The sequence below is a fragment of the Populus nigra genome, chromosome 17, assembly GCF_951802175.1.
Source record: "Populus nigra chromosome 17, ddPopNigr1.1, whole genome shotgun sequence".
NCBI lineage: Eukaryota > Viridiplantae > Streptophyta > Magnoliopsida > Malpighiales > Salicaceae > Populus > Populus nigra.
In genome coordinates this window covers 9,178,994-9,320,332 of record NC_084868.1, presented here as the reverse complement: position 1 = coordinate 9,320,332, position 141,339 = coordinate 9,178,994, and the positions used below count along the sequence as shown (strand labels likewise).

Below are 141,339 nucleotides of genomic sequence, written 5' to 3'. Positions count from 1 at the left end.
CTTCAAGTCAAGGGTTCATAATCTATTTCTTCTTTACATTTTCAACATATATATTTTCAGAGTCTATTCCTAAAATATCATTGCACTTTCTCTCTATAAAGTTACTGACTTTACCACCAAAGAGTTTCCACTTCCATAAATAGGGACCTTTTGCAGGTACCAATATCAAACACCATCTGTTACTACTACATCTATCAATCACCTGACTTATCAGGCACCATCTACTATTACCACAACTATTGATCACTTGGCTTATCAGGCATTACTTGCTACCAGTTACCAACCATATGGCTTTCCATATCAAGTCACCATATACATTAACTATGAAGAATGAATCAAATTGCTTGAACTAAAAGATCAATCAATTATCCAACACATCAGTCTTATTCTTAAGCATCTTGGATTTTGAAACTTATCAATTGATGTTATCTATAGGAAACTGATCAAAAAGCCTTTAATTTCTAAAACTTATTTTTGACATTTCCAAGTGATTCCACAGCATACAACAAAAACACACATGGGTCGGGAAGCAAGATATATCTAAATGTTACCATGAACATTTCTACCCAAAAAACCTTCAACAACTCATCAATCAGGTACATCTCTTCACTCAAACCATGTTAGCAACCCAAGATCAAAATCAGACCTTGTCACCCTAACAAGTGTCGGCAATTGTGGTAACACACTCGATCTCATCATCATCACCGTTGTAACACACTTGACCTCATCACCATCATCATCAGCCACTCCTAACACTTGTAGCATGTTGCATTACCCAAAAAAGCTTGGCAGAATGACCTTCAGGGAAATATTTTGCCTCCATACTCGACAAGTCCCTCTAGGGATTGCTCGTGCCATTGCGTTACCCGTGTTTATAGTGAGTGCTGCAGACATCCTCCCCCTATTACCGCAGAATGAACCTCAGTTACCAATCTCGTTGTTTCACACCAAACTCTTTAAACTCCTTGAAGCCTAACAAATCATCTCATGATGCATAATTTTCAATGGGAACAGTTTCTGTAGATTGATGGCACCTAGAACATATGGAAGAGGGAGCCGAGTTACGCTAAATTGAGCTTTCATTTGTCAATAATCTATTCCATGTTGCTGGAAACATAAACAATTTATGTTTCTGAGCCATAGGCATTCTCTAAATATGCTGCCAGAAGTAGGACTGTATAAGAACCAGACCGGACTGTATAAGAAACATCCGAAGAAGAAGACCATATTCTCCTAATCCCCAATACAATCATAAATGGGAAGATGAGTAGCTAGCTTTGATGGTATCTAGTACGAAAGCTAGCAGGAAACAAAAACGTGAAGCAGGAACAAATTCCAACCTCCAGAATCAGAAATAACATCACTAACCTAAGTGCGGCTGACTTGGAACGCGCTCAATCCCATAACATAAAGGTCTTCCAACACACCAACTATCAAACCAGAGAGATATGCTCATCGATCCCATCACCATCTCGCCAGCAATAACCCTCCTTAAGCATGTCAAGACCTTTGATAATGCCTTTCCATGTAGAAGAAGCACCACGAGGAGCACTGTGAGAGAAAAAAATATCAGTGGCATGCAGATACTTTGCATGCAAAACCTTAACCCCAATGTGCCAGGCTCATAATTAAGAATACTCAAGCTTAACTCCATGGCAGTATTACACTCACGAGCTTGTATGATACCCAAGTCTCCCACTAGATTTCGACAAAGTGACCTGCAGGTCCCAATCGATCAAATGAGCCCCTTGCTTTCCATCTCTATGAGCCCAAGAAATTGGTGAGCACATTAAGCTATTTCATCACAAACCACCCTAGGTAACCATGTAGTCTACATGGAATACATAAGATTTGTACCCAGAAAGTAATGTAGCAGCCCAAGGGTTAAAACCATGGCACGAGCCTGATCAATAGTTGCTTTCCTAAAGAACATCACATCATCTGCGAATAATAAATTGAAGGCCCATTTGTACCCAGAAAGATCGGAGCCGTTCACCCCTTCCGAACCTCTTCTCAATTAACGAAGACAGCTTCTCCATGCATAAAACAAAAGATATATGGACACAAGAGTCTCTTCTCCATGCATAAAACAAAAGGTATATGGACACAAGAGTCTCCCTGACGAAGACCCCTCTTCGATTAAAAAGGTTCGAGCTTTTGACCATTCCAAATAATTGACAAATATGAACTAGTAACGCACTTTTCATAATCAGAGAAACCTTAAAGATCAGGAAAGCCAAAGTCTATAAGAATTTGTTGAAGAAATCTCCAATCAACTCGGTCGTAGGCTTTAGCTAAATCTATCTTCAGAACCCTTCCTTTCTGACGTTTTCTACTCTCCCGAATAGTGTGAAGGGAACTCGAACCACAAAAATGTTATCAGAAGCAAGCCGGTCTGGAAAAAAGCTAGTTTGAGTTGGAGAAATTAAATCCCCAGACAGAGCAAAATCAACACAAGAGAGACCTCAGCTAAAGTTTACAAGAAATGGCCTGTTGTAAAGGCATGTTGAACCACAGAATAAACAGTCCCCCACCACATCCCTAAAGGTCTTATAAAAAATTGTTTACAACCCAACAGCACCTGCATTCTTATAAGAATTCGTAGCCTTTAGAGCGTTATTGACCTCATCTTTGGAAACTGGCCTTAGAAGAGATTGCATCATCTGAAGATAATTTCGCAGAATTTAGATCATTACAACCATGGAGAGTGATGCCTTCGTTACTGCAAAACAAGTCTTGAAAATAACAAGAAACTTGAGATTTAAGGCTGAATAGTGGTTTCCTTGAAACTATTTCCTTTTTATTTTGGGTAAAGCTCACTTTCCATACGTTATAAAAAAATTTAAAAAAAATATTATATATTATTTGTTGATTATATTATGTGTTTTTAATTATATTAATATGTTAATGTTAAAAATAAATTTAAAATAAATATTATTTTAATATATTTTTAAATAAAAAATATTTTAAAAAATAATTATCTCTACAACATAAAATAAACTCTAAAAAAAAATTAATGGTCTGCTAACACTAGTAGGTCATTATAGTGGAATCGAAATGCATCTAAAACGAAGAATATAGAAATACCTGTATAGTAGTAAGAGAATATTTAAAAATACAGTAATGATTGTTTTTTAAAATATTTTTTGTTTAAAAATATATTAAAATAATATTTTTTATATTTTAAAAAAATTATTTTTGATATCAGTACATTAAAATTATATAAAAATACTAAAATTATATTAATTTAAAAAAAATTAAAAATATTTTCAAAATACAAAATCAAACAACTAAAGCATAGATACCAGGGAGGAAAAAACCCAAGATTAACAAATCTAAAACACAAACCATTTGGCAAACCACAAGTTCCGCAGCAAATATAAAATTAAAAAGGGAAAATACATGATCACACTGGCGGCACGTGGCCTGCACGTAAGAAAAGTATCTCGTAATTTTATTTAATTACTCTAAAAAGAAAATACATTATGTATTATGACATTATATCTATGTGCCCTATCATGTAATTGCTACCATGGCTGTACATGCCCCATTATGACAAAATTGCTGCATTTACTACTCTACATGGGCGACCAACTCGCTCTGTAACTCAGATTTTGCTCTGTCTTTCATGTACTGTTAGTTTGACTTCTCTCTTATGATTAGTGGCAAAAAGAAAAGTACGTCTACAAGATATCGCAGTTAACCATCCTGAACCCAATAAGAAATTGTCTGCCTGCTACAACTCACAATGAATTATTGTTTCTTTTGCATGATGTTAGCGGAAGTGGGATACATTAGCAAATGGTTCAGCAATAGCCTTTGGTGCAGGTTTAGCCGCTTTTGGATTCCCAAACACATTCCAAAATCTCAATGTTTCATCACCTGCTGCAGATGCCACTGTGTATCCATCTGGGCTCTGAAAAAAAAATAACAGCAATGAAGAAGGTTATAAATTAATATGATCATAGTTTCATACTCTAACAGGCAACATAAATTTTTATAGAAATGTATGATTTAAAATCAGTTCATTATCAATACCTGAGTCATAAAGAGGGCTGGAGAAGTGTGACCACTGAGCTCTGCCATCTGTACCATGGATGGATATTTCCATAGAATGAGTTGGTTCTCTGTAAATCCATGAGAGCTAAGCAATTCCCGTTCATGCTTGTTCCACTGAAGAGCGCAAACCTGTGAGCCGGTGTCCACTGAGTTCAAGCATGTGCCAGTCTGGGTGTTCCAAAATTTAATGTGCCTATCATTCCCACCTCCACCCGAGGCTAGCAGATTGCTCTGAAAGGGACACCAAGCAAGGGCTTTCACAGCTGCTGTGTGGTCCTCGAGCTTGTGAAGCCAATGCCTTGGCGAATTTGAAGAGGCCATAAATCTATCCCATATGAAAAGAAGGTTATCATTCCCTCCACTTGCTAATTGCTGGCCTGAAGCTGACCATTTCAATCCACAAACTTCCTGTCGGTGTCCCTCATATGATTCAACAATGTGTTCTCTTATTCTCACATCATTATTGATGACTTTAGCATCCTTTCCTCCAGTTGTAAGTAAGTGATGATTCCAGGCCAGTGACGTCACTCGCAATCGATGACCGCCTCGGAGTGTTCTTAGCTGCACCAATGACACGTTAATAAGAAATTATCAGTCAGATTATATCACAACTAAAAAAGAAATAAATGACTTCCAAAATAAATGGAAGAGCGTACAAACCATTTGATTAGTTGCAGAGTCCCATAGCTGGACATTAGAATTGTCCAAGCCTACAGCAAGGTGACGTCCATCAGGTGCCCAGTTAATGCTAGTGACAGGACCATCTTCCTCGTCAACAGTGACTACTTCTGAGATAGAACTATTTGAAGCGTTCCAAAGATACACGGTTGTCCCAAGAGCTATTGCAAGCACATTATTGTTGCCCCAATCTAACAAATTCAAGTAGAAATCATCCACTATGTCAGGGGCATCCAATGTCATTTCTGGTCTCTGCAAAATCAATTCCAAACATTCAATCAATTTAGACACAAAATTAGTCAAAGACAGGAGACAGGTTATCATAAATAACAGAAACAATCAGCAACTACATCTGTAAACTATAAAAAAAAATCCCTATCAACTTATGCTATTGAAAGCCAAGCCCGTGATTGTAAAGCATAAAAAAGATGAGAACATGCATGAACCTGAGGAATGTGCCGCTGGGGCTTGACAGGTTTAGAAGAATGAACTGATGATGATGTAAACAACGGGATAGGGTCCACCAGGGTGGGTGGTTTGTTCTTGAAGGCTAAAATTCGCCTTCCGTTCATATTGAACGCCTCTGCCAAAAGCTTCTGGTATAGCGATTGTGAAGGTGGGCTTTCCTTGACTTTCCTCCCTTCAGTGAGCATGTAATGCGCGAAATCCATGTCCATAGCTGACCTATTTGGTATAAATCGATCCAACTGTCCAGAACAAGAAAATCTGAATTAGAACCCAAAAGGAATATAATCATTTGAAACTGTAAAATTTAGTAATCTTCGACTTAATAAGAATAACAAAATAAATCAATTAAACCCAGAATCCCTTCTTTCTCCGAAGCAATTCATCAAACAGATAGGCACAAAGAAACCCACATATAGAATCACACAAAAGAAAAAAAAACCCTAACCCTAACCCTAATTCTCAAATCACCTAAACAATTAATTGAGAGACACAAAACAACACAACTGCAATAATCAGTGAAATTAAACAAAAGAAAAGGAACCGCATAATTAAATCCTTCATGTATAGTTTTGTAGACTCACATTTTCATACGATTTTTTCCGTTGAGGGTTTTCTCGAAGTGCGCTTCGAGGATGAAACATTCTAGTAGTGGTCGAAGAAGAAGAAGAATCCATGGTTCACAGAGAGAACAAGAAACACAAACAGAGCGAAAGAGTAAAACAAACGGAGTGAAAGAGAGAGCAGATTAAGAGATGACGATGATGGTAACGAAAAGAAAGAAAGAAAGAAAGAGGGAATTAGCAGTGAGAGAAACAAAAAACAAAAGCAATTAAAATCTAATTGTAGCAAAGGAGAAATTAGAATGAGGGGAGGAGTGGAGGACAAGCAATTCATAGCGCGTAAATTTCTATTTCTGGTAAGCCGGTGGCGCTAAACGGTCACTAAAATTTTGAATGCTTATTCTGTTTTATCGATTAAAATGACAAAACTGCCCTCTATCCTTTGCTTTCTTCATGGTCTTCTCGCTTATTATTATTATTGCTATTATTATAAATTGTGTGCAGAAATTATTGTAGTATTTTTCTATTATTTATCCTTTTACAAATCATCATATATTAGAACAGTAATTTTTTTGAAATTTGATTTTAGTTCCTGACCTTTTTTATATATATAATTAAACCTTTTAAACCAAAATTAAAATTTAATTGCATATTTTTTTGAAAAAAAAAATGATTGAAAGTCACATAATCAAAGTAAAACTAATGAGTATAATAGGTGATGACTCCAAACTTCATACAAAAACTTTATTTTTATCCCTTATTTTTTTCAGTTTATATATTATTGGTTCTTTTAGCTGTCAAAAATTTAATTTTAATACTAAAGTTTATTTTTCTCATTTATCAATCTTTTTTGTGAGAGGAGAGAGACAATCAAATTCTATTATAGAGAGAAAAAATAATTATTAACAATGATTTTAACCACCAAAAAGGTTAAAATTGGTGTCAATGAATTTCTTTTCATAACGGTAGTTTCACCTAGGTTTTTTTTTCCTTCTCCTTGCCTAAGGAGGCAGATCTTACCACATGAATGTTTTTGGGTTCAAGTTGATTTTTATTTTTTAAGCTGTTTTTTTAGGGTTTTTTTAGGTCATAGATAGGTTTATCAAGGTGTTTTCTAGGTGTTTTGGTTGAAAAATATGTTTTAAAGCCAAAACAAATCGAAGCCTTGTACTTTCAACCATCTCTAGTCACTAGATTCTTCAAAATGTAGACGACACGTTGTTTGCTGTTGTTTTTTTTTTTTAACAAACAGGACGGACACTCATATGCTCTTTTGAGAAATTAAAAGAAAAAATAAAAACATGCGCCAACATGCCTAGGCTGTTTTCTTAAGTCCCAACCACGTTGGGCTACCAGGCCACACACTTGGCTCTTTTTAATTTTTTTTATTTTATTTTTGGGTTAAAAAATTTGATAAAAAAATATATTAAACTTAATTGAGTCAAAGAGCCGAGTCACAAGAATAATGAATTAATCAATATCATCTAGGTTATTTTTTTTAATGCCTTTTCTTCCCCTCAATTTAAAAAAAAAATATATATGATTTCATTATTTGTTATCGATTATCTATTTTTTATTTAGCTCAAACCTAAAAAATTGCAATATCTCCATTTGTTATCAATTATGTACTTTTACTATCTTGGCATTACGTGCTTATCATGGTATTTTTTTTTTACTTCTAAAAAAGTTGTTTCATATAAAAAATTATCATGCATTTTATTATCATATAATCAAATGAAAGTAATCTCTGGAATAAGAAATTTATTGAATACGAAGACGTGCATGACTTGCATTGCGAGTTTGCTTAGTTGAATTAAGTTCAATTAGGTTCTTTTTAGTTAAATTTTATTTTTTACTGATTTTTTACTTCAAAGAGTTAATTCAAAATTGAGCTTTCTAATTTTTTTTCAAGATTATCCTCATGAATTTTGTAAGTCAACTCATGTTAACATAGGTAGATCAAATATTTTTTCTATCTCAATATTAGATAAATATGTTGTTCAATTCATGATTGAAATCTATTTTCTTTTTTAGAAGCCATGTCAGATATTGTTTTTTGCACTTTAATTTTTATTTTTTTTGCTTTGATCCGCGGCATAGCATGGATCAATGAATTAGTAACTTATACTAAAACACCTAGGACATTTATTGTAGCAATTTCTTTTTATTCTGAAATTTTTTTTAGTGTGTCTTTCTATGCCTAAATTGGGTTATAATTTGTTAAAATTTATTAAGTTTCAGGCAAATTAAACTATAGGGGACCAAACTGTAAAACACACTAAAATTTCATTATCAATCTAATGTTTTATTCGAAGATTTATTTTTATCCTCCTACTTTCTCTTTTCAACCTTCACAATCCTTATAATTTTTAAAATTTTAATTTTGATGCAAAGATCTATTTTTTTAATTTTTCAATCTCTAATTTTAAAAGATGAGAGAGAAAATTGTTAATTTGCATTGATTCCAAGCCTTAAAAATATCAACTTTAATGTCAAAGAATTTCATTCTACAAGAGAAGTTTGATTGTGGTTATTTTGAACCTCAATATTGCTTGAAGAATAGATTGAAGTCGAGAAAGAAAATTGTTATTGGGTTTGATTTTGTGTTCTTAGGCCATTCTCTCAATTCTTAGCTTGATAAATTAGTTTTTTAATGTTATAAGGGTGCTATTTAGGGGTTTATTGGCAAAAATAAATTTTAAAAATAGGGTTTTGACCCAAAAACCAACCCATAACTTTCCAGCCACCATTGGTAGCCAAAATCTAAATAAGAGCAGATGACATGTCATCTGTCTTTTTTTTATCCTTGAATTGTTTTCCTGTCAATTACATCTTTTAATTATTTAAAAAAAACATTTCTCTATTGTTGTTATCATATATTTAGCTAAAAAATAAATTTTTAAAAATGAAATTATTAAACTCAATGAAGTTCATGATCTAGATCGCAGGTTTTAAAAATTAAACCATTAAAATCGGGTCAATCCAATATGTTGTCATCTCCCTTTTTATCATTAATTTTTTTATTTCAATATTTTCTTTTAATTCTTTTTTTTAATCTCTATTTTTTATCATATATTTAAGTAAAATAAATAAATAATTAAAATAAAATTATTTAACCTAATGGAGTTTATGACTCATGTCACAATTTTAGCGGGTTAAGCCATAAAATAAAGTTCGATTCAATATATTATTATCTCAATATTTTTTTAAAAGTTATTTTAAATTAGTCTTCATTACATGTTTCGTGTTGGTTTTGATTTGTTTTTTAAAGGGTTATCACGGTCTCCAAATCTGGGTCGTAAGTATAATAAGTTAATTATGATTGGCACGAATTGATTTAATATGTCACCATATCAACAAAAAAAAAAGAAGTTTGTAATCCACATTCTTGGATTATTATTATTATTTTGGTTATCTAGGCTTGTTTTGTGTTAAAAAAAATTGTTGGACCGAGTAATAACATAATACCTTTTAAATTTATAAAAATGATAAAACTGACCTTTATCCTTTTCTTTCTAGTTTATACTCCTAGCTAAACATAAATTTCAAGGATCCTTTCTTTCCTTAAGCATAGTCATCCAAAAAAAAACACTCTCACTTTATTCCTATAAATTTATGTGAACATTTTAACAATTACCTATAGCCTTCTTGAAATAAAATAAATAAATAAATAAATAAATAGGCTCCTCTAACTCGATATTAAATTAAATGAATTGATAAAATTAAAATGTTAGGAAATAATTGTAAATTTTAATATTTGAAGGTATAAAATTACACTGTAAAGTATATCATCGGATATTAAAAATACAAAATAGAAAAACACTGTAAAATTTTTATAATTAATCTTAATCTTAACACATTTAAAATTTCATTGATCTAGAAGACAGATTTATCATTTGACATCGTGCACACCACAATAACCTATAAAAGGTCATCAACTATATAGTCATTATAGGCAAGTCATGAAAATATTTTAATACATTATTAAGAACCTCTGATAAATTAGTTATTATATTGTCACAACGGCAATCACCATCATATAAGAGTAATCATATTTTTTTAGGTTCAAATTCTAGCCATTTTCTTATATATTCATCCCTCTAAATCATACCAATATAAAATATTTCAAACTTTCTTATACATCCTTGATATATCTTCTCTAGTATTTTCTTCAATGCCACATCTTTGAACCTTTTATTGAAGTTACTGAAAAAGTATCACAAACAATAATGATGATACCTAATTAGCTCAAGTCATGTCTATGCCATGAAATTTTTAATTGTTACATATTTATCTAATATTATACATAATTCGATATGTCCACCTATGACATATTGGTGGAGTAAATCTAAAAGTCATGTTTAGTTAATGTTTGTCTCTTATTTGACCAAAGCATAACATCACACACAAAATATCTATTATTCTCGTTATAAGCAACTTCAATCAATAATTTTGTCTTGTACTTCTTATAAAAGTGAGTTTCATCAATATTTATCAATGGACAACAATATTTAAACCCCTTAATTGCAACTCTAAGTGCCTAAAATACTCTTCTAAATAATATTTTATTGTCATCAATCATTTTATAATCCCACTTGACAATTATACTTGGATTTGATTCTATAATAACTAATAAAACTCTAAGCAACATTTGAAAGGACTCTTTATATGAACTAAATAATTGTTTTAATACTTTTTGTTTGGTTGTTCATGCCTTATGATATATAAGACATCACACAAAAAATCCTTATGTATTGCAACTTGAATGGTAGAGATGTTAATACTTATTTCATCTTTAACATTGGTCATCATCACATTAGTGATAAGTCTTAGTCAATTTAATGATAACTTCATATAACAATTGAGTTGATACATGTATGAGGTTCTTTCAATTTTAAGATCTCAAATAAATCAGAATTCTTGTGATGCCTCCCATGTAAATACAATTGGCATGTTGGTTCATATATATACCATAATTGCATACAAGTTATGGTTGAACGTTGCATCTTATATTATAATGAATTCTTTATATATCACCACTTAACTACATTAATTAATTCATACTTGGTTTGAAAAGTTTGTCCAATTTCCAACTCATTAGTTAAGCTTGAATTCCTCCAACTTAAAGCTTAATCATTACATATCATTTGAGTAAACTCACTAGCATCCTCAACTTCAACAATGGGAAGTCCTATAAATTGGCTTATTAGCCCCCAACTAACTCATCACCCCCAACTATGTCGTCACATTATGGTCATCTTTATCATCACTTATTTTAGAGTCGTCATAACAATATGGAACAATTGTCATGCCCAACCGAGTTTTCATATCTATAATTTTTTATGTCAATATTAGACTCAATACATCACCATCGATCCTAGACAAACCAGCTACATGTGATACTTATTGAACTTGGGTTCAAACTGAACTCCATAGTAAAGAGGTTTCTTGTTAAGTATATTATTCAAGTAGAGCTCTAAAATTTACAACTCATTTTTCATGGTCAACTCAACCATTGAATTCAAGCTTTCATCATTAGAACTAGGCACACCAACATAATGATTTAGGCACATCTCATATTGCATCCTCTAAGTAATGTCAACTTTAATTTCAAAACAAATCCCACTCAAAGCTTTTATATATTAACTTTTTTAGTTCATTATAAGTGTTACCAATAAAAATATCGGTATTGATACCACCATAACAACATAATAATTTCTAAACCCTAACATAATCAACAAGATCACAATTCATAAAAAATTATTCCTAAATAACATCATTTATCAACTCAATTGGTATAATTTTAAGCTAATTAAAATAATTTATAGTTAATTTAATTAAAACCAACAAAACCCTAAACTAACACAAAAAACCGTTAGCTGTGTCATACATTCAATTTTCTTGCTACAGACTAGTAATGGTTGTTACTGCCACAATGATCTAATCATCATCCAAAGACTGAACCTGTGAAGGCTGTTTAATGGTACACACTAGTTAGCTGATCCAGCGGCTTACCAACTCAATCAGTGGGCACATCCGTTATATTTTTTACATGTAATTTTTCTATTTTTTTAGCAAAATAAATTCATAAAATAAACAAATATGAAAAGTCAACAGTCCAATGGATTCTCAATTCCATTCCCTCTGTTATTTTCAATGGTCAAAACAATGTCGCATGTTTAGTACATGACTAATTCCTTTTTTCTATTTCTATTTTGTGAAAAAAAAATTAATAACAAATACATTGATGGAATAATATACATGCCGAAGTTGCAAAAATAACTACAATAGGGACCACCCTCTGTAACACCTAAAAGCAACAAAGCTAGGCACACAAACCAGAATCAATCTGATGGGAGAACAGTAAGGTAGTAGGGATATCCCAGGCTTGTCCCTGAAGACTGTATTCTCTCTCCTACACTTTCATGATCGTTAACTGGTAGAAGATTCCAATTCAAAACATAGTTTGACAAATCATATGTACCAGGGGAGAACACGCATATTTGAAGAGGAATTTCAGTTGTGGATAGCGGCTTGATTTGGACTCCGGTTGAACTTGACCCAGACCAGATGAATGGAGAGACACTTTCTGGTAATAGTGATTTTCGAACATGGTTTCTGAGTGCATCAGATTCGATTTTACTGTCCTTCGCTAGAGACACATCATGCCACCCAACTTGGTTTCCAGAAGCTTCATCACTCAGCTGATCACTAATGCTGGTGGAATCAAGGGTCTTTAAGATTATAGATGCAAGAGCATTCGATGAGTTGTAGATAGTCATCCTAAAATTTATTTCGCAAAATGACGAAGAAAAGTTGTGATGTCTGGTTCGAGGTCCATCAACTACCCATGATATTGGACTTGTGCTCGCAGTGCTGTAAATGGAAATAATAATTAACAACTAGATGATTGAAGAACGTACAGAAAAAACAGAACAGCCACTGCAAACCAGAAGCGCTTTTGTATATTCTTGCCTGCAATGACATGCATGATGAGAAAAGACATGATGTGCGTCTGCAACTCCAGGCTGAGAATTGCTTTTTAGTGGCCGGGAGATCAAAATAAAGTCCACTGCATTTTCAGCTTCCTGATACATACAAAAACAGAAGGCTCAAAATGACCAATAAAGAAACAAAGGCAGTGCAAGGAAATGAGATGACTGATCACAACCGAACAAAAAATATTAACTGCCACTATTGTTGCTTACCTGCAACTTTGATTAAACAGAGCACCCAAAACAAAATAGCAAAATCCTAGGCTTGACACTTACTACAGCTTGTAAAGGATGTCCAAAATTGTCACTCATAATTTTGACCAAAAAAAAACAAGGTGGCTGTGCAGCTGCGTTGGTGGTCTAGGTGGTGATAGTGATGAAAATGCTGACAGTACCAAAAACAGCCACCGCATTTGATTGTCATTCGGATATTACCAACCTGATTAGAAATTCCATGCTGCAACCTTTCATAATCGTGGAAACCAGCCAAAGGTGATTTGGATGTATCAAAAGGAGCTCCTTTGCTACCATCAGGAACCAAACTTACATTGCTTCCAATGTGAGGGAAAAGAGATGAGGTACTTTCTTCAGTACTTAATGATTTCCTACAACTCTGAAGACGAAGAATAATTTAATTGATCAGCTTAAAATGCGTAGCATAATTAGGTGAAATTTAAAGGGCCATGAAAATGAATTTACAGGGCATTGGCAAAACGCAATAGGAAATATTATCAATGTACAAGTTAGCAGTAAGCACATCAAGCTTCGCACTAAACAACTAAACAACAGAACAAGGAAATAGAAGAAGATAGGAAGAAAGAAATGTTTAATCTGAGAGAAAGGAAGAGGTAAAAGGACAAAAGGCAAGGGAAGGGCAATTTCAAAAATGCTTAACCTGAAAATGCAGATTCTTGTACCAACCTTGAGCACAAAGAAACATGAAAATGCTTGCCCAGCAATTAGAGATTGTGAAGGGAAGATTGTATCGATGGGTTGAAGCAGAGAAATTTCCCAGTGGCTTCCAATGGTTGATAGCTGATTAACCTGGATGCTCTCTGAGTTAGTTTTGTTGACAACATCCATGTGCACAAGGAACTCTTGCAATCTTGACGGATAGGGACTGATTTTAAATGACACATCCAACGATGGTAGTACCTGTTGGAAAAGATTTTTAATGAATCACATTAGATAAGTAAAAAGTGTTTGATCAACAAAGAGAAATCACATGCATCACCAACTTAATGATAGTTGGTTCTTAACAACTGAAAGACGAGCAAGAACAGTATCAGTATTATGATATCTATATAGCACAAGTATAAATTATTCTGAGTTCAACCATGACAATATTTATCTTGATATCAGAAAACCCATTCAATATTTCGCACTGATAGCTCTAGGAGCTTGGTATGATCTCAAGCTATTATCGGGATTATAAATAGTATGAAGTATGAAGAAAAGACAACAAATCCCCATCATATTCAAGCACATACCTGCAAATTATAATGCATGCGTAGAATTCGGTATCTCATGGCACTAGATAGATCTCCCACCTCATAGTATATTACTACTTGCAAGGAGATGTTTCCAGGAACAGCAGCCCGAAACCAAAGAGGCCACAATAGTGGATTTTCCCCTTGCACTGAGAGATCCTGAAATACAAAGGCAGCAGCAAGTATATAACTAAAAATGGCAAGATACCAATTTTATGTTAAATGCCACAAACCAATGCATAAGGTGAACTTCTGACCTCTGGAAATAGAAAAACACCATGAGATGCTATTTTTGGATTAGCAGGTGGGCTAACATTTGTTTTCTTCTCTAAGCATGCAGGAAATTCTAAATCCAAATCTTCTTGTTTCCCAATATTTAGGAATCTAGGATGGCTGGTCTTCATTTTCAAATTCTGCCAAGAAAGATTATAAACAAAGTTAAAACAGAAAAGACACTAGAAGCACCCGTTCATTAATGCATCTTACTAATAGACAGTATTTATGCTAGCATTTGCAGGAGAAATTAACAAAGCCTGGCATACAGGCAAGTTCGGTTCTTCCTTTCACTCAAAGTTACCATGGTAATTTGTGGCAGTCTAAGAGCTTAAGAAACTTTTAAAAAAAATAAATAAATTATGGCAGTCTAGTAGATTAAGAAACTTTCAAACATAAATATTCTTTAAAAAAAAGGCCATTATCCAATTCGGGCACCATCAACTGAGGTCTTGGAATGAAAAATTTGGAAACCATCCTAACCTTTAACATTTTTGGATGAAGTGGGTATGCATAAGAATCAAATTTGTGCCTCTACAGCTGTAGATCCAAAACATTTACCACATATAATATTAAGACATTGAAATCATCAAATCAATCTTTAAAAGGTCAACATGATTCAATTTTCCAAATCACAAGGTTGCAATACAATAGCCAGTGGGGTCCCAAATACAAGAAGCATGCTACCCAATGGCACACAAAGTACATTATTCATTAGGACACTAGAATGATGGGAAAAAAGCATACCTTTACAGAAACTTCTGATCGGTTCCTCAACTCTAAAACAAGATTCTGTAAATGTCCTGCATATGCCTTCTCAGGTAGAGCATGAATGAAGCCCTCAAGCTTGGGTAGACTCTGGACAAGAACGAATATTTTAAAAAATTGATATTCCAACTTAATCTAAATAAATAAAAAATCCAAAGGAGCAGTGTAGGGGGGCAGGATGTCGGTACCTGGATCACTATAAACTTCAAGTAATTGCCGGGTGATTGCTTAGCTTTCCTTCTTCCCTTTGCAATTTTCTTTTTCACATAATTAGACCCAAAACTATAAAAACCAACCACAGAACCTGACAATTTCCATCTGACACCAACAATTTTTAGAATGCCTTCTACTTTGGGAGTAACTGTTAGTTGCACCTGAAAGGAAAAATAGGATTGTTCAAACATGACTTCCAAAAATGACGGTGACTATTGAGCAAAATATCTTAGGAGAGCATTGTATCAAAGAGAAGTATCTATGATCATCGACAAGAGGACAGTAACTATGACTATTGAGATAGAGAAACCAACTGGACTCTTACAGAGATAGAAAAACCAACTAGACTCTTAAAGAGATGGAAAAACATCCACATGGAGAAATGTCAGTATACTAAGTTTTGGTTACACTATATTCAGAGCTATATTCTGGTTTGAAGTATTTTCCATATGGACTGCCTATGACAAATAATCCATTTTGGTTTGCACTATTAAAGTTTTGGTTTATCAAACTACAGAAAATGTGGGTGGACAAAGAAACAAATTCAAAGATTCAGGCCTTCCTCCAATGGCAGAACCTGAGATAAATTTTCGGGTGTGGGTGCCATATATTATGTACTTGTGCTTACATAAAATTTTCATTGATTTGTACATTAATAGAACATAGAAATGCATAAAAATATTATATTCTAACTTGGGACCATATCATATCCAATTTGTCATTCAAAGAAATTAAAACCAAGAAAGAGGACTAGCTCCATCCAAAATTGAAATTCAGTACTATATATTATAATTAGAATTGCAAAATCATTCATTCTTGAAAAAATCAAGAAGAGAAGGAAAGAAATAAGAATTGCAACATAATTATATTTCTATTAGGGAAATAATTGCAAAAAAAGAAAGATTAGTAAATCAACTACAGCTTCGAATAGAAGTGAGAATGTTTAATTTGAATTCATTTTAAAACTACATAGATGTTTCATAAGTGTTTGAAGAAAAGATATGAATCTATAAGAAAACTGAAAGTAGTGACTAGTTCTTGCATGCCTCAACGTCATTACTAGTTCTTATACCTTCTTACACAAATGGTCATTTTTTGTCAAATATATTTTCCAAAACAAAATTATTATTTGGAAATCATCATTTCGACACATTTGTTAACTTGAGTGAGCAGCACACACTAATATTTGATTAACTGGCGACAATACCACTTACAAAATCCATGCAGTGAAATATCGCACAGAGGTATCGTACATATAGTGATGCACTTAATTATCTCTTTCACACACACCAGAAAACAGGGATAACACACCCTGACTCTAAACAGTTCAGAAAATTTCAAATGTGTTAAGTCACTGCAAATTCATTCAACAGTTCAAAGAAAGCACTCACCAAATTGGCTTCACCCCCTCCCAGTGAGATGTTGACCTCGGACAAGGAAAATGAGGAAGTGTCTGATATTATCTCTCTGCAGTAAGCGAGCAAAATTAAGTTAGCAGTTGTAAGAATGACACTGAATCCAGGAGCACCATAGGAGGAAACTGGCTTGAAAACAAACAAAATTTAGGAAAAGATTGTGAAAAGGTTTGCACAAATACCTCAAGTTTTCATGTTCTTCATTATTCCAGATTCCAGCAGTTGAGCAACTTGCATCTGCGTCAACATTAAAATTGTGATCACCTGTTTTCTTTTTCCTATGAATTTACCCTCATCCAAATTGACAAAAGAAGAAAGAGAAGGAAAGAAAATTTAGAGATAAACTGCTTGTAACTCACCAGAATTCGTTTCATCTGATGTTGCAGAAAGCTCGCATATCAAAGAAACACTAGAGATTGAAATAGGGATTTCCAGGGGGTTCTTAAATTCAATAGCGATCTTTATTGCTTCTGCAGTCACAAAATAAAAGAATGTTATACCACTAAAGGCAATACAACGGATGAGGCCCCTTAGTCCCTTCTTTTTTTTGTGCACCTGGTACTGATTAACAATCTTACATAATAAATAAGCAATCAAAACCCTTTTTTTCCAATATTTCCTGTTCTCGGTAACAAACAAAACTAGACATGGACTCTCAAAATATTTTTCATCTATTGCTGACAGAACAAAACTCTTAAATAGCTTGTATGCATTATGAATCTAAGTCTTCATCAAAATTCAAGTCCAAAACTAACATGCAGTCTCAAAATATTCTTCATGCACTGCAAGTATTATTCCCGACAAAACAAAACTCTCAATAACAAAATTCAAATCCAAACACCACATGAAGTGTCAGTGACAGAATTTCACAAGCTGTGTGCTCTTAATGACCCGTATTAAAAGAAAACCTCCAAATAATATTATGCATAGAAACTAAGAAACATTCAGTTTTGCTGCTGTGCATAGCAAAAATAACCCTGAGTTGAACATAGGCAAAAATTAAGCAAAATCAAAAATTTTCATTCCTAACATATAGAATAATGTATTTTATAAATTAAAGAAGATTTACACAATTTTCCATAGAACAATATCACCTTCATACCTCCAGCCACACAGATGTTTGATTCTTTATATTTTGGTAAAAGCTTTGATTGTAGTTCCAGCCAATTAGTCCTGACAGTAGGCAATGACGGGATCATGTCTTCCTCCAATGAATGCCAGACACTTTCTTTAACACTAGTCTATGTTAAAAAGGAAAGGTAGCATCAGCTATAGTTGATCATCTAAACCACTTTCAGAATTCAGACAGTCTTCCAATTGAAGAGACAATAAAACTACAACTATGACAATCATAATCATAAATATATTGATAGCAGCAATACAAGATTTTGATATCTTCACGAGATACTTTATATGAGCATTCATTAGGAAATTTGGTGATGCTTACACCACCAACACACTTGATTTAGGTTAGGAAAACCTAAAAAGTATAGATAATAACAATACAAGATATTTGATATGTTAAAAGATACTTTGCACATTCCAGTGAAATTTTAATTAGTACTTGTGGCCATGCTTACAGCACCAACAAACTTGACTTCAAGTTATTTCTTAACCAACTTCATAAATCCAAAAGGTTTAGTGATAAAACCATGAGGTCATGTGCATATCAGGCTTAAGATACATAATGCACAGAATCAAAAATTCATGGAATCCCCTCTGGATAAATAGCATCATTTTTCAATGTCTTCCAGAGAGTCGGGGAGGGAGAGAGAGAGGATCTGTGTTCGGTGTATAAATATAGCAAATGCTAGGGCTGATGCATGTATGCACCCTAACAAATTTAATGATATCAATAAAACAAAGCGGAGAGCAGAAGAGGCATCTTAAAAAGCTATTAGGGAAAGGTGACATTTATAGATTACAGAGTAGTAGAACAACATACTGATCCAGGCATTGCATAGGTTCGATGGTCTTCAAAATTGACCTTAAGCGATGAGATGTTGATAACAGGCAACTGAAGTCTTAATACCTCAAATGTTTTCCCTGCTTTCTACATCATCCAAGATGAATTGTCAAACTCAGGGAAATGGGAAATGGGAAAAATAAATACCACTTATATCAAATTAGGGTTAGAGTCTACCATTTAGAAATAGCAGTCACCTGAACAATTTGAAGAAATTCTCTGAGGAATAACTCCTGTGTTGCCTTGGACTGATGGCTACAGGCCAGGACTTCCAACATATGTGTGAAAGCAACATCATAAATCCCAAGAAAACCATAACACCTATGTTAAATAAGCCCTGTTAAAAAATTGTGCTTTGCAAATTCTGCAGGCCCAGCATGTTAAACTTCAGTTGGATCAATTTGAAATAACTTACTGGCCGATATGGAAATGAACATGATCTTTGATGTAGCTCCATGGGGTTCCCTTATATACTGAGACAGCGTTTCTATATGTACGAATTGCATGTTTAATCTACAAGAGGAAGCGGCAAATATCTTCAGAAGCCGCATCATGCAATTTGCTATAATCAGATTTGTGCGTAAATAAAATAAGTACCTGGTCACATTTTTTATACCGATCACCAGAAAGAACAAGATGAAACCCATACTTGTGCAGCATAGGTGGTTGGGACAACAAGTAGCAATAAGATGCTTGCTCAAGCATGACAGCTGAATGTAACAGTTCCTGCAAAAAGAAAATTCTCAGTAAAAAATAAATCCACCCTCATTCATTTTTTATTTCATAAACAGTGGGCAGTACCTCACTGCAAATGCGGAAGTAAACAGTGGCAGCCTCTTTAAATTGATCTTTCATCTTCAACATTTCTATCCACCAAAGACCACAGCGTGTAGCATTTTGTCGACCAGAAGACCCAAGTTTCTGTAGTAAACCAAATTCGATATACTTAGACAAAGTTGAAAGGGTACATAACTAGGTGGCATTTGTTGTTTGATTCACTTGACCGGAATAAGTTGCCAGATTAATAGCATCATGTGTAAATAACCAGCTCCATTGTGTTAGGCCAGTGGTCATATAAAGCTAAGTTAGCAAACTAACCACCCTTTCTCTGCCAAGTTACAAGGCCTAAAAACGAGTTGCATGTGCGTCATTTTAAATAGAGCAAAATGCAACCAAGAGGATTTATCCACAATGATGAAATAGCTTTCTTCCTTATATTGCAAGATCAAGGATGAAGCAAGAAAAAACACACATACTAAATAAGTGTTAAAAGCATTTTCCATGCAATTATCTGCTTCTTTTCTTGATTGATCCAACATAAAGTACGTAAGCCCCATCATTTCCTGCATGGAACCAATGAAACAAATGAAGAATGTCGCTAGAGGAGATGATTCACATGTTGAGATAATATAGTTTCAAGAAATATCAAGAAGCAAATCAAGGAACTTCTGGTAGGCAGGCAAAACACAAAGAATTTTCCAGGCAATGACAGACTAACCAAGCATTTCCCAAAACATATATGATACACATGCCATATAAAAGTTACAAGAGCTAAAGATGCTTCAAAAACATGGTTTTGCACTCAAACGTTCTGGTAAAGAAAAGTTTGTTTAGTATATTCACCAATTATCACACAGAATAGGACCCCAAAACAACAAAAAGCTAGAGTAAGGAACAAAAAGGCACAAATATAAATAAACCACTCCATGTTTTTCCAACAATAATCACACTACTATCCCAGATCCACCATATGAAATCACATAGTATTATTACAGCCTAGAAAATGGTCATCAAGAGTAGCAAACAGCAAATAATTATAGAAACAAAATTTGAAGATACCTGCACACCAGCATAGCGCTTCCAAGCTTTATCAATCTTATAATCTGTGGAAATAAGGCGATAGTTCGATAAGGCCAGTTCATAATCTCCTAACATGAATGCATAGTCACCCAAAACTCTGATCTGAGACTCGACGGAGCTATAGGTATACCTTCAACAGTGAATGTATAAACCTATATTAGGGAAAATTTGCATAAAATATGGAGAAAGCTTTGGCATGAAAAAAAGAAGGTATTTTTTAAACATACATAGGTCCATTGGAGGAATCTGGTGTGTCTTCTTTCCCTTTTCTCCACCATAAGTTTTTAATTTGGTTTTTAAAGCCTTTCCTTGTAGCAGAAATCTAGCCATGATAAATTATGATTTGAGAAAGAAAGGAAAAGGAATCATAGAGACAATAAAAAAAATTGTATTAATAGCTTAGATTTCAGAGTAGTGCAAGTGAAAGCAAGCAAGCCCCCTCATGAGAAGACTCGAAGCACAAAGGAATGCTGGAGATTCCCTACCTGCTGATTGAGCACACGAACTTTCTGCTCCATGTAAGGAATGATATGTTTAGACGATAATTCTTGTATTAAATCCTTTATCTGTTGCCAATTTGTAGGTTATATTTGTTAAAAGCTCTACAACAATTCACCCCAAAATAAAAGATAAGGAAACAAAAGAAAATATATAGTTTACACCATATGCTAACAGTGATAAAAGCAATTTACCTCATTCAAATCATCAATGTTTAGATAACAACCGAGATCCTGACTAGGTGAAGAATCAAATTTCTGCCAATGTCACAAAAGTAGATAAGGCCACCACCTTAACCTTGCTCATTGTGTCCAATAACTCAAGACAGAGAAATGAATCACGTGGTAAAATAATATATGATACAAGAAAGTAACTTACATAAGGAACCCAAGGATTATCTTGATGTTCTATCTGCTCATCTTGAGAAGAATTAATGCAAAGTAAATGACAGCCATTAAAGCCAAACGTATTTTTCATCTCTGTTAGTATTTTAGTTGCCCTGAAATCAAACAAATAAAATTTTAAAACCCATCAAAAAACATTTAGAGTTGTAAAGACTTGCCTAAAAGAGAGAAGAAAAAAATCTTAGCAGTGTGAAAGGTAGTTAAAATGTTATTTAAAGGAACAAAATGCAGGATACAATACCAAATTAACAAATTGATATTACAAGTAACAAATATAAAGTTTGGCCCCTAGAGATATGCTTTTTAGCAGAAAATGGATTGAAACGGAAGATTCTGTTAAATGCACCGAGTCAAAAACAGGACGAGGCATTGACTCAAAATAATAACCACAAAGATTTAATTATACAACCAAACACTTGCCCCTATCTGTTGTTCTTGTATCGTATACTTAGATAATACCTTCCAACATAAAAAGAAAGGAAAGAAAACCATACTTCTCTGAGGGACCATCTTTATTATCATGCACCAATACATAATGTTTCAAAATCTTTGGGTCCATTGCACCGTCATTGAGAAGGGAAGGCAACTTGTTAGTGTTGAAAAGGTCCACAAATTTGTTGATAGGCTGTTCATCCTTTGAAGAAACAACTGAAACACCTACATATCAAATTAAAAATAAATTCAGGAATGAAACCCAAAATGGTTTTATGATTACAGTAACCAAAACCTTGAAGAACTATCATCCCATTAGCCAAATAACCCATGTATCATGAGTGTGCATGTGTAGCCCAAAGAAAAAGGGGGAAATAAATAACAACCCCTATTCCTATCAATTTTCAAAGCTTACATGCCACAGGGTGGTCAAAAGCCTCGTGCTCGGAAAAAGAGACAGCACGTACAAGCTCTTTATTGAAAATCTCAAACCAAGATGGTGAAATTTCAGATTTGGAGCCTGCACAAATCACAATTCAAATGCACCAAAATGATTCGATAAGTTAAAATCTTAAATAAATTTCATTAGTTAAAAGCATCTAAACTAAAAAAATTAAGCAGATGCAAAGGAGCAGAAAAATAGAATATAAATTCGCATCAAAGTCGATAAAAACATTCACCTCTGCAGAAAACAATTCAAATGAATTAGAAAAAAACAAGTTAAATGAAATCGTACACAATTGATAAAATAGCTACGTGTTGACAAATTTACATTCTCATACAGTGAACTTACTTGCAAGTACATTGCTAATATCTAGAGGATCAGTGGACAAATCCGATCTATCCTTCTCTCCTGCCTCAGTAATAACCTGCTTTAATCGCTCCTTCGCTACCTAGTTCAACAAGAACATAATCAAAATGCCAAAATTGCAGTTTAGTTTCATTGAGAATAAAATTTGACCTAATCTAAATTGTAAATCCAAAATTTAATTTTTTTAAACTACCAAACAAAACGACTACCACGATATCCGGCTGCTTAATATCAGACTCATAAAATAATCTCAATTTGAACTTCTGTAGCCTGTATGGCTGATCACTCGAGGTCCGTACAGGCACTGCATTTAACAAAACCAAAGGAAAAATCTCAACTTTTACTCTCAATTAGCTTCAAAAATTGTAGCATGAAATAGATAGTGGAGAGAGCGAGAGCTAACCGTCGATGTTATTGAAGTCGCAAAAGGGACTAAGCATTTCGATGAAGGAGAGGTTGTTTTTGAGGCAAGATTCTTCTACCAGGGGTGTACGGAGGACCATGACCACCGGAGTGATCTCCTCCAATAGCATTTTACCAAGTGAAGTCTTCGCTGGATCCATGCCGTCAAAATTACCGGGTGGCTCCCTCGCTGAGTTGACTCGGATTTGGTTTCGATCAGATCTCTTAATTCTTCTCTGCGTCTGGTGCTTATGGAGAAGGAGGGAGCTGGTTAGCGTAAAGAGAATGACGGTGGCCCGTTTTGTTTATTAATGGACTGGACTTTTGGCTTGATGATCCACGGACTGTGCATCGACTTTTGATCCCCGTTTCACTCTCTTTCTCTTCTTTACTTAGGGTAGGGTGCCATGGTATTTTCATTCTCTTTTTAGTAAATAAAACGTATCACAGTTACAATTACAAATTACATTATATTACAATTAAAATTACAAATTACATTACAATTACAATTACAGAAAAACAAACCTAAATAAATTCTTTTTTGGATCCAAAACTTTATTTTTTAGTTTTTTTTTTTAGATTTGAGAGAGAAAGTCATCAGATTCTAGTAGTATAAAAAAAATATTAGTTAACACCGATTGTAACCACTAACATGATTAATCTTGGTATAAATAGGTTTCATTCAATGAATATAGCTCTATGGGGTTGTTATATCACCTTGAAATTGCATGGGATAGTAGATCTTATCTCAAAAAGTTTTAGTTTTTAGGTTGATTATTTATTTTTTGATCATTTTTTGGGTTTTTTAAGGTAAAGAGAGGTTTATTTAGATGTAAAGTGTGTTTTTTAGGTGTTTTTTTGTCAAAATAGTTTAAAATGAATTTTTAAGTACGAAACATCTATTGATCAATTTTCCAGCGACCCCTAATCACTGAATTTAGAGTAGAACAAGCGACATGTCACATGATTTATATAAAGAAAAAATGGGACGGGCGACATGTTGTCTTCCTCTTATAAAAAAATATTAACAAAGCCTAGGCACATGGACCTAGGCTGGTAGACCCATGCACCTTGGCTATTCTTATTAAGGTCGAGGTGCGCTGAATCACCCAAGCCTGTGTGCTTAGGATTTTTTTTCTAGGTACTTTGTTTTTTATTATTATTAATTTAATTTCATCCTTCAATTTTTTATTTTTTTATATTACCTACTTGTCCAGAAAATAAAATTAAGAACTATCAAATATTTGTACTTGTTGCATTATAAATTTTATTTAATTATTTTTATAAATTTTAAGATGTGTATAATTATAATTGTTTTTTAGGTAACTATTGTAAGACAAAGTAATACATTAAAATATTTTCATTGAAAATTACAATTATTTTTAATCAAATTGAATTATGGTGATTTCTTTATTTTTTTAATCATGGTAATTATTTTTAGAATTACATGAGATTGTTAGCATGTGCTATGTTGCGGATATGGGATCATATCAATTTTTTTTTTTAAAAAAAAAAGGTAGACATTGCTAACATATTCTCTAGTAGGGAAAAAAAATTAAATAATGTGAGGATTAACCTAATGTGACATGATCAACTTGGTTAGTTCAAAAATAACTTGGATAATTGAAATAAATAAATAAAAATAAATGTTTTCAAAATCAAACACCAACAAAATAATAAAAAGTTTATGCGAGACCGTGAAAATCAATTTAAAATAAACCAAAATATTGAATGCTAAAAATAAAAAAAATCAATTGAAATTAAAAAAAAAAGAGTAAATGCCATCAATGTTTCATTATGTCATATGAGAGAGAATAATGTAGATTCACATAATTTTTTTTTGTTCCAAAATTGTTTTCCACTTTAATGCCTCGATTTGTTTTTCTTTTATTTTTTTCATTTAACATTGCTTTTATATGGGATTGGTTATAATGATTTTTTTTTATGTTTGGGAATATTTTGTTGCTCGATTTAGCAAATTAAAATTCAATTTTATTGAATTATAAGAATTAGAACTTCGAGGACCGAATTTAAAGCTTAAACAAATATTGAGTCCTTTTTGTTTGCCAACACCAAAGGCTGATTTGTATGGTCAAGGTAAGTTTTTTTTTCCAGTCCCTCAACTCTTTTTTTTAATTAGATCCTCTCAAATTGAATTTATTTGGGAATTGACTCAATAGTTTATTTTATTTACCTTGATACGGGGATCTTGTATTAGAAAGGGAAAAAATTGGAGCTCCATTTTGCAAAATAAAAAAAAATTAGCTAATTTAAAACAACTAAGTGTCAAGGGACCAAAATTGAAACTAAAATAAATATTAAAGATGTCTTATCATTTGTTTTTTTGTAACAAATTTAGTACTCGTTCTTTTGATTACTATTTGTTTTTTTTACTATCCTTTTTACTATTGATTTTTTTTTCTTCAATTTTGTCCCTTATCAGTTGGTTTTAATTAGTTTTTATATTAAATTTAATCTTTATTTGATTGCTATTTTTTTTTATCTTTTTTTCATTGATTGGTTTTTTCAATTTTATCACTCAATATTTAATTTAAGTTTATTTTTATATCAATTATGGTCTTTATTTTTTTATTTGTATTTGTTTTGTTTTGGATCCTTTTTTATTTATTTTCCTTTTCAATTGCATTCATTAGCATTTGGTTAATTGGGAATTTTGCTCCGTGATTTTTTATGTCTTTCCATCTATAAAGTTACTCATAAGCTTATGACTAAGGTCATTGATTTCGCAGAATATCGCTTTGCAACCAATTCAAGCGCCTTAAGAAACTCATGGTTTTTTACACGATTAAATGGAATTACACTAGTGTAAAAAAACCTTGCAATTTGTCGACATGTTTCTTCTCTAATATCCTTTTTTAGCAATTGATTTAGGGTTGTATGTGTACTTCCACTCCCTCTAGCTACTCTCTTTCCTTTGTCCTTGGAGCTAATTTCTTTTATTTCATCATCATCATCATTTACACTATATTGATGGGCCTTTCTTTTCTTTTCAGTTGCTTCTAGATTTTTGTACCAAAACACCTAAAATTATCTGCTTAACATTTTCTGGTATTTGCTGACATGGCTCAACATCCTTACGAGTGCAAGTCAGATGCTATTTAAAATGAAAAATACCTCCACTAATAATTTTTTGACAATACTTGCACAGAACTTTTCTAGAATTCTTATTAATATCTATCCCATATTGCCATCCCACATCAAGCCTATTACCATAAGAATTTTTTTTAGATGCCATAAGTTCAACAATTCAAGAATCAATTCAAATCAACCCTGTAATCAATCCAAATATTTTATGATTGTAATTAAATTTTTGTTAAAAAAAAATACCATAATACATAACAACCCATCTTCTATATTATTATCCAATCAGTACACACTACAATAACAACCAACAACCAATCTTCTATATTATTATCCATGACAGGTTACAAACTTACAAGTTACAATCCTTTACAACTCAGCAAAGGCAGTATAAAAACAGTCACGCAACACTTAAAATTACAACTTACAACCCAAATCCATTCATTATAAGTTACAACCCAAATCACAGTTAAAGTACAATAAATCCATTCATCACAAATTCACAATTCACAACTCAGCAACAACAGCACTCTAAATTACAATAAATCCAAATCCAGGGTAAGAAAAAACAGAGTCACACACACACGGTTAAATTTGAATATAAAATTCATAGGTAAACTCTCAATAATAGATAGAGTTACGGAAACTTTGAATCAAAATCTCAATCTTTAACATCATTAAACTGTAAAGAAACAGACATGGTAAGAAACTAAGAAGCTTACCTCTGTTCTGAGCAGTGAGCACTGAGGCTGAGCATATCAATATTGCAGTCAAAGTTGGAGCCTGCGAATCCAATCAAACTAATATTAACATCAGAGTAAGAAACGGACAGGGAAAAAGAAGCACCCCTGACACTGGTAGTTATTGACAGAGAAGAGAGAATCAGTGAATTTTTACAGGAGGTGAAACAAGATAAACAGAGTAACTTACCTGGTGAAGACTAGAGAGACGCCGTTGTTGTTATGTGGGCTCTGGTTCTCACGGTGGCTGGTGAAAAGGACGCCATCAATGATGGAAAAATAAAAAAAATAAGGGGCGAGGGCTGTTATGGAGTACCGGTGGATGATGGTTGATTGTTGGCTGGGAGAAAGAGATTAAGAGACTGGATCATTTAGAAATCCTCAATGAGGATTTAGAATTTTAGGATTTCAATTTTGGGATTTTTTATGTTCTGATTCTTCTAAACGTGAATGGTGAATGTGAAGAGAAGAGAGAAGACTGATTCAGTGAATTTGCTTTTGATCTGTTAAAGCCAATAGGCGGTTGCCACCTGGCAGCAACATTGCATTCTTATTCCCTGCGGGTAAACTCGTTCAATCGGTGGTGAAATCGCGATTTTACGCGATTTCATCCAATTTTAACGATTTTACCCGATTTTACCTGATTCCGAGTTTTATACACGATTTAGCACGTAAAGCCTATATTAACTCGTAAGAATATACGATTTTACGAGTTGAATCGCGATTTTAACAACTTCGATTGGAGCAACGAATTTGGTATAAATTAAGTTTACAATATCTCTATAACTACAACCCGACATATAAGGGCAAGTTGTAGTGTCTTAACCATAAGCACTCTATAATCCAACATGTGATAGCCATCAGTAGCCATTCAGGAGTTGATTCAAGAACAAATTGGTGTTGTGAAGGTCGATTTGAGTGTCAAACTAGAGGCAGAGGATGAAGAACAAAGTTGGAATCAATGAGAGTAGATAATGGTATACACATCAATTTATTATCATATCACTCATGGACATCTAAGAGATTTTCCTCCCCCTCCCCCTTTACCTCCACCTCTAACTTCTTTTCCAGTGTATTAAGATATTTGTAATTGAATTTATAGTTAAATTAATAATATAAAATATGTTCTTCAATTTAATTTAGTTGTTTAATATTGTTTAATGTCAAATTATTTTTATCCAAACAAACATGTATTAAAAAAATAAATTACTGAAATACTAATGGAATCACCTATTGACATAAATATTCCGTTGGTTATTAATATAGTCCTATTTTCCTTGGAGAATTTTAAAGAGTTGTGAGTTATTTTGATATTGGCTAATGGATTCACCGACTGAATTACCGATAGACTTGAAATCTCTAATGAAAAACCCGTTCCCGACAAGCTTCCATTGATAATTTATATGTCAATGAGAATACAGCTTAAAGGCCAATGAAATATTCTATAAATAAAAATTAATTTTCTGGTTGTGTCAAGAAATTCGATTCTATTAGAAATTGAAAATTATTTTTCAAAAATACCCTTTTTTTATTATTATAAAAACCTTAACTTACGTCTTTTCTTTCCCCCACTCTCTTTTTGTCTGTTCTTCATCAATAAAAAGGCTTTGGACACGAAAACAGTGGCTATATCCCCCAATAGCCCCCATTGTTTCTACTTGGTCCAGTCTATTAGGGTCATGTTCTGGTCATGGAAGGGGCAAAAGATGCAACGTTTTGGCACCTCCTTCCAATTCTGATTCCACATAAGCATCAATTCCAGAATCACTATGCCCAATACTAGTAGAACAAGTATTTATTGTATAGCCCTTTTCTAAAAGAATATCTTTACAATTGATCTACCATTGCTCTTTTCTTATAATGCAATATTTAATTTCATATTTATTGTGTGCATGAAACTTTCTTTGTTTGCTTTCTTATTTTCCTCAGTGGATGAAGACTCCCCCCACTATGAGCGCATATTTATTTCAATAATTGATAGTAAACTCTAACTAAAAGATCTACCTCTCAATGGAAATATAAACTTGTAATGAAAAATATTTATTGTAAAAAACTAATTTATAATTTTAATTAATATTATAAGTATTATAATTAAATTAAATTATATAATTTAATATTTTATTTTAAATATAAAAATTATAATAAATTATTTATTATTTTATAAATTATAATAGTACATAGTAATGTTTCAAAAGCTTTATTAGAGCCGTTTGGATTTTTATTTTGAAAATTTTGATTTTAATATTTATATATTATTTTGATAAATTAATAATAAAAATATTTTTTTTTAAATAATAAAATATTATTTTGATATATATAATAAAAATATTTTAAAAAATAACTATAATCACATAATAAGTGGAAAAAAAAGAAAGGAAAAGAAGAATGTTTCTCGCACGCGCAAACTGCGAAAGTCAAAGCAAAGCCCCACAGTTTCACTTCCCCGGTGGGTTGCAGAGTAACAGCTTTCCAATGTGTTCCTCCCATTATAAATAAATAATTTAATTAATGTTTCTAGCTCGTCGCTCACTCGGTGCTCCCTCTTGCTTTTCCAAACATCTCTTACTAGCCGCGCCTGCGTTATCTTCAACAACTCTCTCGTACATTCATCGAGACATCTCAACTCACGCCATGTCACGCCGTCCTAATTTCCAAGGCGGCCGTCGCGGAGGCGGAGGTGTTCCCGGTCGTGGTGGTGATAGAGGTCGGGGACGAGGAGGACGTGGAGGAGGACGTGGTGAGCAGCGGTGGTGGGATCCTGTTTGGAGAGCGGAACGATTGAGACAAAAACAGAGTGAGGTATTGTTTTCTAAATTAAATTCAATTTGTATTCATTAACTGTTAATAACTATCTAGTTGGTTTTAGGGTTTTTAGGGTTCTAGACTAATTAAAGATTCAATTTTCGCTAACTAGATTTTTTCTGCTAGTTATATTTATATTTTTTTAAATGCATTCTTTTTCACTGTGGTGGTGAAGATGGAGGTTCTTGATGAAGATGAATGGTGGAGTAAAATGGAGCAAATGAAGCTTAGAGGGGAGCAAGAAATAATAATGAAGCGTAGTTTTAGCCGTGATGATCAGCAAAAGCTGTCTGATATGGCTTTCGAATTGGGGCTTCACTTGTAAGTATGCTTAACTTCCTAATTTTTATACTGTATTGATATATATTTACAAGAAGTGAACTATATAAAGTAAATAGCTTGATTTGGTAGTGATGTGTTAGGAATTTAATATAGAAATGCTTAAGAAATGGTTAGGATAATTACACTGGGAAAGGAATATAGTCAGATATTCAAATTTGGTTATTGGTATTCACACGAAGTTTTTAGAGGACTATTAGGATTCGACTGTTTGAATATCTTTTTGTTTGTAGGTGCATAGGGTGTGTTTATGTCTGGAAAAGAGCTTTTTTTTCCCAACATTTTGTATCTCCATTTTGTAGTTCATTTCTTCATGAAAACATGGTCGGTATTTAAAACTGGAAAAGTTTTTTCTGAGTTTGAAAAAAATATCGGAGAACATGTTTGCTAAGTATATTTTTTATTATAATATGGTAGCTGGTAAGTGGAGAAGTTGAGATACTGCTTTTTCTGAAGTCAAAAGAGAAAATTTGGAGATCAGTAAGACTACAAAAGGATACTTTTAATTTTCTGTAAAATTGGAAAAATAGTTGAATGTCCTACATGTTTCTGTGTTCTTGAAAAATCTTCTCTGACGAAAAAGATTCTTGGCCTTTTTATCATGTGTCTGAACTTACAATATCTTCATTTTGTACTTGTGGAAAGGAAGCCATGCATACAATAAAGGCAAAACCCTTGTCGTTAGCAAAGTTCCACTACCAGATTATCGAGCTGATCTCGATGAGCAACATGGATCCACACAGAAAGAGGTAAAAGCATTGAAGTTTATAAAACTCAAATGTCTTTTCAGGTAAGTTCTCATTTTTTAATCTTTCTGCAGATCCAAATGCCTACAGAAATCGAGAGGAGAGTTGGAAATCTTTTGAATAGCTCACAAAAAGCAGCAGCTGGAAATGAGTCCGATGCAACTTCTTCTCAGGGAGGCAAACATGCATCTCTTGGTGGTAAAATAGTGAAACCTGCTTCCATGTTGGAAATAGATGCTGCTAAGGAGAAACAGAGTATTGAACTAAAGCAGAAGCAGGATAAATTAAAGGTGAACGCATTAGGCTTTTTGTGTGAAGATGTTTTAACTTATCATATACTTAACTAACCAAAGGCATTATGCACTTGATTATTCAAAGTTGTTTACAAGTGGCTATGTTGAGATGTAAAGGTTTTTTATGTTATTGATTTCACACTTTCAGGCTAGTAGCAGCGTGAAGGAAATGCAGTCTTTCAGAGAAAAGCTTCCTGCATTCAAAATGAGAACTGAATTTCTGAAAGCAGTTGCAGAAAATCAGGTGCATTTTTCTTTTACTTCATTTTGGCAATCTTTCTCTGATGCATCACATGTATGTGGAAAACAATGTGTTTTCCTCAGGAGTCTCAGAACATTCATTTATTTTCAATTTAACTAAGGCCATTATCTGGTGGAGTGATCAAAAGCAACTTGATTATAGTCACCATATGCTCTGAGTTCAGCCTATTTAGTAATGTATCAGAACGCAATGATGATGTAGGGCCATGCTTCGGCATGATATGCTGTTGTGTTGAAAGTTAATATTCCTAATTGATTGTGGCAAAGGGATGTGCCTTTCGCACACCTGCTGGTTGTGCCTGAAGTTTGGCATATGGTTATTACACCTGTGGGCTTAATATAACATTTAATTATGATTAAAAAAAGCTTTGCTCTTAATGGAAGCTAACAGAATGGTGTAGTGTTTCTTTTCACTGACACCAATTGGTGGATTAACTATTTAGTATCCAATCAGAGTTAGTTGAATTTCGTCTGTTTTGTGGTTCATCTGCTTTCTCTCTCACGTTTTTATTCCTCTGCCCCCTCCTTTCAACTTTTTGAAGAACCATTTTAGGAGAAGTTTGGCCTGATGAATGTGTCATAAATAATTATCATTATATCTTATTTCTGACTAAATTCTTTGCTGCTTTTAGTGCTAAATTCTTATCTAATTTTCATTGTTTATGTGTGGCATTGACAGGTATTGGTAATTTCAGGGGAAACAGGTTGTGGTAAAACAACACAGCTTCCTCAGTATATATTGGAGGAGGGAATATCATCTCTACGTGGTGCTCATTACAACATAGTATGCACACAACCCCGCCGTATATCTGCCATTTCTGTTGCTGCACGAATAGCATCTGAAAGGGGAGAGAGCCTTGGTGAAACTGTTGGCTATCAAATTCGTCTGGAAGCATTACGGTCTGCTCAAACCCGGCTCCTTTTTTGCACCACTGGTGTGTTACTCCGGCAGCTGGTAATTGATGATACTGTGCATTTCCCATTTGTTATGGCCAAGCTTGAATAAACTTGTTAATAGGAATTTTATTCTTCAGCTTCCGTATCTATACTTACCCACTAACTACAGGTTCAGGATCCGGATTTAACTGGTGTGAGCCATTTGGTAGTGGATGAAATTCATGAAAGAGGAATGAATGAGGACTTCCTGTTGATTATTTTGCGCGACCTTCTTCCTCGGCGTCCAGATATGCGTCTTATTCTAATGAGTGCTACCATTAATGCTGACTTGTTCTCTAAATACTTCAGAAATGCCCCAACTATTCATATCCCGGTATTTTTGTGATTGTCATCTTCACTTTATAGCAGTGGAACACTTTTCTTTGAGTGTGTTCAATCATGTTTGAATGTTCCTATTATTCATTCAGTGATCGTGATATATTGGCAGGGATTAACTTTCCCTGTATCAGAGTTCTATCTAGAAGATGTGTTGGGGAAAACTCGCTATGAAATTCAAGAGTTGGACAGCTTTCAGGGGAATTCAAGACAAAGAAGAAGAGAGCAATATTCAAAGAAAGATCCTATAATTGAATTATTCGAGGCATGTTTAAACTCACTGAACTATATATTTTTTTATTTTTACCTCTCTCTCTCTCTCTCACATGCTCACGAGTGGTAAATATACTGTCAGTATAGCAGTTCTGTAAAGGAAGGTTCATTTCGTCAGTTTTTTTTTTTTTTTTAACAAAATCTTATAAAAAAGAGGGATTTAATTAGTTTGATTTCAAGTCATGTGGTTCATCTTGTCCCAAAATGGTTGCTTAAGTGATATCACTGTTTCTAGCTTTGATTCTTGGTGATTCTCATCACTATCCACACCCGACATGCATCCTCATTTTATGTTGGTGGATCCCTTAAACTGCAATTGGAAACAAATTGTCAAGTGCAGACAGTTGATCATTAGGTCTTCTAGGACAACAACTACATAGTTTTCCCATAGATTGGCATCAACTAGAATCAGTTTTAAATCTTAAACAGACAGAAAAAACACAACGAAAAACAAAAAGTTGTATTCGGGAGATCCTGCATTTAAGTAATTTTCTGCTAAGCATGCTTCTTGTGGAAGGCAGATTGGTGTAATGAGAGTCAATATTTGATATTATCTCTATGAATTAGGTGTGGCCGTGTATACATGCATTGAAATGATTGCAACACTTGTATTTGATATGATTCTCCAATTGCACCCATTGCTTTTGTGACCATTTGTAAGTTATTGTTGTTATTATTTCTGGTTTGTGCTAGGGAGGATATTCCTACACCATCTTGGTTATTTTAAGTGTTCATAGTTGAGGAATTAGTTCAGCTTAAGAATTTCTTCCTGTGGCTTTGTTATTTCCGACTGAGATATTGCTTTGCCTTTGTAGGCAGTTGATATTGGTTCTCAATATAAAAATTACAGTGCATCAACAAGACTTTCTCTGGAAGCTTGGTCGGGTTCACAGCTTGACTTGGGTCTGGTTTGTATTTTGAGAACTTTACTACTATACCAATGCAAAATTTATTGCGAACCGGAAACTTTTTTCTCGGATATCTGTGCACATCTGGTTATTGTTAATATCAGAAGATCTTACATGCTGTACTTACACCAGAACTGGTTCTTATTTTGCTATATCATTTGTTAATGCTATATATTTTTTGCTGGTCATATAAATCAATTTATAGCTTGGGTAATTGTAAATAGACTTTTATTTGTTTTCCATAGCATTATAATTATGTTTGAAACTTATATTCTAGGTGGAGGCAACAATTGAATATATTTGTCGTCATGAACGTGAGGGAGCTGTTCTTGTTTTTCTCACGGGCTGGGATGAGATCTCCAAGCTACTTGAGCAGATTAAAGGAAACAAACTTCTAGGAGATCAAAGCAAGTTTCTAGTCCTTCCCCTACATGGTTCAATGCCAACCATAAATCAACGTGAAATTTTTGATCGTCCCCCCCTAAACAAGCGGTACTAATCTTTATGTTAATGGTTGCACTAATCTTTAGAATATCTGTTTGTTTGCCTGGTCCATGTCATTAGAGAGCATTAGCTGAACTGTTTGTAATTACTTGCAAGCATTTTTTAATTTTAAATGATCTTTCCTTCCCTGAATTCTGAACCTTCCCTTCTACCTTTTGCAGAAAAATTGTTCTGGCAACAAATATTGCAGAGAGCAGTATTACCATAGATGATGTGGTGTATGTTGTAGACTGTGGAAAGGCAAAGGAAACCAGTTATGATGCACTGAACAAGCTGGCTTGTTTGTTACCATCGTGGGTTTCAAAGGCTTCAGCACATCAGGTATTCACTTGGAATCTCTAAAGAGTGGTGTATAATTAATATTCTCTCCTTTTTAAACATAAAACTAAACTCCTCTGTCACACCATGACAAATTAAAATCATTATTGTTTTCTTGGTGTTCTGAAACAATTTCAGAGGCGGGGGCGTGCTGGCCGATTGCAACCAGGAGTTTGTTATAGACTGTATCCAAAAATCATACATGATTCAATGCTTCAATATCAATTACCAGAAATACTGAGAACACCTTTGCAAGAACTGTGTCTGCATATAAAAAGTTTGCAGCTTGGAGCTGTTGGATCGTTTTTGTCAAAGGCTCTACAGCCGCCAGATCCTCTTGCTGTGGAAAATGCAATTGAACTACTTAAAACCATTGGGGCTTTAGATGATAAGGAGGAGCTTACTCCACTTGGTATGTGCTATTTGACTATTTTGAGTCTATATCTTATATGCATGCCTTTGGGATATCTGCCAAGTATAATTTATCATGCCTGACAGGTCGTCATCTTTGTACTCTCCCTGTGGACCCGAATATTGGGAAGTTGCTTTTGATGGGGTGTGTCTTTCAATGCCTCAGCCCTGCTTTAACAATTGCAGCTGCTCTTGCACATCGTGACCCATTTGTGCTGCCAATAGACAGGAAAAGGGAAGCTGATGCTGCAAAAAGATCCTTTGCTGGTGACTCTTGCAGGTTATTAAACATAGCCATCATGCTTCTTTCTGATTGCATTTTATGTTTTGTGATATGATGGGATATGTTTATGATGTTAAAAAGAAAGTGACAATGTCTTTAATGCAGCGACCACATAGCACTTGTTAAAGCTTTTGAAGGATACAAGGAAGCAAAACGCAACCGAAATGAAAGAGCATTTTGTTGGGAGTATTTCTTGTCCCCTGTTACTTTGCGGATGATGGAGGATATGAGAGACCAGTTTCTGAACTTGCTATCAGACATTGGCTTCGTTGACAAATCCAGGGGTGTTAGTGTAAGCTACTATATTTTCAATTATTCATGTTCCAGACAAAGACTTCCATTTCTGAGCCCAGGATGTGACCATTGATCATTTGTGCATAATCTCTATTTTCCACTTCTTTCTTTTGTTATGCAATCCAATGTCAAGAGACCTGTAGGTTCATAAAGTCAAATGCGTGTGTATGATTTTTGCAGGCTTATAATCAATATAGCCACGACATGGAGATGGTATCAGCAATCCTTTGTGCTGGTCTTTACCCAAATGTTGTGCAATGTAAAAGAAGAGGAAAGCGAACAGCATTCTTCACTAAGGAAGTTGGGAAAGTTGACATCCATCCTGCATCTGTAAATGCTGGGGTCCATCTCTTCCCTCTGCCTTACATGGTTTATAGTGAAAGGGTGAAAACAACTAGCATTTATGTCCGAGACTCAACAAACATTTCAGATTATGCTTTGCTTCTTTTTGGTGGTAATCTCGTTGCCAGCAAAAATGGAGAGGGTATTGAGATGCTAAGAGGTTACCTCCATTTCTCAGCATCGAAGAGTGTATTGGATTTGATACAGGTAACGTTTCTCAATAGGTTTCCCTTGAGTTTATGTTTCCTATTTATAATTTATATTAAAGTAAACACAATATTGTTTGGTGTGTCTGCAGAAACTGAGGGGAGAACTAGACAAGCTTCTGAGTAAGAAAATTGAGGACCCATGCCTGGACATTAACGTGGAGGGAAAGGGAGTTGTATCTGCGGTGGTTGAGTTATTGCACAGTTACAATGTAAGGTACTAAATTACCTTTCAACTGAGGACTTTCGACCTTTTTCATAGGATCCTGCCATTTGCATGTGATATTTTTGGTGATAATAATTGATATACAATTTTTGCTTGGCGAAATCAAACAAGATCTTCTTAAGTGCCTGTTTCAGTTTGCAATTTAGCTTGAATGTAACCTCGGGTCACCACCATTGCACAACCGTACTCGACACTAATAATCCTGCTTGTTTGCTTGGTAGAAGTAGAACTGATGATGTGCTTTGCAGTTGTTAAAACTATGGCCACGGAATGAACTGATTTATTTTAATCCTATTTTTAGATTGTTTTATTTTAGGAAAGGAAAACTTTTGCAACCTCTACTGCTGCTTTTCTCTCCCCATTTGCTTATTGCTTCGAATTTTCCTCATCACAGCATATATAATATGGATTCAAGCCCCAGCTTAAGTAATCCATTTTAATCAGGAAGAATTTAAAATTTTAGTTTTCTATTACTATGAACTCTCAAATTTTTACGTTTAGCTTGAAACCAAGGGAAGTGAATAGTCATTTTATACTAGTTTTTGTTTTTCTTTTCATTGGTTAAGGAATAAATCGCATTAGATCTTTGGTGGAGACCAAGGCTTGGTTGCATTGATAAAAAGGATAATGATATATGAAATATTTGGGTATCGTTCATAAATAGAATATTACTTTAATTATTTTTATATGAAATTGGAGTAAAAAATTAAAGTTTTATGTTTAAATGAAATATTTCTTGATCCAGAAAGGTTTTTTATTTTTTCAAATTTTCTCTAAGTTTGAAAATCATACTAGTATATTGGTTTGCACTCCGCAATAACAATTATATTTTTAAATGTAAAAAAAATGTAAGGAGTATAGAGAATATATTAAATGTCTTGGGTTTGGCGATAACCTAACTTTATTAGGTTTTGCTGGTTAGGGTTCATTAATTTATTTTCTCTTTACCATGTGAAAAAAAAATTACACTAGAAAAAAAAATAAAAATTTAAAGAGATAAAAAAATAAAAATGGACATATCCAGGTCTGACTGAAAACTGGATCCAATAGCCTGGTGTCTGCTGTGAGTTAGACTCAATAGCTATGTATGTTGTAAATAATTAAGTTTAACAAAGGCATTCAAAAATGTATTTTTATTATATATTAGAAAGATACTATCTTATTCTTTTTAAGTTGAAATATTTAAATAAAAAAAATTTATCATTGCACATTAAAAAAATATAACTTTTTTATTGTGAACATGAAATAAGTTTAACAGATGCATTCAAAAATGTATTTTTATTATATATTAGAAAGATACTATCTTATTCTTTTTAAGTTGAAATATTTAAATAAAAAAAATTTATCATTGCACATTGAAAAAATATAACTTTTTTATTGTGAACATGAAATAAGTTTAACAGATGCATTCAAAAATGTATTTTTATTCCACATTAGAAAGATACTATCTTGTTTTTCTAAGTTGAAATATTTAAATAAAAAAAGTTTATCATTTCACATTGAAAAAACATAACTTTTTTATTGTGAACATGAAATATATATATTAAAATGCTTCAAATCTTACATTAAAAAAACAAAACATTCTTCTAATATTTATATAGTAAACTTTAAAATTAGTTAATAACTAACTGAAAAATATATAAAAAAAAAAGTCTCTGGGTAGGAAAAAAAACACATTTGAGAAAAAAAAATCTTTACTAGGTTTTTTCCGCGTCACTCGAGTTGGGAGTTGACCCGGCGGGCCGACTGGTTTACTTCAAGCCAATTACAGGGCTGGATTTTGAATGAAACAGGCCCGATCAAGGTCTCAGGTCATCCATAATTTTTTTAAAAAAAATATTTGATATTTTAACATTTTATATAAAAAATTAAAAAAACAATTCATGTAGATATAGGCTATACATGGTATAAATAATTAAGTTTAAAATATTATTTCAAAAAATTATTTATTTTACATTGAAAAAATACTATTTTTAACATATTATGCGGGGTTAGATTATTTATTACAACTTTAGTCTTGGAATAAAAAATAAATATGCTTTTTTCTTATGGGTATTTTAGTACTTTTATTTTATTGAAATAATGCAATTACTTTGGTAATCTTATAGACAAAAAAATATTACTCCCTCGAAAGGTTTTTTTTTTTATCATTATACATTGATTATTTTTTTAAAAAAAAACATTTAGAGGTTACTCGGGGAGGGATGTTATTGTAATTATTATATATTAAATATTATTTTAAATTACCTTGCTGACACGTTGCATGCGTTAGAACGTGAATTACCCTTAACCATTCAAAGGTCTTTGAACAATAAACACGTGAAAAAGGCTAGCAATTCTTGGCAATATCAAATTTAATCTTATATTTTTAATTTTATGTTTTGCAAAATCATTATGTAATTAAATCTTGAAACAATTTTGGACACCTAAGGCATGCTAAAAAACGAAAGCATGGTCGTATCGGAAATGATTTTGTAATGATAATGAAAATATATAGATTGGATAGCAACATAATTTCATAAAAAATCTCAGGCAGAAATATAAATATCTCGTTCTAAAAAAAGAAAGAAAAAGGAAGAAGAAAAGGCTTCAATTTCCCTCACTGATATTTTTGAGCATATAATATCTCTTTAATCAGGTCCAGTATCTCAAAGCCCATTGAACGAAGAACTACCCCGATAACCTAGAGGACAAAACCGTCAACCACAAAATCCAATCACCACTATATATAGATCCATCCCAAACCCTAAATGACCCTGTGGTAGCTCACCCATTGCAGCCGTTCATAACCCTAAAGAAGCGATACCTCTCTTCGAAAACCAAAAATGACAACCCGCTTCAAGAAGAACCGGAAGAAGAGAGGTCACGTGAGCGCTGGTCATGGTCGTATCGGAAAGCACAGGAAGCACCCTGGAGGTCGCGGAAATGCAGGAGGCATGCACCACCACAGGATCCTCTTCGACAAATACCATCCTGGTTACTTCGGTAAGGTCGGTATGCGCTACTTCCACAAGCTCCGCAACAAATTCCACTGTCCCATTGTCAACATCGACAAGCTCTGGTCCATGGTCCCACAAGATGTCAAAGACAAGGCAACCAAGGATACTGTGCCCATGATTGATGTCACTCAGTTTGGTTACTTCAAGGTTCTTGGTAAGGGGGTTTTGCCTGAGAAGCAACCCATTGTTGTCAAGGCCAAGCTTGTGTCAAAGATTGCTGAGAAGAAGATTAAGGAGGCTGGTGGAGCTGTTGTTCTTACAGCCTAGGTTATGTTTCTTTCCAAGATTTTGACTTGTCCTTAAATTAAACGTGTTTAGTGATACTTTTGGATCCTTTTATAATTTTTATGTTTTTTCTGTTGGTAAATCGGGATTTTGCTTGTCACATGGCTTTTTCTTTTGGCTCTTTTTGATCCTTTCATTTGTTTAGTTGCTTGGATTGATGGTTTGATGATGCTTATTATGCTGTGTTTCTTGAAAATGCTTGATTATGCTTGTTTTAGCAATGATGTGTTCTTGAAAATGCTTTGACTATGCTTGTTTTAGAGATGATAGACATGGTTATGGGTGCTTTTTTGTCACTTGATGACCAAAGGTTAGGTGTACAAATCATAGTCCTGGAGTTGATTAGTCACTGAATTCCTCATGGCACTTTCATCACTGGGACAGTCAATTGGTTTCGATTTCCTTATTCCGTGCTAACATGTAGCTAAACGAGCTTCTGTAATTCGGGCCTATTTGTCTTTGCACCAGTATTCCTAGAACATTTGTTTCATGCGAGCTTGCTATCTTGCAATTTTAATGTTAATAGTTGTTAATTCTTACATTTTTATTTTGCATTTTTCATGGACTCGTGTTTCACCCTTTGTATTCGATAAATGGAGATTGAGGGGTGCAAGTCGAGTAGAAGTTGCAATTTTTATAGCATTAGTTTTATTGGTTTTGTAAAAATTTTGTCCATTTTTGGTGGGAATGAGTTGTTGAAGTTGAATTCTCAAGCAAGGTTCTTAAAAATGCATTTTTAACACGGTATGAAAAATGAAAAATAAACTCGGATTGAAAAAACAAATTACAAAATCGTAAGGAAGTTTTTTCAAAGTGCAATAATGGATACTTTTCAAAGTGGATGAAGAAAAGTCAAGAGAATTTGGTTATTAGTAAAATTTTACAGAATCTTTGATCTCTCCTTACAACAAACTCTACCTTTATGTAGTTCTTATCAAGGATTTTATTATTATTATTTTGCCTAAACATGAACAACATTTACGAGTATATATAATATTTTTTTTCAATTACACCTAATTATAAGCCAAAAATTATAATAAAAATAAAAAAACAAGAATCTTACTTCTGCAACAGAAGGCCATAATTTGCCAATTGCTTGTTGGAGTATGAATGAGAAGTGAACCACTTCTGCAGAAAAAGATATCCAATCAGGAAAATTATCACATGTTTTCTTCAAATCATCTGTGTTGTTAGACCCAATGCTTGAGGGCTTGATATTGTGCCAAGCCACTAGATGGGTATGGGTTTGGCAATCATTATAGATCTCATATTGAGTCATAAGGTTTTGTTTGTTTATTCTTATGATTTTGAACATAAAATGTTAATACCGAGGATATTCAACTCTCTATACCTCTTAATGTATAAAAGTCTTCTAACGGCCTACTATATTTTCATCGTTATTAATATTGTGTAAGAGATATTTATTTCTAATTAATATGATGTAAGAGATATTTGTCTCTAATTTAATATTGTGTAAGATATATTTATCAATCATTAATTTTATCAAGAGGAAATGACTCTCTAACCCCTTCATTACAATAACATAACAAGGTTTAGGGGTTATAAATACCCCTGAACCAACCAAGTAAAGGGTTCATAATTTTTATTCTTTAAGTATTAATACTTTTAAATTTTAGAGCAATTATCATACTAAAATAAGAACAAACATTTTTGTTCTTGAAATTTAAAGCTTATTCTGTCATTTATTATAATCTTTTTACTTAAAAATCACTAACTTTATCATATAAAGGTCTTTAAAACCTACCAAAATGGACTGTTTTGCAAGTGTTGGGCCTTTTACCACCAATCATCTGCTTATTGAGCTCTGGAGAAGGGAATATTGATATGAACATGTGATCATGCATTGTCCAAACACTTAAAAATCTAATTTCTAAGCATATTGAATTTTGGAATATCATCATAAATATTGACGTTTACTCTTCAACTTAGACACTTGAAGACTTTAATACTCATTTAACCTTATTGTTACAGTAGAGTTTGATACCCTTTTGAATTCTTAGGATCCACCGGTAGAGCATATTAGGATCAACAAAGGCTTAATTATTTCGACAAAATCTTTCATTTGGAATGTTACTAGTGGAAAAGTAGCAGATGTTTGGTTAACTTAAAAAGTCTTATCTAGAAAATGATACTAGTGGAAAGTTAGTAGATGCTTAAATAACTTCTAAAGCTTGCTTGAGAAATCTTAGTGTGTTCTGGACACATAAAAATGGTTTAATTTTTATAAGTAACTTGATTTTCTCTTACAATATTGATTTCATAGAAGTTCTTCCAGAGTGGGTTAGAATTGGATTCTCTGCTATAATAGGTCTGGGCATTCAATAAAATATTGTTAACTCGTGGCAATTTAATTCGTCTTAGGATTCCAGTAGAAAACTTGTAAGTAAGAAAAAGCAATGAGAGAGATGATTATAATAGTGGCTGGCACTATTGGCTTCTCTATTTTGATGCTTGATGTAACATCCACTTATTTTATGGTTAGATGGATGAGTGCCAAGAATGCACCAAGAAATGCTGATGCAAAAAGAACAATTGCAAATGCCTTTACGAATCTTGAAATTGGATTGATCTTTGTCAAAAATATTTCCTTACCAAGAATTAGTTGTGGCTACCAATAACTTTTTTTTTATCATATTAGGCTAGGCCGAAGAGGATCTGAACATGTTTATAAGGGGATATTGATTGATTTAGCTAGCTAGTCTCATTATTGTGAAGAGAATTTTTTCAGAATCTGTAAATTGACAAAATCTTCATCAATAAAGTAAAGATTATCAGTCATTTTATACATAGAAACCTAGTGTAATTCATTGGATGGTGTCATAGTGAGATTGTGAGGAAGAGTGAAAATAATACGAACTATGAGTTAGAAAATAAAAGGGCAAAGTTTCAGGCACTAGGAAAAGGGAAGAAAGTTTCGACCAAAATAAGAGAAAAAGGGTAGAAGTCGAGTGTGGAGAAAAGAAAGAAAGGGTGAGAAAAGAAAAGGAGTGTAATTTTTTTTTGGAAAACACCTTAATTTCTTTGCAAAATCTGATGATATTAAACATGTTTTATTTTCTGAAATGCTTATAATTTTACTCTGATGACTTGAAATCTTGTGTTTCTAATGTTGTTAAATCTCTTTTACAAGAATTTAACGATATCTTTCAAGGTGAAATTCCAAATGGATTGCCACCAATTAGGGGAATTGAGCATCAAATTGATTTTGTTGCAGGAGCATCCATACCTAATTAACTAGCTTATATGAGTAACCTAAAAGAGACTAAAGAACTCTAAAAACAAGTGGATATGTTGATATCTAAATGGTGCATTAGAGAAAGTATAAGCCCAAGTGCAATTCTAATACTTCTAGCACTAAAAAAGGATAATACTTGGTGTATGTGTGTTGATTGTAGAGCAATCAATAATATCACTATAAAGTATCAGCATCCTACCTATAAATTAGATGATATATTAGATGATTTAAATATTTTTGTCCTATTCTTTAAAATTTATTTAAAAAATGGTTATAACAAATTAGGACGAGAGAATGTGATGAATGAAAAACTATTTTTAAAACTAAATATGGTTTAAATGAGTGATTAGTCATACCATTTAGACTTACTAATACAATACTTTTATGATATTAATGAATCATATTTTGTGTGCTTTTATTAGTAAGTTTATTGTAGTATATTTTGATGATATCTTGATTTATAGTAAGTGATTAGATGAGTATATAAGACATTTGAGACAAGTTCTTAATGTGCTTAGAAATGAGTCTTTGTATGCTAATCTAAAAAAATATGACTTTTATATGGATAAAATTGTGTTTCTTGGATATGTTGTTAATGTAAAGGGCATAGAAATGGATGAAGCAAGATTGAGGCTATACAAGAATGACCTACACCTAAATCAATTACATAAGTTAGAAGTTTTCATACTTTAGCTAGTTTTTATTACATGTTTGTTAAAGATTTTAGTACACTAGCCGCACCATTGACTGATATAGTTAAAAAATCAGTAGGATTCAAAAAGGGTGACGAATAAGAGAATGTTTTTAACTTATTAAAAGCAAAATTAGTTATGACACCTTTGTTATCTTTTCCTGATTTCGATAAAGCTTTTGAGATTGAATGTGATGATTTAGGAATAAGTATTGGAGTTGTTTTGACACAAGAGAAAAAAACCTATCGTTTATTTTAGTGAGAAACTTAATGGTTCACTTTTAATTATCCAACTTATGACAAAGAGTTGTATATATTAGTAAAGGTTTTGAAAACTTGGCAGCATTATATTTAGCTAAGAGAGTTTGTGATCCACATCGATCATTAGTCTTTAAGGCACTTGAAAAGCCAAGAGAAGTTGAATCGACAACATGTCAAATGGATTGAATTCATTGAGTCATTCTCATATGTGATTAAATACAAGCAATGTAAGAAGAATGTGGTTGTTTATTGTGAATGTATGTTCTTTTTAATACTCTAAATACTAAATTATTGGGATTTAAGTATATAAAGTAATTATATCATGATGATGTTGAATTTTGCACCATATATGAGGCATATGAAGTTTTGGCCAAAAAGAAATTTTTTAGGGATGAAGGATTTTTGTTTAAGAAAAATAAATTATGTGTATTTAATTGTTCTATACGTGAATTGCTTGTAAGAAAATCTCATGGAGGGGGATTAATGGGGTACTTTGGAATTGCTAAAACTTTAGACGTATTGTATGAATATTTTTATTGGCCTAATATGAAAAGAAATGTGCAAAAAATATGTAATAGATGCATTACATGTAAGCAAGCTAAGTCTAGGGTTATGCCTCATGATTTATATACATCTTTACCTGTACCTAAGGAACATTGAGTTGTTATTTCTATGGATTTTGTTTTAGGGTTGCCTAGGTCAAAAAAAGGAAGGGATTCAATTTTTGTTGTTGTTGATAGGTTTTCTAAGATGACTCATTTTATATCTTGTAATAAAATCAAAGATGCAACAAACATAATATATATTTCTTTAAGGAAATTGTTTGACTACATAGTGTTCCTAGAAGCAATTTGTCAGATTGAAATGTTAAATTTTGAAGTTTCTTTTGGAAGATATTACAAAGAAAAATGAATACTAAGTTGTGATTTTCTACTACAAACTAATGGACAAACTAAAGTAGTGATTAAGACTTTAACTCAATTGTTAAGATCTATTATCTAAGAGAACTTGAAAATTAAGAAGATTGTATGTCATTTATTGAATTTGTATATAATCATAATGTGCATTCTATTACAGATTTTTCACCATTTAAGATTGTTTACGATTTTAATCCTTTGACACCATTAGATTTGATTCATTTACTTGTTGATGAAAGAGTTTGTCTTGATGGTAAAGAAAAACACGAGTGGTGAAAGATTTGCATGCTGCGATACAACAACATATAAAGAAGAAGAATGAGCAATATGCATATAAAACAAATAACGGAAGGAAATTTGTGGGATTTGAACCAGAAGATTAGGTTTGAGTGTGTATTTGAAAAGAAAGGTTTCATAAGCAATATGAAAGAGTTTGTCTTGATGGTAATAGAAAAACACGAGTGGTGAAAGATTTGCATGCTATGGTACAACAATATATAAAGAAGAAGAATGATCAATATGCATATAAAACAAATAACAGAAGGCAATTTGTGAGATTTGAACCAGAAGATTAGGTTCGAGTGTGTATTCGAAAAAAAAAGTTTCATAAGCAAGTGAGATCTAAGTTGATGCAAAAAGAATATGATCCTTTTGAGATCATTGAGAAGATCAATGACAATTATTATAAAGTGGATATTTCAGGTGAATATGAAGTTAATGCTACTTTTAATGAGATTTTGCAATGCATGGCCTAAAGTGGACTACAAAAAAGCAACAACCTAAGAAGAACAAACCTTAATAAGTTTGATTCATATTCAAGATGGGCTTGGGGACAATGTGTTTTGACCAATGGAGTAATTTCAGCATCCTAATCGAACAAGGTAATCATAAATTATTTGGGAAAAGAAAGCCTAATCTATTAAGCAGATTTAATTATAAGGAAAACCCTACTTTACCATGGACACTAAGGTGGTGACAAACTAGGATTATTGGAACTGGAAAATTTCTTAGTCTATTTTTCAAAAAGAAACGACGGTATGAAGGGATTTTACATCAAAACAATTATTTCTCTTGTATTTTTTAGCTATTAGTTGCGACACCATATGATAATATTTCAAAAAAATTATTTTATTATTTTCATGTTATTTAGTTAGTTTTTGGGTTATTTAGAGCCTAATTTTAAATTAGGTCATGTGTGATAAGAATTGTTTGTTTTTGGTAAACCACAAGAGAGAATAAATACATTTATTGAATAATAGAGTTGATTATTAGATAGCTTTACAAGCAACTGAAAAACTAAAAACAAGCACACCGACAGTGAGCAAACTAAAGAATAGATCAACATAAACAAACTATCCCTTAATAATATGAATTATTGAATATATCCTAACTATCAAATCGAAACCTTAGTGAAATAACTTTAACATCTTTTCTTAAAATGATTGCTACCAGCAATCAGTTTACATTCTGTAGTGAACATACTCCTAGTAAGTTTGTTTCACAACTTTGTAAAACATCCAACTTCAAAGGCTTTGTCATCACATCTGCAACTTGTTCTTGAGTATTGTAGTAAACTAATTACACAATCCCGTCTTATGTGAGTTTAAGAAGAAAATAGAAACGCACATTGACGTGTTTGCTGCATCCATGCATCACAGGATTTTTAGCAAGCTTGATTTCTGAACTATTGGCACAATAGATTGTTGTAAAGTTTCTTTAAGAATGACCAAATGTCTCCAAAATCCTTCTTAGCCAAACTGTTTGATGACCAAGATACTATACCCGAGCTCAATAGAAACACATATCATAAAGTACTTTTTCATCATTTAAATCTCCTGCATAATCACTATCTATGTATGCAACCAAATCTTTATTTTCCCCATTCTTGTAGAACACTTCATAATTAACTGTTCATTTTAAGTATCTTAAGATCTTTTTTTTGTTGCCTGCAAGTGTATATTCGTAGGATGCTCCATATACCTGTTAATAAGGCTTATAACAAATATAACATCTGGCCGTGTAGCAGTTAAATGCATAAGACTTTCTATGATCTGTTTATAATAAGTGTTATCAAATTTCACCACTTCTTCATCCTTCCGAAGCTTTTCTCCAGGAACAATATAATTATAAACAAAATTGCTTTTGTCCATTTCAAATCTTTCCAATACTTCCATCACATTTTTCTTCTAATTAATAAAGATGCCATCAAATTTTTGCATTACCTCAATACCAAAAAAATAGCTCATCTTCCTCAAATTAGTTATATCAAACTCAACCAGCATGGATTTTTTGAACTTAGCAAACATTGACTGATCATTGCCAGTAAATATGAGATCATCAACATATAAGCTTATAATCAAAATTTTACCTCCAATATTTTTCTTGATAAACAGAGTGTATTCATAAGGATACCTTACAAAGCCTTCTTTCATAAAATATGACTCTATATGATTGTACCAAGCTTATGGAGTTTGTTTTAGTCTATAGAGGGCCTTTTTAAATTTGTACACCTTTTGCTCACTATCTTTGATTTCATATCCGTGAGGCTGTTCAATGAACACTTCTTCACCAAGTTCATCATAGAAGAAAGCTAATTTTACATCCAACTGATAAATACTCCATCTTTTTTTAGCTGTAAGTGCAATCACCAGTCAAATTGTATCTAGATGAGCCACATGTGTAAACACTTCAGTGTAATCAACTCTATGTTGTTGAGCATAACCCTTTGCCACCAGTCTTGCCTTATATTTGTCTACTTCCTCATTCTTATTATGCTTTGTTTTGTACACCCATTTCACTTTAATTTTCTTTCTTTTATCGGGTAGGTCTGTTAATTCCCATATGTTATTCTTTTTTATTGCCTCTAATTCAAGATTCATAGCATGCCTCCATTTTTTACTCTTCACGACATCTTAAAAAAATTGGATTAACAACTACAAACATGACCAAATTGGTTCTGTCTTTTTCTTCTCTAGAAAGTCCATCTTCATTTTCATATTCCCTCATTCAGATATGTTGATTTATGGTTCTTCTGTCAGGTAATTCTGTCAGTTGACTCATCAAAAGTATAACTTTCAATTTTTCCTTTTGTTTCTCTATTGATACATGCTTTACTATCTTCGATAATGACATCTTCATCTTGGTTGTCTCTCCATTCTAAATCAACTTCAATTTGTTCTTTATGTCTCTTATTCCAATTCCAGTGCTTATCTTCTTTAAATACAACATCTCTACTCATAATGATCTTTTGAGAAACCAGATCATACATTCTATATGCTTTTGATTCTTCACTAACGCCAAGCAGGACACAACTTATACTTTTGTTATCAAGCTTTGTTCTTTTATTATCGGGTATTTGGACATGAGATACACATCTAAAGACCCTAAAGTATCCAACAAATGGCTTAACTCCACTCCAAGCTTTTTCTGGTGTTCTACCTTTCATTGCAAGTGTTGGACATCAATTTAACATATGTACAGTCCAGTTGATTGCTTCAGGCCAAAAAGTTCTTGGAATCTTTTTCTTATAGAGCATATTACGAACCATGTTCATTATGGTTCTATTTTTTCTTTTCGCAACCCTATTTTGTTGTGGTGTATATACAACTGTCAATTATCTGCTGATACCATTCCCATCACAGAAAGCATTAAATTCTTGAAAAGTAAATTCACCACCATGATCAGTGTGTAGAGTTTTTATACATGAGCCTGTTTCTTTTTCTACATGATTCTTAAAGCTTTTGAAAGTATCAAGAGCTTGTGACTTCTCTACTAAGAAATAAACCTAAGTTTTACAACTGTAATCATTAATAAAAATGATCAAATATCTTTTCTTGTTGTTTAAGATAGGTGTGATTGGTCCATATGTTTGTATGTACCAGTTGAAGAATCTGAGAAGCCCTCCAAATGCTTTTCGTTGGGAATGGATCTCTTTGTTGCTCTCCTACTAGACAGTCTTTATATAGTTCAGAATGACTATTAAGTTGTGACAAACCATTCACTATTTTTTTTTTCTGTTCGAGAGTCTTTAAGCCTTTGAAGCTTAGATGACCATATCTACAGTGTTATTAATGAGTTGGGTCTTCTTTGGTTGTGCTAAAACAACTAGACACATTTGTTAGAAATGTTGTAGGCAATATAAACATCATGTTGGAAGACATTGTGGTCTCCATAATTAAACCCTTCTCGGAATGATATATGTTACATCTTCCATGTTGAATATAATTACTAGTCCTTTCTCTTGCAGCTGGCCAATACTTAGTAAGTTGTTCTTTAGCTCAGGTATATAAAATACTCCAGTGATGGTTTGTGATATTCCATTTGACTGGAACCTTGTGTTGCCTTTTCCCTTCACGACCATATTTGAGTTATTTCCTAGCTTTATTGATTGTTGGAAACTTTCATTAAGATCAATGAATAACTCCTTCTTGCCATACATATGATTGCTACAAACTGAGTCAATAAACCACACATCCTCTTTTATTGTTTGATTATTGTCCATGTATGTCCTTAGAAGTATCTCCTCTTGAGTTTCAATAAAATTAGCCTCATTCTCTTTACTTGGACATTTAAATTGATAATGTCCTAGCTTATGGTAGTAATAGCATTCCATAATGGACTTCTCATATCTTTGTGTGCCTCTCCCTTTTCCTCTCAAAAAAATCCACCACAACCTCATCCTCTTCCTCCTCTTAAACGATCTTCATAAGTCACTTTAAAGCTTACTCTTTAATCGCAGGGCCATTCATGCATTGTTCATGCACCAGAAGACTACTTTACAACTAAGCAATAGTTAAGGTGTCAATGTCATTTGACTCCTCAATTAAGTAGACAACATAGTTAAATTTAGAAGTCATGGATCGTAAGATCTTCTTAATTACAACAACATCTCCAATGGTCTCACCATGAATTCTCATCTTATTGACTATGGTGAGAGTTCGAGCAAAGTACTCATTTCACTGATTCTCCTTTTTTCATTTGAAGAACTTCAAAGTCCTTTCTAAGAGCTTGTAGATGTGCTTGTTTAACCTATGCTATTCCTTGGTACTTCTATTTCAAGGAATCCTGCTCTTTGATATATCTTTGTTCAAGATAGTCTCTAAGATTGACCTATCAATCGCTTGAAATAGATAATTCTTAACCTTCAAATCCTTTAGCTTCTGATCTTCACTAGCCCTCCTTTGTCCTTTAGTGAGATCAACTTCCCGTGTTGCTGTAGGGATCCCATGTTCCACCAAGCTCCAATATTCCTTGGACCGCAGGAAGTTCTCTATGAGCATTGCCCAATGATTATAATGACCATCAAGCTTTGGAATCGTCGGTTGCACAAAGTTGCTTTTTATCGCCATCTACACATTAAAAAACTATTATTTTTAGAGTCTCTTAGGCTCTAATACTAAATGATAAGAACTGTTTGTTTTTGGTAAACCACAAGGGATGATAAACACATTTATTGAATAGAAGAGCTAGCTATTAAATAGCCTTATAAGCAACTAAAAAAAAAAACAAGTACACTGACAATGAACAAACTAAAAAATAGATGAACCTAAACAAACCATCCCTTAACAATATGAATTATTAAATATATCCTAATTATTAAACTGAAATCTTAGTGAAACAACTTTAACAATGTGAACCCGTTAAATTATCTTAGAGTTTTATTTTAAAGAGTATAAATACTTTTTTGTAAGATTTAATTTTAAGATTGGAATATTAGTAAAGTTGTCGAATACTGTAGCATAGAAAATAGAGATTTTTTTGCTTGATTCTTGATTGAACTATGCTCTTCAAAGAATTGACTAATATTTGTTATGATTTTATATTTTTTGTGCTTGTCTGCAGACAAAGATGTTATTATAGTCAGTAAATTGTCTATTGTGTCAAGCTTAATTATCAATCTCAAGTCTAAAGGAAACAGATCATAGATCTTGGTTCTGTGAATGCAATTAAAATTTCACTAGGTTCGCATCAATTTATCTCTCTGTTTTTTCGGGCGAAGAACAATACGCAGGAAAGGTAAATCTCATTGCATTTTGTTTGGTGCTGCAAATACCTATGTTTATGGAACAAGAGGAATTTGAGCTACAGTGGGTGGCTTCTCTGCAACAAGGAATTAATGAAGATACAGATTCTATAACACCAGAGTTGTTGATGTTACGGCAACAACGCGAATGCTTTCATCCTTTTCTTGTTCATAAAGTCACTGCTGAAAAAATTGATCTGTGTTTTCTGCACACAGCAAAGTTTTGGCATTGTGGGCGGCTTTGGAAATAGCAAGCTGTACAAGGACTTGTCATCGTGGGGACTGCAAGGGGTCTGCCCCCTGCCAACTCTACCTTGCAGGGAATACATTTATTGTTTAACAAACGACACGGCGTCTGATCTGGACTCTAAAGAAACTATCTAAAGCCGACGACGTGTCAATTCATCTATTATTTAAGCAAACCAAAAAGAAAAAAGAAAAAAAAACACACCCAGAGACCCTAGAAAGGAAACCTCCCCCTCCCTTCTCCCCCTCCCTGTGCAAATCAAATCAAAATCCTTGAGCGACGCATAAACCATTGAATTCAAAAACCCTAAAATTTCTAAACTAAGAATTAATGGTTTCCCTAACCTGACCACCTAAAAAAACATTCCTAGAGAAAGTATGGGTCGACCCGAACCCAGCGTCTTGTTCTCGCAAACTTTCGTTCATCCTCAACTGGATGAGTACGTCGACGAGGTAACTTACTAACCAATCCATCCTCTTCTTCACCGTATTACCTTCATTCTACGCTCTTCTCTTCTGAGGATGCATATTTTGAATTAATTTGTGTGCAGGTATTGTTCGCTGAACCAATTGTGATTACTGCGTGTGAGTTTCTTGAACAGAATGCTTCTTCTGCGTCACAAGCAGTGTCGCTACTGGGGTATGCCATCCATTCATGTCCTCATTCGCCCCCTTCAATTTCACTATAAAATTACAATCTTTAGTATAGTATTGATATTGTGCCTATGCTTAGTGCAGTTGGTTTTTGACCTTTTTTTTATATTAATTATTAAGATAAGTAGCAATAATGCATGTTGGGTTTTGTAATTGGAATCTCATTTGCCAATGCTATAAGTTGAAATCTGTAAGGATTGTCATTTTTGGTGAAATTAGTCAATTTATAAAGTAGAAAGAGTTTGCTGAAATTTGTTTACAAACCATGGTAGTCACGGTGTCATTATTATCTGATGCTACGACTACCTTCACAAGTGCAATATAAAACTGTGCTTCATGCAATTACACGGAAGGGTAGAAATTGTATTTGTACTTTCTTTAGGTGGTGCCCTTTTTTGTTTAAAATTTTCCAATTTTCATCTTGGGATTCTTTAAGAATATATCCTGTATGTATTGTATCACCTATAATTTTTACTAGAAGATGAAAAGATGGATTTATTTTAAAATGATATTAGGATAGATAATAATAGTGATGAAAATTGAATGCAAGTTTCACAGTTGTTCATTGAATAGCATTTGGTCGGCACTCATGGTCAGAGGTTCAAATAGTGAGCATGTGGAATCAAATGCTATATTGGGTTTGGGTTTTTTTGTTAAATTACTAACATATTCTAAATCCTACGAGGTTTTGTTAATCATGTATTTATTGGGGGTTGGATGAAAATTGGTGCACAAGTTACCTGCAAAAAAAGTAGTCATCCCTAAGTTTGTGTACTGAATTTTGCTAGAGATATGCCATTGGTGCATGCCTTGAATTAGTCAGAAGCTTAAAATGGAACATATCATATAATCTCTCTTAATCATATCCTAAAGTGTAGTTGTATCATGCAGGGCTACGTCACCTCCTTCATTTGCTTTGGAGGTGTTTGTTAAGTGTGAGGGGGAGACAAGATTTAGACGACTCTGCCAGCCATTCCTCTATTCCCATTCGTCATCACATGTGCTAGAAGTTGAGGTGGTTAGCTTTTGATTTTTCACCGCTTATTCACCCAATTTTTCGATTGCCCAATTATAGTGTGCTTTACATTCATTCAACTTTTTTGTTATTATCATTTCTTCTTAATCATGCCTTTCCCCCTCTGTTTTTTTCTCCTGCACTTCTTTCCTTAACTTTCAATAGGGAAGCTATGATTAAGCTTAAGTTTCCCGGCATGTATTTACTGCAGGCTGTTGTAACTAACCATCTGGTTGTGAGGGGCAGCTATCGCAGTCTAAGTTTGGTCATATATGGGAACACAGCAGAGGATCTGGGGCAGTTCAGCATTGAATTTGATGATAGCTCTTTAACTAATCTTGTTAGTTCTGCTGAGGGAAAGCTCGAGGATCTCCCTTTGGCATTACATTCAACTAATCGTACTGTTGAGGATTCTCTATCCTCTCTGAATGTATTATCATTACCTGTTGCTGCTTCACATATATCTGCTGAGGTTAAGCAATTTTTGCAGCTGATTTTGAAGTTGCTGGAGCTCCCGAACCTTAGTGATTCTGTACATAGAGTTCTTACTACTGTAGTGAAAGCTGTTTGTTCCTTTGTCACCCGTGATTTGTGTTGTGAAACAGTAAATCAGAAGCACATTAAAATGTGTGGATCCAAAAACATTGAAGAGTTTCACCATGTTATCAATGAGGCTAGAAATGAGCTTCTCCAAGTGCTTGGACAAGTCTTAGGAGATGAATCGGCTGAACTTTTGGCAGACTGCACATTTCTTGAGTCGGAGGCTGACTTGGCTACTTCTAAACAGCTGGTGGACATGTTAAGCCAGTATTTCTCTTTTGAAAGGAACTCCACAAATGTTGGAGCTTGCCAGCTTTCACAGGTGACTGTGCTACTGCTTGCTTAATAAATTCTTCTAAAGAATCTATTTATTGAATCTAATTCAAAAAAACATATACTCTTTCTCAGTCTGCTTGCATGCAGAAACACATGAGGCATCTTTCTATCTCCTTATCATTTTGCTAAATCTTGTCCATTTGTGATCTTGTGTCTTGATCATCAGAACAAGAGTGTCATTCTGGGTCTGAGCTTGGCTCTTTTATTGTGCTCTGGTAGAGAAAGCTGCTTTCACTTTGTCAATAGTGGGGGAATGGAGCAGCTTGCACATGTTTTCTCTAATGAGGTGCAGAATTCTTCCGCCATAATTTTACTATCACTTGGAGTTGTTGAGCAGGCAACAAGGCATCCAATTGGCTGTGAAGGATTTTTAGGTTGGTGGCCTCGTGAAGATGAAAATATCCCATCTGGTACTAGCAAAGGTTATAGTCAATTGTTGAAGTTGTTCCTACAAAGACCTCAGCATGATGTTGCTTCTCTTGCAACCTATGTCCTTCATCGGTTACGATTTTATGAAGTTGTTTCTAGATATGAGGTATGCTACCAGTTTGTGTGTTTAAGTGGCTCAGGTTTTTCCCTAAATTACAATGGTTCTAACTTGTGGTAATTTCATTCTCTTCCAGTTTTCTGTTCTTTCTGCTCTAGGGGGACTTTCTGCACTTGGAAGAGTTACAATTGTTACGTCAGCAATGCTTAACAGTGCTAAATCTCAACTTAAGATGCTCTTGGTCAGTTCTAAATTTTTAATTGCATTTGTTTTGGCAGCATGCCAAACCATAATTCTTAGTTCTTATTTAGTGACAAGTGTTATGCAGAAATTGATAAATTTGCGTGGTCCAATTGAAGATCCTTCTATAGCAGCCTCTGCAAGTAGGTCATTGATCATTGGTCAAACAGAAGGATTATTGTCATATAAAGCAACCAGTAACTTGGTTGGTTCATCACATTGCTGCTTTTCAAACTGGGATATTGATTCCCATTTGCTGGCACTTCTCAAGGTATGCTACTTTCAGACAGACATAGATACAAGTTCTTGTTCTCATATGTGACTTTTCATTTTATCTATGATGTTTCTTTTAAAGTAAATATTGCTTTTGCTTATTTCAAGTGATGAAGTCTTATAAACTTTATATCATTCACAAAGAGGTTTTGTGCCATCATATGTTATTTTGGGGAGTGATAGCTTACATGCTGATGAACATGAAACTCTATCATACACTATTATACTGAACTCATGTTTGCTTTCATTGCTGGGCTGAGCTATTCCTGAATATTTTTCATTTGTGACATTTCTTAGTGCAATCAAAATCACTGACTAGATTTAGGTTCCGATAGTGAAATCAAAATAAATTTATGACTTTCTTAGTGAAATCAAAATCACCTTTTCCAATTGATTTAAGTTGTTCTTAAACTTTTGACTCAAAGAAAGTCATAAATTTATTTGCTTAGAAATAACTGTTGACTTGAACAAAAAAGTTGTTACTAATTGAACCCAAACTTTGCTTTAATCGAAAGTTAGAATTTTTATATTTTAACTTATGGATTCTAACTAAACTACTTTACTTATTCAAAAAAGTCACTTTGTGTCATATTTTGGCAAATTTTCATGTAATTCAACTCATTTCTGCAAAAGTTATGTAGAAAAATAACTTTTGATTTAAATCAAAAGTTAAATCAAAAGTTATTTTTCTACATAACTTGTGCAGAAATGAGTTGAATTGCATTAAAATTTGCTAAATCAAAAGTTATTTTTCATAAGTCATACCAAATGAACTCTTAATATACTCATTTATGCATTGTGTGTGATGAGTTATTGGTCTTCAACTGTATTATAATTAGAATCATCACTTTTATAGACATGAGCACAAAGCCTCAAATGACTTATGTGGAGCAGGTAGGTGTGTTTCATTTTCCTTCCTGTATCCATTTCTATGCTTGATGGTGCCATGAGCTATTATCATGCAGCTTTCAGTTGGCAAGTGATGTGAAGCCTATGGTTTTTACTTTTTGTTAGCTAAGGTTGTTAAATTGCACTTTTAACTAGGATTTGTAGTGGGTCTGCTGCTTGAATTTGATATGATCTTGTATTATTTATCAGAGTATGATTAAGTGAACAATTAGAATCTTTAGATAAAAGAAAATTTTATTAATTGGCTTAATCTAGATACTAAAGCATGATAACGAATAAGTCATCCTCTGAAATATGGAAACAAAAAACATGTCATAAAAGAGAAGCCAATCTTGGTGGGTATTAGCTGAGGAACCTGAAGCATGGGACCTCTAAGAAGAAAGGAAAACTATCCTATCACTCAACAATTGTCTTGAAGGGTATTGGTTTAAAAATTCTAGCATTTCTTTCCTACCAGGTACATCATAGGAAGACAAATGATACAAAACTACAATCTTTCCTCCTTATGAAACCCACAAAAGAGGTTATAATGAAATCCACCGCCATAGATGAACAATCTGAACCACATGTCCCTCGCAAATGGGTGATGTAAAAATGGTCACAGTGAGACTCATCATTTTGATGACAAATAACACAATTTTGGGATTTTAAGGCTCTAGTAATATTTCCTTACAATTCAAGTTTACCCTCTAATTACTCAGTATGAATTTTTTTCTTCAAATCAATCAAAATGAAAATGGAGAGTAGTCAGATTAAGGAAATTTTGTGGTTAATATCAGTTTTTGATTTTTCTGGGTTCATATTATTATGATAAAGAAAGGATTAATTGCTTCTTGATTGAATAAATTGAATTAAAAAACTTCAAGCTCATTATCTTAGTCAATCCAGACAAAAATGTTTAGTGGGAACTTTATTTTTGTTATTATAGATTCACCAATGTTCTAACTCTACTCTGACAATATAATTTTTTTTAAAGTCACCCTTCTAGCTCTAAAAGCTCTATTGTTACACTTGGGGATTAAATAGCCTACTTTTTGAATTTGGTTTTCAAGTTTCTTTTATGTTCTTAACTGTTTTTGTGTGACATGATAATATATATGGAGACTTGAGAGGAAAAAATCAGAGAAAAAGCAAGAAAAGATAAAATAAAAATATAAAAGTCAGCTTCTTATTAGCTATTTACTTTGTGAAATGGAAAAACTGAAACTTATTAGCACTACAGGGATAACTTTGGGAAATTTTAAACTGTGGGCATAGCAGTGGAACACTGATGAATCTATAAGAGCAAGAATGTGGTTTACTCAAATTTCTACTAGATATGAAATGTTTTGAAACTAAGTTCCGCATAAAGATGTAGGAGCTATATAATTGCAGAATATGGGATATTTCATATCATCATTCTTTGAATATGGGAAACAGTTTGTCCCTTTCACAGTCAGATTTATAATATAACATACTTAAAACAAGCAAGCCAGGCTTTTTAATAGTTGGTCATAGAACCAGGGAGATATATAACAGAAATAGAGGGATGTGAGGTGGAAGAGAGAATGGAAATGAAATGTCCTAAAACCTGATAAAGACAGGTTAATGTTTTTTATCAACCATTCTGTTTTACACTTCTATCACTAATCTTATTGAAGTTTAATCTGTTCAAGTTGGTCATTAACTTTATGAGGCTCAATATAAGAAGCAATTTAGAAATGCCAGAAAACATGTTTTAATGTGTGATTTCATGCTTTAATATTTTGACACCAAATAAAATATGTTTTCATGCTAGTTGATACATGCAGCCCACTCAAGCCAGAAGAACAAATTATTTTACACAATATACTTTCTTTTACCAACAATGTTGTTAGCTAGATGATATATCTTATAGAGATTTTTATATCCTAGATGGGCTGCAGAATTTCTTAGAAACCACTTTTTGTGCTAGCAGTTACGTCAGGATAAAGCATCCTCACTTTGAGCGCCTTCCCCCCTAAAAAAAAAAACCCTCTGAATTCTTAATTGATATCTTGAGAGGTTCATGAGCTCTTGTAGTAGTGCTGTTTTTGTTGGCTTGTATGATGCTTTAATCTTCAAATTACCAGCTGTTTCATCATATTCAAAATGTCTTCTTGGAAGCAGGAGAGAGGCTTTCTTCCTTTGTCAGCTGCACTGTTGTCGTCCCCCATATTGCGTTCAGAAGCTGTAGATGCCATGGATACGTTTGTTGATATCGCATCAACTATTGGGGCCATACTTCTTTCACTTCTTATGTGTCGCTCAGGTTTAATTCTTGAAGTCCAATTTACTTTTTTCACAGGAAGTGAGATTGGTTTAATAAATATTGGTTTCTTTTCCAGGTTTAATTTTTCTCTTAAATTACCCCGAGCTTTGCACTACACTAATTGATGCTTTAAGGGGTGTGGGTGGTATGAATAGGGAAGAATGTGTTCCTCTACGTTATGCATCTGTTTTATTGTCCAAGGGTTTCGTTTGCAGTCCACATGAAGTTGGAGTGATTGTTGAGACGCATTTGAGAGTGGTTAGTTCCCTTACTTGAGTTCATGGTTTCTGCTTTATCTGGATTTAACTTTCATTTGAATCTCACATCCAAATATTTAATTTATCTAGATTTTCTCTTTCTTGCAGGTTAATGCTATTGATCGTTTGCTAATATCAACTCCACATCCCGAAGAGTTTCTATGGGTATTGTGGGAGCTTTGTGGCCTTTCCAGGTGAAACTGCATGGCTTTTTTAGCTTAGAAAACTTTTATCTTCAAATACACTGTTCATGGTTTTAATACATTATTGTTTGTGATGTACAGGTCAGATTGTGGGCGCCAGGCTTTGTTGGTTCTGGGATATTTTCCTGAGGTATGATAAATATGTGATGTCAACTTGCCTTGCAGCAAGTAGTTCCAATTCCATTTAAATTGCATAGACACTAAATCAGAAGTGTTAAGGCAGCATGCATGCATGATTTAAATGTTGGAGATGCAATACTATCAAGTGATGTTGAAAATTAACTCCTTCATTCCATGAAATGGCATAGGTTGAATCTTTATAAATAAAAAATTTTGTGCGATAACTTTAGTTTAGTGAATAGATGTCTTAGTTTTTCCTTAGACTAATATTCAAATTTGTTTTTTGGTTAGGCCATTTCAATCTTGATTGAAGCCTTACATTCTGTCAAGGAGTCAGAGGCAGTTGCTAGTGGTAGTCCAGAACTCTTACAATTAATTTTTAAATTGTTGGGGGTTTTACTTGTTTACTTGTATAACGGGCATGGATTGGTTGGGATTTTGTGTCTGCAGGAGCTTCTCCAATAAATCTTGCGATTTTTCACTCAGCTGCAGAGATTTTTGAAGTCATTGTCACTGATTCAACTGCATCTTCCCTTGATTCTTGGATTGGACATGCTATGGAACTTCATAAAGCGTTACATTCTTCTTCCCCTGGTTCCAATCGGAAAGATACTCCAACTAGACTGTTGGAGTGGTTTGATGCTGGTGTAGTTTATCATAAAAACGGGGCTATTGGTCTTCTACGGTATTCTGCTGTGTTGGCTTCTGGTGGAGATGCCCATTTAACCTCCACCAGCATTTTAGTGGCTGATTTGACAGATGTTGAGCAAGTTGTTGGAGATGCATTGGGTGGTTCGGACATAAATGTTATGGATAATCTTGGAAAGTTGATCTCTGATAAGTCTTTTGAGGATAATCCTCTTCGTGACTCATCCATAACACAGATGACAACAGCCATTCGGATACTGGCCTTTGTGTCAGAAAACTCAGTAAGTAACTGTACTTTTCATCCATAATACTATGATGAATTTGTGAGTTATCTCATTGCAGTTCTTTTGTTAGACTGTTGCTGCTGCTCTGTATGATGAAGGTGCTCTCATAGTTATTTATGCAATTCTGATCAAGTGCAGCTTGATGCTTGAAAGGTCATCAAACAGTTATGGTTAGTTACTAAATTTGTTTTCAGTATGTTTATTATATGAGCGAAATATGTATGTAAGAGTTTATAAAAATGATTTTGTATGATCTGGGTATTTTGTGGCTTCTTTATGATGCCTTGCTTTAGCTTTTAGGAGAGCTATTTTTTATTAGTATGTTTGGAGGATGCATTATCCACCTTTTCTTCCTGCTGTTATAGTCTCTCCTCTTGGTTTTTTAGAAGAAATTTGTTATTTTATCTTAAAACCAATTAAAAGCTTATAAAAGGGAATATAACTGGTTTAATCTTCTATTCATTTTTTTTTATTTCTAGTGATTAGCTATTTTATATATGAGACATGAACTCCATGTTGCCTTGAACAGATTACCTTGTTGATGAGGGTACAGAACGCAATTCTACATCTGATTTGCTATTGGAACGTAATCGTGAGCAGAGCTTGGTTGATCTTTTGGTACCTACTCTGGTATTGCTGATCAATCTTTTGCAGAAATTACAAGTGAGTTGCTTTTTGTGATGACTCTTACTTTTCCACCTTGATCTTCTTCGAAAGGAAATTTTATTTGAAGTAGACATGCTGATGAATGATGATGAACACTTATTTAGGGTACGAATGTATTTGTGAAATTATGAACTGGGTTAACTTGAGATGAGTCTAACTGAATGGCACAGCAACCTTGAGCTACATTCTTGGCAGAAGTCTAGGTGTTTGCTTGGTGTGTTGGTTTATATTATGATATAATACAGCTTTGCCCTTGCTAATTCTTTGCCTGGACATAATGCGATTGAAAAATATCGGGCCCTAAGAGCTGCTAAGGGGCATGTAGGTTTATGTATTTTTCTAGAACACTTTTTACTGATCACAAAGAGATGAAAAAGAGTGCAAATTGTTCTGTGACAGTATATGACTATATAAGGAGTGTCTAATTCAAAATCTGTGTTTTGTAGTTGGTTTTTTTTTTTTTTCTTTTTCACATTGTTTTTAGTTAATTTTGTTTAAGTTAGATGACTTTTCAAGTCTTTGCTAACGGAGGTGATTCTGTCATGTTCATAGGAAGCTAAAGAGCAGCACAGGAATACAAAACTAATGAATGCCCTTTTGCGACTGCACAGAGAAGTTAGGTAACTTGGCATTTTCTCATGTTTGCCTATAGTTGTGCTTCCATTGTCTGCATATTTCAACTGAATCATGGTGCTCGCAGTCCAAAGCTAGCTGCAAGTGCTGCAGACTTATCATCTCCCTATCCTGATTCTGCACTTGGTTTTGGAGCTGTCTGCCATCTTGTTGTATCCGCACTTACTTGTTGGCCCTTATATGGCTGGACTCCTGGCCTTTTCCACTCTCTTCTTGCAAATGTTCAAGCTACTTCACTGTTGGCCTTGGGTCCAAAGGAAACCTGCAGTTTGCTGTGTCTTCTGGTAAGAAAGTTATCATTATACACCACTTCACCTATTCAATTTTGTGATGTTAAACAATTCCATGATTGGGCCTAATGTTCAAGGGCTTGCTTGAGTTGTGGATCAGTCACATATCTCTAGTTTACTTCTCAGCTCTGCTAGGTGTGAACAGTTGCACATTTGGGTCATGTATGTTGACTTCTGTCCGAGTACTTGTATTTGGTTCAGATTACGCTTATATTTTTCCATCTTAAAGTCAATGATCAATGTTGTGTTTTCGACACTATTTACTTGTGAGGAGTTGTCATGGATCTCTAATTGCATTGTTTGAACGATGAGAAATAATTCTATTTAGTGATCATTTTGAAGTGAATTATTTTCCAAGTAGTGCCCATTTTTATGCAAGTGTTTGACTAGTTTTTCCCTCTAATTTTATTGCAAGAATGATTTATTTCCTGAAGAAGGTGTCTGGCTTTGGAAAAATGGAATGCCCATGTTAAGTGCGCTAAGAAAATTGGCTGTTGGGACCTTATTGGGGCCACAGAAGGAGAAACAGGTTGACTGGTATCTGGAGACTTCACACCGTGAGAAACTGCTTAACCAACTGACACCACATCTCGATAAAATTGCACAGATTATCGAACATTATGCTATATCTGTATGTATTCCTTCTTATTGTATCTCTGAAGTAACAATTTCCATTTTTGAATAAAAACAAGTGCCTCTATGCGCGACTTCAACTTACTTTTTAATTTCTTTTGGAATTTTTTTTGAGCAGGCATTGGTGGTCATTCAAGACATGCTTCGGGTTTTCATAATTCGAATTGCTTTTCAAAAGATTGAGTATGCTTCTTTGCTCCTGCAGCCCATTTTATGCTGCATCCGCAATCATCTTTCTGACTTGACTTCTCCATCAGAGATTGATGCTTACAAGGTTCTTGTGTCTGCAACTACCAAATTTTTACTTTTCACTTGTATCTTTTATTTATTTCTGTTCTCTCTTTCAGGTTTACAGATATCTTGATTTTCTTGCGAGCATATTGGAACATCCATGTGCAAAGGTTTGTTACTTCTGTGGTGTACCAATTAGTTTTTGGCATCTGCTTTTAATCCTCCCTCCCTTACCCCTTCCTCTCTCTCTCTCTCTCTCTCTCTCTCTCTCTCACTCACACACACACACACACACACACACACACACACACACACACACACACACTCACACACGTGCCCGCGCGCACACACACATACAAACACATATATGTAAACCTCATATCAGCAACTTGTTTCACTCACTGATTTTCGTTGTTATTAGGAACTGTTATTGGAGGAAGGCATTGCTGAGATGCTAACACAAGTGCTGGAAAGGTGTTTAGTTGCTATCAGTTCAGATGGAAAACAGATCTCAGATAGTAAAATTTCATTCAAGTCTGGGTTTACTTTGATCAGTTGGTGCTGTCCCGTGTTCAAGTCCTTCTCACTTCTTTGTGTTCCTCGAACACCTTTACCATACCCCGTGAGACATGATTTGTGAGTAAACATAAGATAATATTTATGTGCATTCTCTGTTCCGCCTCCCCCCCTGACATGATGGGATTTGACATTATGTTTACTGAACTTGTTGTTGGTGTATTAGGCACAGTTCTGCAAGTTTAAGTGCTAAAGACTGTTCATTGATTCTACCATATCTGCTTAAGTTCTGCCAGGTAACTCTTTGTTCCTTTCTATACATTGAGGAAGTGCTAACATACAAACTGTTTGTGTCAATTGGTTGGTCGTCTTCCTTGCTAAGGAAATGTATTTCTGATATTTGCGGGTGTCTGAGAACTTGAAAAAACTTTAAGGATGTGTAAGACTGAGAATCTTTGGAGCTTGTGGTTTGGAAAGGGAAAGGGTTAGATTCTTGCTCTTAATTATTTTGGATCACCTTGATGTTTCTGGTCCAGAAAGATTAGAAAGATTTTGAGAGGAACTTGTGTCTTGCTTCATTTGAGTCGACCAATAACTGAGAATGCCCTCATTTTTCAGGTCTTACCGGTTGGAAAAGAGTTGCTTTCTTGCCTTGCATTCTTTAAAGATTTAGGTTCCTGCAATGAAGGTCAAAGTGCTTGTGTGACGACTTTGCATCACATCAACACCAGCATTGAGGAACATGAATCTGGAAAAGGACAGGAAAGGAATGGGAATTATAATTTGGATGACATTGAATGGAGAAAGCATCCTCCTTTGCTTTCTTGCTGGATTAGGTTGTTGGAATCAGTGGATTCAAAAGATGACACCTCAATTTGTGCACTTGAGGCTGTTACTACATTATCTATTGGTGCTTTGTGCTTTTGCTTGGATAGTAAATGGTGAGTCAGCTCGTTTTTTTTGTCCATGAATTGGAGTATAATTTTAATGGTTGACTAGGATTATTGAGTAACATGCTATTGTTTTAGTAGTTTATGAAGTGTATTTATGTTGGAAAACCCTATAATCTGCATATGCTTGTAGTATATATTTTGGATGCTTGAATTTGGCCATAATTTGCAAGTGGTATTCATTGATATATGGTTTTACTAGCGTCATCTAATACACTGACCTTGTCCACATTTTCGTTTTGGTAGTGGTTTGAACTTCACTGATGTGGTTGAGTTTGAGAGCCAAATGGTGCTTGGTTTTTTAGTTTCTGGCTGATTTTGTGACAATTTGACAAGCTTGATTCACAATTTCCTTGGCCTTTCTAATCAAGCAGTTACCAAGCTGCACTCATTTATGCAATGAATAATCTTAGAAGCATTAAGAGAGCCTGTTTTGAGTTTTTTGGTCTGACAGCCATAGTGCATTGTCACCATTTGTGATGATTGCATGAGATATAAAACTCCTCTGATATAAGAGAAATTAAACAACAAATAGACTGTTTATCTATGTTTGGTATCAATAACTGGTTTTTATTTAATGAAAAGTATATTCTGAACATATATCATACGATAAACAATTATTAGTGCATTGTCACCATTTGTGATGATTGCATGAGATATGAAACTCCTTTGATATAAGAGTAATTAAATGTACTCAACAAATGAGGATAGTTATAGGTAGGATGGAGAACACTCATCGATTAAACAACAAATAGACTGTTTGTCTATGTTTGGTATTAATAACTGGTTTTTATTTAATGAAAAGTATATTCTGAACATATATCATACGATAAACAATTATTAGTGCATTGTCACCATTTGTGATGATTGCATGAGATATGAAACTCCTTTGATATAAGAGTAATTAAATGTACTCAACAAATGAGGATAGTTATAGGTAGGATGGAGAACACTCATCGATTAAACAACAAATAGACTGTTTGTCTATGTTTGGTATTAATAACTGGTTTTTATTTAATGAAAAGTATATTCTGAACATATATCATACAATAAACAATAATTTTCTATGAATGTCAAATAAGATCCATAACATTGTTAGCAGCTCTGTGTTTATATTATTTTGTATACCTGTTAGCAGACAACTATTTCAATTTTTTGTGCTAGGTTTATTATGGCATTTGAATAATTTATGTATGTTATAGGCAGTGTTGTCAAAAGACACTTGGTTGTTTGCCTAAGCACTGCAGGAGAGGCGAGGCCATAACACCTTTATTAGCCTCAGGCAATGATTTTAATGAAGCGCTATTGCTCGCCTGCCTATTTGCTGGATTTTTCTTTTTAACTGATTTATGTTTTGACCTATTTGTCCATTTTTTTAATCTACCACAAAAACAATTTAGGGGTATTTTTGTAAAAAACAAAGATTAGGGTACAAAAAAAATAAATTTTTTTTATCTCTTCTTTTTGTTATCTGCTGTCTTTTTGTTTCATTCTCACCTAATTTCTTTCTTCTTCACTCTTTCTCTCCCTCTCACCCCATGTTATTCCTTCTTTGTCACTCTCTCTTCACATGTCCATTTTAATGGTGTTATGTTGCTGAAATTTCGAACTTTTTTTTTTGTTCTTGCTGTGTTTTTTAAACTTCAGTTGATATCGTGTACTTACTTTCATGGTTTGTACAAAAATTAAAAAAATTAGTTAGTACTTAGCATATGCTACTTTACAATATTTTATATTTTCTTTTGATTTTCTAATGAGAAATATAACTTTATATGAATATGTTATGGTATTTTATATATATTTTAAAGTTAATATTATACATTTATTTTCTTTAATTTATAGCATATCGCCTTGGTTCATTTGGGCGAGTGCCTAGTGCCTCGGGCACTATACAGGCTTGGCCCGTTTTAGTGCCTTTTGCCTTTGACAAGACTGGTTCTAGGCTTCATTGATAACTTTCGGATCCTGGTTATCAATAAAACCATTTCAAATTTTGTGCTAGGTCTGTTTTGGCAATTTAGGGATTTTTTTTCTTGTCCCTAGGTTTCTGTTCATGGTTTTGAATAATTTATTATGATATAGGATTCATCATCAACTTTTGTTCCTGTAATGATATGCTGGTCATTTATCCATTAAGCTGATAGTTTCTTATTCTTCTCTTAGTAATTTGAATTTGAATGGGGTGACTGCGATAAAAAAACTTTTCGGTATCCATGATGATATGGATGGGACAGATAGCTCTCCAGAGAACATAGGTTTCATACTCGAAATGATTACACTTCTGAGTTCAAAGTTAAATGATGATGACTATCTAGCTACAGATATGAGGGAAAGTTTGTATCAAGTAAGTTGATTAAAATGTTTGTCTTTAAATTATTTCTTTTATCATCATTGGTTTTGTGGAAGCTGACTGGGTGTCATCAATTTACAGGCGTCAGATTCTGCGAAGTCATTGTTGCTATTGTTGCAGAAGCCCACTGGTTCAGTTACAATAGATGACATTATGAGCAGTGAAGGCATTCAATCTCTACCATCAAATGAGCTTCTGGTTCATTCAAGAATAAATCAGATGGCAGATGGCACTGCTGAAAAGTTTGATGGTTACCTTTACCTAGGAGGCCTTGGAGATAAATTTCTGTGGGAATGTCCAGAAACCTTACCTGATAGATTGTCACAGAATCCTTCTATGAAAAGGAAATTATCATCATTGGACGGTTCTGGCAAGCGTGTCAAGGGAGAAACTTCAGTGGCTGAAGCTACTGTACAAAATGCATTTTCACGGGGAATGGGTTCATCAACTGCTCCTTCTGGTCCAGCTCGCAGGGACACCTTTAGGCAGCGCAAGCCAAATACCAGTAGGCCTCCATCCATGCATGTTGACGACTATGTTGCTAGAGAAAGAAGTGTTGATGGTGTTAGCAATTCAAATGTTATAGCGGTCCAGCGAGTGGGATCTACAGGTGGAAGACCTCCGTCAATTCATGTGGATGAATTTATGGCCAGGCAAAGAGAACGCCAGAATCCAATGGTAGCTGTTGTTGGGGAACCTTCAGCAAAGGTTAAGAATGCAACCCCTGCGAATGATGTAGATAAGGAAAAAGACAACAAGTCTAAGCAATTGAAAACTGTTCTGGATGATGATCTTCAGGGAATAGATATTGTTTTTGATGGTGAGGAGTCTGAATCTGATGACAAATTGCCTTTTCCTCAGCCTGATGATAATCTGGAGCAGCTAGCCCCTGTCATAGGCGACCAAAGTTCTCCCCACTCGATTGTTGAAGAGACTGAGAGTGATGTTAATGGAAACAATCAATTTTCTCATTCACACACACCATTAGCATCTCATGTTGATGAGAACACCCAAAGTGAATTCTCTTCAAGGATGTCTGTTTCACGACCTGAAATGCCGTTGACACGAGAACCAAGTGTTTCTTCAGATAAGAAGTTTTTTGAGCAACCTGATGATGCAAAGAATACCATTAAGACTTCTGCTGGCTTTGATTCTATTTCAGCTGCAAGTACTTCAGGTTTTCCTCATCAGATTCCAGTTGATTCAAGGATGCCTCCACAAAATTTCTATATGAAGAACAGCTTGCAGCATTCTTCAGGATCTCGAGGACTTTATGACTCTAAAATTCCTCTGAATCAGCCACCTTTGCCTCCAATGCCACCTCCAGCAATGTCATCCATGATACCTCAGAATCATGATCCAGGCCCAACTCAGTCATCCCCCTATGTTAACTCTGGAACAGAGGTGCAGCCTCCACTTCCTGCAGCCTTCCAGGTAAGATAAGATATGCTGTCGATTTAAAAGAAATTTTATCTGCTATCCTGCTGCTACCGCGTGTTCTTCTGCATTTGTGTAATCATACTTTCCCCTCTTTTGCAGGTTCAGTCAGATTATCTATCTGCATTTGGTAGCAATCCTTCCATTCAGATGCCAGATTCCAAGTATTCACGTGCTTCTATCTCTTCTCCCAGTGGATCTGCCGGGCCTCACCCACCACTTCCTCCTACACCACCTCCCTTCTCATCTAGTCCATATAATTTACCTTCTTTAAATCCTTCTACTTCTCAATCTTCAGTATATACAGTTGGAACAAATGAGCTTCCCCAGACCTCTACTTCACCACCAATTGATCCGAGATTAGGAAATCTCTCTGTGTCAGGTGCTGGTTTAACTTCTTATATGCCACCTCCTCTAATGCCACCCATGGTTTTTAGTAGGCCAGCTACAATCCCTGTGACTCCTTATGGAAGCATCCCCACCCAGCAGCAAGGCGAGAGTCCAAATGTCTTGCAAAATCTCTCCATTCCTCAGCCTTCTGTTCAGTCAATACATCAGCTGCAGCCTCTTCAGCCTCCGCTTCGACGTCCACCACAGCCACCTCAACATCTTTGGTCACTTGCACAATCTTCTCAGCAGCTGGAACAAGGGGGGTCTTTGCAAAGTTCTATTCAAATGCAAGGCCATCAATTACAAATGCTGCAACAATCACAACTCCCTTCTGGGCATGCTCATTATCAAGCTCAGCAGCAAGAGCTTTCTCAGTCAAGGCAGCAGCTAGTTGAGCATGCACAGCCACATGTTATACATCAGCAGGGAGATGTTTCATCCCAGCAGCAACAAGATCTTGGAATGTCATTACAGGAGTACTTCAAGGATCCAAAAGCTATCACGGTACCTGCATTTTACAGCCAAGGAACATAGTTTATGGTTTTGAAATTTACATGCTTTATTTCACCTTAAAGTTAATTCTCTTGTTTTATGGCAGTCTTTATTGAGTAACAAGGAAGAGCTGTGCCGGCTTTTGGAGCAAAATCCAAAATTAATGCAGATGCTTCAGGTTATTATCATCAAATTTCTTCCTCATTTTTCCAACTCTTGTGTGCTAGTTCTTGTTTCTTACTGATGTTGAAACTGTGAAGTTACAAAAATAATTGAAGCCTTTGTATAAACAAATTTCAGTTTTTGGGCGAGAGCTTAAAGTCAAGTTGACTATTATCAAACCAAACCAGCCATAACTGAACCAAGTCAAAACAAACCACATGATTTAAGTTTCAGGCTCTCAACCCCTTGAAAGAGTTCTAAAACTGCCCTGCTCTTGAGAGTTCTGTTACAAGATTGATCACTACCATCTATGCCAAAATAAGATCATATAATGTGTAAATCAGTGTAGCAGTTGGTGATATATAAAAAGAATCAAGACCAAACCTATGCTTTTAGAAGTAAAATCCAAACCAAGTAGTTAATTTGGGTCCAGTTTCAGTTTCCCTTGTCATCCTGAATTATCAGGTGTGGTGTTGAGCTATTCCTATCGTTCAATCCTTTTGGTCTTTCAGTTGGTTTTTATGAGATTTGTGGTATTGTAATGATAGTTGTCTCTTAAATATTCATGTTTTTCTTCTTGTTTACAGGAAAGACTAGGCCAGCAATAGCATCAACTGTGGATTTAAATTTTGATCTCGTTAGCTTCTTCAGGGTACATTCAACGGAGCTGTAACTATGTGTCCATGTTGCATCAAGTCCCAGCTTCCATTATCCCATTCTGCAAGAATTGTTTTTCAGCCTTGTCCACTGAATTTTTTTGCATAAATTCTGTACAATATGATGTCATTAATTCTTGTTGTACTGTAAATTATCATTAAATTGCCTATTATCTGGTTATTTTTTCCAAAGACGACAATGTTGGCTTCCAGGTTCCCAGTATTGGTTGTTTCCCTCTCCAAAATATGATACAATTTTGCTGTAAACTGTATGAAGTTGTAGGATTAGTTGTCTTATAACTTGAAACTGTAGAGTAGATAATGCAAATGTGGTTATCTTATTGTTATCAGAAGAAGTCAGAATCTTGCCATCATTTCACTCTGATTGCTGTGAAGAGTCATGGTTGTTGAATGAGCCTAAATTTCTGTTTAAGGTAGGAAGTTGTGGCTTCCTATGTCTAGTTAATTCCTTGTAGCTCCTTCATGTTCTTGAGTTAGATTGTTGATCTGATCTCGGAAGCATTTTTATACGACATCCTCTTGAGGTTTTAGTTCAAGATGTTGCTTCATTTTCAAAATTGGACACTTTCACTGATGCGGTTTCTGTATATTTTAGTTGCAGAATGGGAGAGTTACCTGGATAATGGAATATATATATATATATATATATATATATATATATATATATATATAATTTTTTGAATAATATGGGTGTTTGATTAATTTGTATATATCTTGATTAATTTTACAAGTCTTAAAATTAATTATAAGTTTTAGTGGTATTGAGAGGATTTGAAGTGAATTTTAAAGAATAAATTTAAGAATTGATCAATTGACACTGTATTTTCATCCCAATGTTTTTTCATGTTTAAAATATTGAACTTCCAAGCTTTCATTCAATGAAGCTCATTTAATTTTCATCATATTTTTTTATGTATTTTTATTTGTTTTATAAAAATAAAAAATATAAAGGATGAATTTAGAGGAAAAAAAGAAGAAAAGGAGTTAAGATGATAAAGGATTAATGAGAAATAAAAACAAAAATAAAAGAAAAATTACAAAATAATTTTTTTCAATATTATTTTTTCTGGTTTGCAGGGATGTCTATAATATAAATGCATAAACATAGATAATTTTTTTTAAAATTAATTTTTTTTGATATTTTTAAAGATTATTTTACTAATGTTAAAAATTAAATTTTAAATAAAAAAATAACTTGAATAATATTTCCCACGATCTCAAGCAAACTAGCCTACAAAACCTAATTAAAAAACAAAAAGAAAAGATAAGAAAAAACCCAGTCGTGATTCCTTCTCTCTCAACCGTAACCTTTGTTCCACAAAAATCCTACTGCCCAGAACATTAAAGTCAGCCGCCTCTTTCATACGGTTTCTGTTATCACAGCAACTCCAATCATCCATATATTTCACAGCAGCTCCAGTCACCGATCAACTAATCCACCAGGTTTCTCCATCAGCGACACCCACAACCGCTCCAGCAGCAAGCTCTCTCAACGCTGCTCCTCTTTGTCAGCACCAGCAGCACCCCACCACCAACCAGATCGTCTTCTTCTTTTCATTACTGCTTTAGTAAGCCTCAAGACTCCAATAGGTTCCCTTTAATTTCCTTTATAATCAAACTGTCAATCTGAGGATTTTACTTGTTTATGTATTTGCTTATTGTGATTCTTTTAGCTTTGCTGTTTTGTTTCCTTATTCACCAAGTGCTTCCTCGTTAAAATATTAAATCTTGACGAATGCTTTCTTATACGGATGCTTTTTGTCTCTAAAGCAAACAGGTGTTTTTATTTACTTTGCACTTTGTGCTGCCTAGCGTGTGTTTTAGTGTGCTTGTGCAGTATAGAAATACTAGGTTAGGTTGATAAAGTAATCTTGTCTCTTGTATTTTGTGCGCCTAGACTTGATGTTTTTATTTAATGTAATCGGATCAAGCAAAAAGTGTTTAGAGGAGAAGTGAGAATGGACTCTAAAGATGACGAAAAGAGAAGGGTTTTTTTCGCCTCTGGTAAACGATCTGTCTAGGCTGGTTCTAGATTTTGAATTGTCATGCTTTAATGCTAGGCTACTAGTAATTGTCTTAAGGTTATGATATGAACATTCATAAATGATAGTAATGATAGATTATTTTAATTTCTCTGTAAAGAAAATGTTCCCCTAAAACCCTTGAAGCTCACTGTTAGTTTGTTTAGGTATGGGAGGAATGGACCAACTTTTTATTGTTTTGACCCCAATTGTAAACCACTTTGTCATAAACCTATTCTTGGCCCCTAAATTTTTTTTCCCATGTTTTTTTTTTAAATATGAAATTTCAAAATTTGTAAAAAAAGTTTGTTTTTTCATCAAAGAATCAATTTGTGAGTAGAGTATAATCGTTAAAAGGGTTCAATTCCATAGAAGTTGAAACTTTGCGGTTTCAAAAAATTTAAGGTTTTGTTTTTATTAAAGATCGGTAAAATCCCTAAAAGGGTTCTATTTAGAACTTCATAAAGATAAAATACAAATTGTGTAAGCAAGGGGAATGGGTCAAAGCCTAATTTACCTTTTTTTCTGATTCCGCGCCTGAGTTTTTAAATTGAGGATGAGGCCATGTTGCTAGGCTTGGATTCCAAATCACTGTCTTATGTCCTAGAAACCTTTACCTCTTAAAATTAACACAGGCATAGTTTAGGCAAAACCTTAGCATACAAGTACAATAAGTATATTTTATCTTTAAAAGTGAACACAAAACAACTTACTTTAGATAGATTATTTTAGAGTGATTTAATTTTTTTTTTAACATAACTAGTTCTTTACCTAAAACCTTTAGAAAATTAGTTAGGGTTTTTAATTATTATAAAACTAGGTGGCAACTTCTTTTTCTTATTTTTACCTTTTTACATAATAGCTTCGCTGAGATATCCCCTGTGAAAAATTAAATTGTCTTCCTCAATGTCTTAAGAAATAGGCTAGTTCACACAATAAGACCATTTAATACTAATACTGCAAGAGATTTTTTTTGTTTCCATTTTACCCATTAGATTAAGGAATGCTTCAACCTTTATATACGAGATCATAATCTGTTACAAGTGCATTTGTATTATAAACATGTTGTAATAAAAAAATGAATTTCGGTTTTATGATTTATGATGCATGAGACCAGTTGAAATATGGTCCTTATTGATACTTTAGAACTACTATGTTGCATTTTGGACATTTAAATACATTAACAAAGAGCCTAAGAATGAGCTGGGTCAAGGAAGGTGCTGCAAATATGGTATTTCGTTGCAAACATTGAAACTTCATAGTTTTCTATGTACGAAGTTTAAAACTTTGATTCAATCCAGCAAACTCTAATGCTACACCAACTTTGTGTGCTTCTTAATGCCATTTCCGCATATTGAAGAAACTTGTGTTTTTTAATTATGGGTTATGATTTTTTGTCATTTGGATATTTGATACTTTTTTAATTATGGGTTATGGTTGTTGTCATTTGGATATTTGATATTTAATTTGTTTTTTGTATTTTGGATATTTGAATTATATTTGTCAATTTGAACTTTTAAGCCTTTAAATTGTGATTTGCCTTTTGGATTAATTAAAAATTATGTTGAAATTGGGGTTGGAATTTGTGTTGAAATTGAGGCAGACTTAAATTCAGCTAGCTGAATCAGTTTCATGTAGTACATCATTGACCTAGTGGGCTGACGACTCAGGTTCTTCAGGCCACAACAAAACAATCCATTCCCTCCCTAGAATAAGAAAAAGCACCAGCATCCATCCAGCACTACGCAATCCCACAAAACCAAACACACGCACAAGCATGAATACCGACTCTCTCTAGTTTATCTCGACTGACAGATATGTTTCTCATCTTTTGCCTTCCAATTTTCTGCTTCCTATCAGGTGAATTTGGAACCCTAGCTTCCCCAAACTTGTTTTCAAAGCATTGAATGAATGGAAAATTATAGAATCGCAAGTGCAAGTTAATTGAAAAGATTAGCAAATAGCAATGAGCATGGAGGCAGCTCAGAAAAAAACCCCTGCACAGATTATCAGATTAGACAATGCCTTCAAAATGGTAACAAAATCCTTCTCTTTTCATGTTTTTTTATACTATAGCTCTGCTTATTTTTATGTGCGGTTTTCCCCTTTCTTCCCTTGCACTGGTCAGTTTTTCAACACCCTAGAAAGCATAAGAGAGAGACAGGCTTCAATGCTGTGATTCAATTATTAGTAACTATCAGGTTTACCAATTTCAAGTTGCTGTTTGTGGGAAATTTTTGAGAGTGTAGAGCAGTCCACTATAGTTAGTGAAACAGAAACCCCATATTTTCCATGAATCATAAGGTTTGGTGATGATTTTTTTAGTAACCCTATCCTGTTCATAAGAAAATAGCAAATGACATTGTAGATTCAGGAAGAAGTGGAGTATAGTTAGAATGAAACATTGACTTTCAATCTAGTGGAAGTGCAGCAGAAATTTTACCTCTTTTGTGTTTTGCTCTTCCTTTTGTTTCTTAACATTGCTGTGTGCAGGCTGGACAATGGGTCAATAACATGAGCAAGGCTGTAGAAGATGAACCAGCAGAAGTAGAATCAGAGGGCCGGCCTTCTAGGTAGTATAACCATCTTTATATTTTCAATAGAGGATTTTGCTGCGTCATTATGAGCTGTATGTAAGAAATCTTTGCATGTATTTTTTAGGCTCGGACTTGGTGCAAAAGAAGTTCCACGCCATTCTAAAGCTAGACTGTCAAATGACCCTGTCGAAAGGAGGTTATATGCCAAGTTGGAAGCTGGAAAGAGAAGAGCTGCTAAAATTATTGAGGATTCCATTGTACCAGCTAGAGATTGTAACGAGGATGATGACAGTGATGGAGAATTAGAAAGCAGAACCAGTACATTTGCAAAGAAGAGACCAGGTCCTCAAGTACAATCTCTACAAGTTAAGAAGAAACAAAAGTAACTTGTTACCTTTGATGGCCCCCCCCCCCATTAGAGAATTATCATAGCATCCTTTTGAAATCTCATGATCTTTGATTGGTGTAGCAAGCTGTAGGACTTCGCAGCTGGGAATCCTTCTTAGCTTAACATGGGTCATAGACACTAGAATCTGTATAGGAGCTTGATGGGAATTGGTGTGAGATATTATGGGATGCGGACAATTTAAAAGGAAATTTTTTTAGTTTTAAATTAATATTTTTTTAATGTTTTTATATCGTTAATGTTAAAAATAATTTTTTTTAAATAAAAAAATATTATTTTAATATATTTCTAAATAAAAAATATTTTTTAAAAAACCACTATACTTTCAAATACACAGTAGCATTTGCAGCCGAAGGGCGTCCTCCTGGGGTGGGAGGTTTGGTACGAAACCGAATGGGAAAACTGGATGCAAGGCTTCTCGGTCTACAAGGGATAACTTCGAAAGAGCAGAGTTGTGGGCTTTTAGATGGATAGAGTTCTGCATGTTTTAAGGGGGAGTAACCAATGTGCTGGTTTTATAGCTGGTGTTGGATCTAGCAATCTGGATATCCAGCAAGTTTGGGATAAATAGTCTCCTTATGGATTCATCTTCGAAAGTTGAAAGTTGCTGCTATGGGATAGCCTTTAGATGTACCTAGTTTCAGTTCTACTTAATCTGAAGTACTAAGAAAAAGAAAGAAAAGAAGCGAGAGAAGCTTATGGTGGCTGGTGTGGCCTTAAATCTTTAACTCCCGCACTTATTGTTCAATCATCACTCTTAATCTTGCAGCAAGGATGGACAGTTGGAACATTGAATTCCTTGATGCCTGGTCTCCCTATGTCTATCCATAGTAATTCAAGCCACATGCATTATGGGCACTATGACTGGGTTTGCTTCTTTGCCCGTTTTCATCATACTACTCGGCTGCTTGCAACCACAGATAAGAATCACATGAAGTCCTTTTCCTCATGATAGTCGTTTGCGTTGCTCCCCCATGGCACCAAACGGCCAACAACTAATAGAGTTACAACTGGGCTGGAGCCTGAGAAATTAGTTAGTATAGTTTGAGAAGAGCAGGAACTTGATTCGTTGATAAAAGCAAGCCTAAATCCAGTTCTTATTGCTTTGTCTCTGAAATATTTAAGTTTAGGTGGAAGACATCTCAAGGACGTGAAAACGAGTTTTGAATGTTATATAATAAATATTACATGACACTCGCAAGATGAAGTCTTCGAAAGTTAAAACGAGTGCTAACCAATTTAGGAAAGACAAAAGGAAACAGAAGGCAGAATTTTAAGAGAGCAGAAGAAATCCGAGTGAATAATCGTGCATAACTGTTAATTTGATCTTCTAATGTGACTGTTCCATTTATATGAATTAATAATTTGATTCTCTGATGGACCTTTCCAGCGTTATCTCCCATTCAACTAATGATGCTTTTCGCCTTCTCTTGGGTCTTCTGAGTCCTCTTCTACTCTCTCACTCACTAGTTCCTTCTGACCCAAAATCCCCACTTTCTTACAGGCTGCGTAATATTGCTTTCATCCATTTAGTACTGGCCTCTCTTCAAAACTTCTCCTTCAGTATTTTCATTCAACGAGTTCTTAATTTCCAAATTGTGTTACTGTCCATTAAAAATATATATCCATGGGAGCTTCAACACACATTAAGATATACAAAAATTTCTTTAATATAGAATATTGATTACAGCTTTAAGCACGAGTTAATAGCTATGCTGCTACTGTAGCACTTTGCAGTTTGTGATTGTGTTTGCAAGATCATTTCAAATTGATGAACTTCTGGGTGTCCTCAGTCAACGTCATAGTGGAACCCTTGGATTCCTAACAAAAAATATATATTATTTATGAAATCTACAAGGTTCACATGATCCGAGGAGCCCATGATCCAAGAGATCCTTTTCAAGTTACTAAATATAGCTCGTATCTCCCGTTAGACATTCTCTTTTAAGAAACACCACATTTCTACAGTTATGACACTCGCATGTGATATGTTCTTGCTTGCTTCTTTTTGTGAAGAACTGAGCAAATGTTTCGGAAAAATAAAAGACAAGGGAAGATAAGGAAGCACCTTTTGGCTCCAGGATTGATTCTTATCGTCGGTCTCAGTTCAAACTTTACAAACTTGTTTTTCTTCTTTATTACAAAGGAAAGGCTCTCGAACTCGAGATCTCCTGGGAAGAAGAGAAGAACCCTACTGTCTGTTGAGATACATGCTCATTGTCTTTACAAACTTGTTTAATTAACCGAGTGAGAGATATCACTTTAAGTGGTGTTTGCCATTCAAGTATTGTGCCCTTTTGGGTGCTATTTAAATTAAATGGCAGTCATCTGGCATTGATTGCCAAAGCAATAAATTAATGGACGATGTAACAAGAAAAAAGATCATTAAAAAGAAAAGGGAAAAATCTGCTGATATCCAACCTTATACATGAAGCTCTTATATATTTATATCTGTGCAATATTTGATCTCACTTCACAGGGGGTGGTTTTACTTGAAACGGGGACATTAACATGTACAAGATTAGACTGTGGAGAAACACTTCGGGTGTCAGTTTGCCAAGTTGATATTTTTTTAATATAGGATGCCTGCTCTTCTAAGAAATCAAAGTCAGCCTCTCGAGGCATTTGCTTCCTCTACCACCCTCATACACACCAGTACAATTGTGCCACGTGCACTAAACAGCGACACTGTGTATTAGCCTCCGGGGCTGTTACACACCACCAAAATCTTCCTTGACGGCACCGGATCCACTAAGCCTGCCTGTCTCATGTGCTTGAGAGTGCATACACATTTCCAAGACTTCCATTCCCTTAACGGTTGTGCACCTGAAACAAACTTAAGCCTCCATTCTTGCTCTTGGGGTGCACTCCAATTTCCTATACTACTTTCTTAATTGCTTTCAAACTCAACAGGAGAGAGAACCAGTGAAAGGTTAGGCAGTTTTATGAAGCCTATGAAGTTTGAAGCAATCTGGTATGGAGACAGGATGGAAGGAACATGCTGAGATATCACCAAGTTGTCCTCGGTGTGGTTCCTCAAATACTAAATTTTGTTATCACAACAACTACAGTTTAACACAACCGAGATACTTCTGCAAAGGTTGTAGAAGGTATTGGACTAAAGGAGGATCCCTACGAAACGTGCCTGTGGGTGGTGGTTGCAGGAAGAATAGAAGAGGAAAGTCAATGAGGCTATCAACAGATGTTCACTCTAAGATTTCAGGTGATGGAGGCTTGTCTAATAACTCTATTAGACATCCATTTAGCCATAAAGGAATTTCCTCCATGGAGTCCTCTAGCTCATCGATGATTCCTGATGGTTCTCATATTGATCTCGCACTTGTTTATGCAAAGTTCTTGAATCCACAGCAAGATTCCAAGAGTGGTTTTGAAGTGCCTGAATTTAGCAGCGAGTTTGATCCATATCTCGAATTCCCTAACATTCCGAACTCGTATTTGGAATCAAGTGCTCAATTACCGGAAGAAAATGGTCTTGCTGGATCCCTCACCATCTCTAACTTTTCGACAGGAGTTCCTTTGAGTGACAATAATCACTTGATGTACTACTATAGTGATCTAGACTCAGCCCACAAGCACCAAGATCACCAAGATAGGACTCAACAATGTACAAGTCATGAAACAAGCAGCTTCCACTTGCCACCATTGCCAGGACAAGACACAGTCTCTCAAGAGATACTTTGGTCAAATTCTTACATGATGGATAATCATAGCCTGGAAATGTCTCCACAACTTGTTCTTGGACCTGACACTCAAGATCCTAATCTATTGTTTGGTAACTGGAGTCCCTTTGATATGTCTAGCGATGATACTTTCTCAAGGTCTTGATAAAATATCACTGTATAGGACCCGAAATAATCTACATATACAAATATGTATATGTTATCCGTGTTTATATTAATGGCACCTGTAACTGGGCTTTGTTTACTCCACTCACGAAAGTAATTATAAATTGAAGCTTCAAAAATGTTGCTCCAGTTAGAGATGTATCTTCTTGTTCGTCTTTTTTTTTTTTTGAGATAAATTAAAAACAATTTAGTCATTTTATCAGCATAACTCCTTAGTTTACCTTGATTCTACTCAACTTAACGTATGTTAAATCCAAACTAGTTGAGGTCGACTACATGGGTTTAGTTTCTTCTGTGATCAATTCTTTTTCAAGGTTGAACTGCACGTGCACGTGCATGTGTAAATTGATGCGGTCCTAGCTAATTCTTTATCATTTATATTCAGTTATTATAACAATAAGATTACACTAAAGGAATTGATATTTCGACAGGAAGCCAGTATCAGTTTCAAGTTTCTGATACGTGAAAGATTTTAATTATAATTACCGGTTATAGTTTGAAAAATTATACAGATCTATAAAAACTTTTAAATCTAAAAAATAACTAAACTACTCTCTCTCTCTCTCTCTCTCTCTCTCTCTCTCTCTCTTTTATATATATATATATATCAACAATATCAATTTTCTCTCTCCTCACTACAAAAAAAAAAACCTATTAGCAATTAACTAGTCCGTTGCAGATGATATTAAAATCTGCTGATAAAACTCATTAATGAAATTAGCAACAGATAATTTCAGATGCAAATAATAGATGTTAATTTTTTAGCAACAGATTATCCATTGCTCCGTTGTTGAAATTCAGTTGCTGATTATATAAATTAATTAGCAACGGATATTTCATTGCTGATCAGCAATGGAAACTTTGTTGCTGATCCGTTGCTGATTTGTTTGAATTTTTTAAATTATTTTTTCTATTTATTGAACTTTTTTTTAATTATTTGTGGATATTTAAAAAATTATAGATAAATATATAAAGAACATAAATTAATATGATAAATTATTTTTTTAAAAAATAATAACGCAAATAAAAATAAAGTTCATAATAAATTTCTAAATCTCATTAAACTTACATCAAAATAGATAAGTTATAATTTAATAAATATGTTCTATCATAAAGGTGGTGATTGGGGTGATGGTGGAAACAAACCAAAACAATGCTGACCATCATAAGGTGGGATCGGTATATGGTAGTCGAGGCCTAGGTCGATATACTGGATTAGACGGGGGATACATATGTGCCGTCATCTGTGAAGCCATATGTGACGGCATAGATGAAGCCATAGGTGTCGACATACCTTGGTCCATATTTGAAGCCCAAACTTGGTATCCCATATTACTAAGAAATTTTTTGATTGAGGTCATCTCCTGTTATAATGATAAAATATGACCATCTCTTTTCTTTATTTGCTTTTTCAATGCCTGAATTGACGAGCCAGGAGGTGTTGACTCCATCGTATAGGATTGTGATGAAGCACTCGTACTAACCATGTATTTTGGCATACTAGGTGCACCATATATTGTACCCTTTATAACTCCTCCTATAGCCACACACCAAGCTGCTCCATCAAATGAAGAATGATTTTCCCGATCAGCTCTATATCTTGAAATCATTTATTTTTTTGTAATTCTCCTACAATACAATTAAATATAATAATAAATTTATTTAAATTTTAAATAATATTAAATTACATTAAAAAAAATACTTACAACAACTTTTTTAGACTTGTTATCTATGAATGTTTCAGACTGCTTGAAACTCTGATGCAACACCGAAAACACATCATCTCATAGAGGTTCTTTTCCACTTGCTTTTTCTTGCTATCAACAAACAAAAAATATTAGAAAATATAAATATAAAAATTTGAAGTCCATTACAACAAATATAAACAATCCTCACCATGCTAGCTCGATATGATGCAAATGACACCGTACCTCCAGAATGAGTGCTTAATTTACTATCTATTTCAGTTAGCCGATTATTTCTTGCAGATTTTGATCTCCTTTGAAATTATGGGATGGACCAAATTTCTTTAATCATTTGATTCCAATTGTCATTGTGTATCCAAAATGGACCTTTATTAATGCAATCCATAATATTTGTGGTATTTATGTTAGACATAGCTCTTTTAAGAGCTCGTGTCAACTGTTGGTTCAAAACAATTCTAATCTTATCTTTCCAAATCTTATGAATAATTGGTTTATTATCCTCAGAAAATATATATTTTTTCTATATAAAAAATAAAAAAACAAACAAAGTTCAACATAGTTGTTAACTAGCCTATATAATTACAATCACACAATCAGAAGTAAAAAAGATGAACAAAAAATATTGATAAAATAAAAACTTCTAAACTACATCATAAAATGGAATTTAATGTCTTATATTCTAATTATTATAATATTTTTTTGGTATATACCTTACCATTTCTTAATATATTCCTAAAATAGAATTAATTTGTCTTATATCATAGTAACATGACATGTTCTAACCTAATTGAAGTCGTTAGAGATGCAAAAACAATTATATATTAATCTATGTTTTCAATCAATAAAAAACTCTTCTTTACATTAATTGTATCTAAGAGGTTTGTATTTCATTTTGGTCTTCACTTCCATAAAAATACTATTTTTTACTACAGTAATAATCCTTGCATCTAAGATATGATGTGCATAGAAAAAATAAAATGTAACATCCTCAAATATAATATCATGAAATCTTAAGCATTTCTTTACTAATGTTAACTATTGAATGATATGTCTAAAATTATGGAAAAGTTTTTTAAAAAATTTCAGCAGAGTCTCCTCTATTTTTATTGGTACCAAATTATCGACAACACTTTTATTATATGTCATTACAACTCCCATCTTAATCCAATCATCCTGGATCACATCCGATCCATCAAACAATCTCTCAATACATATATTTATTAATATATTCAAGTCTCATAATATTAATTAATAAGTCAACATAATTATGTCTAAAATAAAAATGTATAATCTCATACCTTAAACTCTTTAAAGAGTTCATCTTTACAAGTTGAACCAACTTTTTCCCAATTGTGCCGTGGTCCTTTAAAATTTGATCTCAAAATAAATCCGATCTCACGCCCAAGCTTAAAAAAATGACAAAGATTCATTAAATTAAAAAAGTTTAAAAAATAATTGTAAAACACAATAACCTTATAAATTTCAACTTAATTTCAACTTACTCTGTTGTTCCGTATAAATGAAGCTCTTTTTTTTTTTTATGGTAATTGGATCTTTATGTGTGTCAAAACCCTTCTTTTGAACCCATTGCTCATGATGCATTGGAGAAGATGTTGAACCATGGATTAAAGGGATGTCATCTCGATCCTCTAAATCTCTAACATTACAATCATCTCCCTCATCACTAATCCTCTTGCATTAACATCATTTCCCTCATCTTCATCATTATCACCATCTACTCTCTCATATTGTTCTCCTCCATCTTCCTCAACTCTCTCATCTCCCCTAACATCCTTGACCCTCCAATCATAATTACCCCCACAACATTACTGTATGAAGAAATAATAAAACATGCCAAATCACTGTAATGAATCTTATGTTATATTTTATATGTAACAACATTATTTAAGCATTGTGATCCAAGTAAAAGTAAATATTGCATCAACATGTATGTGTTTAAGCATTTTTGCATCATGACCCAATATGCCAAGACAATGTTTAAAATACCGTTAAGCTATATGATGCTTCCACTTCCCCAATATTTTCAGCAGAGACTGTAGCAACACCAAATTGAGTAAGGGCTTCAAATGTAGGGATGGTGAAACTTAAAAGTTTTCCTAGGCTCTTGCAAAAGAATGAAGATGAAGCTCAACAAATGGACACCTAAATAGAAGCATGGTGACACATACAAGGAGTGCCATAACTAAAAAATTGTTGAAATTGCACAAATGATAAGAAGGCTACTGCAAAGAAAGCTCCCTCTCTAATCTTTTCTAGTTTTTGTAACTAGTAATTTATACCACTAGTTAGGATTACATCTTTTTGCATGCTCTGTTTTGCAACATTTTTATTAGTTACTGCAAAGAAAGCAATAGTTTTGCAACAATAGTTAGGCTATTTTCTGCAATATTTTTCATGCTTTGTTTTGCATGCTCTGTTCAACATAAATCTCAACCCCCTTCTCTTTGTATATTTTTTTTATACCTCACCCAATTAATAAATTTAAAATAAAATACATTACATTAATAATTAAAAATATTAGCATGTGATAAAAGCCATATTTAACAAATGATTTGCAAAAAAATCAAACAAAATTATTATTCTCATCAATAAAATTAGTTAATAAAATAAAATACATTATCTCTAAATTACAAATAAAATCTCTCAAATATGGGTATCTAATTATACCTGTTTTAATTTGTTATACCGTTTGCAAGTGGATTCTTGGGAGCACAACATGGTTCTTTGCAAATGAGAGCACACCACAACACAGTTCTTTACAAGTGGGAGCACACCACCGTTCTTTACAAGTGGGTTCTTGAGAGCACAACACAGAAGAAGTTAAAGAAAGCAAAAGTAGGGTTATTGAAAAATGATGTTTTGGAATTACATGTTCCTGGACAATAATTTAAGAGAAAGTGATAGAGGAGGGGTGGGTTTCTGGAAAAGGAAGAAAGGGATAAATCAATGGGGTTAGGGTTTTTTATGTAGAGAATGAAAGTTGTTTGATTTTGAGTTGGAGTAATTAATTGCCTCCTCCCATACCTGTACCAATTAATTTTTGACATGTAATATATATATATATATATATATATATATATATATATATATATATATATATATATATATAAAGGTCAAATTTTGTTCTTCTTTTTCTCTTTATTAGCATATACATGGTAAATTGTGTCATTGGTCATTGTATTAGCAACGAATAATCCATTATTGATTTTTAATATATTAATTTATTTTTTAGCAACTAATTTTTTGTTGCTAAATCCATTGCTAATATTAAAAAATTAATATATATGTAATTCGTTGCTAATCTGTTGCTAAATTTGCATATGAAATATTTCATTGCTAATTTCTGATGCTATTGACCCTTTCTTTTTAATAGTGTGCTTCACATGAGGAAAACTTTCTCTTTGCAAATTTTCAAAACCCTAAATTGATCAAAACCTAACATGTCTCTCTCATCAAACCCTAGCCACAGATCTACCATGATCCAACTTGTATGTTGAGTGAAGTAATGGTTTTCATGGCATTGATAAGCAATTAGAAAGAGGATAATCATAATGATGTAAACTCAATTTGACCCTACATAATCCTATTTGGATTTTATGGTAACATAGAGAAGTTGAACTTCCATGTTTTTGAATTCTTGAATTGGAAGTATATGTAGGTTGTTAAGTTTTAATTACTTTGTTATTTAGACTATTATCTTTTACGGATTTGGTGGAGTGGGATTCGACAATCCAGTTGAGTTTCATGGTGATTGTTAATAGTTAAGGTAGCTGGAACTTGCAAATATAATGATTAGTGAGTTTTAAACTTTTAGTTGTTTTTGTGTCTGTGTTTTTGCTAAAATGTTGGATGCACTAGGCATGAAAGTGTGAGCTATATTGGTTGAATTTCTTAAGATTTCTAAGGTTATGGTTGTGTGTATATTTGCAATTATCTTGAGTTAATGTGTATGTGGAATGATAATTTGACTACTAATTATGATAAAAACACCAAGTATAAGAAATTAAATCAAGGTTTTATTATGAAAGCAAATGATTTAATTATAGAAAGGTGATGAATAAAAAGAAAATCAAAAGAAAAATTTAGTGACCAATTAGAGGTGGTCGAGACTCCTAAAGACTAAATCTTATTATGAAATTTTCCATAACCATGCCTTAGCCTAATTCTAAGCTAATTAGATGTTTCACCCAAGATTCAAGGTCTTGAATTCCAATTTGAATCCAACTAAACCTATGGTATTGACATGGTCAAGGTTGATCATTCCCTTATTAATTGATGTGTTGTCATTTTCTTTTAATTATCCAAACACTAGTGCATAGTTGTGATGATACATGTGTCAATATCTTCCCATTTACACAATCTCCACCATTGGATGAGCATTATCCTAATAACCTTATTCTCGAAGCTTCAGTCCCTTGTTTGCTGCTAATTATGTTAACTGTTACTTCCATTCCCTCTTTGAGATCCTTGACCTCAAAGTTGGGATGAGTTGAATATATCCACTTTTAATGTACCTATATTATATCCTCATTGGTTTGCCTTTGGTATTGTACTAGGAACTTCTTTGTGACACCCTTTCAAGTTTTTTCTCCCTCTGCTTCAAGATATGTTTGGGTAATAGGTTAGGAACTCTTTCCCAAAATGGTGGCAGCTTTGATGCCACGGGTTCTATAGGTTTTAGTCTTTTTTTTAGTAATGAAACATTACAGGTAGGATACACTTTGATCCTTTCAAGAAACTTCAGATGATAAGCAACACTCTTAATTTTTTTTTCTATACTTTGAATGGCCCATAATATTGATGAACTAACTTCTTCTTTCTTTGTTGTCATATACTCATTTAGCGATAGAGTTGTAATTTCATGTATGCCCATTCTCTTACCTCAAACTCTTGCTTATTGTTTTTTTTATCAACTTGTTCTTTTTGTTGATTTTGTGCTTTAACTAGGTTGACCTTAATGTTGTGTAAAATGATTGTTTTGTTCTTTAGGTGCTTTTCTACAGCTTGATTACGTGTGAGACAAAGAACATAATTGATTAGGCTTGGGGTTTCATAACCATATAGTGCTTAAAATGGGGTGGTTTTTAGGGACGCGTGATAATTAGTGTTATACCACTACTCGACCATAGTGATCAGGTTTTAAGGTTATCTCCTATGAAGCATCGTAAGTAATTCTCTAAGGTTTTCTTGGTAACCTCAATATGCTCATTAGTTTAGAGCCGACCCCTTATACTTTGAACAATTCTTATCAGAATCTATTAGTAAAGATAGAATCCCTATCCAAAACTATATTTTCTGGAAGCCTATATAATAACTCTATGACATTTTGAGCAAAGACTAGGGTAACCCTTGAAGTTGTGTAAGGATGAGTAATAGATATAAAGTAAGCATACTTTATTAACCTGTCAATCACCGTAAGTATTATTGAATACTTATCAGAAGGTTGCAACCTTTCAATAAAATCCATGGAAATGGATGACTAAGGTTTTGCTGGTATTGGCAAGGTTTTTAACAACCTTGGTGGTTTGGTTTTTCAATTTAGCCCTTTAAACAAGTGTTACACTATCGAATGTAATCCCTTACATCTGTCTTCATACATCCCCCTTAGTTTGTACTTTTGAAGACCATTTACCCGATATAAAACTTGCATTAAACCTCATACACCTTCGTACCACACTCAAGTTTTTCTCATGCATTCTAGCAAGTTCATAGGCTACTACCAAAGTTGATGGTTAAGTATTCTCATGTTTAGCTTGACTTCATTCTTCAATTCACATAAAAAAACAACTCAACCAATGTCCATTTGAAAGACCTCTTACCTTGTTAGATAATAATTCAAATTGTGATTTATAATTCTCCATAATTGTTGTCTATTTAAGATTGCATAAAAATGTTTTTATTAGGTCATCATTCCAAACTGAATCTATAAAGCCTTAATGAATGATTCCTAACTAGTTAATGCCCATACCTTCTCCATCTTTTGAAACCATGCTATAACTTTCCCTTCCATGTGAAAGCTTGCCATAAATATCCATTAGTGTGGTGGTGAGTTATGAAAGTTAAAAGTAGCCTTATTTACCTAACCCAAAAGATCTTTTTTATTGAACTTATTACGATGATGTCTGTTAACAAATTTCAATAGAGTGTTTGGTAGATATTACATTGGTCTTTTCCTTGGAATCTTAGCAAACTGATCAACCTTTATTGATATGATATATTTTGTAGTTGTTAAACCAGCTTCTCCAACACCCGTTGTTGAGATAGTTGATTTTGTTGTTTCTCCTCCTATAGATGTTTCATCATGGCCATCGTTACCAACAATTAAGATGTGCGAGTACCATTTGCCATTATAGGAGTGTTATCTCTAATACAAAATTTGCAACAATATTGAGTTAATATGTATGTGGAATGGTAATTTGGTTTCTTACTATAAGAAAAAACCAGGTAAAAGGAACTAAATCAAGGCTTTATTATGGAAGCAAATGATTTAATTATAGAAAGGTGATAGACAAAAAGAAAATCAAAAGAAAAATTTGGTAACCAATTCAAGGTGGTTGAGCTTCCTAAAGAATGAATCTCATTCTAAATTTTCTATATCAATGCCCGTGTCTAATTCTAAACTAAATAAATATTCCATCTGAGATTTAAAGTTTTGAATTCCAATTTGAATCCAACTAAACCTGCGATATTGACATAATCAAGGCTTAACCATTTCCTCCTTAATCGATGCATTATTGTTTCCTTTTAATCATTTAAATGCCAATTTATAACTGTGATTATCTAGTATCAACATCTTCCTTCCTATGCAATCTCCATCATTGGATGAGCATTATCCCAGCAACTTTATTCTCAAAGCTTCAGTCCCTTTGTCAAAAGGAAGAAGATGAAGAGGAGTGTGTGTGTACGAGGAGGGGTTTCTTAGTCATTAAATAGATTATAATGACAATCCTTTAAATAATCATATATTTTTTTACTTATTTTGAAAAGGATGTTAAGTATTAGTGCGTGTATAAAATTCAAGATGTAAAGTGTAATTTTTAAAACTATAAAAGATAATCACAATTTGGACCAAAGGACATAATTTTAAGGGTGATTTTTCCTTTTATGTTTATTCGAGTACTCGATGTGTTAGATATATATTGTTGTTGATAATAATTAGTGGTGGTGTTTTATTATTATTGAACTACCTAGTGGTTGCAAGCCTTACACCATCTTTTAACTAATTTCAAGAGTTCATACCAAGAGGGTATAAAATAACAATCGAGTATTGATTCTCATTCATATCAATAATATTGCTTTATTAATGAAAAACTACATTGATTTAATTTTTGAGTGAAAGATACTCTTTGTTTATTAAGCTTTCCTCTGTGATTTTTGAATTTCTTTCTTTGTAGGTAATGAAATCCTAAGTTGTTAAAGATAACATATCATTTTTTTAATCAAGAAATATAGAGCTAGAATGCATAGAAAAATTAGACATCCATAATTAAAAAATTAAGATAGCACATCATTTTTTAACATAACTAAACATGTACTCCATTCTTGGCACACTACTTTATACTTGTTTATCCCATCTAATTTTAGCAGCCAAGCTTTCAATACTAACATGCTTTTTTATATATATATATATATAATAGGAGTCATTTTGAAAAAAAAAACAAGTTTTCATGGGTGACATGGTGATTAAAAAGTACAATTTTGTAAAATTAAACCCCTTCTAATATTCTTAGTTCCTTGAAGATTTGTTTTTCATTTTTTTTTATCCTTACAAATATTGGGGTGTCTGTGAGTTTCTTTGAGTCCTACATTATCAGATCGGGCATAGAATTTGATTAGAATTAATCAATCATCGAGTAGCTAAGGAAAAAAAAGCAAAACTATGAAAATGGTTTTAAAACATAATTGAGTACTATAATTATAAATTGCTACCTGAAGAATTTTCTTTCTTTTTTCTACTCATTATTTAATTAATGAGTAATTGGCTTTATAATAAAAGTCATTGGCCACTTGATTAAAAAATCTTATTCCACATATTGTCTACATCACATAATTTTTTAATAAAAATTCTTAGTTTCAATTGTTAGATGTTGTTAGAAACAAAAACACACACAAGTATTTGGACCTCTCAAGCTTTATTGATTGATATTAAACTCTTAACATATTTTTTTTAGCACACAAGGCTCTTGTATTTTAAATAGACAAATTATAAAATAGACTTAAACTATCCTAATCCAACAAGGATTATAAATACTAGTTTCCTAAGGATTCTAAATCTTATTTCATCTAGGATACCAATTCCTAACTTACATGGAAACTTGATTTAAATAATTATTAAAACGCTCCCTTAAACCAAGTTTCTCAAATTTCTTCATGCCCATCATCTTTTTAAATTTCAAGAACAAATCAATTTTAAGAGTCTTTATGAAAATGTTAGCAACATGATCTTTAGATGAATAAAACTCGACCATTATTTCTTGATCTTTCACCAAATAAAAAATGTAATGGTTTTTAATGTTAATATGTTTACCTCGACCATGAAACACTGGATTCTTTATTAATGTAATAATATATTCATTGTCATAAAATAACTTTATTTACTTGTTTTGACAATGTTGTAACTCACTAAGCTTTATTCTTAACCACACAGTTTGAGTAACATAACTTCCAACCACAATATACTCTGTCTCAGCAATAAAAAGAGCAACTATTTGTTTTTTTATGGCAGGGAAAACACACTACAACTAAAATGAAAAACATAACCTAAAGTAGTCTTTATTTTTTCAATGTCACCAGCCCAATCATTATCTGTATATCCAACAAGCTCCATTTTATTGGCACAAGAATAAAAGATGTCATCATTTTGCATACCTTTGACATATCTTAAAATATGTTTTGCAGCTTGTAAATGAGATTGACGTAGAGTCTCCATAAATCTACTAACAATGCCAAAACCATACATAATGCCAGGTTGAGTAGCAATCAAATATCACAATCTTCCCACCAATCTTTTAAAATTGGTTGAATTAACCAAACCACCATTGTCATCTTTCATAATATTCAATCTTTCTTCCACTAGAGTCAAAATTTGATTACTAGATTCCATTTTGAATTTTTTTTAACCCATCACTAGTATACTTATTATGTGAAATAAATATATCATCCTTTATTTTTGTAACCTTAATACTAAGAAAGTAAGATATTAAACCCATGTCTATCATCTCAAACTGAGCAGTCATGGCTTCTTTAAACTTTTTCATCAACCATAAATTGTTACTAGTAAAAATTAAATCATCCATATATAAGCATACAATAATAATATCTCCACTTAAAGTAGTTTTGATATATAAAATGTGCTCATAAGAACATTTATGAAAGCCATTCTCAAGAAAATAAGAATCAATACGAGTATAGTATGCTCTAGAAGCTTGTTTCAAACTATACAAGGCCTTATTCAATTTATAGACCTTATTCTTTTCCCCTCTCTTCATAAAAGCCTAGAGATTGTTCAATATAAATCTTTTCCTCAAGTATATCATTCAAAAAGGCAGATTCCATATCCATTTGATAAATACACCAATGATTTTATGTAGCAAGAGAAATAATCATATGAATAGTATCAAGTCTAGCAATAAAAGGAAAAACCTTAAAATAATCAATAACTAGTTTTTGTTTGTAGCTTTTTGCCACCAGTCTTGTTTTAAAGCAATCCACCAATCGATTAGGCTTGTACTTTGTCTTGTACACCCACTTGACTCCAATTGACCTTTCATTTTAAGAAAGAGTGACAAGTTCCCAAGTATTTTTTTTTAATGGCCTGAATTTTTTTCATTCATTACACGAACCTAAAAAGCATTAGTGGAAGCTTCTTGGTATGAAAATGATCACAATTAACAAATAAAGCAAAATGCATTACATCATCATCATAAAAATTTTCATTGTCATTCCCAAGAACATAATCTTGCAATTGTATAAGCAAACAATGTTGATGTTGTGGATGACTAGAAGGTTATGCACAAATAGGTGTTGAAGGTTATATAGTTTGATACTTCGATCATTGGCACATCATTGTAAACTTCAACTAGCAATGACAAAGATTTTGCTTTTATTGTAACCCAATTTTGGACCTTTTTTGCTTTATTTATTTATTTAATGATAAGGGGGTTAAAATCTAAAATTAAAAGACCAGGGATTTGAATGCAAGGATTCAGAAACTTCAAGGACCAGATTAGAAATAGCCATTTCCAACCCCAAAACAGCACCGTTTCAATCAGGCACGGTTCTTCGTCAACATCTTCAAGCACCGAAAGCCCACCTGCAAAGAAGGAAAGGAAAATGTGAAACCCCAGCATCCTAGTCCTATCAAAACACAGAAGAGCAATCTTTATGTTCATAATGATCACAACCCGGCAAGATAAGAATTGGACTTCGCGTCCGAGTCCTAGCAGGAATCGTCTCCCTCAGCCATGCTTATCAGGAGGAGAGATGTTAGGTTGGGGGAGAAGAAGATTGGTCTCTATAAATACCCAGCAATCGACAGAGCAGAGAAGGAGGAAAAAGGAGAGAAAAAAAAAGGAAAAACAGAGAAAAAAAAGGCAGAAAGGAGGAAAAAACAGGGGAGACGACAAAAGAATCTTTGTTATAGAATCTTTTCTTTTGCGTAACCAGTCCTGTGTCATAGAATCTCTGTTGACTGGTTAAGGTTCCTAGTGATCATAATACTAGGTAACGACTCCTCGAACAAGATGTTTTCTCCTAAAACAACAAGATGCCATATATCTGTTTTTTTTTTCACGAGATTTAATTTTTAAGAGGTTGCCACGATGTCCGGGTATGATAGCTTCTTTAGTTGACATTCTCAAATCCAATTTTCATTAAAAGTAACATCTCGACTTATGCTTCCTTTTTGCTGCTGCCACTAACTTAATAAATTAAAAAAAAACTAGTTGAAACGTGATATTTGCAACTAATTTTGATGTGAAGAAACTTGTTGTTAGTTCAATTTGTTTGTTGTTGCTGCCCTGTAATGAACCAATTGTTGATTGATTACGCGATTCAACCAGCTACAAGGAATCGCTCAAAGGGTCTGCTGTGTAAACTAATTAAGGGCTCATGATTTGAGGGATGCTGCTTTAAGGAAACTAAAGCTATTGCTTTTTTATTTTTAAGAGAGAAAAGGGCTGTTGTGTTTTTTCACTTAATTAATCCAGGCTCTAATATCAATTATTAAAAATAAAATACACACAAGTATTTGGATCTCACACATTTTTTCTAGCATACAAGACCCTTGTATTTATATAGAGAAATTATAGAATACACTCTCTCAGACTAAGAATTCTAAATCCTATTTCATCTAGGATATTAATTCCTAACTTACATAGAAAATTAATTTAAATAATTAGTAACAGATGTCCTAATGATAATTTTTTGATATCCCATATGCTTCATATATATTAGATCACATCACCAAAAGTAAACCGTGGAAAAACCTCAAGTAATGGCGGGCATTGGTGCTAGTTATAGCCACGAAGACTAGCAACACCAGCACCCAGTCGACCATGTTGTAACTTGTAAAAGTAGCACAAGGGCTACCAAGATAAACCAAAATAAATTAAGCCATTCATCTAATGCTGCATCAACCATTGATTGCCTCACAATTAAGTTATTTTCACTAAGAAATTATTTTCTCTTTCAACTGTTCTTTCTGATTTCTAGTAGTTTCAATGGCGGATTAAAACAACCACATTGATGCATATATTGCCTTTCTTTGGCCCATGATAGAGCCTCGAGGGTTTGACCCTTATATATATATATATGGACCCCCCATTTATGTTAATTAATTACCAATCTTCCTATTCCTTAAACTTTAATATTTCTGGATTGACCCTTTACCTCCATTAAAAGAAAAGAAGCAAAAATAAAACTCCAAGATTTTAAAGGGGAACTTGACGGTCCTCATCCATCAACCAGGCAGTGCAAATTTTATAAACCACATAAATATACGTTGGTCTTCATAAGCATGCTAGCTAGCTTGAATCTTGAAGACTTCAATTATTCAACTACAGATCGATCAAACTTCTTCTTAGTGTATTAATTTAATTCACGATTCACATTCAAGGTTAGGTAGGCAAAATCAATATAATTTTATTCCCTCTTAACACCGTTCCTGCAAATGCATCACATGATCCAAGAAATTAAGTAACTCCCACAATCATATGCTTCTTCTAGGATTTATCAATGATCTACGCGCCACACAGTTTGATAAAATCAAATGTTTGAATTTTTTTCTAACAAATTATATTAGCGTTATGGTAGTCAAATTTACCGTTTGTGGGTGGCGTGGGATAGAATTCGTCTACAACTATCAAGTAGCTTGTGCCTTCAACTTGATCTAGACATGACCTGCAGCTATGGTATAAGTGTTTAAAGATGAGAGGAGACTTGGTTGATTAAGGTCTAGCGTATGCAAAGGTCGTCGTGCTGACAAGCTAGTATGTGTTATGATTGTCGCCTAAGGCTGTGTCCTCGATTACCTTGTGCTAGCTCAAGGTATGCACCATGGTTTGACTGGAGGGTGATGTTGCTGCTTGTAAGTTCTAGGCCCCAAGATGTCCATGGAAATTAATGGTGGTAAGAAAAGTAGCGACGTGAACATTTTCATGCACCACTGAATTACTTGAGATATAATATTCCCACAAGTTTTGACAAATACTTTTCTTCAGGGTTTAAACCTATCATTAATTTACTTTATATATATATATCTATTATGGTGTTGTGTAATTAATATGGTGTTAGATGAGGTTGGCCATTTCATTTCTTGACGGGCTGGATGTAAATTAACATCAAAATATTTATTTTATTAATTAATTATGAACAGATTAAGCCCTCACTCCACGGCTCCTCAGGGAAAGAGAATAGGAACAGATAGGAGAATTAAACGGAAAGTAAGACTAACCAATTACAATTTGATGACAATTTCATTCTACCTGTTGAATTTGAGGAGGAATTAATGAATTAACGGTGGGTTTCCTGTGAATGCTGTGGGTGCACATACACTAGAAACAACATTTTAACGCCATGGATCAAGCGTCGGCGTGTCTCACACCACCAAAATCAACAGGACAGCTCGAATCCAATTACTTTTGACGAGAATTTTAAAGCGAATACAATGCAAAACCAGTACCCCAATAACCATAGCTGTTTAAAATAAATCATCGAGAATATTTAAAGCTTCTCTCCTCTCTAAGCCACAAAGTTATATATATTCTTTTTACACTACGCAAAACATGATAAAAAAATAAAGAGTTCAACCATAATGAGAAACGAGATACTAAAATAAAAATATTATTTATTTAAATATTTAATAAGTGGTCTAATAATAATTAGACCTTATAATTAAAAAGTTTACTCCCCTTATGATTTCGAATTCAAATCTTGTGGTTGCTAATATGATGGTCATTGGAAGTTTACATGCTTATTAATTTCAGAGCATGTAGGATTAGTCGAGATACGTGCAAGCTGATCCAAACATCTATATTAATAAAAAAAAATATTGTTTGTTCATATAATTTACAAACAGATTTAAAGATAAAACTTAAAAAATAAATCCACATTTCATGAGCTTTTGTTATAGCAAGCCATTCAGCGTCTTTTGACTTCTAAATTTCCACAATAACAGATAATTTAAAACGTCGTTTTAATTATAACATTTATAAATTAATAATTCCTTAAATAAATCCTATTCAACGCTGGAACGTTAACTTTATCAAGTAAAAGTTACTGTTTAGGACATGACAGGTGACGCTTCTGCTTCAGAAAAAGACCGAAAGAGTGGATTAAATGGCTTTCCCTAGCTTTTGCCAAGGAGCTGGACTCCAAGTACTCGTTGCTGTTTTATTTTATTTTATTTTTTATATTATAGATACATTTTTAGACCTGATTCACGGATGGCGGCCGTTACTAAAAATCCAAATATGAGAAAAAGTCTGCCAACTCATGTTTTTAATGGATTATATATTTACTAGGTTAAAAAATATAAGTGGTAGGATCATTAATATTTTTTTTAGTTGAGTCCTTATCACTTAATTATGGTCATTTGAACTACTAACTTACTTGCTATTTATTATTGTTTTATAATTAAATTAAATAAAAAAACTAAAATTTATTAATTTTTATTGTAGACTCTCTCTCATTTTAACGTGGATTAGCACAATAAAATTATTATTTTACTCTTGAGAACACAAAACTTATAACTTACTTATAACTTTGTTTGTTTGAGAGGTAAAATGATCCTTTAAACGAGATTAAATTGTTAATTCAAAATCAAAAAAATATAGTTTTTGTTAATTTTATCACATTCAGTCTCATTCTTCTAATTCTATCAAATTTGATTTATTTGATTTTTAATTTAATCATTTGACATTTTATTTTTATATAAAATATGATCCTCATTCGTTTGATTGTTATTTGTTTTTTCTTATACTTTTCTCGATTGAATTTTTTTCAATTTTATCCCTTGTAATTTGATTTCATTTTTTTTATATCAATTTTGATTATCATTCTTTTCAATTTTATTTTTTATTTTTTTTAGATTGATTTTTTTCAAGTTTACCCTTTAATATTGTGCTGGTTGAGAATTTGCATTCGTTAACAAATAAGATCACAGGGACCTTTTAAAAACATTGAAAAGATATATTTTCATGGTATTAGCATAATTTTTTGTTTGCATTAAGTCATTGTTTTTTTTTTTTTTGCTTTATTTGCTGTTAATATTTTTTGAATTATATTATTAAATTCATTCGAACTAATCACACAAATCTCACTCTTTTCTCCATTTTTTAAAAACACAAGCATTGCCTTATCATTATTTTATATTAAAAAAGAAAAATTAATCTATCCGGCAACTTTTCCCGTGTCAACTATCTAGTAAGACCAACTAAACCAGCATTGACCCCGTGGCTAAATTTATGGATAATATATCATCACTGACGTCAAACTGCTCAAGCACCAGATGGGAAGGGTCCAAATTCAAGAATGGGCTGCAGCCAATTGAATGCATTATGCATGATATGGGACCCCATGTCTGAAAAAATGCTATCTTGCCCAAATTCTAGTGGTTCTTACCGATATATTTGTCTCTATCTCACGTCAATTTCCGCTCTCTTCATAAAACAAAGCATATAGTAAATGTGGCTAGCATTGAATTTAATAGCAGAATATGCCGGGCTGACTCATAAGTAGATGCTATAATTTGAAATTAAATTAATTGGATCATCTGTTCACTTCCAATTTAGGCTGGGATATTTCCTTTTTAGATAATAAACAACAGCAAAATCTAAAAGATACAGCCATTAAATAATAAATACATATAAATCCACAAATGGCCGGTTCATAATAAATAAATGCATGCCTTGAAATTAAATCAAGAGATCATTTCCAAAGCTCTCTCGTAATAAAATATTTTATCAGGAAAAACCATTAAAAAAAGATACTCTTATATCTATAAGATTCCAAAACAAATTAGATTTTCGTACCGAGAAAAGATTTATTTTAGGATTTCTTAAATACAAAATATATTTTGATGAATTTGAACTTTTGAGTAGGAAATCTTTTATGAGGTTATATATTAAATATTTTATTGTCAATAATAATAAATTATGTTATGATATCAATTATATTTTATTAACATACATATCTACTACACACACACACACTCACACACACATAATGATTATAAATATTAAATATTTTATACATATATGAGTATTATAAGTATAAAATCTTAAAAATTCTTATCCAAAATTCATTAAAAAATTTCTTGTTTCTTGAAAAGTTTAAATTAAGGCTTTCATACAATAAAAATCCCACATATATGGGTCAATATATAGTATGAAATTAAAGTTAGATATCTGAATTATTTTAATATGAAAAACTTTGTTTTAGAGTTTTATATAGATTAAAAAACAATATTTTGACGGGTCTTTGGATAGAAATTTGTTCAACAAGTAGTTTTGGGTAATTATCCCTTAAATTAATTGGATCATCATCATCATCTCCTTCATTATGCCAAAATCAACAGCAAACTAATACATGACCAGTTTACAAATAATCGTAATGATAGAGGTTTGAACATTAATTATTGATCAAAACTTGCAGTACAGGAAACAAAAGCTTGCATCAAAGAGGAGATTTAAGGTCTTACCTAACAATTGAACTAAAAGCTTTCGTAATCTGCTATTATAATTCACAAGGAAGCCGGCCTTGAGCCCTTTCTGAAATCACACTGGTTATAATTTTGTTGCCTTCACAATACATAGTAACAGAAACATCGATCATACGTGTTTACAACTTTAATCGTCCTATAAAACAATGTGAACTTGTCAGGAATCAGAATGGATGTTCATCGAGAAAGAAAAAAGAAGATAAATGTTTTGAAATGTTGATCCATCATTTCTTGATGGAGTTTTTCAAAATTTGTTTTAATAGATTCAAGTTTAATTAGGCAATAAAGGAGAGCTAGCAAAAAAAAAGTTAAATCAAACAACAAAAGGAGCTAGTTAGTGGGTCATGGTGACTTGTAGAGATCTCAAGTTTGTTTATAATCATTAATTTCATCAAAATGGAAATACCCAATTTGCAATAAAACATGCACTAACTAGGGGACGACACAGTTTCGTGCCGTTTGTATATCTATTTCTAATAACATCAGTGAATTGTGTATGCACAAGAAAAGACAAAAGTAACCAAAAAAAGGTAATTCATGATTCTTTCACTTCCTCTCATTCTGGATATGAAGAGAGTAGATTTGCTGGTATGCAAGGAGAACTCTTCCAAACTCTAGCTTGCATTTTAAGCACCTCTCTTGCCTTGTCTTTGATCTTGATTCCGCAATCCACTTGAAGCACCAAACATAGCTTGGCCACGATGCCAATCTGCAACATCTCTTGAAGAACACTAGTAGTTATTGAGTACTTCGAGATAGACAAGATGATCCTCACAGCCCTCTCGCTTGCCACCTGAGAAACCCTAAGTATCTTCTTTGAAACAATAGCTAGGCCTGCACCGTGCCCTAACAATTCAGCTCTTCCTTCTGCACACTGGCATAGCAGGTCCAGCACCATTAGCACCATCTCGCAGGTTCTTTTCTCTGGTGAATCAAGTAGAAGATCAATCAGAACCGGGACTGCCTTAGCTTCAATGGCTTTGATTCTGTTTCTTCCCCATGGACAAAGACTTATTAGCAGTTGCAATGTAGCTTTTGATGCTTGGTGAGATATTTGATCACGTAAAACTTGGACTATTTCGTCGAAGAGTTCATGTTTCAAACTGATGAGTTTCAGTGTATCAGCAACTTCAAGCATCGATTTCAACAAGAAGACCGCATAAGCTCTAGACTCATAGTTTCCACCTTGCATAACTTTCGTTAAGGTCTCAATGAATTCACCATTTCTTCCCATAACAAGATTCTTTAGGCCAGATTCTGATATTTGTAGACCGTAGAGAATACTCAAGGCCTCATCACTTGGTCTTGAGATCTCAAACCCATCATCTGAAGTTACTTCAAATGATAAAGAATGGAAGTTATTTAGCATTGAGACCAAGAACTCTACAGCACCTGCAGCCTCCATGCATCTTTTGTTTGTTTCATTCTCGTTAGCGAAGGAACGGAGCTTCCTTAGACACGTAACCTGTTGCTCCGGCGATTTAGCATCATTGAGAAGCTTGGCAACCTGTGCTTTGCTAATTGGAGGCTTTGGAGTTGGGATTCTTTCAACACCATATGAAGCATTGAGGGTGCACCAAGATTGAATCAACCTCCTAAGAGTATGGTTTGGTGTCACCTCACAACCTGATATCACTTGTTTTGTGACTGGACAGGTATCATTCTTGCTTGAAAACAGCCATTTCTCAATGCTCTCACGATCATAAGTTATCCCAGTTGGGACTATAACCGGGTCTTTCATGATTTGGAGAGAAATGGGGCAGAGAAAAAATGAAGGGACTTCAATATCTTCCATTTTACACAAAATAAACCAAGAAGATCTAAAAATATATAACACTAAGAACCACTAAATTAAGTTCAAGAAGATGAAGAAAGTGGTTTTGGAGGAAATCCTAGATGAGAAACAAAAGTAGATGTTAGTACGTAGACGAGTAGATGAAAGTAGCTAGCCAAGAATTGAAGGCTTTAGAGAAATTTGGTTTGAGAGTAGGTTTTGAGGAGTTGTGTGAATTGGTTTGATTTGGAGAGAGGAGATGGTATTGGGTTCGGGTTATATACGTGAAGCGTTGAATAATTAATGGGAGATGTTCAAAATTTAGAAAGTCAAAACACGTAAAATACAGGCATTGAGAGAGAGGCAATTTGCTTAGGACTTTTCCGAGCATTGAAAGGCTCAAGAAGGGCAAGCTCTACTTTAATTAGTCTATGAAGGTGATTGCGGCTACCTCTGGACAGATGCATGTGGTAAAGGATAAATGAAAAGAGAAAAATGCATGCCAGTACTCGCTTTTGAGTTTTGACTTTTTCGCTCTAGAACTTTCATCTGTTTAATTCTTGCATCATTTTTCTCCGTCTACCTCGTGTTTCTTAAGTGTTGTATTGCATGAATATTTGAATAGGTGCCGACAAATTTAGGACACGGTGGGTGCTTACAGCCTGCTGGCCATATACATCTTCTTCACTCCACGCTTCTACTCGTAAATCAATCATATTAATTATATAAGCCTTTAATATATATTTTTCCAGCTGCATTCGAGCTAGCTCTTCTTGAGTTTTGACTTGCCTTATCAAACTATTTATTGGTCTATGGGTGGAGCACCATAACGATCAATCTTTGATACCTTACATTTCTCGGTCTGACTTTGTACAAGTATACGCACCTTACCCACCCATACTTGATTATACGTACAGCGTTCAAGGATTATGAATGGATACAGGTGGCTGACAATGGGACACTCGAATCTCGACGACACCAAACAAAATTGTGGTCTTCCGGACATATAATGCGATCGGTGGAGAAAATTTTAATAAAGAAACAGAAATCCAATTTAAAATAGAAAGAAAGAAAGAAATACAACATGTTATCATAAGATATATACTCTCTTTCTTCACAAAACTGGGGCTAATATTCCACAAAGTGTGTGTGTGTGTCTATATATATATATATATAAACAATAATCCTATGAAAACATTTAATTTGTGAAGAATGTATTTCTAGTTGAATACCCTAGTTAGCGAAATTTTATTAATTAATAAAGAAAAGAATATAATTCAATCACATTTTTTTTTCTTTATATATATATATGCGCGCGCTCATGTGTGTAAGTTGCATAAAGCTCCTACTAACATAAAATCGACTTCCTAATTAAATACCATCTTAATCTATATAATATCTTATTCGCTCTTTACCTTGAATTTCCAGAGCTCCAAAAGAGCTTAAGAGTAGTTAGTAAATATATTCTTTCAACCGTGCTTGTAAAAGAGATGAGCATGAAATCAGTAATGGTTATTCTTTTGGAGAAGTTTTTGATTATAAGATATGATTATATTGCATATCTTGTGTTTTCCTGCTATATATTAATCATTGCATATATCGAAATTAATGTACATTATTTTTGTATGTATGCCTAATTTCAATATAGTACAATTAAAAATTATTCATATACGTTCATTCATTTAATTTCAATGATTCAATGTAAAATCACGCATTAATTATCAATGCCCATATAAATAATGCATGGTTAAAAATTTTCTGACAAGTAATTTCTCTATCAAAAATTAAGAATCATCAGCCAAATATTTACATATTTCATTCTTTATTCTTGAATGAATTTAAAAATATATTTTTATTTAGTGCGTGTTTTATATTATAATGTATGATATTTTTTTAAAATATTCTTGCACTTGAAATATATATAAAATTATTTTTTTCAGAATTTTGAATATCAATTTGATTGTTTTAAATAAATATATTATTAAAATCACTGGGATAGAAAAAGTACCGCATTGACAAATAAGAGATTAATTAATATATTTGGAAAAATTCAAAATATTTCTGCAGGTGCTCTCTTCAAAATTTGAAGATTCAACATTGATAGGCTCCACTTGCTGTTTGACTCCGACCCTGAGGAAGGAGGGGATTCATCTGATCATGATTCGATTTATTACAAACTTTTAATCTAGGAAATATATATTCGATATCCAACTCTGGATGTTACGTGTGAACGCGGTGGTGGACCATCTTCTGCTGTGATAATAATTATTATAATAGTGGAGCCTATTATATAAAAATAAATAAAAAAATTATTATTATAATAGCGGAGCAGTGAGTGTGATATATATATATATATATAAGAATGATAGTTAATTTATATTTTATTTATCTCATGTTAAATAAAATAAAAACATTAACCATTTGTCTTTTATTTTGGTAAAAAGAAAAACATATATGCATAGAAAGAGGTCACAAACGATCCATGGAACAATTAATTATTAACTGAAAGAAGTATGTCACTCATTGCTAGATATTTTTTCTATTAGAAATCAACATGGATTCAGTGTTGTTTACTAAAATTATGATAATTATTTCACTTTAGTACTCCACCATGCCATTAATTATTGGACCGCAGAACATCCCACGTACAACAACAAAAAAAAAAAAAAAAAAACAAAATTTGCTATTTATAAAAACTCTCAAAATACATTAATATAGTATAGCTGTACGTAGGAAAACACCCAAATACCTCAATTTTAATACATCATCGTATATATGTCCTCTTGCTAAGTAGCCATTACAATTTTTTATTAAATAAAAAATTAAAAAATTCAATTTTACAAAATAATATTGAAAGTAAATAAAATAGAAATCCAACACTGATAATTTAAAATGTGAAGATTATTGACTATTTTAGATCTTATTACTTCTTTATCAAACATGTATTTATACTAGTTTAGGCAAATTTTTAATAAAAGCACAATAGATATTTTATCATAAAATAAGTAACAATATATTTTATTTTAGATATGAAATTTTAGAGAGAGTAAATATTTTTTTTAATATAACCAGCTTTTTATAAAAAAATTATCTGGAAATTAGTTAAAATTTCTAGTTATTATAAAATTTGGTGTTGACTACTTTTTTTCCATCTTTATCTTTATTTTAAACAATTTACTTTGAATATTCTGATTTCGGGTTGAAAATTATATATTGAACTCAAAATTTTCTTCATTCCCGCAACAAAATGAGAAAAGTAAGGAAAAAAATTACATAATTAGACAAGACGATTGTGGATCGACATGTCGGCTGTTGATATACTTCATTTGCTTCTATCCAAGTAGTAATGGAAGTCCCCGCCTAAACCATGACAAACTGCACCAAGCCACCCTGCAGGAATTAGAAGGCAATATATTTTCACTTTGTGAATGTGGAGGTTGTAAATATCTTAATTAATTATATAAATTTAAAATTAATAATTATATAAGTTTTTAGTAGTTTGATCTTAAACTCGTTATTATTAAAAAAAATTCAATACCTGATTAATTTATCTATTTTTTTACTTTTTAACCCAACAAGTAAATATTTTAAGGATTATAATTATTAAACCTAACTTCTTTTAATGAATTGTCAAACACAATTTGAAATTTAATTTAAATCTAAGTTTTAAGTTGAACTAAAAAAACATATTATTGAGTTGATATTGTTTAGTTGACTTTAATTTTTTTAAAATTAAAATAAAATTATTTTAATAAAAATAATTGATGAGGTGACTTGGATGTTGAGACAATTATAAAATGACTTTTTCCTAAATCAGTTAGCCGGGTGAATCTAGCGTCGACTCAGTAGAGAAGTCTAGTTTACCTTTGTTTGCCTATCCTATTCGGTACGACAGATTCATGAAATAAGACAGAACTATTCTGTTTTCAGAGAAAAAAACACATTCTACCTCCTTTATCTGTCTAATGCCGTGTTCATTTTCTAAACGAAACACTTGAAAATAAAAAGATTTTCCCAATTATTTCCATATATATATATAAGCATACCCTTTTCAAAAGACAGATATAAGTTTTAGAACACAAAATAATAAATTAAATTCTACTATATAGTTGAATATTGAATGATGACAAACAAAATGGTACTGGAGGAGAAGTAATTATTTCCAACCTGTCGATATTAATTATATATGAGCATCTTGAAATGCATTCATCTGTTTTATGTTTGGATGTGTAATTTAGTGCCTGTTATTGGATGTTTTTTTGGATTAAATGCATCATGCCAACTGTTCTACTTGAAAAAAACAATTATAATTTTTTATCTAATTATTCTAATATCATCATCTTGATGTTATAGAATATCCCAAGTTAATTCAGTTTTAATTACTGAAATTATAAGTTTGTCTAACTTATGTTGAATATGATCAATTTTTTAGATTACCTTTTACTCTATTTTATTTTATCGTTGTGAATTAGAATATATATTTTATTTTATTTTTAAAAAATATTTTTTCTATAATAGGCTGATCAATTGTTTTTTCAAAAATTGATGATATCATAACTAAAAGAAAAGTTACAGAGATTTTTTAGTCTTGCCTCCCTTCAAAGCGCGTATACCGAGGCTATTGCCATCGCTTATGTATAGAGATTATGTATGTGTCTTTAAACCCCTTGAAAACCATCAAGTAAAAAATAAGAAAAATCACTTGGAAGCTGTGCCTGTGTGCATCACATGGAAATTAAGTTTTCTTGCATACTAAATATGGTCCCGTAGCTATGTTCTAGCATTTTCATTAATGGGATTCGCATTTGTGTTGCTATACTAATTAATAATAAGAAATGGATTGGAAGGAGAAGGCTATGCAGAACTCGAAATCACCTAGATACCTTGTACTCAAGACTCGAGACTTGAGAGGGAAGAAAAAATGCAAGGAAAGTTCTTCCACTCATCGAAATGTGATCTAAGGATTTCCCTAGCTTTGTCCTTCAAATATGGTGCACAATCAGCTTGAAGCAACATACACAGCTTTGGGACAGCTTTAACATCCACCATTTCTTGGATCACCATGCTTGTTCCTGAGAATTTACATATCAATGAAAGGATCAGAATGGCCCGATCATTGACTTCTGGGGACACCCTTAAGATTCTCTTTGCAACCACAGCAATGCTGCCTCCATGACTTAGGAATTGTGCTCTTCCCTCAGCACAACAACATAAATGAAACAATACACCCAAATTGAGCTCTGTGGTTCTCCTTTCAGGAGATCCCAATTCAAGCTCTATGAGCTCAAAAACTGCACCTGATTCAACCATCATTTTCCGATTTCCTGCCCAAGGGCAAGCATCTAACAGCACTTCCAAGGCATCTTTAATACCTTGCTGGGTGATTTTCTCTCTCAAAACACCAACAATCCTCTCAAAGAATTCAGGTTTGAGCCTCTTTAGCACACTAGAACTCGCATCTTCAAGGAGTATTCTCAACACTGAAACTGCATGGGATTTAACAGTGGCATAATTATCCATTTTGCACCCTAAAACCCACGTCAAGGATTCGATAATCTTACCATTTTCACAAAGAAACACACTCGATTCACTTCGGGGAATTTTAATTAATCGTAATATACAGAGAGCTTCTTGAATACCAGAAACTTGACCATTCTCGAAACACGATACGATGAACACTAACAAGGCCTTGGGCAAGCCAGCATCAACCATGCACTTCCTGTTCCTTTCATTCCCCGCTGCAAGTACTTCCATTTGTGTAAGAGCTTCGATTTGCAGCTTATGATGGGAAAGGTTTTTTATGAGTTTAAGGACATAGGCTTTGTCAAGGCAGGGCTTAGGGGTGGGGATTCGATCAACACCATGTGATGCATTCTCAGTGCACCAAGCTTGGATTAATCTGCGTAAGGTGTGGTTAGGGGTTAAATCTGAGTCCTTTGGCAAGGACTGTTTGGTGACTGGACATGTAGTGTTTTCACTAGTGAATAGCCAACGCTCGATGCTTTCTCGATCATATGTGATGCCAGTTATGGTTGTAACTGGGTCTTTCATGATTTGGAGATAGATTGGGCAGATAAAAAATCTTGGAACTTCAATATCATCCATGAAATGATACTGAAAGTGCCACCAAAAGTAAAGTATATGTTTGTGTGTGTGTAAAGAAACAGATTAATTATTAGTGAAGATTAGCTAGCTAGGGGGCTGCAAAACGGAGAGATTGATGATAAATGATCAAATATGGAAATGACAAATTTTTGTCTGTGGATTGGTAAGAGAAAGCGCCGAGCTAAATTATTGAAAACAATTTAAGAGAGAGTGGGAGAGAGAGAGCGTGGGGATTGGTCGTCTCTCTTACTGGTCATATTTTCATGGGGAATTTTGATTAGTACATTCTACGGAAGCGTTCGGTGGTCAAAGAAAGAAAAAGTTGTAGGTTTTATCTGTATTCGAGTTCGCACGTAACCGCCAATTTTACAACAATACAAAATTATCCCTTTTTATTATACACTCAAAACTATTAGAGCATCTCCACGGGGAGATGCGAATATAAAATAGTATTTTGAATTGAATAAATATGGTTTTTTTATTATGTATATTTTAATGGAAAAAAATCATTAAAAAATCAATGGCATTGGAGTCAGAAAAATAAGTGTAAAATTAGAATGAAAGAGCTAAAAATAAAATAATACTTTTTTTTTTGGATTTCCACTTAACACTCCCCCTGACGATGCAGTACTATTGTTTTTGAACAGATGGAATTAACCACAGAATGGAAACCTGTTGTCCCTAACTATGCACGAGGGAAAACTTGTGAGTTTATTTGTTATTAAAATTTTAAGATTTTTGTTGTTCCTTGATTTTTTTTTATTGTTGTTGCTATTTCATCGTTGCCCTTGATGTTTATATCAATTTATATGCTCTAATTCATTTTTATTTGCATTATATTGCACTTACAAGGTCTTTTGGAGTGTGTTGTTGCTAGAAATTCAACTAAAACCAACAGATTTACCAACATAATTTTCTGTCAGAAATTTACGGTGATATTTGTCAATAGATGTAAATCCCTTGGTAATGCTGTCGGTATTTACCGACAAAACAATTCTGTTGGTATATACCGACAGAATTACCGAGGGACTATTTAGAATTTTGGAGAAAAAAAAACAGGTTGATGACATGGAAGTTTTTGTGGACGATTTTACTGACAGAATTACCGAAGGAATCAAACCGGGATCTTTGTACAGTGACATGACCTCTTCACCGAAAAAATCGTTGATGTAATCACCAACAAAATATTTTTATCGATGATTCCATCAATAAAAGTTAATATATCATCACGCTGCCGACTCTCCTTTTCCCTCCCCTATTTCTCCTTCTTCTTCCCCTACCCCTGCATCTAAAGAAACTGCCCCACCCCCCAACTGCAAACACTCACCCCCCTAAACTATCCCCATCTTCTCAACACATATCATCCTTCTTTAACCTTTGTAATCACAACATCCATGTTTTGATTTATTGTAGATTTTGTCATTTTTTGTAAGTAAATATATCTTTTTTAATTTTAACATTAAAATGTCAATTTTATTATTATTTAATTTTTTTAGTATATGTATTTTGTTAGTATATGTACATGTTTTATTGTTTTTTTTAAACAAACTTGTAGTATGAATGTATAATTTTGTGCTTGTTAAGGTTTGTTTTAGATTTTATAAAATTATATTTGTTTGTAAATTGTGGAAACTTATGTCGAATTACCGAATTAGATGTGTTATGATGAAATAAATAATAGTTTGTTTAATGGGTCTATTTTAATTTTTATCAATTTGCAAAGTTGTAATTTCCATAAATTTATGTGTATAAATTTGTATGGACGTTGATAATTAATAATGAATATTTAAGAGAAGTTTTAATTAGTTTGTTAGATAATCTTGAGTTAAACCAATATTTTTGCAAATTTATTTACTTAACGTAGTTAATTAATACATATTGTCATCATTATTTGATAGAGGTTTGATAGAAATCATGAATGGTCGTTCATGGATGTATTGAGATTCATCACAAGAATTGCGGAGGATGGATTATTGTAATGAGGTTCAAGGTTTTATTAATTTTGTAGTATCTATTCCGAGAAATTTTATGAAGGTGGTATTAAGTGTCTATAAAGTGTAAAAATAAAAAAGTATCTGCATCCAGATATTGTAACGATGCATTTTCTACACAAGGGGTTCATAGAGGATTTCCGGTGTTGGTATGCACATGGAGAACTAATTGTTCGTAATGAGAGCATGGTAGAAATGATGGTTGAGTTAACTTCTAGTGCTAGTAACGTACATGGAATTGTGAATGACAACAGTAATCCTTACAAGAATATGGTTATGAATGCAACGAGAATGAATCAAGGTAATATCAGTCAATATTCAATAATTATAGAAGAAGAACCTACTGCAGATGCGGCCATGTTTTTTGATCTGTTGAAAGATTCTGATGAACCATTATGGGATGACTGCACAAATCATAGTAAATTATTGATTATATATATGATTTTTTTCTTTATTTTACGGTTAGAAACATTTTATTATCATTTTGAAAATGAGATGAAATTGAAAAATATGAAATTTTGGGTATAAATAAAATAAAATTAACTGGTTTGTGAATATATATTGTCAATATTTACAGGTTTGAAAAATTTAGGTATTTCCAATATAGGGGAGGTGTTGCCGAATTGTTTTAAATTATCAAATTTGATTATGTAATTACTCGTTCAATTTGTTTAGACATGTAGAATGAAATCAACAGCACATCGTCAGCATATGGTTGTAACTAGTTCTTCTAGCAGCGAAGATGACTTGTCCTTAGGTGCCGATCAAGAAAAGGCACCAACGCTGACTCACGATGCTGCCTCTTCCAGTGCAGTTTCACAGCGCAGAGGCGGTGTGCTTTCACAGCGAGGTCAATTCACCTACAAGTACGAGGCATAATGGAAAGACGACCTTTCAATGTAAGTTTATTTTAGTTTTTTTTACTTATAACATAATTTGTGAACAATTAATTTATATTTCATTAATTTTATTTATCTTAAGGTTCACAAACATTGAGGCCGCCCGAGATATAACATTGGTGTTTAAATCATTGATGAAGATTCTATTATTTCAATGGAGTCAGGTTTCCAGATATCCTGATTAGAGACCTAATATCGATGTATGGTTTTGAAGATTTGAGGTTGGTGTTAACTTTTAATTTTATTTATTTTTAATAAATTATTAGTTTTATTTTAAATAAATTAATTATACATAGCAAAAATTCGAGTGGGATAGTGTGCATGACAATGTTGCGAGAAAGGGTGTGGAAGAATTACGCGACAACTAGGTAACATCGAAAATAATACGATATTTTTTTTTTAAAAAAATTATGTTTTAAAATCTAGTTTGTTATTATAGAAGTAGGCTGCGCGATTTTTTGTATGAAGCGCAAAAAAAGCCAAAAAAATACGCCAGAGATATCGGTCTGCAATGTTGGAATGATGTGGCGGTTTGGAAAGATTTCAGGTCGTCATACATCCTGGAGGATATATGGCCGTAATATATCTAGCACGTGATGTCTAAACGGTTCACACGACGCTCACAGTCTAATATCGACAATTGGAACTAGCAAATTCATGGTTTGTTGACCACGCACACCAGCGGCTCCGTTCCGTTCATTGCGTATACGAAACAAATGGTAATATTAATTTTAATGAAATCTATCGTTAATTAATTTGTTGTTATTTATAAATATATTTAACATGCAACATTTTTTTTACTTACAGGCTACGTCTCTTGGACGTCAGCCGAGCCTAATGGAGCTGTTTGTGGAGACGTGTGGAGTGAAGACCGCCAAAAGGGGTGCAATAGTTCATCGACCCGCGCTCAGCACTTCGTGGTATGTTCATTTAACCATTTTATTTCGTATGTTATTATTTTCTTGAACTGAATATGATGATTTCTTTTTTAATTTTCAGGAGACATATAATAAGTGGTTGAGGAAGAGATACGAGGACGATCCTTCGACTCACCCGGATTTCGATTTGGATTTATGGATGGAGGCAAGATCATTTGGTGGACCCGATAAAAATTGGGTGTACGGACTCTCCAACACTACGACCAATAACTTGCAGGCAACCCATAGTGTCTCAACCGTTTAGAGCTCCCAATCAGTATCGAACACCCAGTATGAGGAGATCATGTCCTTGAAATAACACACGACTTATCTTACCCAGCAATATAAGCAACTTTCGACGGATTATGAACAACTCTGCTAGATTGTTATGGACATAAGATCATAGATGAGTGGTACATGTGCGCCTTCTTTTTGATCGTTTGGTCCCGGAAACAACCAGCCTCCTCCTCCACCTCCAGCTCCCGGAAACACTCTAAAATTGTAATGAGTATTTGGATGAATATTATGTAATTTTATTTTTAATATTTTATACAATTTTATTTGCTTAATTGGTTTTTTTTACTATTATTCTATGCAATTTTATATTATTTATTCTACACAATTTTATTTTTTAAAAATATTTTTAAACCATCACCGACGGATTTGTGGACAACATTATGCCGTTGGTATTTTACAGAGAGTTACAAAATATTTACTACATATATCACAATCACCGATGTCTCTATAAACAGAATGAGTTCGTCGGTATTTCATAGAGAGTTGCAAAATATGTACTACATATGCCACAATCACCGAAATCTTTATTTCGTCGTTAATTTTACCGATGGAACTACAGGTGGAATGAATCTGTTGGTATATTTCCAGCGGGAATGTTTTTTTTCACGTATTTTTTGTTAGTAAAACCATCTATTTTTATTTGTTTTTTACAAACTGAATTAGCAATAGAACATGGAATTACCAATGAACATTATTTCGATAGATGTATTCTGTCGGTGATTAGTCAGTAAAATTTTTACCGATGGATAATGTCCGTCGGTAAAACTGTTAAATGTTGTAGTGTTTGATATGTGAATCAAACATCAGTTTTATAAAAAGAATCTTAATTTATTGTTGGGAAAAAATTGAAAGAATAAGGACAAAAACTAACCCAAAAGAAGAAGAAAAGGCATTTCATATTTATTGTTAAAAACTACAGTGTATTACCTAAAGTCTCACATTTCTACATATTTGAACTATTTGTGAATTTTAAGTTTAGGACCTAAACTTCATTTTATTTGTTCTTTGACACTTGTGTGTTTAGAGATTAGAGAGAAATTTCCTTGAAAAGAAAAAAAAAAGAGAGAAAAAATATTCAATCGATCACATTTCAACAATAAAACAATTTTTTTATCAATGAGTTTGTCTTAAAAAGTGGAGTTCCATGTGGGTAGTTTGAAACTTTCATCTTACCATAAGAAACAAATCCAAACATGGGAAGATCTTTTTGAATCAACCTATTATTTTTTGTTTTTGAATTGATTTATGGTATTTGAGGTTAAAAATAGATTTAATTGGGTTTTTTAGGTGTTTTCAAATGAAAACAAATTATATGATGATGTCATCTTCTGTGGCTTAAATCCAAACAACTTTTTTAGGTTAAAGGATCCAAAACCTAACTTTCTAGCCATGTGGCTTAAATTTGAACTATAATGATGCAATGAGATGTAATTCATTTTATTAAAAACATTGGACAGAAGATACATATTTAAAAAAGAAGATCAAGCCCATAAGCCTGACATTGTACAGTGAGGCACACCTGGGCTCATTTTTTTTGGGCTAGGCTTGAGGGTCAATCCTTCTAGGCTCAATATTTTGTCTTTTTTTATATTACTCTGTAATTTGTTTTAAGATTTTTTAATGAAATTCACTATGAATAAAATAATTAAATTGATAATTTAAATATTATCCAATTTTACCATAATTTTCAAATAAGATTACAGTTTTTTTTTATTATTTTAACACTTACTTTGTGAATTATTATATATGAAACTATTTGCAAGATTTATAAAAACAATATGCTTATGAATATTAAATTATAATTTTTTTATATAATTTTATCAAATTAATTATTTTTTTATTTTTTTCTCTTATCACGTATAATTTATACCGAATCATGAATTTTTATGCCTTTTATTGAAGGTTGTTTTTCATATCATGATAAGTTTCTATTTAAAAAAATCAATGATTCTCATAAAAAAATTATATTTTTGTCAAAACATATAAGAAATAAATGAAAAAGAAAAGAGAGTTTTGATTGAAGAGATATATTTTTTCCTTTATAATTCAAATTTTTATGAATAGTTATTTTGATGCCTTTAGTTTTTTATTTAAAAATAATGCTTCTAATAAAAAGACATGTTTTTGTAAAAAACAAATACAATAATAAGAAAATTAAGATTCACCTATAAAATATTTTTTAAAAAAATTAAATTATTATCTTTTTTGCAAATTTCTATTTCCAATACTTCAACCTATCTAAATAAAAATTGGTTTTAAAGAATTTATTGCAATATCAAATGAGCAAAAAACTAGTAAGAACTAAAAAACAATGCTTGTGACTATTATGCAACAACAAAAAAAAATTGTGTCTCGTCTCATCATTGGAGAAGAGATCTTCAATAATAAGACATGTCTCTTTTATTATACAACAACAACATATGTCTCTTTTATTATTAGAGATCTCATTGAAACATAATCTACACATGTCTTTTTTATTATCTTTTTTATTATACAATAACAACAACAATCAAATAAACTAAAGTGAGTCTCAAATCTACACTGAATTTGTTTTATATATAACTAAGAGGATATTTCTAAAATCAACCAAAAATATAATGCTAGAGTATATTCATGAGTATAAAATATTTCTTGTGTTGAAAAGAAAAACCACAACCATTTTAACCTTTAGATATTTCAAATCCTGTGTTGTTTTATGATTGGAAAATATAGGATAATTGATTATCTCTATATTTCTGAAAAGAAGACAATGTTGGGGAAGAAGATTTAGGTTTTTATGGTGTGAAACAACTTGTAGATGCATTTATAAACCATATAGATAAAGCAAAGCTTAATAATTAAGTCTGGATCCATCATACATCTAGTTTGATGAAAATAGCCATAACTTTTAATTTGATGCTTTGATTGTGCTTAAATTTTTCTAGGAAATTCCACAGTCATAGTTTTATAATCATTCGAGGTTTGGAAGGCCCTCAAATTAGGGCAACAATATTTTTTTTTAATTTATATTTATTATCAATGTTATTTTAAAATTTTAGTTTTTTTTCCATATAGGCTAGCTTAATATTCATACATTATAATTATTTAGGGTGTTATTTTTCAAGTTATTTTTATGAATTATTAAAATTCAAAATAGATTAAACAAACTTCCTGTACAGTTTATGGTTGTAACCTAGGGCTTAGAAACCTTGATTTTCTATTTATCATTATATGTTGGATCAATTGATATCAGAATTGGTTGTCAGAGATGGTAAGAACATCACCCAACCCCGCGATGTAGGAGTGAAGACCATTTAAGATACCGTAAAAGCTCAAAACGCAGCACAAATAACCTTATTATAAAGATCAGATCTATGGGAGTGGTCAATAACAAAAATAATAATAAAAAAAAACTTGAACCATTTAACAATCCCATAGAGAGGCACATATAATAATAATAAAAAGGAAAGAGATGTATAGAGACTTACATTGAGGAGTCTAGTGCAGGGAATACTCAAGTATCATTAAAGTTAAAATGGTGAAACTAATTGCATTTAAGCTGAAAAGTGGAGATTTTTTTTTTATATAAAAGTTTTAGATAACTATATGTTTAAGAGAGGCTAGACATCATGTTATATCATAGACACTTATAAGGTAAAAGTCATGTTATGTCATATACACTTATGAGATAAAAACTATATGACAAGTTTCTTCTTTTAGATTATGAACAATACTTATTTTAGCGGTATCAATACTATTTGCAAGAAAATAGATTCATCAATGAATATATTACTAAGTTTTAAAAGCTTGCAAAACATAACATACTATATAAGATAAAAAGTTTAGTAGGTTACAAGATTTCTAAGATAATTAAAGCCAATAATCTGAGATAATTGGAGTATAAATGTTGTGTACACTTTCAAAGGCATAGAATATGACAATAAAGGTTAAGGTGCTACTAAAACAAAAGCCAGTAGTGATGAAAAATTTGATCCTTTCTAGAGATCAAGCAATAAGACAAGTAAATTCAATGATGTTGATAAGTAAAAGGTAGTTTAAACATCATAGCAATCTCTTATTAGACAAGATGACACTAAGAATGATAGAGCTTCAAGAAGGAATTCTGAAGTGATGAAAACAAAAAACCCTATGTCAAACCAATTATAAGAAGGCATGACATTATTTTAATGATTGTAGAAGACAAAATCTATCAATATAATTGAGGGACAATATAACTACAACATTATAAAGGTATAGGTAAGTTGTACAAGCCTTACAGAGATGATGAGGAAGAATAATATAATTATAATGACAAAGGTAAGGTCTACGAGGTTAGAAAGATGGTATTAATACTGAAGGTTTTCAAGGATTTAAAGTAAAATAGGTTGTTTTGTATATGATGTACAATAAATAATAACTTTTTTTTATTTAATTATTTATAGTGATAGCTTGAAAAATATTATTGGAAAACATAACATTAATAAATTAAAGCTGTCATTCAAACCACATCTTGAATCGTACAAAATTGGATGGATTAATGTAGATATATTGGTAGAGACTATACTAACAGAATATATTCAGCACGTGATGTCCGAGCGTTTTGTACGAAAGTCATAATCTGGTTCGGAGAACCGAAACAAGTAGATTCACAATTCTATTACCACGCACACTAACAGATCTATTCCGTTCGTTTTGCATACGAAGTAGATGGTAATATTCTTTTTTTATTACATCCATTTTTAAAATTGTTATTTTATATGAATATGTTTAACTAACAACATTTTTTTTGTAGGCTACGGTTCCTAAACACGAACCAAGTCAATGAAGCTTTTTGTAGAAACGCATGTTCAAATAATGACTATTGAAAAGGGATGCAATAGCATATGGATAGCTGAGATTAGTACTTCATGGTATGTTGGACTTTAACAATTTCTTTTCTGAAGTTTATTTTTTTTTAATTTGCTGACATTTTTTTAAAGGAAACATATAACTCTCAGTTGCAGGAGAGATACAAGGACGATCTTCGACCCAACCGAAACTCGATCCAAAACTATGATTGGAGGTAGGATCGTCCAGTGAACCTAATAAAAATCGGGTTTACGGTATCTCAAACACTACAGCTGAGGACTTACAAAGGGCTCAAAGTGTTTCAACTATTAGATGCTTGCAATCGACTTTGAGAACTCAGACACCGGAGTTCAAGGCAATTTTAAACCAATGAGTTAAAGCTTAGATGACCCATCTTGCTGTCGAGTCATAAATGAGTGGTACATATGCTCCCCCTTAGTGGTCTAACGATCCCGAAGGAGACCTACCACCTCCTCCAACCCCTATATTCTAGATGAATTGTATTTAAACTAATAAAATTTTAAATATATAATAAATATTTGATTTCAATTTTAATTTACCTTCTTTGAATTATTTAATTTGTTTTCATTATTTTGTACTAAATTTAGCAATGGTTTTCTCGATGGATTAAGTTCGTCAGTATATTCTAAAAAGTTGAAATAGAATTACAGGAAATGCCATTATCACAATTTAATTATCGATGAAATTAAACCTTTGGTAATATGAAAAAAATGATCGATGGAATTACAAACGAACTTTTTTGTCGGTAAAATATCATATTCACATATGAAAATACTTATGGAATAAAATGGATAAATTTGTTTTTGTTTGGCGTGCTTTTTATGTCTATAAATTCATTGGTGATTACATTAATGATGAAATTACTTACAAAACAAGAATCATTGAGGAAAGTTTTTTTTGATGAATAGTAACCATTTGTAAGCTCGTTGGTATAAACCATATTGATAGAATTATTGTCCAACTATCGAGAGTATATTCCATCCGTAAAATATAAAATTTTGGTAGTTTTTATTAGAAAATCATTAATAATTATAGGATTATATTTTTATGCCTATTTTGGTTTTTCTATATGTTTTGTAGGGCTTTTTCTAGTTTTTTATTTAAATAAAATAATTTTTCTTTTTTGATTTTTTTATTCATAGTTATCTAATTTTTTTTATAAAAAAAGATGTTAATATTTTTTACAAAAATTTTTTTGATAAATAAAAATTAAATATTTTAATCATAAATCTAATATAACTGAGATGCTTATTAATAAAATCTCCGGTCATATTCCACAGCACAAAAGTTGCGCATTCGTTCTAGAGATGCATCAATCAATGCATTATTTAGAAATTAAAATCGATCTGGATATAGTCATCGTGATGCCTATAAAGTTAACATGGAAATGCTCAGAGGCCAAAAATTCCAAAGAGACAAAACGTCATGGAAAGGCTCATTATTGAGTCAAAAAAGCATCCTCAACTGGTGGGTCTACGGCAACCAAGCTATAAGTTATTTGTGATTAATTTCATCCGTTATCTTTGAAGATTTAAGCTAAATTTGTTTTTTAAATTATTATTTAAAGTTTAAATATTTAAAAAAAGATATTTACGATATATTCTTATAATTACATCATTAATACAGTATGGATAGACTATAAAAAAAATTAATTTTTTTTATAGGGTGTGTAAAAACTAATTTCAGAATATTTTATTATTGATGTAAATGTGAATATATATTCTTTCGATTGTCTAAAAAAAATTAAAACCTTGGAGGAGCTTGCTTCACCTTTGCCACCACCACCGGTCTTGATCCATCGAATTCATCTTCGTGATGAAGGAATTCACTACTTTATGCCAGCACTAGCGTTGATTATTTACCTAATTCTCATATATATGGCGGAGACGATCTTCTATTGTAATGTTAAGATTTTCATCATATCATAATTTTCTTATCTTAGAAATGGACAGATGGAAATTAAAGCAAATTAAAGTAACAAATACTAATACTAATACTAATAAACTCTTTATGGTAGTTTAACTAATCAGGCTTTGAGTCTGCTTTTTAATAATCACAAGTTCAAGTCATCTCAGAACTATTAGAGACTTATATAGTTATTAGTTTTAGGGTTCGTGAAATTAGTTGAGGTATGCAGATTAGCTCGAACACAAATATTAATAATAATAATAAATAATAACAATAATAATTAGAGTCAGAAATAAGGAATTCTTAATATATATTCTCAATATTGCTTTTTTTTTTTGGAATTCTTTTGATGAATCAACACGTTCATTTTAATTGCAGCTCAGAAAGAGATGGTCGGCTTTTAGATGCATGCATTTATTGTCTTGAGATTAAAATGCATGTATATTATGCTCATCAGAATGTTGGTCCACTACGTACACAGAGGGGGGATTCAAGTCTGCCCGAAAAATTCTTCATTTAAAGTTAATTTGTTGTCTTTAATTCTTGTATTAATGCCTAATTATGTTGATCTTTGATTTTTGTCTCTAAAGTTCCACGCTTTCATCATTGCTTGTATGTATACTTTCAAATTAACCATTGGCTAGTCAAATCAAATTTCCCGTATAGATTGAAATTTTTTTTTTATTTTTTTATTAAATAATAATAATAACTTGAATAAACCATGTTATTAACCGTGAAATCCTATTATATCCTCCCATATTATATCCGTATTATGTAATTCGTGTTCATTTTTCTTTTTTAAAGGTTCTTCGGCTCTGGGCAGAAGAGAAACTTCATGAATATGGAATATGCTCATACCACAAGTCAATCCGTGCTTGATTGATTCTACTCTCTCAGATTTGTGTGGCCTAAATCGTCGGCTGGTCGTGGAATCTCTTGCAAACTTTGAATCTCATGGCGTCCAAGTCCTCCTGTTTTGTCTGTTTTCTGCTAGTGGGACACTGCTTAATTATTCATCCTCTCATCCTTCCCCACCTCCTTTTAACACTTTCAACAGCTTTAATTACCAACTGGCCCACGATACTTGTCTATCGAATCAAATTATGTTCTTAACATAACCAAATATACGGAGATTATAAAAAATTATTTCATATTAATACTAAATCTACGGTGGAGTTTAAAATTAAATAGTGTAGGAGTTTATTAAAAGTAATTTAATTGATTTACTTGATTTATTTGATTTAAAAATAAAAAAAATATGATGATAAAATTTAAGAAAAATAAGGATGAAGTTGACAAAAAAAACCTCCCGACCTAACTTCTTATCTGATTCGATTTTAAAGTTAAACAATTGTCTCAATATGATTCAATAGACTTAACTAGTTTAAAAGTATTCGATTGAATGATAAAAAAACCATGAGGATAAAATTAAGAAACAAATAATGAAATTCACAAGAAAAACCTTTCGTACTGACTTCTTGTATAATTCGAGTTTAAAATTAAATTATGTAAGAGTTACCTTGAAATGATCAAGTTGACTTAATCGGTTTAAAAATAACCCAAATGATTGTTAAAAAAACCCTAAAAATAAAATTGAAAAAAAAGGATAAAATTAGGGCAATCCATCAACTAGAACAATGTGAATATATGGAAGTTTCCACTATTTAACCCATTTTTGGCTATTTAAAAAGAACAACTACAATTATGTAAAAAAGTGAATTAAATGCTTATGTTTGTATTAAAAAAAAATACTTATGCTTGTTTTGCATCATTTTATTTCTTCAAAACAAGACTTTTCTGCTATGCATTTTGAAAACGTCTTTCCGGAACAATTTACTCCTTTTCCATAAAGAATCTTGATTAAAAAATAAAATAAAATAAGTTTGACAATAACTTTAAGAGGGTGGGCCTCACAAGAGCTAACTCTTATACATTACAGTTTGTGAAAAAATCTATAGCCCAAACTTGCGAACTTAATCATGTTTAGTTTCTTATTTAAGTTCGAATATGGGTTTTAATTAATTACGAATTTAAAAGATTAATTTTGGTTCAAAGTTGACTTGAAATTTTTATTCTCGCCCTCAAGCTTTTTATTAGTTTTCTATTCATTTTCTATAGGATTTTTTTAGTGGTTTTGAAAATAGTACGGGTTCTTTAATTTTTTTTTATCTTTATTATATTTAGCTTTTTTTTAAGGTATCTTATTTTAAAATTAAATTAAACTAAATGATTTCTTCCATCCAAATTTAATTCTTCAAGTGTTGAGCTATTAAATTGAGTCTAGGTTGAGAATTTAATTAATTGCGAGCTTAAAAGTTTAACATGAGTTTACAAGGTTCACTCAAGCTTACTTGATGTTTTTTCTTTTTTAAACTCTTTTTTTTTTTTTTATGATTGATGCAACCATATTATTCGATAGTTTCACCCACATTTAACTAGTGTCTTGTCTATGTTTTATTTATAAAATGCCTTAATATTCTTTATTTTATGTTTTGAATGCACTTTTGGATGAAAGATGCAAAAAGCAGTAAATTAGAGGTAATTGATAGATTTGACATTCAATCGATGTTTTGTGCAGAGCATGAGCTCTAAAGGTCAAAATGAAGTGATTCCAGTGACATTAAAAAGCTAACATCCATACCTTTCTGGACATCTAAGGCAAGAAAATAAAATAAGGAAGAGTATGGAAAACGCAGCTTTCAAAGTCAAATCTCATAATCTGCCAATGTTGATCTTCGGTCATTCCGACTTGAATATCTGGAGCTACAGAAGTCCAATTGATGCAAACTTAATTTTGTTGGATTCCTGACTCAAAGGCCTATAAACTCTTCAAATTTCATAAAAACACAATGTCATATGAGGGAGATATGATTTTTCAAAGATGACAATCGAATTCTGCCAACAAACAGGTTTCGTGAAGAAACGAGTTCAAAGTACGTTCCAAAGCATCTAAACCATTATCCAAGTTTTTATTTCAGCAATTTAGCTCCTCTAAGTCAAAGTTTGAAGATTTCAAGCAAGGCTATTTCTTTTTTTTTTTAGAAAAATAGTTATTAAAGTACTTAAATGTAAACAATCTACTTAAGGGAAGACTATTTTATAAAATAGAAACTAGGGTTTTATAGAATATAAAAAGAATGAGAGAAGAGAAGGGGGGCAGCTAACCAAGAGGAGAAAAACGCCCCCTCCTCTAAGAAACTCAAAATCATGCATTCTTTTTTCTTTTTGATTAGTTGTTCTATAAACATGTAAGGCTAAACACTTTTTCTTGGTTGCAAGGACACAAAAACTTTCGGATTTCAAGAACTGTGAAATTTATTTTACCTTTTCTTTTCAGTTTATATGATGAGTATGTTTATTCTCTTATGCTTATTTTTCCTATGATTATTTATTTTAATTGTTAGAGTGGACTCTAAGTTATTATTGTAGACAATCTATTGCTAAGTTTGATATCAAAACCGGAGTTGTGGTATATGAACTTGTGAAGCAACTGAGTTTAATAATTGTGGCAGATTTACGTTATTAATTTTAGAAAGAACATTCAATCAAATCAAACAACGATTTCATCCTATAATATTATTTTGTCGCTTCCTATAGAATTTGTCTTTCTTTTTAAAATAACAAGGGTTGCATCAGAGTTTTTTTTCAATCTTTATTAAATTTAGTTTTAGTAAAATAATTTTTAATTAAATTAAATTTATTGATTTAATATTTTGACTTTTAATTGAGTGGGTGTTGAGCTTTTTAGTCAAGTCAAAGTCTATAATTTAACAAGTTACGAGTTTGAGAGATTAATTCGGTTTACGAGATTTACTTAGGCTTATTTGGTTTTTTTTAAGTTCTCTTTTTTGTTTCATCCACCAACATTTAATTATTTTTTTTATTTATTTTCTATGAAATTTCTCTGTGGTTATGAAAGTAACAAGGGTTAACTCAGATTTTTTTCTACCTTTGTTAAATCTAGTTTTTTTAATCAGAATTTTATTTTTAAATTAAATTAAATTAATTGTGTGAGAATAAGCATGAGATGCTTACTTTATGGTGTTTTTTTTCTTTTAGAGTCACTACTCTAACAACACGTGCAACCTTTTTCAATTATCAAATTCATTGATTTTACTTACTCCTTTTAAAATATTGATATCACATAAACTTTCTTTTTTATATTGGCAAAAAATTAACTTGGCCTGCTAATTAAATTACTTACTCCTTCATTGTTTTTAATCAAATTATATTTTTATTGGTCATCTTAGTTATTTTTAAACATGTTAAGTTGATTGGATTATATCATATCAATTTTTATATAATTTAAAATTTTGCATGCTAAAAATTATATTAACAATATCCAAATATTTTATTATATATAAAAAAAATCAATCCAACCCATGGCGTAGTCACTGGTTAATTTAAAGGATATACACTAATTCTTCCGCGGAATTTGTATAGTTGGATGCAATAAATAATGCTCAACTTACTCTAGATGTTGGCAAGTGTTTAGGATATCTTTTACAGGGATTCCTTATAGTATCAACTCCTTTCTTCTAGGAAGAAGAGTGTTGCTGGAGGGAAGATGCAAGCTTCTTCAAAATCGTCAACATTATAAGCATAAGGCATGCTATGTTTGTTATCTATCACATGATGAGTTCCGAAACCTTGCTCGTAGAAATCCCCCAGAATTTTGAAGGCAAAACTCAGGCGGTGACCACAATCTGTACATTTCTAAAGAAGTTTTTATTATGCGATTTGACACATTTTACAGAACTAATCAATGAACACTAGGAATGAGTTGTTTTGCCGAAATATTTGTTGGGAAAATTGCATTGACAGTATGACACTTTCCTTTCTAAAATCTTTAATTGAGACTTGAAAATACCATAGAAATACCTGGGTAAATGACTCGTTTCTATATGCATGTCGCCAGAAGAGCAGCAAGTACCTTCGCGGCTCGCCAAGTGGACTAGACTTCGGTTGGATTAGCTTCTTTCATGCAAGCGTAGTCAAACCAAAAGCCCAAATACTTGGTCTAGATCCACCTGTTTCTATTTTACCCAGCAAGAATTTAAATATTGAGCTTTCATGGCAGGCCCATACTTCATAGATTTTCTAGGCTGGACTAGACTTCGAGAGGTTGTTTGAGAACACGTTTTAGTTTTTTTAAAATTTGTATTTTTTGTTTAAATTTTTGTTTATATATTTTTATATTATTTTAATATATTTTAGAATAAAATTTTTTTTAGATAAACATCCTGTATTATACTCGCAAGCACTCACTTTGTTACTTGCAAATAAAGAAACCAAAGTATCCTCGACAGAGTGAGCAGAATCAAAGAGGCTTTACCAGGTTATCTGTGAATGCGAAATCAAGAAAACGAGGAATAAAATAAAGGTTGTGTAGTTTTTTATGATAACTTGTTATTTTTCTTTGTAATTCTGTTCATTAATATCTGGTTCTTCACTCACTAATAATTCTGTTCATTATTACCTCAAGAATTTGCTTATAGTTGATGTCAGTCTGGGAACAGGATAGAAACTTGGTCAAGTGGGTAGCTAGAAAAAATAAATTGAAACGTGATTTCGAAAGTTGAGGGTGAAAATGTATGCCCAATTCATATTTGGGGTTGTTTTATAATAGCCTGTTTTGATATAATGTCAGGGCCTTTTTTAATCTTCAATTTCTTTAGATGAAGAACGAGTAGCTATGAAACTAGAGCTGCGAAGTCTATCTTTGGAAAGGTGATGTTTTTATATTTTTGTCTCAAGTTTGAATGAATCTTGGATCAATTTAAGTTTCAGAGAGCCGAGCCATTCTGTTATTTGGGTTTAATTTATACCATTTTCTATTTACTGAAAGGATTGATATATGTAACTTAGTTAATGATGCTCTTAGAGCTCAACTAATCAAGTTTTAGACCATTTCAATCTGCAATTCCTTTAAGTTACTCAGGTTCTATTCTAGCAGTTTGGTTCAATTAAGTCTGTGACATCAAGTGTTGAAATTCAGTGCAATGAGAATATATAAGAGGTGAAATCCAAGGCTATGTGATTTTCTTTTGAGAGGTGCGCCATCCCTCCTTGTAGTGACAATATGATTGAACCATACTGATGTTGTATGGTTCCGTGAATTTGTCTTGCCATAGTTCAATAATGCATGTAATCCTGCTGAATGACTGTAATTGATTTGTTTCTATCATGGCTATGTTTCATTCCCTCAGCTATTTCTGATTCTTTTAGTTGTACAATGAATTTAACTCTGTTTATGATTTCTGTTGATTCAATATTTACTTACATGAAAGAGCCAGGTAGGATTGGTGATTGCTCAACCAGAGATGTTGTTGTCCAATTCCAAACACAGGAAGACCGAGATAATTGGTTTTGGCGTCATTCTAATATCTTGGTATGCTGACAGCCATTCTGAGAACTGGCCTACTTGCCAGATCATTGACTCATGGAGCTGTGTTGAAGTTTACTTCCAAGAATCAGACTTTGATCACCATGTCAATTTTCTTCAACTTCTGTGTTGTTATAGATGATTCCTTGGGTGGCTTGTGGCATGGTGTGAAGAATGCCCTTGGCATTCTGCATCTGGCTGTAGATTTTTACAAATTGTTACTGCTTGTGTGAACTACTTGGAAGCAACGCCCTGGGAAAAAGCTGAGGAGGAGGAGGATCCTAAAAATCATACCACGCATGGGATCAAAAGCGCAACCAATTCTGGCCCTTTTCCAACCAGTCAATCCATCAGCTGTCGGATATTAAATTTGCCATTTCATTATCTCCTTACCCATGAATGATCTTGAAACTTCTGCACAAGAGCAGCATGTGTACAGGCTGACTGAGGATGATGATGCCCCTCTATTGACAGTTGATGAGGAGGTCAAATTTGAAGCAAAAGAATGTGTGAAGGGACTGTTCACCAGATTTAACGATATGTTGGAAGCTTTGTTATGTGATCCTGTGGAATCAGCTAATGAGAAAGAGAAAATGCAATCTTTTCAATCATATCTATCAGATTTGTCATTGGCTTGCTAGATATTAAATAAGTTGGTAATCATGAAGGAATTTGTCAATAAATCGATGCTAGTTCAGGTTGTTGAGCGAGCTAGTTCAGAAGCCAAAATTATTGAGACAAAGTCGAAGGTTGTAGAGATGGCAGCAAAGGTTTTAGAAGCAATAGGATATGGCATTGTTATTCTTCCTACTGCAAAACGGCTTCACTTGGTGAAGGTTTGGCATCCATTTGTGAGGGTTACCAAAGCATTAATTGATTCTGCCACAACTAATGCCGAGGATGCTCCAGAACTTACGATTGTTAGTGAGCTATGCCAGTCCTTAGATCCACATTTGTTTCAATGGTTCTTGCGCTGCCATCAGAAGACCAGGCAGAGATTTTGACTGAATGGTTAGGAAATGAGCATATTCGTTATCCAGACTTCACCGAGGCAATTGAGGTGTGGTGTTACAGGTCCAAGGTTGCAAACAGAAGGTTAGAAGACACACTGGGCAGCCATGGCAGGGCCACACTTTGATAATTTGTTTTTCATCTTTTTGTCAGGAGTAAATATATGATGTGGCTTAGTTACCTAATAATAATATAAATTAAATTTTAAAATCTTACTAATAGTTAAAAATTTTAATTTAAATTAAGATAATTTTTTAATATGATATCAAATTTTATTAATCAAACAATTACGAGTTTAAATCTTATTATTTTTATTTTATTTAAAAAATTAATTATATAAAGTATTTTGAGTCCATACAAGTTTTTCAAGTTCAAAACTTTTTTACTTAAAGAGTAGAATATATAATATAAATTATATTTTATAATCTCATTTAATTACTTAAATTTTTAAATTAAAAGAATTCTTTAATCGTTAAAAAAATCAAGAATTCATTTTTCTATCCTTTGCAAAGATTAGGGTATGATTTATAAAGTTTCACTGAAAAGAGACCCCTAAACTAGCTAGGTGCCCTAGATTTTAGCTTATCATCCAAGTGTGAAGTTACATTCTACATGAGGCCGATTCTGTTTGATTGTAATCTATAATTGTGACTACCACTAATTCTATTTTAATTAAACTATCAAAAATCTTCGGGGCTTGTTCTATCAGATGTTCCAATTTTGCTCATGCCAATTTTCATCCGTCTATTGATCATTTACTAGATTACTTTGTAATTGAAGGCCTTATAAGTCAAGCTTATTTATCAATCTTAGAACACTTCCATTAAGTTGATTTACATGTTTTTCCTTCTTAGAACACCAACTCTTCTGCCATGGAAAGAAGTTTGAAGAACCTTAAATTTGGAATTATTTCTCTGAGGGTTTTTGTTGAGTACAAAAACAATAACCAAGTAATTAGGCTATTCGCCTATTGCCCCCAGTAGTTCAGGGCAAGGAACGACCTTTCTAAAAGAATATAATTCGTGGTATGAGAAAACCTCATCCGTGTTGGACAATTATGGGTAGTAGTTGAGGATTCAGTATCCTTGGCAAAGAAGCAATCCTTGTAAACAAAGACAAATCTGCAATATACCCCATTGCCTTATCTAATTCCACCTAATAAACAATAGTTTCGTTACTTTTCTTCTTCTATTGAGCAATATGATTTTGGACCGTCTGGATCTGTTAATTTTGCATGTGTTCTTGCTCCTTTTGACTTTATTTTTCAACCTACTTTTGTATCCCGACTTTTCTCTAGCAGTGCGCCTTTTGGGGTTCCTCATCTAGCTATCAAAATTCCCAGCATCAGAAAATCATATTCTGCAACCACTCCTGACTTGTCTTTGAAAACTTTGTTTGAATGAGACCTATGATGTTTATGCTCCAGAAAGCTCTCCCCTGACAGCACTAAAAGTAGATATAAAAGTGGTTTTCTTCCACTGTATCGTTTCTAGATGATGTTAACCTATTGATTTTAAGGAAAAATATCACTACTGATGTCTGCGGCATCCCATTCTTAAATCTCACATCCTGTGTGTAGCTAGCAATCAACTGAGCGTCACAGTTCATACATACTTGTCTTTATTTGATGAAATACACAGTGACATCAGGATTGCTCACAATCAATATACTATATTGGTATACCCCAATAGCTAACTCTTATGACACCAAGCCATCTATCATCCATATTCAAAACTTACAAAAATAATATACAATCTCAACTATATAATCTTAAATCCTAAGCTGTCTAAGAACTCAAAGTATAGACCTATACTAAAGTGAGTTTTCTTCTTTCTTTACACTACCATGCATTTTCATTGTTCCCTAGTTATAGATGGAACAGCAACAAATAGTGAAAAGAGATCCTGAAGCCTCCACCTCTTTTTCCTAATATATCAGGCCACAAAGTCTGGCAACAGTTGTGCTAAAAACCTCTTTCGGTTCTGAATGTCGATGCTCTCGTATGCAGTTGAAGAGTGAGGCGTGGATGTGTTAATGGCTCCAAACTCATTTGGCTCACCAATTTCTACTCTTCTTCCCAGTTGAATGTTTTGGTTAGGAAGAAAAGTTTGGTGAGTGCCTGATAAGGAGAGGTTTTCACAATGTGGTAACCCGAGAGAGAGAGAAACACCATTGCCAGAAAACCTTGGTGTAAACTGCTCGCCATCAAACCTCCCAATTTCGCCAATTGGGTATTGCCCAAAACCTCCAATGAAGTTGGTTTGACCTCCCATGAATGAGTAGCCATCCCTACTCTGCCTCTCACTGCCGAATTTCACAGAAACCTGCTCATCATTTGCCTCACCAGGCTTGATGTCCATGTTTATGGATGGCACACTAGTTGAGGACTGTATGAAATCATTGCTTCTTCGTTTCTTCGGGCTCCTTTGTGTGATCCCTTCTAATTCTGATGATCCTATAAAGGAAAACCCAGACTGGTTTCGGACATTTCCTCCAACAGGAGATGTTGAAGCTGTCGGCATTGAGATCGCAGAAGGAGCATCTGGTGAATTGTCCAAGGACTTGAAATTTCTAGTTTGATTTTCGCTTGCCGAACCTTTCTCTTGAAGAACTGACCGAGAAGCAGAATCTTCATTGTGATCACTCTTGCTTGTTTTGTCCTCTGATCCATCCTGTTCTTGTTCCTTAATTTCCTCCGTGTACATTTCTTCTACCATCGGCTTCCAAAGTCGCACTCGAGCGTTTATGAACCAATTAGACACCTGTGCAGTAGCAGACACACAATATAAGAATTTCCAAAGCTGCGATTCGAATATTAGAATTTCCACAGCTGCGATTGAAATGCTAAAAAATGCAGGAGATGGTTCATACCTGGCTCCTCGTGAGTCCTGTTTGTTTTGCGAGCATGTGCTTGTCTGAATCCTTGGGATAGCTGAAACATGAAAGGTTCACAAATCAGACATGAATATATAAAAACGGACCAAAACCTAGAATTCAGGAATTTTTGTTGGATCATGTAAAACAACTACGATTATCTACATGAAACTAGTCATCAATAGGAAAGGGCAAAATATGCTTACGGGTGGAGAAAGTGTTCGAAGAGCCAAGCACGGAGAACTGAAACTGATCTTTCAGGCAATCCTCTCTGTGGTCTCCAAGCATTGTGCTGGATCATTCCCAACTGCTGAAGTGCACGCTGTTGCCTAAGGTGATGATCGACAAATTTGAGCCTTGAACCTTCAATCTTTCCTCCCAAGCAATCCTCTTCACCTAAGCTTTTGTTTGCAGCTTTAATTTGACCTGTTATTGCATCCTTCAAGCACCTAAACTGCTTGGAGATTGTTTTCAGCGCAAGGGATGTATATGTCTTAGCAGAACCAATTCCTGCTGCTTGCTCAAACGAGGAAATCACAATCTGCATCTGGTGATGATAATGCCTGTACCTTTGCTCCACCTGCAGATAATAAAAAACAAGAATGAATAAAAGTATCTGCTTTCATAACAGGGTAGATATTATCGAGTTGAATACAACACCAGCTGACTGAGATTTGGACTCAGTTTCATTTGATGGGTTTCGTACAGTGATAGAGACCTAACTTTAATCCAACTGATCTCAGCCAATATTTTACTAGACACAATCAAGAACATTCCAAGAAGCTGTAAACTTCATTTTCAAAACTAACTCATTAAAACCTCGCCAACACAAATTGTTAACACACCAATTGAAAACAACACATAGCTACACGTATAAACTGCGTACCTCATCAAGCATGCTCATAAGTTTAGCCTTCTTCATCTGAATTTCCTGCCTCTCGGCAGTGGAAAGCTCCGGTCCACGCTTCCCACTTACTTCTCCTCCACCAGACCCTTCTCCGGCTAATGATTCTCCAACCACTTTGTTACTAGTGTTACTACCAATCCCATTACTCCTCTTTGACAATTCACTCTTAATATCATTATTATTCACGCTAACAACCTCATCAAGTAGCTCTTGAGCAGCCTTCAAGTACTTTGAGCTCAGCAACACCCCTTGCATACCCAGAACCCCATTTGTCACACCCGAGCCTGATGACACCGACCCACCGGACACCCTTATATCTTCACCAGATACAGTTTGAGCCTGCGATCCAAAACAGCCTTGCTTTTGTGAGGAGAGGCTCAAAGACAGACCTCGCTGAGCGCGTGGTGTGTCACGCGCGGTCGGTGGAGGGTCAATTGGATTGTAAAGATTGTAATGGATACGCGGAATAAGTCCATGCAAAGTGGAAGCGTCATGGGAGTTAGGGTCCAAAGGGATGCCAACGAATTGTTGGGTGTTGGGTGGCGCGTGGCCCGAGAGGTGGGGTGGAGGAGAGAGGCTGTTGGAAGCAGCAGCAGAAGCAGCGGCGTTGAGGAATACAAAGTTGTTGGAAGGTGGTGGTGGAGGGGTGTTGGAATATTGGACATAAGTAGGGTTCATAAGAACAAGAGTTTGGAGACCTTCTGCTGATGCTGCAGCTGCTTGGAAATCAGGATTCCCATGAAAGTATGTCGCCATCGGATTGGTTTTCTCGAAAAACTATGTGCAGTCTTTGTATCTACACTTGAAAAGAGACCACGTTAGTTAATTATCCTTCACATCCAAATATCAAATCTAAAGAGACACACAGAAATAAATACACACTACCCTCATCTTTCTACATACATGCAGACACAGTAGTGCCCAGTATATAATTCAATGAGTTCCTTATGTTACTTACCTTCTTTATGAGAGTGGAATTTCTGATCAGCCCATCAAAGACCAAGTGTTTATCAAATATATGGGAGTTTTACAGAGAGTGTAGTGATGATCTCTTGTTACTCGAAGCCTGTGAATCAAGAAGAGGATGCATGAGGAACGAATTCAGAAAGCTTTGAATTAAGTGTAGAATTCTTGTTCATAAATTATACAAATTAATTTATGAACAGTGCGATCAAATCAAGATTTGAAAAGAATTGTTCGTTAATGTTTACATGTTTTCATCTTCTATAGAGGTCGAGTATCAACATCTAGAAGAAGAACGAGTTAGAAAATAGAAGGGTAAGGAGTGGAAAACGGAAAGGTGTTGTTTATATATAGATATTAAGAAAGAGATGGGGGGGATAGTGCAGAGATTGAGAGAGAGAGAATTGATTATAGTCTCAGGTTTTTATATAATTGGAACCTGTTGTAATGGAAATCTGAGTGTGCACGTGCTTCATGATCATCTGCACTTCAAGGGGAAGGAACAAATTTTCACTTACAATGACTTGAAGCCCATGAATTGTGAGAGAAGGAGAGAGAACTAACGATAAACAGTTGGGGCTAAAATACACGAGAAAAGGAAAGGGAGGACAAATATGTGCGTGTGTGTGTGTGTGTATACATGAAAAACACAAAGGAGCACCCACCCACCTGTCTCTTGTATGATCTATCTATGGATTGAACAGTCTCTTCACTTCTTAAGAGGAAAGACCTCTGTCAGACTCAAATCTCTGCAACTTCCCCCTTTGAAAAGGAAAAAGAGATGTCAAGAGAAAGATGGGGTTAAAAAGGCTGGGAAAAAGATACCCTTCTTTATTCACTCATTATCCACACATAATAATATTTTTGAACCCCCCATTTTATTACCAAAAAAATTCAAAAAAAAATTAAATAAATTAGGCTAGAAAGGAAATTACTTTGACTAGTTAATTCATGCGCTAGTAGCATGTTTTTCTTGATTGGTAGTGGGAGTGTGTAGTATATATCATGAGAGGTTGTTATCTATCAGTTCTGCACTTTGATGAGGACCATATCTTATAGTATACTTCTATGGACACCTTCTCCCTCCCTCCCTCCCTCCCTCTCTCTCTCTCTCTCTTTTATGGCTTTTGAGTGAGGTACCTGCTGCGAATAGATCAAAACCAGGGAGCTTCTGTGATTTGACCTTTCCTTTTCAAATCATTCGATGCCTCAGGCAAACTTTGATGATGAGCCACAAAGAACCCTTTTTTTTCCCCTTTCTTTTTTAGTGTTCGAGCATGTGTGAGAGAGAGAGAGGGGATCTATACGCATGTAGTAAGTGTGTTATATATAAAAAGAAAGAAAAGAAAACAATAATAATTGAGATTTCATCAAAGGGTGTCAAAAGAGCTGAAAAACTAGCTAGGAAACGCCTCCTTTCAAAACCCAAAAACTTGGTAAATGAAAATTATAAAGAAAAGATGACGATGATGATGATGAGAGCTGGATGTGGGTGGAGGGTGGTCCCTTTTGTTCAATTCAATAATAAATATCTCTGTCTTCTTCACATTTTTGTTTTTTCTTCTTCTTTCTTTACTTTTATTTTCATTTTTTGGGTATATATAATTCTTGTGGTTGGACGACGGAGTATGAAGATAAAGCAATTGGAACACAGAGCCAATCACCACAGCACCTCCAATTTTCAAATATATACGTACCTATGGATATTAATTATACCAATTTCCATCCTGTATTAATTACATATATTATTACTGTTTCTGTGTATATATGTGTGTATAAAAATTTAGAATATGGTATTAAAAAGCAAAATTCAATAGTGGATCATTCCAAGTGCATGCATTTGCATCAAGGTAGACAAAATATATGGGCCCTGCCTAGCCATAGGTTCTCACTGTTTTTACTGTTCCTTCTTTTGGCTAAAATTATTGAAAACAAACTACATATCTTCGTTATGGAAGAGTTTTCTGGTATCTGCTCCTAACACTTGTCTATTTTCCCGCTGTTCTTCTTCAAACAGCCCCTCTGGGGGAGGGAAGGGGGGGCCTCCAAATTATTCCTCTATTGGAAATATAAAATAAAGGGGTTGATAGCTAGCTGTGTAGCTAGAGATTTTTTAAGAGGTAATAACTATAATTAATAAATAAAGAAGAAAAGGTCTTCAGAACATGACCAGTTAATCAATTCTCAACAGCAACCTTTCGTTGTTGTAGCCAGGCCTGATCTAGATCAGAAAGCAGTTCTATCGCCATCAGAATCAATAATAGTCAAGAATGAGCTTTGAGATGTTAATAGGACTGGTGTGCAAACAAGGCACGTTCAAGATGTTCGTCAGGTAAACAATATGTGGTTTCAGAGGGAAATTATTATAGGGTTTATTATAATGTCAAAGGGGATCTGTGCCATGTTATTAAATTTCCAAGGCCTTGTTTGTAACTGTAAACAAAATTAATTTTTTTATATGTTTAGATTATTTTGCATGTTATTTTAATATATATATATATATATATATATATATATATATATATATATATATATTGTTTCTACCGTGATCTAAGAACACCAAGCAGTCATCCCATGATTCCCCATGTCAAATTTAGCAATAACTCTGCGATTGAATGTCTTCAGGCTGACATTAACTGATCCGCGCGCAGCCAGTGAAAAAAGCTGCAAGGTAATTACTATACAGATGATAATATTTACTACCTCCAAGGTAATATATATATTTATGTCCCATGTGAATTGAAGAAACTGATAATGCAGTACTTGTTGTTGCATTGAATGTCTTCCTTCATGAAAATTAGGAGAACAGGTCAATTTGAAAGCCCAATAATTCAAATAGAGGATTGAAATTGGAGCTCAAGAAATAAATTTCTTGACAGAATTTCCTTTAAGGCACCCTCCAATGTCACTTCACTGAACAGAAAATATCAATTCCTAAAAACGTTACCAATTATTGTCCTCTAGATTTTTTAAATAATAGAAATATAGATAGATTGTTGACTTGATCATTTAAAAGTTTAGCTTTATTTGTTTATTTTATTTATGTTAATAGTTTGTTTTTCAATGCGGTTGGAAGTGTGACAGTGATGGATTTTTAAAGTGTGTTTTTTTTATAGAAATATATTAAAATAATTTTTTAAAAAATATTATTTTTAATATAGCATATCAAAACAATTTAAAATTAAATTAATTTTACCCCACCCATCTAAAATGCAATAAAACGCAATAGAAAACAGGAGCTTGGCATTAAACTCCAAACGGGTAGCTTCCTCTTAAAAAAGAAAAAGAAAGAAAAACTGGATTTATGGGTGCAACCAAACTTGGGACCTTCCAATGTCCTTTTCAAGTGCATTATCAGCTAGTAACTTTAATTTTGAAGCCAAGTTTCTGTTGGATTTAGCGGGCGCAGATCATGTTCTAGCTAGGACTATGTAGTATTGCTGTATTAATGATTTTGATTAAGAAAATGCTAATGCCAAGGAAGTTTCGATACTGGAATCGAAGTGCAAAAGTAATCATAAATGATTGTGACTTTAGATGGATTTAAAATTCAAACAGAACCTGTTGCATGTGTATATATATATTTGATTGTTGTTGTTGTTCATTCTCTAATTTCTTAGTTCATGTCGCTGTGTTTTGTCAGATCTTAATCTTTCGTTTACAATTTATGTTCTATTGGAAGTGATCTTTTAACCTAGTACACATGTCCGTACAAATATTATTGTGTCCCCTTAATGGTGCCATTAGTCCATTTTCAAGAATGTAAGTGCTGCATATCACATCAGACTACCAGAGTAATCCTCTAATTTGGGTGCCACCATCTATATATTGAATGAACATCTTTCCCTCGCACTCAGTTCTAAATTTTAAATTTATTTTTTAAAAATTATTAGTTTGAATCTCATAAATTTTAGGGTTATTAAAATCTTATATGGTCATAAACTTCAGAGCCTGTGAAATTAGTGGAGATGCATATAAGCTGACCCGAACACCCATATTAATAATACTAAAAAAAAACATCTCCCCCTCTCTCTAAAATATCTTCAGTAACTAGATTGTGGTGTATGGCATCTATTTAAAGTGTTTATTAGTTATTTGATTGGTGTTTTGTCGTGGGTTAAATATTTTGTTTTTTAATTAAAAAAATGAATGTATAAACTTTTCCAACTTGTTTTTTTTTATCATTATACAATAAAATTTATAAAAAGATAATCTAGGCTAAAAGACAAGAAAGATAAACTTGATGATAAGCCAAACTTGATAAGTTTGTAACGAAGCTTGGGCCAATTTAAAATGTACAAGATTTGGTTATAGGCTAAGCCAATATTACACAAGAAAATGGTGAAGTCTAGATCGAATGGAAGAAGGATTAGAATACAGTCTAGAAATGGTCTAGATGGTCTAGATTTATCAAAGAAAAACTGACATGGTATGTTGATTAATGGAGGGGAGCAATTGAAGTCGTGCATCCTTAAAACCATGAAGAACAAAAAAGATGGGTAGTTACCAGACAATTTTCTATAGTTTTTCCTATTTGACGAAGGATGAAGTAAGAATTAGGAGACAATCAAACATAACAACAAATCAACAACAAGAACTCCATACAAGTTCAATCAAGTTTGCAAAAACTTCAAAACATGTCTTTAATAGGCAGTAACTAGTAGGTAAATAACTTGTAGGAGATAAGTAGTAGGCTTGTAATCAGTAGGCTTATAATCTAGTAAACTTGTAACTTTTATCTTTAAGAAAACCAGAAAACATCAAAAATATCAGTTAATATTCTTTGGTCAAGGAATTCCAGTGTATGGTTGTAATCAAAGAAAATATCATCAGTTGAATGTAAGTTCTATAATCTTAAATAATTAAAGATCTTATTAACATTCAAAGCATTAAAATATTTGATTACTTCTTAAATGTTAAATTATATTATGGCTCGGGTATTTTTAGAAAATTTTAAAGTAAAAAAAACTAAGTGGAACTCTCCTCACCAAATGGAGCATGTTGATATTAAAATTGACCATTTTGGTTGCTAGAATTGGTATCAACGATGATTTTCTCTCTCATCTCTCTCTAATAAGGGACTAAAATATAAGGAAAATTATTTTTGGTCTAAAATTGAATTGTAAACATTTAAAGGGACCTAAATTGTATTAGTTATAAAGATTAAGGATGAAAGTGTACTTTTTGTGCAAACTCTAAAGATGCCACCTCGTTTGGATGCCTTTTTTACTCCTAACCTTTCTCTTTCAATTTTGCATTTGCCTAAGAAATCATAACCAGTTGACCTTCAATCAGAACCAAATCATCCAGATTAAGAGTTTTATGACCAAAATGATAATAAAAAAAATACGCAATTAATCCACGGTAACATGTGAGTGTGTGAACAATGTATCACATGTTTTTTTCACAAGAAAAACGCTACATGTTTTAGTGTTTTGTATAATGATTCGTTAAAATATTCTGTTTGAAAATTGATCAAACATTATGATCAATCAATAAATTTATTTTAGTTGTCAAAATATATTTTTATTCTATAAGATTTTATTAAATATATTATATGTAATGATCAATACACGATATTATCTAATAATTTCAACAATCACCTTCACTATCACCATCACTACCACCTCTTTAACTTTACCACCGTAATCCTGCTACAATCGTTAGACTCACCATCATCCCACCACTCCACTATCACCAACATCACCTTCTCTTTATCCTCGTCATTTCTATCAACATCTCAAACCCCCTCTTCCATCTCTAACACCCCAATAATTACCACAACGATAACAATCATAAATGCCCTTGTAATATCTTTATTTACTAAAGATTATGATCATGTATAGAATCCTTCTTGTCATTGTTTGTCTCTTGCAAAACTCTTATTTCTCTTATAAGAAAATGATTAATTTTAAAATTTAATGTATTTTTTACCTAAAAAATATTTTTATTGGAGAATATTTCCCTAAAAAAAAAGTGGTTTTTCAATGTTTAACTATCTTAAAGGCATTAATATTTAAAAGAAAAAAAATATTTCTCACCAATGTTCATTGAATGATAATAATAAGATAATCAACAATGTGGTGGTGCATTTAATAATGATAGTAGTAGAGATAATGGTGCAAGTAATGGTAATGAGTTAGTGATGGTGGGAACGATGAAGTGTCGACACGACAAATTAAATCGGTAATTTGATGGTGATTGTTATGTTAATTATGTCAATGATAGTGTGAGGATGTAGAATAAGGTTAAATTAGTATGACTCGTAGTGATTGTATATAAATCAAAATATCTGATACAATATATATTATAATTCATTAGCTTATTGGTTGTAAAAAAATAAAATTAAGGAAAAATTTGCATATACTTCCCAATATTTGATGAAATTCTTAACTATAAATTGGAAGTAAATAATCACACAAATAAACAAAAGGAGATTTTCAAATTGCGGTAAGTGTATAGAAAACATTCTTTATATGATTGTGTTTTGTTTTGGGTTACCGATTAACACTTAACTTTCCTTAACCTTGTTTGCAATATGTTTGTTATGTTAGTTTTGGGAACCACATGTGTAATAATTTCAAGACCTATACTAAAATGGGTAAATTCATATGACTTTCTCAGAGCCTTCCACAACATTTGAAATTATTTTTAGGAGTAGCTCAGATTTTTATTACCATATGTGGAAAATTTCTTCTTAAAATTCCAGAAATGAATTTGTCTATCTCACACTAAGGTTCTTTCATGGCCTTTGATGCTGGAAACCAGGTATATTGGTGGTGATGAGGGAGACAGGTTACTAATGGCACTGGCATTATTGTGCAGTAGTGATTGTTGTTGGGGGTGGTTATTAGTTAAAGTTGTTAGAAGATGGTACTGGTGACACATGAAAGCTAGTTTTTTCATGAAACATATTTCTAACTTTTAAGAGCTTTAATTTGTTTTTTCTAAATTAACAAAATATTCAAAAGTCTAACTAGATTACTATAATATTACTCACAAAATACTATTTACTTGAAAAGGTTTTTTTTTAGTTTCACCTTTAAATGATTTAAATTTTTTTTAATTTCATCCTTAAATATTAGATTGTTTTATGAATTATACTTGTGATTTTTTCAAAAAACTTTATTGGGTTGTATATTGATTTCATGGATTTAGTTTTTTTTATTGTCGATTTTAACATTAGATATGTTAGAAGTAAAGTTTCATAATTTTTTTCAATTTTCTTTCTATTAATTTATCTTCATTTTATTTAAATATTTTTTCAATTGAGCTCTATATTTTGTTTTCTATAAAGTTATCATAATCTCATAACCCAAGTTATTGGCTTGACATGTAGACTCGATTTATTTTTTTGGATATTTTACTAATGGATTTGTTTTTCAATTTCACCTCCAACAACTCAATTTTATTTTTAAAAAAAATTAATTTCATATTTCAATATTAGATTGTTTAGGAATCGAGCTTCGTATTTGTATTTCAATTTCCTTTATGTGGAATTATCTGGATCTCACGAATTTAATTTAATTTTTCTCGATTTTAATTTTTAACATTGGATCTATTGAAAACGGAGCTTCATGATTTTTTTTATTTGCTTTAATGAAGTTATTTTGGTCTCATGATCCAAATCGTGGGTTTAACATGTTAGCTCGGGTTCTCTTTTTTTTTAATTGATTTTTTTATTTCATCCTTCAACATTGGGTTGGTTGAAAATTGGGCTGCAAAATTTTTTTTATTTGATTTTTATGGGGTTATCCTGATCTCATGACCTGGATCACGAATTTAACGAGTTAACCTAGGTAAACTTGAATAGTTTTTTTTTTCTTTTTTTGTTTAATATTTTTTTCCAATTTCACCATTCAATATTGGGTTGATTATGAATTGATCTTTATAATTTATTTTAATTTTCTTTCTATAAGATCATCACGGTCTCATGATCCATGTTGCAGATTTCATAGGTTAACCCGAGTCAATCTAATATGTTATTGTCTCAATATTTAATAGAAAAATATCATGCAACATATCACCATATCAATATTTAAAAAGATATTATTCAATTTGCATCATATTTTAAATTCATAATTAATTATTTTTGTATTAGAAAACACGTAGCAACATTTAAATATTTTTATATATTAAAATAAAAATTGATACACCTCTAGCATAGCGTGTGACAATAATCCAGTGAAAAGTATTTAGAGGAGACCTGGAAGAAGCCTAAAACATTACAAAGGTGAAAGTCGGTACGTGCGTGTAAATTCATAAATAATGACCACTTAATTATTGTGTACCCATGACCAAAACCAAAAAAAAAAAAAAACAGGCCCAGATAATATTATCATCATTAATACTTTATGAACTACTAAATAATTTAGGTTGGAGCTGTTACGTGGGACCCTTCTTCACTATTAGTTTGGTAAACTATCACTTTGACAGGCCAAAATCTAAATAGATTAGGCAAATAATCTAACATCAACCTCTAATTGTTTTCGATTTTCTGTACAAGCAAGCAGTAGCGCGCATAGGCAACAAAAGAAGAAGAAGAAGCTACTGTGCACAGTAAGATTGTGTTTTGCATAACCGTTACTTTTTAAATAATTTTTTATACTGAAATACATGATAATAATATTTTTTATTTTTTAAAAATTATTTTTAATATCAACACATCAAAACGATCCAAACATAAACTATTTTTTTTTGGAATTCTGGAAGAAAAAATAATGCAAGTCGTTGTCTTCTATAGCAGTAACAGTACTTAAACTAAGAATTGCTAGGGATATTCTCATAATTTTATGTGCATGCCAATTTCACAGACCCACAGAATTATCAGGTAATTCCTATGCTGGACAGGCCAGACCACTGTACTGTAGTCACGATGAGCTAATCTATCCAAAAGAATAGTCAAAAATATTTATTTAAGCCGGTTAAATTGATTGTTCACAACTTCTCAAAGACTATGCTTGGAATTTGCATGTCGGTCTACACTTCCAAATCGTAGATCTAATATTTATTGCTACAACGACTTCTATAACCAAAACTTCTAAAAGCCATTTAATTTCTAATATATATATATATATATATATATATAGACACAGTAAAAAAGACCAAATTAAAATAAATATTTTTTAAAAAATAAAATTTTAATTATTTTATAAAAAAAAAATTAAAAAAAATTTTCTTACAGGAGCCCGGCCCCTGCCAGCCTCCCCTAGCTCCGCCACTGCGCACACACACACTTTTGAGTGATCCTTCTTTTTGTTGCCATGGAGAGTATCGGTGTCAACCAGCATTTGGGTTTTGTAATCTCCCAACGCATAGTACAAACGCTATGTACACGAAACTATTTTTGGTCTCATCTTCAGTGACGGGTAGTTATATTTTAAAATATTTTTTATTTGAAAATATATTAAAATAATATTTTTTTATTTTTAAAATTTATTTTTAATATCAATACATTAAAAATAATTAAAAAATACTAAAAAATTAATTTTAAACAAAAACAAATTCAAATTTTAAACAAATAATATTTTTACCGCAATACAAATACACCCTTACTATAAGAAATCAAGAGACACGTGCATATAGCTTATCCTATATAAGTGAACCTGGCCTTGTCAGAAACTTCATTTAGGTTAAAAAAATATATATATATATTCATGCATTCCTAGCATGTAAAAAAAAAATTGTGATTTGGGTTGTAAACCCAGCTATGTTCAATCGAAAAGTTTTATTTAGTTATATAATAATAATAAAAAAATGTAATGATGATAAATAGATCATTTTTTTAAAAAAAAAGGTGATCACGATGACTTGTATAAAAAAAACCACTTGTCAAAAAAAACATAAAAGTTCAATTCCAAGACAATTCAATACTTAAAACATAAAATTGAAAAAAAAATTAAATGACCAAAAACAAACATTCGAGATCAATCCAAGTTAGCATGAAAAACTTGACACCTGGGTTGTGAGTTTAAGATAATCTTATAAAAAAAAAAATTATCTCAATCCCCAACAATCCATATGTAGAAGGATGAAATAAAAAAAAATTCAACACAAAAAATTAAAAAAAAAACACTACAAAGCTTGGCAAGTCTACCAAACCCCGTGAGCCGAATTATGCAAATGAGATAACCTAATAGAATGAAAAACAAGAAAAATCATAAAGCCCAAATCTCAAACAAAATCAAATGTTGAAGGATGAAATAAAAAATTATCTAATCTTAAAAAAATATCTGAGTCAACCAGGCTATTTCATTAGACCCGCGACCTAGATCATGAGACTGTAATAACCTCATCAAGAGAAAAACAAAGAAAATAACAAAATTCAATTTTCAACATACCTAATGTGAAGGATGAAATTGAAAAAACATTATTAGTGTAAAAAAAAAGATCTAAAAAAAAACTAATGTCAACCCGGTTTAACCTTTCAAACTCATGGCTCAGGTTAAAAGACCAAGATTACTACATTGAGAAAAAATTATGAAGGTTAACTCATAATCAACCAAATATCGAAGGATTAATTGAAAAAAATAATATTCAATTTAAAAAAAAAAGTACCCAAAGAAAAGAAAATAGCAATAAAAAATGAGGAGATGACATAAATTTAACATAAAAATAAAATGATAGGACACCTTTTAAATTTGGTTAGGTAATTGCGAATCTAAAAAATAAGAGAGAAAAAAAGAAGAAGGAGAAATAAAATCTATCACAACCTCACAACCACCCCTAATGGTATGGTGCATGTTTATATGATATATTTGTGATCTCAAACTATTATAAAATGTTTTTTTATGATCTTGCTTTGTTGAATTTTTTTTTAGCTTTTTATTGGTTATAATTTTTATCAAACTTTGGTTTGTTGAAATTTTGGTATTGTTTTATATTTATTTTTCTTATTTGTTGAGAAGCCAAATTTATTATATAAATATAGGCTACTGTTTTATAAAATAATTTTCATGACTTTTTCTTAAGACTTCATTGTCCCAACTAATATTACTTTGGCAACTACTACTTTGATAATGAGGATTTCACCATTATTTTTTATGGTGCATGAAAAAAAACTTGAAAAGTTTAATGAATTGAAATTTAAGAGGTGACAATAAAAAATATTGTTCTATTTGACCATTTTGAACTTAGAAAAGTTCTTGTTTGAAATAGTGCCAAAGTCATCAAATAATGAATCTAATTTCATTATTATGGTAGCTTTGAATTTATGAAATTATAGTGATTTTGTGTGCAAAAACTGAATCTTAAATATATTAGACTATGCAATATGATATGTAGAGTTCAATAATGCAAAAGCACTTTGGAAAGTTTTGGATAAAAAAGTTTATTGAAGTTGTCGCTATGAAAAAGTTTAGAGTTGGCAAATTTTTAAAATTCAAGATGGTTGACTCAATGATCCTCATAGGTCAAGTTCAAGAATTTAAATTCACCTTACATGATATTTATGCTAAAGATATGGTTACAAGAGAGTCCTTTTAAATGACTATAATTATTGAAAATTGTCAATCTCTTAGAAAGAATTCAAGAATTACCTTAGGCATAAGATGAGAAATATAGAAATTGAATACCTCATCTTGAGGTAAGGGATAAAGAAGGATAATAAATTATATGAAAGAAGAGCTTAATCTTCTAGTAAAGCCCCTAAAACAAACTTTGGAAAACAATCGGTGAAAAAGCTTATTGTCAAGTAGAAAAGTATTGCCAAAAAGTTTAATAAAATTTTTTTATCTGCAACATGAAATGGCACCTAGCTAATGGTCGTAGAAATAGGGCTCAATAATGTAAATTAAGAGAGAGAAAATAACTAATAAAGTTAATATCAACAATGTTGATCATCTTGTTTATGAAGTTTTAAAAATAAACATGTTTGCTATTATTTTCAAAGTCGACTTAATAAAAAATAATGAACAGTGGTGAGTTGTAATTAGTGCAACAAGACATGTTTGTATAAAAAAGAAGATGTTCTCTACTTACACAAAATAGGATTGTGAACACTTGTACATGAAAAATTCATCAACCTCTAAAGTAATAGGTGCTCAAAAGGTCATACTTAAGATGACTTTAGAAAATTTGTTGACCCTCAACAATGTGCTTTATTGTTACTAATATTAGGATGAATATAATGTTTGGTTTATTGTTAAGCGAAAATAGTTTTAAATTGGTTTTTAAAAGTGATAATTTGTACTCTTTAAAAATAGAATGTTTATATGAGAGGGGTATCCTAGTGATGACATCTTTAAAATGAATGTTATGACCATTATAATTATAGATGAGAAGGGAAAAAAATAATGTCTTTGTTTTTACCTACTTGAGTCTTATAAGATGTGGCATGTTAGGTATTGAAAGTTTTGGTTTGTTTAGAGGTTGCTTAACATTTTTCTCTTTGTGTTTCTGTTTTCTAGCTGATTTTCTCAAAACTTTTGATTCTTGCTTTCCAGAGTAGGCTTGGTTGGTTTGGTTTTTTCTAATGTTTTCTTATACAGGCTAGTTTGTTGTGTTTTCCTAGTCCGTGCACATTTTTTTTTGTGCTTCTTATCTTTCATATCTTCTTGTTTGTGAGAGTTTTGGTTTTGGAAGTACAGAGTATTAATTTCTATAAATCATCTTGGTATGTTCTTTTTGAATGAAAACCATGTTGCATTCATATTATGTGTTGCATATTTAAATCACATATGTGTTTTAGAATAGTTTGGCTAATTCTTTTGCCTCGGTGATGAGGTTTATTAAGTATGGTCATTTGGTTAGCATATAATGTTACATGAAAGTTGGCATGGTTTTTTACCTAGGTAGCTAGCACATTGGATGTTTGATAGAAGTTTTGAAAGAAATAACCCTTTTTTTCTTGGGTTTTTATCTTGGTTGGGTAGGGGCTCACCTTTATACTTTTTTTTCTCATGTTGTTCATTGGAGAGAGATGAGGCTTTTTTTTTATTAAAAACAACATTGTTCTTTGTTATTTTTTAATTTCTGCATAAAACCCTAAAAAACAAATAAACCAAACCATCTGTCTACAAAAATATCCAGGGTTATTCTTAGCATCCTAAATAAATAGTTTAGTTATTAGTTAAGTTGCCTTTTCTTACTTTTTTTATCACGTCACTTTGCAAACAAATGAGTCAAAGGAATTTGAACAAACTCAAAATTCAATGGTTTTTTAACTTCCATCAGTTAGGATATTGGTAAATGGTTCATTTTCAAGTTAAAATATATTCTCCAACAAGTAAGACTTTATTAAATGGTGCCAATAAAAACCTAAAGATTTATGTCGTTCTCTTTTCATGCACATGTTTGTATAACTATTCCTAATTATTCATTATTTTCTAATTCTTCCCCCTAATAGGTCATTCATTTTAGTTGTTATGTCTTTTTGTTGGTGACTTGCATTATATATATATATATATATGAGCTTTTACCTATTCATTGTTGGTCTAAGTGGCTTGTGTTTGGTGCATTTTTTGAGGTGTTTTATGGTTTATTTTGATGTGTGGTTTTTGACTCTTGGGTTTGCTTTCTATTTTCCTCAACAACTTTGTTCATTCATTTTTTTATTCTACCTTAGAACACACATTTTGAAACTTCTATTGTTTTCTTTTTAATAACAACTAAGATGTTTTAGATAGCATAGTAAAAAAAGAAAATGTCTTTGTCAACTTTCCGCAATTTCAATCACTTTGAGTGAGTTGTTCTATAAAAATATCATTTTTCGAGAATAGTAATTTCTTGAGTTGACCCATTTAAATTTTATGTTAAGGTTGGTCATTTGATAATTTAAACCCATTAATTTTATATTAATAGTGATCGCCTCTCAACGAGACCATTTTATTTTGATGTTGAGGTTAATCGTCTATTTATAAAGACTATGTAATTTTGTTTCCTATTAAGGATGGTTGCCTCTTAACTAGACTATTTTATTTTTATGTTGAGGGTAGCTGCCTCTTGATAAGACTACATAATTTTGTTTTCAGTTGAAGGTGGTTGTCTCTTGACAAGGCTATTTTATTTTGGTATTGAGATTAGTCACCTTTTGATGAGACTATATCAATTTATTTCTTGTGGAGCATGGTTGTCTCTTGATCACACCATTTTAATTTGATATTAAATGTAATTACATTTTAATGGTACTATGTCATTTTATTTCTAGTAATGGTCGTTCGACTCTTGATGAGATCATTTTATTTAGATTTAGAAGTTAGTCATCTCTTTTTTATACTATTTTTTTTTTTTAGATTGGTTGTCTCTTGATGAGACCATTTTTTTTTTATGTTCAGGCTAGTTGTCTCTTAATAAGACTGTCTTTCTTTCCCTTACGAGGTTGGTAGCATCTTGATGAGACCATTTTCATCTAAGCTATGGTTGAGTTACCTGTTTCGTGGATTCTAAGATTTGTCGTTGTTGATCTGATAATTTTTTTTCATTTGTACATTCTCATTACAAAAAAAAACTTTTGGTTTTTATATCATCTTTTTTTTCTTTACAAACTTGCTATACAAAGTTTTTTTAAAAAATGGATTTTTCATTGTCTTTGTACTGTAAATATTGTAAAGAGGCAACTTTTATCATTCTTTTTACCCATGTTTCTCAATATATTGTTTTTAAATAAAATACAAAAATTCTCAAAAAATACATTTCTTATGTAATTTACTAATTTATAATTTTCAACCCTTTTTATTATCGTTTTCATATTGATGAATTTTTTTATAATAAAAAAGAAGAAAAAAACATCATAAA

At 32.8% G+C, this 141,339-nt stretch overlaps 10 protein-coding genes and 1 pseudogene across 24 annotated transcripts; 6 read left to right on the top strand and 5 right to left on the bottom strand.

The window, feature by feature from the left end:
* Positions 1 to 3,433: 3,433 nt before the first annotated feature.
* Positions 3,434 to 6,128, bottom strand: LOC133677159 (cell division cycle 20.2, cofactor of APC complex-like). Its single transcript, XM_062099014.1, has 5 exons — positions 5,787 to 6,128; positions 5,184 to 5,444; positions 4,720 to 4,989; positions 4,039 to 4,620; positions 3,434 to 3,916 (listed from the first exon to the last, which is right to left on the bottom strand). The coding sequence occupies exons 1-5, from the start codon at positions 5,877 to 5,879 to the stop codon at positions 3,776 to 3,778; spliced, it is 1,347 nt and encodes a 448-aa protein (XP_061954998.1). The 5' UTR covers positions 5,880 to 6,128; the 3' UTR covers positions 3,434 to 3,775.
* A 5,759-nt stretch (positions 6,129 to 11,887) lies between these two features.
* On the bottom strand, positions 11,888 to 23,638 carry LOC133677228 (uncharacterized). 2 transcript variants are annotated; one of them, XM_062099133.1, is made up of 28 exons: positions 23,294 to 23,638; positions 23,100 to 23,194; positions 22,873 to 22,972; positions 22,495 to 22,599; positions 22,142 to 22,304; positions 21,622 to 21,742; positions 21,438 to 21,500; positions 21,231 to 21,311; positions 20,973 to 21,067; positions 20,725 to 20,875; positions 20,142 to 20,228; positions 19,687 to 19,806; positions 19,483 to 19,611; positions 19,301 to 19,398; positions 19,083 to 19,206; positions 18,865 to 18,972; positions 18,022 to 18,160; positions 17,279 to 17,389; positions 17,102 to 17,156; positions 16,896 to 16,971; positions 15,480 to 15,665; positions 15,271 to 15,381; positions 14,508 to 14,663; positions 14,251 to 14,409; positions 13,682 to 13,915; positions 13,200 to 13,373; positions 12,741 to 12,853; positions 11,888 to 12,641 (listed from the first exon to the last, which is right to left on the bottom strand). In XM_062099133.1, exons 1-28 carry the CDS (start codon positions 23,451 to 23,453, stop codon positions 12,110 to 12,112), a joined length of 3,846 nt encoding a protein of 1,281 aa, XP_061955117.1. In that variant the 5' UTR covers positions 23,454 to 23,638; the 3' UTR covers positions 11,888 to 12,109. The 2 variants fall into 2 exon arrangements, with proteins under 2 accessions (XP_061955117.1, XP_061955118.1); XM_062099134.1 differs by having other exon boundaries at positions 23,103 to 23,194.
* Positions 23,639 to 29,533: 5,895 nt separating this feature from the next.
* LOC133677382 (DExH-box ATP-dependent RNA helicase DExH1) lies at positions 29,534 to 36,733 on the top strand. 2 transcript variants are annotated; one of them, XM_062099412.1, is made up of 16 exons: positions 29,534 to 29,933; positions 30,112 to 30,257; positions 30,925 to 31,024; positions 31,096 to 31,311; positions 31,463 to 31,558; positions 32,255 to 32,530; positions 32,642 to 32,845; positions 32,960 to 33,116; positions 33,940 to 34,028; positions 34,306 to 34,520; positions 34,694 to 34,853; positions 34,989 to 35,262; positions 35,349 to 35,541; positions 35,650 to 35,836; positions 36,019 to 36,387; positions 36,479 to 36,733. In XM_062099412.1, exons 1-16 carry the CDS (start codon positions 29,643 to 29,645, stop codon positions 36,608 to 36,610), a joined length of 3,105 nt encoding a protein of 1,034 aa, XP_061955396.1. In that variant the 5' UTR covers positions 29,534 to 29,642; the 3' UTR covers positions 36,611 to 36,733. The 2 variants fall into 2 exon arrangements, with proteins under 2 accessions (XP_061955396.1, XP_061955397.1); XM_062099413.1 differs by lacking the exon at positions 29,534 to 29,933 and having other exon boundaries at positions 30,120 to 30,257; positions 30,921 to 31,024.
* Positions 36,734 to 39,350: 2,617 nt separating this feature from the next.
* On the top strand, positions 39,351 to 39,996 carry LOC133676449 (large ribosomal subunit protein uL15x-like). Its single transcript, XM_062098091.1, has one exon. The coding sequence runs from the start codon at positions 39,438 to 39,440 to the stop codon at positions 39,876 to 39,878; it is 441 nt and encodes a 146-aa protein (XP_061954075.1). The 5' UTR covers positions 39,351 to 39,437; the 3' UTR covers positions 39,879 to 39,996.
* An 11,486-nt stretch (positions 39,997 to 51,482) lies between these two features.
* Positions 51,483 to 69,304, top strand: LOC133677402 (protein virilizer homolog). 2 transcript variants are annotated; one of them, XM_062099444.1, is made up of 28 exons: positions 51,483 to 51,742; positions 51,841 to 51,929; positions 52,835 to 52,958; positions 53,170 to 53,820; positions 54,001 to 54,369; positions 54,458 to 54,562; positions 54,650 to 54,832; positions 57,871 to 58,012; positions 58,089 to 58,270; positions 58,378 to 58,463; positions 58,554 to 58,602; positions 58,884 to 58,944; positions 59,043 to 59,521; positions 59,595 to 59,694; positions 60,054 to 60,187; positions 60,743 to 60,810; positions 60,891 to 61,107; positions 61,529 to 61,744; positions 61,865 to 62,020; positions 62,094 to 62,147; positions 62,399 to 62,613; positions 62,720 to 62,789; positions 63,112 to 63,434; positions 65,607 to 65,787; positions 65,875 to 67,227; positions 67,333 to 68,124; positions 68,219 to 68,290; positions 68,862 to 69,304. In XM_062099444.1, exons 1-28 carry the CDS (start codon positions 51,668 to 51,670, stop codon positions 68,880 to 68,882), a joined length of 6,567 nt encoding a protein of 2,188 aa, XP_061955428.1. In that variant the 5' UTR covers positions 51,483 to 51,667; the 3' UTR covers positions 68,883 to 69,304. The 2 variants fall into 2 exon arrangements, with proteins under 2 accessions (XP_061955428.1, XP_061955426.1); XM_062099442.1 differs by having other exon boundaries at positions 52,835 to 52,961.
* A 902-nt stretch (positions 69,305 to 70,206) lies between these two features.
* On the top strand, positions 70,207 to 74,122 carry LOC133676834 (uncharacterized). 3 transcript variants are annotated; one of them, XM_062098600.1, is made up of 4 exons: positions 70,207 to 70,519; positions 72,833 to 73,007; positions 73,466 to 73,545; positions 73,634 to 74,122. In XM_062098600.1, the coding sequence occupies exons 2-4, from the start codon at positions 72,939 to 72,941 to the stop codon at positions 73,893 to 73,895; spliced, it is 411 nt and encodes a 136-aa protein (XP_061954584.1). In that variant the 5' UTR covers positions 70,207 to 70,519; positions 72,833 to 72,938; the 3' UTR covers positions 73,896 to 74,122. The 3 variants fall into 3 exon arrangements, with proteins under 3 accessions (XP_061954584.1, XP_061954586.1, XP_061954585.1); XM_062098602.1 differs by having other exon boundaries at positions 70,207 to 70,541; XM_062098601.1 differs by lacking the exon at positions 70,207 to 70,519 and having other exon boundaries at positions 70,562 to 73,007.
* A 2,612-nt stretch (positions 74,123 to 76,734) lies between these two features.
* Positions 76,735 to 77,904, top strand: LOC133676592 (dof zinc finger protein DOF3.5-like). Its single transcript, XM_062098284.1, has one exon. It carries the CDS (start codon positions 76,892 to 76,894, stop codon positions 77,759 to 77,761), a length of 870 nt encoding a protein of 289 aa, XP_061954268.1. The 5' UTR covers positions 76,735 to 76,891; the 3' UTR covers positions 77,762 to 77,904.
* An 18,175-nt stretch (positions 77,905 to 96,079) lies between these two features.
* LOC133677120 (E3 ubiquitin-protein ligase PUB22-like) lies at positions 96,080 to 97,767 on the bottom strand. The gene has a single exon (XM_062098952.1). The coding sequence runs from the start codon at positions 97,520 to 97,522 to the stop codon at positions 96,284 to 96,286; it is 1,239 nt and encodes a 412-aa protein (XP_061954936.1). The 5' UTR covers positions 97,523 to 97,767; the 3' UTR covers positions 96,080 to 96,283.
* Positions 97,768 to 102,199: 4,432 nt separating this feature from the next.
* On the bottom strand, positions 102,200 to 103,811 carry LOC133676544 (E3 ubiquitin-protein ligase PUB24-like). Its single transcript, XM_062098225.1, has one exon. It carries the CDS (start codon positions 103,604 to 103,606, stop codon positions 102,392 to 102,394), a length of 1,215 nt encoding a protein of 404 aa, XP_061954209.1. The 5' UTR covers positions 103,607 to 103,811; the 3' UTR covers positions 102,200 to 102,391.
* A 15,916-nt stretch (positions 103,812 to 119,727) lies between these two features.
* Positions 119,728 to 122,075, top strand: LOC133676525 (BTB/POZ domain-containing protein At3g05675-like; annotated as a pseudogene).
* A 1,390-nt stretch (positions 122,076 to 123,465) lies between these two features.
* Positions 123,466 to 128,030, bottom strand: LOC133677223 (BEL1-like homeodomain protein 1). 10 transcript variants are annotated; one of them, XM_062099123.1, is made up of 8 exons: positions 127,542 to 128,030; positions 127,276 to 127,368; positions 127,046 to 127,088; positions 126,602 to 126,709; positions 125,623 to 126,439; positions 124,943 to 125,316; positions 124,734 to 124,794; positions 123,466 to 124,624 (listed from the first exon to the last, which is right to left on the bottom strand). In XM_062099123.1, the coding sequence occupies exons 5-8, from the start codon at positions 126,397 to 126,399 to the stop codon at positions 123,797 to 123,799; spliced, it is 2,040 nt and encodes a 679-aa protein (XP_061955107.1). In that variant the 5' UTR covers positions 126,400 to 126,439; positions 126,602 to 126,709; positions 127,046 to 127,088; positions 127,276 to 127,368; positions 127,542 to 128,030; the 3' UTR covers positions 123,466 to 123,796. The 10 variants fall into 10 exon arrangements, with proteins under 10 accessions (XP_061955107.1, XP_061955109.1, XP_061955108.1 ...); XM_062099125.1 differs by having other exon boundaries at positions 127,747 to 128,030; XM_062099124.1 differs by lacking the exon at positions 127,046 to 127,088 and having other exon boundaries at positions 127,272 to 127,368.
* Positions 128,031 to 141,339: the final 13,309 nt, after the last annotated feature.

Excerpts from the sequence above, each read along its gene's own strand:
- LOC133677159 (XM_062099014.1), bottom strand. The coding sequence starts at position 5,879 with ATGGATTCTTCTTCTTCTTCGACCACTACTAGAATGTTTCATCCTCGA. Across the intron at positions 4,990-5,183 it reads CCCAGCGGCACATTCCTCAG|AGACCAGAAATGACATTGGA; the intron begins GTTCATGCATGT and ends TTGATTTTGCAG. Across the intron at positions 3,917-4,038 it reads CAGCCCTCTTTATGACTCAG|AGCCCAGATGGATACACAGT; the intron begins GTATTGATAATG and ends TTTTTTTTTCAG.
- LOC133676834 (XM_062098600.1), top strand. The coding sequence starts at position 72,939 with ATGAGCATGGAGGCAGCTCAGAAAAAAACCCCTGCACAGATTATCAGA. Across the intron at positions 73,008-73,465 it reads TAGACAATGCCTTCAAAATG|GCTGGACAATGGGTCAATAA; the intron begins GTAACAAAATCC and ends TGCTGTGTGCAG. Across the intron at positions 73,546-73,633 it reads TCAGAGGGCCGGCCTTCTAG|GCTCGGACTTGGTGCAAAAG; the intron begins GTAGTATAACCA and ends TGTATTTTTTAG.
- LOC133677402 (XM_062099442.1), top strand. The coding sequence starts at position 51,668 with ATGGGTCGACCCGAACCCAGCGTCTTGTTCTCGCAAACTTTCGTTCAT. Across the intron at positions 51,930-52,834 it reads CAAGCAGTGTCGCTACTGGG|GGCTACGTCACCTCCTTCAT; the intron begins GTATGCCATCCA and ends TGTATCATGCAG. Across the intron at positions 65,788-65,874 it reads TGAGGGAAAGTTTGTATCAA|GCGTCAGATTCTGCGAAGTC; the intron begins GTAAGTTGATTA and ends ATCAATTTACAG.
- LOC133677228 (XM_062099133.1), bottom strand. The coding sequence starts at position 23,453 with ATGGATCCAGCGAAGACTTCACTTGGTAAAATGCTATTGGAGGAGATC. Across the intron at positions 21,501-21,621 it reads ATAATCCTTGGGTTCCTTAT|AAATTTGATTCTTCACCTAG; the intron begins GTAAGTTACTTT and ends TGACATTGGCAG. Across the intron at positions 18,973-19,082 it reads AATTTCTTCAAATTGTTCAG|AAAGCAGGGAAAACATTTGA; the intron begins GTGACTGCTATT and ends TGGATGATGTAG.
- LOC133677120 (XM_062098952.1), bottom strand. The coding sequence starts at position 97,522 with ATGGAAGATATTGAAGTCCCTTCATTTTTTCTCTGCCCCATTTCTCTC.
- LOC133677382 (XM_062099412.1), top strand. The coding sequence starts at position 29,643 with ATGTTTCTAGCTCGTCGCTCACTCGGTGCTCCCTCTTGCTTTTCCAAA. Across the intron at positions 31,025-31,095 it reads ATGGATCCACACAGAAAGAG|ATCCAAATGCCTACAGAAAT; the intron begins GTAAAAGCATTG and ends ATCTTTCTGCAG. Across the intron at positions 35,263-35,348 it reads GGAGGAGCTTACTCCACTTG|GTCGTCATCTTTGTACTCTC; the intron begins GTATGTGCTATT and ends CATGCCTGACAG.
- LOC133676449 (XM_062098091.1), top strand. The coding sequence starts at position 39,438 with ATGACAACCCGCTTCAAGAAGAACCGGAAGAAGAGAGGTCACGTGAGC.
- LOC133676592 (XM_062098284.1), top strand. The coding sequence starts at position 76,892 with ATGGAGACAGGATGGAAGGAACATGCTGAGATATCACCAAGTTGTCCT.
- LOC133677223 (XM_062099124.1), bottom strand. The coding sequence starts at position 126,399 with ATGGCGACATACTTTCATGGGAATCCTGATTTCCAAGCAGCTGCAGCA. Across the intron at positions 124,795-124,942 it reads TTCGAACACTTTCTCCACCC|CTATCCCAAGGATTCAGACA; the intron begins GTAAGCATATTT and ends TTCATGTTTCAG. Across the intron at positions 124,625-124,733 it reads CAGGACTCACGAGGAGCCAG|GTGTCTAATTGGTTCATAAA; the intron begins GTATGAACCATC and ends GCTACTGCACAG.
- LOC133676544 (XM_062098225.1), bottom strand. The coding sequence starts at position 103,606 with ATGGATGATATTGAAGTTCCAAGATTTTTTATCTGCCCAATCTATCTC.